The 144,179-nt window shown below is 42.0% G+C and overlaps 3 protein-coding genes across 3 annotated transcripts; 2 read left to right on the forward strand and 1 right to left on the reverse strand.

Annotated features, from left to right (window-relative positions):
* Positions 1-47,851: 47,851 nt before the first annotated feature.
* tfap2e (transcription factor AP-2 epsilon) lies at positions 47,852-72,314 on the forward strand (the record flags this gene model as incomplete). The annotated part of the gene is made up of 7 exons (XM_079258944.1): positions 47,852-47,878; positions 48,891-49,319; positions 50,176-50,230; positions 62,093-62,324; positions 65,969-66,087; positions 71,815-71,953; positions 72,053-72,314. The coding sequence occupies 7 exons, from the start codon at positions 47,852-47,854 to the stop codon at positions 72,312-72,314; spliced, it is 1,263 nt and encodes a 420-aa protein (XP_079115070.1).
* Positions 72,315-75,975: 3,661 nt separating this feature from the next.
* On the reverse strand, positions 75,976-101,012 carry psmb2 (proteasome 20S subunit beta 2). The gene is made up of 6 exons (XM_079258366.1): positions 100,819-101,012; positions 99,497-99,619; positions 99,343-99,413; positions 77,497-77,659; positions 77,372-77,421; positions 75,976-76,160 (listed from the first exon to the last, which is right to left on the reverse strand). Exons 1-6 carry the CDS (start codon positions 100,907-100,909, stop codon positions 76,059-76,061), a joined length of 600 nt encoding a protein of 199 aa, XP_079114492.1. The 5' UTR covers positions 100,910-101,012; the 3' UTR covers positions 75,976-76,058.
* Positions 101,013-101,095: 83 nt separating this feature from the next.
* Positions 101,096-101,959, forward strand: cdca5 (cell division cycle associated 5; the record flags this gene model as incomplete). The annotated part of the gene is made up of 1 exon (XM_079259205.1): positions 101,096-101,959. The coding sequence occupies exon 1, from the start codon at positions 101,168-101,170 to the stop codon at positions 101,957-101,959; it is 792 nt and encodes a 263-aa protein (XP_079115331.1). The 5' UTR covers positions 101,096-101,167.
* Between the last annotated feature and the right edge of the window lie 42,220 nt (positions 101,960-144,179).

The following is a 144,179-nucleotide window of genomic DNA, read 5'->3' on the forward strand; positions in this document are numbered from 1 at the left end:
CCTGCTGTAAACATGTTTATTTCTGCTGAAAACAGTTATATCTGCTGTAAACATCTTTATTCCTGCTGTAAACATGTTTATTTCTGCTGAAAACAGTTATATCTGCTGTAAACATGTTTATTCCTGCTGTAAACATGTTTATTTCTGCTGTAAACATTTAATTCCTGCTGTAAACATGTTTATTTCAGCTATAAACATGTTTATTTCTACTGTAAACATGTTTATTTCTGCTGAAAACAGTTATATCTGCTGTAAACATGTTTATTCCTGCTGTAAACATGTTTATTTCTGCTGTAAACATTTCATTCCTGCTGTAAACATGTTTATTCCTGCTGTAAACATGTTTATTTCTGCTGTAAACATTTCATTCCTGCTGTAAACATGTTTTTTCCTGCTGTAAACATGTTTAATTCTGCTGTAAACATGTTCTTTTGTGCTGTTAACATGTTTATTCCTGCTGTAAACATGTTTATTTCAGCTATAAACATGTTTATTTCTGCTGAAAACATAGTTATATCTGCTGTAAACATGTTGATTCCTGCTGTAAACATGTGTATTTCTGCTGTAAACATGTTTATTCCTGCTGTAAACATGTTTTTTTGTGCTGTAAACATGTTTATTCTTGCTGTAAACATGTTTATTCCTGCTGTAAACATGTTTATTTCTGCTGAAAACAGTTATATCTGCTGTAAACATGTTTATTCCTGCTGTAAACATGTTTATTTCTGCTGTAAACATTTCATTCCTGCTGTAAACATGTTTATTCCTGCTGTAAACATGTTTATTTCTGCTGTAAACATTTCATTCCTGCTGTAAACATGTTTATTCCTGCTGTAAACATGTTTATTTCTGCTGAAAACAGTTATATCTGCTGTAAACATGTTTATTTCAGCTATAAACATGTTTATTTCTGCTGAAAACATAGTTATATCTGCTGTAAACATGTTTATTCCTGCTGTAAACATGTTTATTCCTGCTGTAAACATGTTTTTTGTGCTGTAAACATGTTTATTCCTGCTGTAAACATGTTTATGTCTGCTGAAAACAGTTATATCTGCTGTAAACATGTTTATTCCTGCTGTAAACATGTTTATTTCTGCTGAAAAAAGTTATATCTGCTGTAAACATGTTTATTTCTGCTGAAAACAGTTATATCTGCTGTAAACATGTTTATTCCTGCTGTAAACATGTTTATTTCTGCTGTAAACATTTTATTCCTGCTGTAAACATGTTTAATTCTGCTGTAAACATGTTTATTTCGGCTGTAAACAGGTTTATTCCTGCGGTAAACATAGTTATATCTGCTTTAAACATGTTTATTCCTGCTGTAAACATGATTATTCCTGCTGTAAACAGGTTGATTTTTGCGGTAAACATATTTATTTCTCCTGTAAACATAGTAATATCTGCTGTAAACATGTTTATTCCTGCTGTAAACATGTTTATTTCTGCTGTAAACATGTTTATTTCTGCTGTAAACATGTTTTTTCCTGCAATAAACCTGTTTATTTCTGCGGTAAACAGGTTTATTTCCGCTGTAAACATGTTTATTTCTGCTGTAAACATGTTTATTTTAGCTGTGAACATGTTTATTTTTGCTGTAAACATGTTTATTCCTGCTGTAAACATGTTTATTCCTGCTGTAAGCATAGTTATATCTGCTGTAAACATGTTTATTCTTGCTGTAAATTTGTTTATTTCTGTTGTAAACATAGTTATATCTGCTGTAAACATGTTTATTCGTGCTGTAAACATGTTTATTCCTGCTGTAAACAGGTTTATTTGTGCTGTAAACATGTTTATTTCTGCTGTAAACATGTTTATTTTAGCCCTAAACATGTCTATTCATGCTGTAAACATAGTTATATCTGCTGTGAACATGTTTATTCCTGCTGTAAACATGTTTATTTCCGCTGTAAACAGGTTTATTCCTGATGTAAACATGTTTATTCCAGCTGTAAAAATCTTTATTCCTGTTGTAAACAGGTTTATTTCAGCTATAAACATGTTTATTTCTACTGTAAACATGTTTATTTCTGCTGTAAACATGTTTATATCGGCTGAAAACATAGTTATATCTGCTGTAAGCATGTTTATTCCTGCTGTAAACATGTTTATTTCTGCTGTAAACATGTTTATTGCTGTTGTAAACATGTTTATTCTGCTGTAAACATGTTCTTTTGTGCTGTAAACATGTTTATTCCTGCTGTAAACATGTTTATTCCTGCTGTAAACATGTTTATTCCTGCTGTAAACATGTTTTTTCCTGCAATAAACCTCTTTATTTCTGCGGTAAACAGGTTTATTTCCGCTGTAAACATGTTTATTTCTGCTGTAAACATGTTTATTTCTGCTGTAAACATTATTTTCCTGCAATAAACCTGTTTATTTCTGCGGTAAACAGGTTTATTTCCGCTGTAAACATGTTTATTTCTGCTGTAAACATGTTTATTTCCGCTGTAAACATGTTTATTCATGCTGTAAACATGTTTATTCCTGCAGTAAACCTGTTTATTTCTGCTGTAAACATGTTTATTGCTGTTGTAAACATGTTTATTCTGCTGTAAACATGTTCTTTTGTGCTGTAAACATGTTTATTCCTGCTGTAAACATGTTTATTCCTGCTGTAAACATAGTTATATCTGCTGTAAACATGTTTATTCCTGCTGGAAATATGTTTATTTCTGCTGTAAACATGTTTATTCCTGCTGTAAATTTGTTTATTTCTGTTGTAAACATAGTTATATCTGCTGTAAACATGTTTATTCGTGCTGTAAACATGTTTATTCCTGCTGTAAACATGTTTATTTGTGCTGTAAACATGTTTATTCCTGCTGTAAACATGTTTATTTCTGCTGAAAACAGTTATATCTGCTGTGAACATGTTTTTTCCTGCTGTAAACATGTTTATTTCTGCTGAAAACATGTTTATTTCTGCTGAAAACAGTTATATCTGCTGTAAACATGTTTTTTCCTGCTGTAAACATGTTTATTTCTGCTGTAAACATTTTATTCCTGCTGTAAACATGTTTAATTCTGCTGTAAACATGTTTATTTCTGCTGTAAACAGGTTTATTCCTGCGGTAAACATAGTTATATCTGCTTTAAACATGTTTATTCCTGCTGTAAACATGATTATTCCTGCTGTAAACAGGTTGATTTTTGCGGTAAACATATTTATTTCTCCTGTAAACATAGTAATATCTTCTGTAAACATATTTATTCCTGCTGAAAATAGGTTTATTTCTGCAGAAAACATGTTTTTTCATGCTGTAAACATAGTTATATCTGCTGTAAACATGTTTATTCCTGCAATAAACATGTTTATTTCTGCTGTAAACATGTTTATTCCTGCTGTAAACATGTTTATTCCTGCTGTAAACATGTTTATTTCTGCTGTAAACATGTTTATTTCTGCTGTAAACATGTTTTTTCCTGCAATAAACCTGTTTATTTCTGCGGTAAACATGTTTATTTCCGCTGTAAACATGTTTATTTCTGCTGTAAACATGTTTATTTTTGCAGTAAACATGTTTATTTCTGCTGTAAACATGTTTATTTCCGCTGTAAACATGTTTATTCATGCTGTAAACATGTTTATTCCTGCAGTAAACCTGTTTATTTCTGCTGTAAACATAGTTATATCTGCTGTAAACATGTTTATTTTAGCTGTGAACATGTTTATTTTTGCTGTAAACATGTTTATTCCTGCTGTAAATGTGTTTAATTCTGCTGTAAACATGTTCTTTTGTGTTGTAAACATGTTTATTCCTGCTGTAAACATGTTTAATTCTGCTGTAAACATGTTCTTTTGTGCTGTTAACATGTTTATTGCTGCTGTAAACATGTTTATTCCTGCTGTAAACATGTTTATTTCTGCTGTAAACATGTTTATTTCTGCTGTAAACATAGTTATATCTGCTGTAAACATGTTTATTCCTGCTGTAAATATGTTTATTTCTCCTGTAAACATGTTTATTCTTGCTGTAAATTTGTTTATTTCTGCTGAAAACAGTTATATCTGCTGTAAACATCTTTATTCCTGCTGTAAACATGTTTATTTCTGCTGAAAACAGTTATATCTGCTGTAAACATGTTTATTCCTGCTGTAAACATGTTTATTTCTGCTGTAAACATTTAATTCCTGCTGTAAACATGTTTATTTCAGCTATAAACATGTTTATTTCTACTGTAAACATGTTTATTTCTGCTGAAAACAGTTATATCTGCTGTAAACATGTTTATTCCTGCTGTAAACATGTTTATTTCTGCTGTAAACATTTCATTCCTGCTGTAAACATGTTTATTCCTGCTGTAAACATGTTTATTTCTGCTGTAAACATTTCATTCCTGCTGTAAACATGTTTTTTCCTGCTGTAAACATGTTTAATTCTGCTGTAAACATGTTCTTTTGTGCTGTTAACATGTTTATTCCTGCTGTAAACATGTTTATTTCAGCTATAAACATGTTTATTTCTGCTGAAAACATAGTTATATCTGCTGTAAACATGTTGATTCCTGCTGTAAACATGTGTATTTCTGCTGTAAACATGTTTATTCCTGCTGTAAACATGTTTTTTTGTGCTGTAAACATGTTTATTCTTGCTGTAAACATGTTCATTCCTGCTGTAAACATGTTTATTTCTGCTGAAAACAGTTATATCTGCTGTAAACATGTTTATTCCTGCTGTAAACATGTTTATTTCTGCTGTAAACATTTCATTCCTGCTGTAAACATGTTTATTCCTGCTGTAAACATGTTTATTTCTGCTGTAAACATTTCATTCCTGCTGTAAACATGTTTATTCCTGCTGTAAACATGTTTATTTCTGCTGAAAACAGTTATATCTGCTGTAAACATGTTTATTTCAGCTATAAACATGTTTATTTCTGCTGAAAACATAGTTATATCTGCTGTAAACATGTTTATTCCTGCTGTAAACATGTTTATTCCTGCTGTAAACATGTTTTTTGTGCTGTAAACATGTTTATTCCTGCTGTAAACATGTTTATGTCTGCTGAAAACAGTTATATCTGCTGTAAACATGTTTATTCCTGCTGTAAACATGTTTATTTCTGCTGAAAAAAGTTATATCTGCTGTAAACATGTTTATTTCTGCTGAAAACAGTTATATCTGCTGTAAACATGTTTATTCCTGCTGTAAACATGTTTATTTCTGCTGTAAACATTTTATTCCTGCTGTAAACATGTTTAATTCTGCTGTAAACATGTTTATTTCGGCTGTAAACAGGTTTATTCCTGCGGTAAACATAGTTATATCTGCTTTAAACATGTTTATTCCTGCTGTAAACATGATTATTCCTGCTGTAAACAGGTTGATTTTTGCGGTAAACATATTTATTTCTCCTGTAAACATAGTAATATCTGCTGTAAACATGTTTATTCCTGCTGTAAACATGTTTATTTCTGCTGTAAACATGTTTATTTCTGCTGTAAACATGTTTTTTCCTGCAATAAACCTGTTTATTTCTGCGGTAAACAGGTTTATTTCCGCTGTAAACATGTTTATTTCTGCTGTAAACATGTTTATTTTAGCTGTGAACATGTTTATTTTTGCTGTAAACATGTTTATTCCTGCTGTAAACATGTTTATTCCTGCTGTAAGCATAGTTATATCTGCTGTAAACATGTTTATTCTTGCTGTAAATTTGTTTATTTCTGTTGTAAACATAGTTATATCTGCTGTAAACATGTTTATTCGTGCTGTAAACATGTTTATTCCTGCTGTAAACAGGTTTATTTGTGCTGTAAACATGTTTATTTCTGCTGTAAACATGTTTATTTTAGCCCTAAACATGTCTATTCATGCTGTAAACATAGTTATATCTGCTGTGAACATGTTTATTCCTGCTGTAAACATGTTTATTTCCGCTGTAAACAGGTTTATTCCTGATGTAAACATGTTTATTCCAGCTGTAAAAATCTTTATTCCTGTTGTAAACAGGTTTATTTCAGCTATAAACATGTTTATTTCTACTGTAAACATGTTTATTTCTGCTGTAAACATGTTTATATCGGCTGAAAACATAGTTATATCTGCTGTAAGCATGTTTATTCCTGCTGTAAACATGTTTATTTCTGCTGTAAACATGTTTATTGCTGTTGTAAACATGTTTATTCTGCTGTAAACATGTTCTTTTGTGCTGTAAACATGTTTATTCCTGCTGTAAACATGTTTATTCCTGCTGTAAACATGTTTATTCCTGCTGTAAACATGTTTTTTCCTGCAATAAACCTCTTTATTTCTGCGGTAAACAGGTTTATTTCCGCTGTAAACATGTTTATTTCTGCTGTAAACATGTTTATTTCTGCTGTAAACATTATTTTCCTGCAATAAACCTGTTTATTTCTGCGGTAAACAGGTTTATTTCCGCTGTAAACATGTTTATTTCTGCTGTAAACATGTTTATTTCCGCTGTAAACATGTTTATTCATGCTGTAAACATGTTTATTCCTGCAGTAAACCTGTTTATTTCTGCTGTAAACATGTTTATTGCTGTTGTAAACATGTTTATTCTGCTGTAAACATGTTCTTTTGTGCTGTAAACATGTTTATTCCTGCTGTAAACATGTTTATTCCTGCTGTAAACATAGTTATATCTGCTGTAAACATGTTTATTCCTGCTGGAAATATGTTTATTTCTGCTGTAAACATGTTTATTCCTGCTGTAAATTTGTTTATTTCTGTTGTAAACATAGTTATATCTGCTGTAAACATGTTTATTCGTGCTGTAAACATGTTTATTCCTGCTGTAAACATGTTTATTTGTGCTGTAAACATGTTTATTCCTGCTGTAAACATGTTTATTTCTGCTGAAAACAGTTATATCTGCTGTGAACATGTTTTTTCCTGCTGTAAACATGTTTATTTCTGCTGAAAACATGTTTATTTCTGCTGAAAACAGTTATATCTGCTGTAAACATGTTTATTTCTGCTGAAAACAGTTATATCTGCTGTGAACATGTTTTTTCCTGCTGTAAACATGTTTATTTCTGCTGAAAACATGTTTATTTCTGCTGAAAACAGTTATATCTGCTGTAAACATGTTTATTCCTGCTGTAAACATGTTTATTTCTGCTGTAAACATTTTATTCCTGCTGTAAACATGTTTAATTCTGCTGTAAACATGTTTATTTCTGCTGTAAACAGGTTTATTCCTGCGGTAAACATAGTTATATCTGCTTTAAACATGTTTATTCCTGCTGTAAACATGATTATTCCTGCTGTAAACAGGTTGATTTTTGCGGTAAACATATTTATTTCTCCTGTAAACATAGTAATATCTTCTGTAAACATATTTATTCCTGCTGAAAATAGGTTTATTTCTGCAGAAAACATGTTTTTTCATGCTGTAAACATAGTTATATCTGCTGTAAACATGTTTATTCCTGCAATAAACATGTTTATTTCTGCTGTAAACATGTTTATTCCTGCTGTAAACATGTTTATTCCTGCTGTAAACATGTTTATTTCTGCTGTAAACATGTTTATTTCTGCTGTAAACATGTTTTTTCCTGCAATAAACCTGTTTATTTCTGCGGTAAACATGTTTATTTCCGCTGTAAACATGTTTATTTCTGCTGTAAACATGTTTATTTTTGCAGTAAACATGTTTATTTCTGCTGTAAACATGTTTATTTCCGCTGTAAACATGTTTATTCATGCTGTAAACATGTTTATTCCTGCAGTAAACCTGTTTATTTCTGCTGTAAACATAGTTATATCTGCTGTAAACATGTTTATTTTAGCTGTGAACATGTTTATTTTTGCTGTAAACATGTTTATTCCTGCTGTAAATGTGTTTAATTCTGCTGTAAACATGTTCTTTTGTGTTGTAAACATGTTTATTCCTGCTGTAAACATGTTTAATTCTGCTGTAAACATGTTCTTTTGTGCTGTTAACATGTTTATTGCTGCTGTAAACATGTTTATTCCTGCTGTAAACATGTTTATTTCTGCTGTAAACATGTTTATTTCTGCTGTAAACATAGTTATATCTGCTGTAAACATGTTTATTCCTGCTGTAAATATGTTTATTTCTCCTGTAAACATGTTTATTCTTGCTGTAAATTTGTTTATTTCTGTTGTAAACATAGTTATATCTGCTGTAAACATGTTTATTCCTGCTGTAAACATGTTTATTCCTGCTGTAAACAGGTTTATTTCAGCTATAAACATGTTTATTTCTACTGTAAACATGTTTATTTCTGCTGTAAACATGTTTATATTGGCTGAAAACATAGTTATATCTGCTGTAAGCATGTTTATTCCTGCTGTAAACATGTTTTTTTGTGCTGTAAACATGTTTATTCCTGCTGTAAACATGTTTATTTCTGCTGAAAACAGTTATATCTGCTGTAAACATCTTTATTCCTGCTGTAAACATGTTTATTTCTGCTGAAAACAGTTATATCTGCTGTAAACATGTTTATTCCTGCTGTAAACATGTTTATTTCTGCTGTAAACATTTAATTCCTGCTGTAAACATGTTTATTTCAGCTATAAACATGTTTATTTCTACTGTAAACATGTTTATTTCTGCTGAAAACAGTTATATCTGCTGTAAACATGTTTATTCCTGCTGTAAACATGTTTATTTCTGCTGTAAACATTTCATTCCTGCTGTAAACATGTTTATTCCTGCTGTAAACATGTTTATTTCTGCTGTAAACATTTCATTCCTGCTGTAAACATGTTTTTTCCTGCTGTAAACATGTTTAATTCTGCTGTAAACATGTTCTTTTGTGCTGTTAACATGTTTATTCCTGCTGTAAACATGTTTATTTCAGCTATAAACATGTTTATTTCTGCTGAAAACATAGTTATATCTGCTGTAAACATGTTGATTCCTGCTGTAAACATGTGTATTTCTGCTGTAAACATGTTTATTCCTGCTGTAAACATGTTTTTTTGTGCTGTAAACATGTTTATTCTTGCTGTAAACATGTTTATTCCTGCTGTAAACATGTTTATTTCTGCTGAAAACAGTTATATCTGCTGTAAACATGTTTATTCCTGCTGTAAACATGTTTATTTCTGCTGTAAACATTTCATTCCTGCTGTAAACATGTTTATTCCTGCTGTAAACATGTTTATTTCTGCTGTAAACATTTCATTCCTGCTGTAAACATGTTTATTCCTGCTGTAAACATGTTTATTTCTGCTGAAAACAGTTATATCTGCTGTAAACATGTTTATTTCAGCTATAAACATGTTTATTTCTGCTGAAAACATAGTTATATCTGCTGTAAACATGTTTATTCCTGCTGTAAACATGTTTATTCCTGCTGTAAACATGTTTTTTTGTGCTGTAAACATGTTTATTCCTGCTGTAAACATGTTTATGTCTGCTGAAAACAGTTATATCTGCTGTAAACATGTTTATTCCTGCTGTAAACATGTTTATTTCTGCTGAAAAAAGTTATATCTGCTGTAAACATGTTTATTTCTGCTGAAAACAGTTATATCTGCTGTAAACATGTTTATTCCTGCTGTAAACATGTTTATTTCTGCTGTAAACATTTTATTCCTGCTGTAAACATGTTTAATTCTGCTGTAAACATGTTTATTTCGGCTGTAAACAGGTTTATTCCTGCGGTAAACATAGTTATATCTGCTTTAAACATGTTTATTCCTGCTGTAAACATGATTATTCCTGCTGTAAACAGGTTGATTTTTGCGGTAAACATATTTATTTCTCCTGTAAACATAGTAATATCTGCTGTAAACATGTTTATTCCTGCTGTAAACATGTTTATTTCTGCTGTAAACATGTTTATTTCTGCTGTAAACATGTTTTTTCCTGCAATAAACCTGTTTATTTCTGCGGTAAACAGGTTTATTTCCGCTGTAAACATGTTTATTTCTGCTGTAAACATGTTTATTTTAGCTGTGAACATGTTTATTTTTGCTGTAAACATGTTTATTCCTGCTGTAAACATGTTTATTCCTGCTGTAAGCATAGTTATATCTGCTGTAAACATGTTTATTCTTGCTGTAAATTTGTTTATTTCTGTTGTAAACATAGTTATATCTGCTGTAAACATGTTTATTCGTGCTGTAAACATGTTTATTCCTGCTGTAAACAGGTTTATTTGTGCTGTAAACATGTTTATTTCTGCTGTAAACATGTTTATTTTAGCCCTAAACATGTCTATTCATGCTGTAAACATAGTTATATCTGCTGTGAACATGTTTATTCCTGCTGTAAACATGTTTATTTCCGCTGTAAACAGGTTTATTCCTGATGTAAACATGTTTATTCCAGCTGTAAAAATCTTTATTCCTGTTGTAAACAGGTTTATTTCAGCTATAAACATGTTTATTTCTACTGTAAACATGTTTATTTCTGCTGTAAACATGTTTATATCGGCTGAAAACATAGTTATATCTGCTGTAAGCATGTTTATTCCTGCTGTAAACATGTTTATTTCTGCTGTAAACATGTTTATTGCTGTTGTAAACATGTTTATTCTGCTGTAAACATGTTCTTTTGTGCTGTAAACATGTTTATTCCTGCTGTAAACATGTTTATTCCTGCTGTAAACATGTTTATTCCTGCTGTAAACATGTTTTTTCCTGCAATAAACCTCTTTATTTCTGCGGTAAACAGGTTTATTTCCGCTGTAAACATGTTTATTTCTGCTGTAAACATGTTTATTTCTGCTGTAAACATTATTTTCCTGCAATAAACCTGTTTATTTCTGCGGTAAACAGGTTTATTTCCGCTGTAAACATGTTTATTTCTGCTGTAAACATGTTTATTTCCGCTGTAAACATGTTTATTCATGCTGTAAACATGTTTATTCCTGCAGTAAACCTGTTTATTTCTGCTGTAAACATGTTTATTGCTGTTGTAAACATGTTTATTCTGCTGTAAACATGTTCTTTTGTGCTGTAAACATGTTTATTCCTGCTGTAAACATGTTTATTCCTGCTGTAAACATAGTTATATCTGCTGTAAACATGTTTATTCCTGCTGGAAATATGTTTATTTCTGCTGTAAACATGTTTATTCCTGCTGTAAATTTGTTTATTTCTGTTGTAAACATAGTTATATCTGCTGTAAACATGTTTATTCGTGCTGTAAACATGTTTATTCCTGCTGTAAACATGTTTATTTGTGCTGTAAACATGTTTATTCCTGCTGTAAACATGTTTATTTCTGCTGAAAACAGTTATATCTGCTGTGAACATGTTTTTTCCTGCTGTAAACATGTTTATTTCTGCTGAAAACATGTTTATTTCTGCTGAAAACAGTTATATCTGCTGTAAACATGTTTATTCCTGCTGTAAACATGTTTATTTCTGCTGTAAACATTTTATTCCTGCTGTAAACATGTTTAATTCTGCTGTAAACATGTTTATTTCTGCTGTAAACAGGTTTATTCCTGCGGTAAACATAGTTATATCTGCTTTAAACATGTTTATTCCTGCTGTAAACATGATTATTCCTGCTGTAAACAGGTTGATTTTTGCGGTAAACATATTTATTTCTCCTGTAAACATAGTAATATCTTCTGTAAACATATTTATTCCTGCTGAAAATAGGTTTATTTCTGCAGAAAACATGTTTTTTCATGCTGTAAACATAGTTATATCTGCTGTAAACATGTTTATTCCTGCAATAAACATGTTTATTTCTGCTGTAAACATGTTTATTCCTGCTGTAAACATGTTTATTCCTGCTGTAAACATGTTTATTTCTGCTGTAAACATGTTTATTTCTGCTGTAAACATGTTTTTTCCTGCAATAAACCTGTTTATTTCTGCGGTAAACATGTTTATTTCCGCTGTAAACATGTTTATTTCTGCTGTAAACATGTTTATTTTTGCAGTAAACATGTTTATTTCTGCTGTAAACATGTTTATTTCCGCTGTAAACATGTTTATTCATGCTGTAAACATGTTTATTCCTGCAGTAAACCTGTTTATTTCTGCTGTAAACATAGTTATATCTGCTGTAAACATGTTTATTTTAGCTGTGAACATGTTTATTTTTGCTGTAAACATGTTTATTCCTGCTGTAAATGTGTTTACTTCTGCTGTAAACATGTTCTTTTGTGTTGTAAACATGTTTATTCCTGCTGTAAACATGTTTAATTCTGCTGTAAACATGTTCTTTTGTGCTGTTAACATGTTTATTGCTGCTGTAAACATGTTTATTCCTGCTGTAAACATGTTTATTTCTGCTGTAAACATGTTTATTCCTACTGTAAAAGTGTTTAATTCTGCTGTAAACATGTTCTTTTGTGCTCTAAACATGTTTATTCCTGCTGTAAACATGTTTAATTCTGCTGTAAACATGTTCTTTTGTGCTGTTAACATGTTTATTCCTGCTGTAAACAGGTTTATTCCTTCTGTAAACATGTTTATTTCTGCTGTTAACTTGTTCATTTCTGCTGTAAACATGTTTATTCCTGCAGTAAACATGTTTATTACTTCTGAAAACATGTTTATTTCTGCTGTAAACATGTTTATTTATGCTGCAAACATGTTTATTCCTACTGTAAACAGGTTTATTTCTGCTGTAAACATGTTTATGTTTGCTGTAAACAGGTTTACTTCTGCTGTAAACATAGTTATATCTGCTGTAAACATGTTTATTCCTGCTGTAAACAGTTATATCTGCTGTAAACATGTTTATTCTTGCTGTAAACATGTTTATTCCTTCTGTAAACAGGTTTATTTCTGCTGTAAACATGTTTATTTATGCTGTAAACATGTTTATTTTAGCTGTAAACATGTCTATTCATGCTGTAAACATAGTTATATCTGCTGTGAACATGTTTATTCCTGCTGTAAACATGTTTATTTCCGCTGTAAACGGGTTTATTCCTGATGTAAACATGTTTATTCCTGCTGTAAAAACTTTATTCCTGTTGTAAACAGGTTTATTTAAGCTATAAACATGTTTATTTCTACTGTAAACATGTTTATTTCTGCTGTAAACATGTTTATATCGGCTGAAAACATAGTTATATCTGCTGTAAGCATGTTTATTCCTGCTGTAAAAATCTTTATTCCTGTTGTAAACAGGTTTATTTCAGCTATAAACATGTTTATTTCTACTGTAAACATGTTTATTTCTGCTGTAAACATTTTTATATCGGCTGAAAACATAGTTATATCTGCTGTAAGCATGTTTATTCCTGCTGTAAACGTGTTTATTTCTGCTGTAAACATGTTTATTGCTGTTGTAAACATGTTTATTCTGCTGTAAACATGTTCTTTTGTGCTGTAAACATGTTTATTCCTGCTGTAAACATGTTTATTCCTGCTGTAAACATGTTAATTCCTGCTGTAAACATTTTTTTCCTGCAATAAACCTGTTTATTTTTGCGGTATACAGGTTTATTTCCGCTGTAAACATGTTTATTTCTGCTGTAAACATGTTTATTTTTGCAGTAAACATGTTTATTTCTGCTGTAAACATGTTTATTTCCGCTGTAAACATTTTTATTCATGCTGTAAACATGTTTATTCCTGCAGTAAACCTGTTTATTTCTGCTGTAAACATAGTTATATCTGCTGTAAACATGTTTATTTTAGCTGTGAACATGTTTATTTTTGCTGTAAACATGTTTATTCCTGCTGTAAATGTGTTTAATTCTGCTGTAAACATGTTCTTTTGTGTTGTAAACATGTTTATTCCTGCTGTAAACATGTTTAATTCTGCTGTAAACATGTTCTTTTGTGCTGTTAACATGTTTATTCCTGCTGTAAACATGTTTATTCCTGCTGTAAACATGTTTATTTCTGCTGTAAACATGTTTATTCCTACTGTAAAAGTGTTTAATTCTGCTGTAAACATGTTCTTTTGTGCTGTTAACATGTTTATTCCTGCTGTAAACAGGTTTATTCCTTCTGTAAACAGGTTTATTTCTGCTGTTAACTTGTTCATTTCTGCTGTAAACATGTTTATTCCTGCAGTAAACCTGTTTATTCCTTCTGAAAACATGTTTATTTCTGCTGTAAACATGTTTATTTATGCTGCAAACATGTTTATTCCTACTGTAAACAGGTTTATTTCTGCTGTAAACATGTTTATGTTTGCTGTAAACAGGTTTATTTCTGCTGTAAACATAGTTATATCTGCTGTAAACATGTTTATTCCTGTTGTAAACATGTTTATTCCTGCTGTAAACAGTTATATCTGCTGTAAACATGTTTATTCTTGCTGTAAACATGTTTATTCCTTCTGTAAACAGGTTTATTTGTGCTGTAAACATGTTTATGCTGTAAACATGTTTATTTTAGCTGTAAACATGTCTATTCATGCTGTAAACATAGTTATATCTGCTGTGAACATGTTTATTCCTGCTGTAAACATGTTTATTTCCGCTGTAAACGGGTTTATTCCTGATGTAAACATGTTTATTCCTGCTGTAAAAACTTTATTCCTGTTGTAAACAGGTTTATTTCAGCTATAAACATGTTTATTTCTACTGTAAACATGTTTATTTCTGCTGTAAACATGTTTATATCGGCTGAAAACATAGTTATATCTGCTGTAAGCATGTTTATTCCTGCTGTAAAAATCTTTATTCCTGTTGTAAACAGGTTTATTTCAGCTATAAACATGTTTATTTCTACTGTAAACATGTTTATTTCTGCGGTAAACATTTTTATATCGGCTGAAAACATAGTTATATCTGCTGTAAGCATGTTTATTCCTGCTGTAAACGTGTTTATTTCTGCTGTAAACATGTTTATTGCTGTTGTAAACATGTTCATTCTGCTGTAAACATGTTCTTTTGTGCTGTAAACATGTTTATTCCTGCTGTAAACATGTTTATTCCTGCTGTAAACATGTTCATTCCTGCTGTAAACATTTTTTCCTGCAATAAACCTGTTTATTTCTGCGGTAAACAGGTTTATTTCCGCTGTAAACATGTTTATTTCTGCTGTAAACATGTTTATTTTTGCAGTAAACATGTTTATTTCTGCTGTAAACATGTTTATTTCCGCTGTAAACATTTTTATTCATGCTGTAAACATGTTTATTCCTGCAGTAAACCTGTTTATTTCTGCTGTAAACATGTTTATTGCTGTTGTAAACATGTTTATTCTGCTGTAAACATGTTCTTTTGTGCTGTAAACATGTTTATTTCTGCTGTAAACATGTTTATTTCTGCTGTAAACATAGTTATATCTGCTGTAAACATGTTTATTCCTGCTGTAAATATGTTTATTTCTCCTGTAAACATGTTTATTCTTGCTGTAAATTTGTTTATTTCTGTTGTAAACATAGTTATATCTGCTGTAAACATGTTTATTCCTGCTGTAAACATGTTTATTCCTGCTGTAAACAGGTTTATTTCAGCTATAAACATGTTTATTTCTACTGTAAACATGTTTATTTCTGCTGTAAACATGTTTATATTGGCTGAAAACATAGTTATATCTGCTGTAAGCATGTTTATTCCTGCTGTAAACATGTTTTTTTGTGCTGTAAACATGTTTATTCCTGCTGTAAACATGTTTATTTCTGCTGAAAACAGTTATATCTGCTGTAAACATCTTTATTCCTGCTGTAAACATGTTTATTTCTGCTGAAAACAGTTATATCTGCTGTAAACATGTTTATTCCTGCTGTAAACATGTTTATTTCTGCTGTAAACATTTAATTCCTGCTGTAAACATGTTTATTTCAGCTATAAACATGTTTATTTCTACTGTAAACATGTTTATTTCTGCTGAAAACAGTTATATCTGCTGTAAACATGTTTATTCCTGCTGTAAACATGTTTATTTCTGCTGTAAACATTTCATTCCTGCTGTAAACATGTTTATTCCTGCTGTAAACATGTTTATTTCTGCTGTAAACATTTCATTCCTGCTGTAAACATGTTTTTTCCTGCTGTAAACATGTTTAATTCTGCTGTAAACATGTTCTTTTGTGCTGTTAACATGTTTATTCCTGCTGTAAACATGTTTATTTCAGCTATAAACATGTTTATTTCTGCTGAAAACATAGTTATATCTGCTGTAAACATGTTGATTCCTGCTGTAAACATGTGTATTTCTGCTGTAAACATGTTTATTCCTGCTGTAAACATGTTTTTTTGTGCTGTAAACATGTTTATTCTTGCTGTAAACATGTTTATTCCTGCTGTAAACATGTTTATTTCTGCTGAAAACAGTTATATCTGCTGTAAACATGTTTATTCCTGCTGTAAACATGTTTATTTCTGCTGTAAACATTTCATTCCTGCTGTAAACATGTTTATTCCTGCTGTAAACATGTTTATTTCTGCTGTAAACATTTCATTCCTGCTGTAAACATGTTTATTCCTGCTGTAAACATGTTTATTTCTGCTGAAAACAGTTATATCTGCTGTAAACATGTTTATTTCAGCTATAAACATGTTTATTTCTGCTGAAAACATAGTTATATCTGCTGTAAACATGTTTATTCCTGCTGTAAACATGTTTATTCCTGCTGTAAACATGTTTTTTTGTGCTGTAAACATGTTTATTCCTGCTGTAAACATGTTTATGTCTGCTGAAAACAGTTATATCTGCTGTAAACATGTTTATTCCTGCTGTAAACATGTTTATTTCTGCTGAAAAAAGTTATATCTGCTGTAAACATGTTTATTTCTGCTGAAAACAGTTATATCTGCTGTAAACATGTTTATTCCTGCTGTAAACATGTTTATTTCTGCTGTAAACATTTTATTCCTGCTGTAAACATGTTTAATTCTGCTGTAAACATGTTTATTTCGGCTGTAAACAGGTTTATTCCTGCGGTAAACATAGTTATATCTGCTTTAAACATGTTTATTCCTGCTGTAAACATGATTATTCCTGCTGTAAACAGGTTGATTTTTGCGGTAAACATATTTATTTCTCCTGTAAACATAGTAATATCTGCTGTAAACATGTTTATTCCTGCTGTAAACATGTTTATTTCTGCTGTAAACATGTTTATTTCTGCTGTAAACATGTTTTTTCCTGCAATAAACCTGTTTATTTCTGCGGTAAACAGGTTTATTTCCGCTGTAAACATGTTTATTTCTGCTGTAAACATGTTTATTTTTGCAGAAAACATGTTTATTTCTGCTGTAAACATGTTTATTTCCGCTGTAAATATGTTTATTCCTGCAGTAAACCTGTTTATTTCTGCTGTAAACATAGTTATATCTGCTGTAAACATGTTTATTCCTGCTGTAAACATGTTTATTTCTGCTGAAAACATAGTTATATCTGCTGTAAACATGTTTATTCCTGCTGTAAACATGTTTATTTCTGCTGTAAACATGTTCTTTTGTGTTGTAAACATGTTTATTCCTGCTGTAAACATGTTTAATTCTGCTGTAAACATGTTCTTTTGTGCTGTTAACATGTTTATTCCTGCTGTAAACATGTTTATTCCTGCTGTTAACATGTTTATTCCTGCTGTAAACATGTTTATTTCTGCTGTAAACATGTTTATTCCTACTGTAAAAGTGTTTAATTCTGCTGTAAACATGTTCTTTTGTGCTCTAAACATGTTTATTCCTGCTGTAAACATGTTTAATTCTGCTATAAACATGTTCTTTTGTGCTATTAACATGTTTATTTCCACTGTAAACAGGTTTATTCCTTGTGTAAACAGGTTTATTTCTGCTGTAAACATTTAATTCCTGCTGTAAACATGTTTATTTCAGCTATAAACATGTTTATTTCTAGTGTAAACATGTTTATTTCTGCTGAAAACAGTTATATCTGCTGTAAACATGTTTATTCCTGCTGTAAACATGTTTATTTCTGCTGTAAACATTTCATTCCTGCTGTAAACATGTTTATTCCTGCTGTAAACATGTTTATTTCTGCTGTAAACCTTTCATTCCTGCTGTAAACATGTTTATTCCTGCTGTAAACATGTTTATTCCTGCTGTAAACATGTTTATTTCTGCTGTAAACATTTCATTCCTGCTGTAAACATGTTTATTCCTGCTGTAAACATGTTTATTTCTGCTGTAAACATGTTCATTCCTGCTGTAAACATGTTTATTCCTGCTGTAAACATGTTTATTTCTGCTGTAAACATTTCATTCCTGCTGTAAACATGTTTATTCCTGCTGTAAACATGTTTATTTCTGCTGTAAACATTTCATTCCTGCTGTAAACATGTTTATTCCTGCTGTAAACATGTTTATTTCTGCTGTAAACATTTCATTCCTGCTGTAAACATGTTTATTCCTGCTGTAAACATGTTTATTTCTGCTGAAAACAGTTATATCTGCTGTAAACATGTTTATTTCAGCTATAAACATGTTTATTTCTGCTGAAAACATAGTTATATCTGCTGTAAACATGTTTATTCCTGCTGTAAACATGTTTATTCCTGCTGTAAACATGTTTATTTCTGCTGTAAACATTTCATTCCTGCTGTAAACATGTTTATTCCTGCTGTAAACATGTTTATTTCTGCTGAAAACAGTTATATCTGCTGTAAACATGTTTATTTGTGCTGTAAACATGTTTATTCCTGCTGTAAACATGTTTATTTCTGCTGAAAACAGTTATATCTGCTGTAAACATGTTTATTCCTGCTGTAAACATGTGTATTTCTGCTGTAAACATGTTTATTCCTGCTGTAAACATGTTTTTTTGTGCTGTAAACATGTTTATTCCTGCTGTAAACATGTTTATTTCTGCTGAAAACAGTTATATCTGCTGTAAACATGTTTATTCCTGCTGTAAACATGTTTATTTCTGCTGAAAAAAGTTATATCTGCTGTAAACATGTTTATTTCTGCTGAAAACAGTTATATCTGCTGTAAACATGTTTATTCCTGCTGTAAACATGTTTATTTCTGCTGTAAACATTTTATTCCTGCTGTAAACATGTTTAATTCTGCTGTAAACATGTTTATTTCTGCTGTAAACAGGTTTATTCCTGCGGTAAACATAGTTATATCTGCTTTAAACATGTTTATTCCTGCTGTAAACATGATTATTCCTGCTGTAAACAGGTTGATTTTTGCGGTAAACATATTTATTTCTCCTGTAAACATAGTAATATCTGCTGTAAACATGTTTATTCCTGCTGTAAACATGTTTATTTCTGCTGTAAACATGTTTATTTCTGCTGTAAACATGTTTTTTCCTGCAATAAACCTGTTTATTTCTGCGGTAAACAGGTTTATTTCCGCTGTAAACATGTTTATTCCTGCAGTAAACCTGTTTATTTCTGCTGTAAACATAGTTATATCTGCTGTAAACATGTTTATTCCTGCTGTAAACATGTTTATTTCTGCTGAAAACATAGTTATATCTGCTGTAAACATGTTTATTCCTGCTGTAAACATGTTTATTTCTGCTGTAAACATGTTCTTTTGTGTTGTAAACATGTTTATTCCTGCTGTAAACATGTTTAATTCTGCTGTAAACATGTTCTTTTGTGCTGTTAACATGTTTATTCCTGCTGTAAACATGTTTATTCCTGCTGTTAACATGTTTATTCCTGCTGTAAACATGTTTATTTCTGCTGTAAACATGTTTATTCCTACTGTAAAAGTGTTTAATTCTGCTGTAAACATGTTCTTTTATGCTCTAAACATGTTTATTCCTGCTGTAAACATGTTTAATTCTGCTATAAACATGTTCTTTTGTGCTATTAACATGTTTATTTCCACTGTAAACAGGTTTATTCCTTGTGTAAACAGGTTTATTTCTGCTGTAAACATTTAATTCCTGCTGTAAACATGTTTATTTCAGCTATAAACATGTTTATTTCTACTGTAAACATGTTTATTTCTGCTGAAAACAGTTATATCTGCTGTAAACATGTTTATTCCTGCTGTAAACATGTTTATTTCTGCTGTAAACATGTTCATTCCTGCTGTAAACATGTTTATTCCTGCTGTAAACATGTTTATTTCTGCTGTAAACATTTCATTCCTGCTGTAAACATGTTTATTCCTGCTGTAAACATGTTTATTCCTGCTGTAAACATGTTTATTTCTGCTGTAAACATTTCATTCCTGCTGTAAACATGTTTATTCCTGCTGTAAACATGTTTATTTCTGCTGTAAACATTTCATTCCTGCTGTAAACATGTTTATTCCTGCTGTAAACATGTTTATTTCTGCTGAAAACAGTTATATCTGCTGTAAACATGTTTATTTCAGCTATAAACATGTTTATTTCTGCTGAAAACATAGTTATATCTGCTGTAAACATGTTTATTCCTGCTGTAAACATGTTTATTCCTGCTGTAAACATGTTTATTTCTGCTGTAAACATTTCATTCCTGCTGTAAACATGTTTATTCCTGCTGTAAACATGTTTATTTCTGCTGAAAACAGTTATATCTGCTGTAAACATGTTTATTTGTGCTGTAAACATGTTTATTCCTGCTGTAAACATGTTTATTTCTGCTGAAAACAGTTATATCTGCTGTAAACATGTTTATTCCTGCTGTAAACATGTGTATTTCTGCTGTAAACATGTTTATTCCTGCTGTAAACATGTTTTTTTGTGCTGTAAACATGTTTATTCCTGCTGTAAACATGTTTATTTCTGCTGAAAACAGTTATATCTGCTGTAAACATGTTTATTCCTGCTGTAAACATGTTTATTTCTGCTGAAAAAAGTTATATCTGCTGTAAACATGTTTATTTCTGCTGAAAACAGTTATATCTGCTGTAAACATGTTTATTCCTGCTGTAAACATGTTTATTTCTGCTGTAAACATTTTATTCCTGCTGTAAACATGTTTATTTCTGCTGTAAACAGGTTTATTCCTGCGGTAAACATAGTTATATCTGCTTTAAACATGTTTATTCCTGCTGTAAACATGATTATTCCGGCTGTAAACAGGTTGATTTTTGCGGTAAACATATTTATTTCTCCTGTAAACATAGTAATATCTGCTGTAAACATGTTTATTCCTGCTGTAAACATGTTTATTTCTGCTGTAAACATGTTTATTTCTGCTGTAAACATGTTTTTTCCTGCAATAAACCTGTTTATTTCTGCGGTAAACAGGTTTATTTCCGCTGTAAACATGTTTATTTCTGCTGTAAACATGTTTATTTTTGCAGAAAACAGTTATATCTGCTGTAAACATGTTTATTTCAGCTATAAACATGTTTATTTCTGCTGAAAACATAGTTATATCTGCTGTAAACATGTTTATTCCTGCTGTAAACATGTTTATTCCTGCTGTAAACATGTTTATTTCTGCTGTAAACATTTCATTCCTGCTGTAAACATGTTTATTCCTGCTGTAAACATGTTTATTTCTGCTGAAAACAGTTATATCTGCTGTAAACATGTTTATTTGTGCTGTAAACATGTTTATTCCTGCTGTAAACATGTTTATTTCTGCTGAAAACAGTTATATCTGCTGTAAACATGTTTATTCCTGCTGTAAACATGTGTATTTCTGCTGTAAACATGTTTATTCCTGCTGTAAACATGTTTTTTTGTGCTGTAAACATGTTTATTCCTGCTGTAAACATGTTTATTTCTGCTGAAAACAGTTATATCTGCTGTAAACATGTTTATTCCTGCTGTAAACATGTTTATTTCTGCTGAAAAAAGTTATATCTGCTGTAAACATGTTTATTTCTGCTGAAAACAGTTATATCTGCTGTAAACATGTTTATTCCTGCTGTAAACATGTTTATTTCTGCTGTAAACATTTTATTCCTGCTGTAAACATGTTTATTTCTGCTGTAAACAGGTTTATTCCTGCGGTAAACATAGTTATATCTGCTTTAAACATGTTTATTCCTGCTGTAAACATGATTATTCCTGCTGTAAACAGGTTGATTTTTGCGGTAAACATATTTATTTCTCCTGTAAACATAGTAATATCTGCTGTAAACATGTTTATTCCTGCTGTAAACATGTTTATTTCTGCTGTAAACATGTTTATTTCTGCTGTAAACATGTTTTTTCCTGCAATAAACCTGTTTATTTCTGCGGTAAACAGGTTTATTTCCGCTGTAAACATGTTTATTTCTGCTGTAAACATGTTTATTTTTGCAGAAAACATGTTTATTTCTGCTGTAAACATGTTTATTTCCGCTGTAAACATGTTTATTGATGCTGTAAACATGTTTATTCCTGCAGTAAACCTGTTTATTTCTGCTGTAAACATAGTTATATCTGCTGTAAACATGTTTATTCCTGCTGTAAACATGTTTATTTCTGCTGAAAACATAGTTATATCTGCTGTAAACATGTTTATTCCTGCTGTAAACATGTTTATTTCTGCTGTAAACATGTTCTTTTGTGTTGTAAACATGTTTATTCCTGCTGTAAACATGTTTAATTCTGCTGTAAACATGTTCTTTTGTGCTGTTAACATGTTTATTCCTGCTGTAAACATGTTTATTCCTGCTGTTAACATGTTTATTCCTGCTGTAAACATGTTTATTTCTGCTGTAAACATGTTTATTCCTACTGTAAAAGTGTTTAATTCTGCTGTAAACATGTTCTTTTGTGCTCTAAACATGTTTATTCCTGCTGTAAACATGTTTAATTCTGCTGTAAACATGTTCTTTTGTGCTATTAACATGTTTATTTCCACTGTAAACAGGTTTATTCCTTGTGTAAACAGGTTTATTTCTGCTGTAAACATTTAATTCCTGCTGTAAACATGTTTATTTCAGCTATAAACATGTTTATTTCTACTGTAAACATGTTTATTTCTGCTGAAAACAGTTATATCTGCTGTAAACATGTTTATTCCTGCTGTAAACATGTTTATTTCTGCTGTAAACATTTCATTCCTGCTGTAAACATGTTTATTCCTGCTGTAAACATGTTTATTTCTGTTGTAAACATTTCATTCCTGCTGTAAACATGTTTATTCCTGCTGTAAACATGTTTATTTCTGCTGAAAACAGTTATATCTGCTGTTAACATGTTTATTTCAGCTATAGACATGTTTATTTCTGCTGAAAACATAGTTATATCTGCTGTAAACATGTTGATTCCTGCTGTAAACATGTGTATTTCTGCTGTAAACATGTTTATTCCTGCTGTAAACATGTTTTTTTGTGCTGTAAACATGTTTATTCCTGCTGTAAACATGTTTATTCCTGCTGTAAACATGTTTATTTCTGCTGAAAACAGTTATATCTGCTGTAAACATGTTTATTCCTGCTGTAAACATGTTTATTTCTGCTGTAAACATTTCATTCCTGCTGTAAACATGTTTATTCCTGCTGTAAACATGTTTATTTCTGCTGTAAACATTTCATTCCTGCTGTAAACATGTTTATTCCTGCTGTAAACATGTTTATTTCTGCTGAAAACAGTTATATCTGCTGTAAACATGTTTATTTCAGCTATAAACATGTTTATTTCTGCTGAAAACATAGTTATATCTGCTGTAAACATGTTTATTCCTGCTGTAAACATGTTTATTCCTGCTGTAAACATGTTTATTTCTGCTGTAAACATTTCATTCCTGCTGTAAACATGTTTATTCCTGCTGTAAACATGTTTATTTCTGCTGAAAACAGTTATATCTGCTGTAAACATGTTTATTTGTGCTGTAAACATGTTTATTCCTGCTGTAAACATGTTTATTTCTGCTGAAAACAGTTATATCTGCTGTAAACATGTTTATTCCTGTTGTAAACATGTGTATTTCTGCTGTAAACATGTTTATTCCTGCTGTAAACATGTTTTTTTGTGCTGTAAACATGTTTATTCCTGCTGTAAACATGTTTATTTCTGCTGAAAACAGTTATATCTGCTGTAAACATGTTTATTCCTGCTGTAAACATGTTTATTTCTGCTGAAAACAGTTATATCTGCTGTAAACATGTTTATTCCTGCTGTAAACATGTTTATTTCTGCTGTAAACATTTTATTCCTGCTGTAAACATGTTTAATTCTGCTGTAAACATGTTTATTTCTGCTGTAAACAGGTTTATTCCTGCGGTAAACATAGTTATATCTGCTTTAAACATGTTTATTCCTGCTGTAAACATGATTATTCCTGCTGTAAACAGGTTGATTTTTGTGGTAAACATATTTATTTCTCCTGTAAACATAGTAATATCTGCTGTAAACATGTTTATTCCTGCTGTAAACATGTTTATTTCTGCTGTAAACATGTTTATTTCTGCTGTAAACATGTTTTTTCCTGCAATAAACCTGTTTATTTCTGCGGTAAACAGGTTTATTTCCGCTGTAAACATGTTTATTTCTGCTGAAAACAGTTATATCTGCTGTAAACATGTTTATTCCTGCTGTAAACATGTTTATTTCTGCTGAAAAAAGTTATATCTGCTGTAAACATGTTTATTTCTGCTGAAAACAGTTATATCTGCTGTAAACATGTTTATTCCTGCTGTAAACATGTTTATTTCTGCTGTAAACATTTTATTCCTGCTGTAAACATGTTTAATTCTGCTGTAAACATGTTTATTTCTGCTGTAAACAGGTTTATTCCTGCGGTAAACATAGTTATATCTGCTTTAAACATGTTTATTCCTGCTGTAAACATGATTATTCCTGCTGTAAACAGGTTGATTTTTGCGGTAAACATATTTATTTCTCCTGTAAACATAGTAATATCTGCTGTAAACATGTTTATTCCTGCTGTAAACATGTTTATTTCTGCTGTAAACATGTTTATTTCTGCTGTAAACATGTTTTTTCCTGCAATAAACCTGTTTATTTCTGCGGTAAACAGGTTTATTTCCGCTGTAAACATGTTTATTTCTGCTGTAAACATGTTTATTTTTGCAGAAAACATGTTTATTTCTGCTGTAAACATGTTTATTTCCGCTGTAAACATGTTTATTGATTCTGTAAACATGTTTATTCCTGCAGTAAACCTGTTTATTTCTGCTGTAAACATAGTTATATCTGCTGTAAACATGTTTATTCCTGCTGTAAACATGTTTATTTCTGCTGAAAACATAGTTATATCTGCTGTAAACATGTTTATTCCTGCTGTAAACATGTTTATTTCTGCTGTAAACATGTTCTTTTGTGTTGTAAACATGTTTATTCCTGCTGTAAACATGTTTAATTCTGCTGTAAACATGTTCTTTTGTGCTGTTAACATGTTTATTCCTGCTGTAAACATGTTTATTCCTGCTGTTAACATGTTTATTCCTGCTGTAAACATGTTTATTTCTGCTGTAAACATGTTTATTCCTACTGTAAAAGTGTTTAATTCTGCTGTAAACATGTTCTTTTGTGCTCTAAACATGTTTATTCCTGCTGTAAACATGTTTAATTCTGCTGTAAACATGTTCTTTTGTGCTATTAACATGTTTATTTCCACTGTAAACAGGTTTATTCCTTGTGTAAACAGGTTTATTTCTGCTGTAAACATTTAATTCCTGCTGTAAACATGTTTATTTCAGCTATAAACATGTTTATTTCTACTGTAAACATGTTTATTTCTGCTGAAAACAGTTATATCTGCTGTAAACATGTTTATTCCTGCTGTAAACATGTTTATTTCTGCTGTAAACATTTCATTCCTGCTGCAAACATGTTTATTCCTGCTGTAAACATGTTTATTTCTGCTGTAAACATTTCATTCCTGCTGTAAACATGTTTATTCCTGCTGTAAACATGTTTATTTCTGCTGAAAACAGTTATATCTGCTGTAAACATGTTTATTTCAGCTATAAACATGTTTATTTCTGCTGAAAACATAGTTATATCTGCTGTAAACATGTTGATTCCTGCTGTAAACATGTGTATTTCTGCTGTAAACATGTTTATTCCTGCTGTAAACATGTTTTTTTGTGCTGTAAACATGTTTATTCCTGCTGTAAACATGTTTATTCCTGCTGTAAACATGTTTATTTCTGCTGAAAACAGTTACATCTGCTGTAAACATGTTTATTCCTGCTGTAAACATGTTTATTTCTGCTGTAAACATTTCATTCCTGCTGTAAACATGTTTATTCCTGCTGTAAACATGTTTATTTCTGCTGTAAACATTTCATTCCTGATGTAAACATGTTTATTCCTGCTGTAAACATGTTTATTTCTGCTGAAAACAGTTATATCTGCTGTAAACATGTTTATTTCAGCTATAAACATGTTTATTTCTGCTGAAAACATAGTTATATCTGCTGTAAACATGTTTATTCCTGCTGTAAACATGTTTATTCCTGCTGTAAACATGTTTATTTCTGCTGTAAACATTTCATTCCTGCTGTAAACATGTTTATTCCTGCTGTAAACATGTTTATTTCTGCTGAAAACAGTTATATCTGCTGTAAACATGTTTATTTGTGCTGTAAACATGTTTATTCCTGCTGTAAACATGTTTATTTCTGCTGAAAACAGTTATATCTGCTGTAAACATGTTTATTCCTGTTGTAAACATGTGTATTTCTGCTGTAAACATGTTTATTCCTGCTGTAAACATGTTTTTTTGTGCTGTAAACATGTTTATTCCTGCTGTAAACATGTTTATTTCTGCTGAAAACAGTTATATCTGCTGTAAACATGTTTATTCCTGCTGTAAACATGTTTATTTCTGCTGAAAAAAGTTATATCTGCTGTAAACATGTTTATTCCTGCTGTAAACATGTTTATTTCTGCTGTAAACATTTTATTCCTGCTGTAAACATGTTTAATTCTGCTGTAAACATGTTTATTTCTGCTTTAAACAGGTTTATTCCTGCGGTAAACATGTTTATTCCTGCTGTAAACATGTTTATTCCTGCTGTAAACATGTTTATTCTTGCTGTAAACATGTTTATTCCTTCTGTAAAAAGGTTTATTTCTGCTGTAAACATGTTTATTTTTGCATTAATCATGTTTATTTCTGCTGTAAACATAGTTATATCTGCTGTAAACATGTTTATTCCTGCTGTAAAAACGTTTATTTCTGCTGTAGACATGTTTATTCCTGTTATAAACATGTTTATTCCTGCTGTAAACATGTTTATTTCTGCTGTAAACATGTTTATTTCAGCTGTAAACGTGTTTATTTCTGCTGTAAACATGTTTATTTCTGCTGTAAACATAGTTATATCTGCATTAAACACGTTTATTCCTACTGTGAACATGTTTATTTCTGATTTAAACATGTTTATTTCTGCTGTAAACATGTTTATTCCTGCTGTAACATATTTATTTCTGCTGTAAACATAGTTATATCTGCTGTAAACATGTTTATTCCTGCTGTAAAAACGTTTATTTCTTCTTTAGACATATTTATTCCTGTTCTAAACATGTTTATTCCTGTTGTAAACATGTTTACTCCTGCTGTAAACATGTTTATTTCTGATTCAAACATATTTATTTCAGCTGTAAACATGTTTATTTCAGCTGTAAACATGTTTATTTCTGCTGTAAACATGTTTATTCCTCCTGTAAACATAGTTATATTTGCTGCAAACATGTTTATTACTGCTGCAACAAATCTATTTCTGCTGTAAACATAGTTATATCTGCTGTAAACATGTTTATTCCTGCTGTAAACACGTTTATTTCTGCTGTAAACATGTTTATTCCTGTTGTATACATGTTTATTCCTGCTGTAAACATGTTTATTTCTTCTGTAAACAGGTTTATTTCTGCTGTAAACATGTTTATTCCTGCTGTAAACATGTTTATTCCTGCTGTAAACATGTTTATTCTTGCTGTAAACATGTTTATTCCTTCTGTAAAAAGGTTTATTTCTGCTGTAAACATGTTTATTTTTGCATTAATCATGTTTATTTCTGCTGTAAACATAGTTATATCTGCTGTAAAAATGTTTATTCCTGCTGTAAAAACGTTTATTTCTGCTGTAGACATGTTTATTCCTGTTATAAACATGTTTATTCCTGCTGTAAACATGTTTATTCTTGCTGTAAACATGTTTATTCCTTCTGTAAAAAGGTTTATTTCTGCTGTAAACATGTTTATTTTTGCATTAATCATGTTTATTTCTGCTGTAAACATAGTTATATCTGCTGTAAACATGTTTATTCCTGCTGTAAAAACGTTTATTTCTGCTGTAGACATGTTTATTCCTGTTATAAACATGTTTATTCCTGTTGTAAACATGTTTACTCCTGCTGTAAACATGTTTATTTCTGATTTAAACATGTTTATTTCTGCTGTAAACAGGTTTATTTCTGCTGTAAACATGTTTATTTCTGCTGTAAACATAGTTATATCTGCATTAAACACGTTTATTCCTACTGTGAACATGTTTATGTCTGCTGTAAACACCTTTTTTCCTGCTGTAAACATATTTATTTCAGCTGTAAACATGTTTATTTCAGCTGTAAACATGTTTATTTCTGCTGTAAACATGTTTATTCCTCCTGTAAACATAGTTATATTTGCTGTAAACATGTTTATTACTGCTGCAACAAATTTATTTCTGCTGTAAACATAGTTATATCTGCTGTAAACATGTTTATTCCTCCTGTGAACACGTTTATTTCTGCTGTAAACATGTTTATTCCTGTTGTATACATGTTTATTCCTGCTGTAAACATGTTTATTCCTTCTGTAAACAGGTTTTTTTCTGCTGTAAACATGTTTATTTTTGCATTAATCATGTTTATTTCTGCTGTAAACATAGTCATATCTGCTGTAAACATGTTTATTCCTGCTGTAAACATGTTTACTCCTGCTGTAAACATGTTTATTTCTGCTATAAACATGTTTATTCCTGCTGTAAACATGTTTATTCCTTCTGTAACATATTTATATCTGCTGTAAACATAGTTATATCTGCATTAAACATGTTTATTCTTGCTGGAAAAACGTTCATTTCTGCTGTAAACACCTTTATTCCTGCTGTAAACATATTTATTGCTGCTGTAAACATGTTTATTTCAGCTGTAAACATGTTTATTTCTGCTGTAAACATGTTTATTTCTGCTGTAAACATAGTTATATCTGCATTAAACACATTTATTCCTGCTGTGACCATGTTTATTCCTGCCGTAAACACGTTTATTTCTGCTGTAAACATGTTTATTTTTGCATTAATCATGTTTATTTCTGCTGTAAACATAGTCATATCTGCTGTAAACATGTTTATTCCTGCTGTAAACATGTTTATTCCTTCTGTAACATTTATTTCTGCTGTAAACAGTTATATCTGCTGTAAACATGTTTATTCCTGCTGTAAAAACGTTTATTTCTGCTTTAAACATGTTTACTCCTGCTGTAAACATGTTTATTTCTGCAATAAACATGTTTATTTCTGCTGTAAACATGTTTATTCCTTCTGTAAACATGTTTATTTCTGCTGTAAACATGTTTATTTTTGCATTAATCATGTTTATTTCTGCTGTAAACATAGTCATATCTGCTGTAAACATGTTTATTCCTTCTGTAACATATTTATGTCTGCTGTAAACACCTTTTTTCCTGCTGTAAACATATTTATTTCAGCTGTAAACATGTTTATTTCAGCTGTAAACATGTTTATTTCTGCTGTAAACATGTTTATTCCTCCTGTAAACATAGTTATATTTGCTGTAAACATGTTTATTACTGCTGCAACAAATTTATTTCTGCTGTAAACATAGTTATATCTGCTGTAAACCTGTTTATTCCTCCTGTGAACACGTTTATTTCTGCTGTAAACATGTTTATTCCTGTTGTATACATGTTTATTCCTGCTGTAAACATGTTTATTCCTTCTGTAAACAGGTTTTTTTCTGCTGTAAACATGTTTATTTTTGCATTAATCATGTTTATTTCTGCTGTAAACATAGTCATATCTGCTGTAAACATGTTTATTCCTGCTGTAAACATGTTTACTCCTGCTGTAAACATGTTTATTTCTGCTATAAACATGTTTATTCCTGCTGTAAACATGTTTATTCCTTCTGTAACATATTTATATCTGCTGTAAACATAGTTATATCTGCATTAAACATGTTTATTCTTGCTGGAAAAACGTTCATTTCTGCTGTAAACACCTTTATTCCTGCTGTAAACATATTTATTGCTGCTGTAAACATGTTTATTTCAGCTGTAAACATGTTTATTTCTGCTGTAAACATGTTTATTTCTGCTGTAAACATAGTTATATCTGCATTAAACACATTTATTCCTGCTGTGACCATGTTTATTCCTGCCGTAAACACGTTTATTTCTGCTGTAAACATGTTTATTTTTGCATTAATCATGTTTATTTCTGCTGTAAACATAGTCATATCTGCTGTAAACATGTTTATTCCTGCTGTAAACATGTTTATTCCTTCTGTAACATTTATTTCTGCTGTAAACAGTTATATCTGCTGTAAACATGTTTATTCCTGCTGTAAAAACGTTTATTTCTGCTTTAAACATGTTTACTCCTGCTGTAAACATGTTTATTTCTGCAATAAACATGTTTATTTCTGCTGTAAACAGGTGTATTTCTGCTGTAAACATGTTTATTCCTTCTGTAAACATGTTTATTTCTGCTGTAAACATGTTTATTTTTGAATTAATCATGTTTATTTCTGCTGTAAACATAGTCATATCTGCTGTAAACATGTTTATTCCTTCTGTAACATATTTATGTCTGCTGTAAACATAGTTATATCTGCTGTAAACATGTTTATTCCTGCTGTAAAAACGTTTATTTCTGCTGTAAACATGTTTATTCCTGTTGTAAACATGTTTATTCCTGTTGTAAACATGTTTACTCCTGCTGTAAACATGTTTATTTCTGCTATAAACATGTTTATTCCTGCTGTAAACATGTTTATTCCTTCTGTAACATATTTATATCTGCTGTAAACATAGTTATATCTGCATTAAACATGTTTATTCTTGCTGGAAAAACGTTCATTTCTGCTGTAAACACCTTTATTCCTGCTGTAAACATATTTATTGCTGCTGTAAACATGTTTATTTCAGCTGTAAACATGTTTATTTCTGCTGTAAACATGTTTATTTCTGCTGTAAACATAGTTATATCTGCATTAAACACATTTATTCCTGCTGTGACCATGTTTATTCCTGCCGTAAACACGTTTATTTCTGCTGTAAACATGTTTATTCGTGTTGTATACATGTTTATTTCTGCTGTAAACATGTTTATTTCTTCTGTAAACAGGTTTATTTCTGCTGTAAACATGTTTATTTTTGCATTAATCATGTTTATTTCTGCTGTAAACATAGTCATATCTGCTGTAAACATGTTTATTTCTGCAATAAACATGTTTATTTCTGCTGTAAACAGGTGTATTTCTGCTGTAAACATGTTTATTTCTGCTGTAAACATGTTTATTTCTGCTGTAAACATAGTTATAACTGCATTAAACACGTTTATTCCTACTATGAACATGTTTATTTCTGCTGTAAACATGTTTATTTTTGCATTAATCATGTTTATTTCTGCTGTAAACATAGTTATATCTGCTGTAAACATGTTTATTCCTGCTGTAAAAACGTTTATTTCTGCTGTAGACATGTTTATTCCTGTTATAAACATGTTTATTCCTGCTGTAAACATGTTTATTTCTGCTGTAAACATGTTTATTTCAGCTGTAAACATGTTTATTTCAGCTGTAAACATAGTTATATTTGCTGTAAACATGTTTATTACTGCTGCAACAAATTTATTTCTGCTGTAAACATAGTTATATCTGCATTAAACACATTTATTCCTGCTGTGACCATGTTTATTCCTGCCGTAAACACGTTTATTTCTGCTGTAAACATGTTTATTTTTGCATTAATCATGTTTATTTCTGCTGTAAACATAGTCATATCTGCTGTAAACATGTTTATTTTTGCATTAATCATGTTTATTTCTGCTGTAAACATAGTCATATCTGCTGTAAACATGTTTATTCCTGCTGTAAACATGTTTATTCCTTCTGTAACATTTATTTCTGCTGTAAACAGTTATATCTGCTGTAAACATGTTTATTCCTGCTGTAAAAACGTTTATTTCTGCTTTAAACATGTTTACTCCTGCTGTAAACATGTTTATTTCTGCAATAAACATGTTTATTTCTGCTGTAAACAGGTGTATTTCTGCTGTAAACATGTTTATTCCTTCTGTAAACATGTTTATTTCTGCTGTAAACATGTTTATTTTTGCATTAATCATGTTTATTTCTGCTGTAAACATAGTCATATCTGCTGTAAACATGTTTATTCCTGCTGTAAAAACGTTTATTTCTGCTGTAAACATGTTTATTCCTGTTGTAAACATGTTTATTCCTGTTGTAAACATGTTTACTCCTGCTGTAAACATGTTTATTTCTGCTATAAACATGTTTATTCCTGCTGTAAACATGTTTATTTCTGCTGTAAACATAGTTATATCTGCATTAAACACGTTTATTCCTACTGTGAACATGTTTATTTCTGATTTAAACATGTTTATTTCTGCTGTAAACATGTTTATTCCTGCTGTAACATATTTATTTCTGCTGTAAACATAGTTATATCTGCTGTAAACATGTTTATTCCTGCTGTAAACATGTTTATTCCTGCTGTAAACATGTTTATTCTTGCTGTAAACATGTGTATTCCTTCTGTAAAAAGGTTTATTTCTGCTGTAAACATGTTTATTCCTGCTGTAACATGTTTATTTCTGCTGTAAACATGTTTATTCCTCCTGTAAACATAGTTATATTTGCTGCAAACATGTTTATTACTGCTGCAACAAATTTATTTCTGCTGTAAACAGTTATATCTGCTGTAAACATGTTTATTCCTGCTGTAAACACGTTTATTTCTGCTGTAAACATGTTTATTCCTGTTGTACACATGTTTATTCCTGCTGTAAACATGTTTATTTCTTCTGTAAACAGGTTTATTTCTGCTGTAAACATGTTTATTTTTGCATTAATCATGTTTATTTCTGCTGTAAACATAGTTATATCTGCTGTAAACATGTTTATTCCTGCTGTAAAAACGTTTATTTCTGCTGTAGACATGTTTATTCCTGTTATAAACATGTTTATTCCTGTTGTAAACATGTTTACTCCTGCTGTAAACATGTTTATTTCTGATTTAAACATGTTTATTTCTGCTGTAAACAGGTTTATTTCTGCTGTAAACATGTTTATTTCTGCTGTAAACATAGTTATATCTGCATTAAACACGTTTATTCCTACTGTGAACATGTTTATGTCTGCTGTAAACACCTTTTTTCCTGCTGTAAACATATTTATTTCAGCTGTAAACATGTTTATTTCAGCTGTAAACATGTTTATTTCTGCTGTAAACATGTTTATTCCTCCTGTAAACATAGTTATATTTGCTGTAAACATGTTTATTACTGCTGCAACAAATTTATTTCTGCTGTAAACATAGTTATATCTGCTGTAAACATGTTTATTCCTCCTGTGAACACATTTATTTCTGCTGTAAACATGTTTATTCCTGTTGTATGCATGTTTATTCCTGCTGTAAACATGTTTATTCCTTCTGTAAACAGGTTTATTTCTGCTGTAAACATGTTTATTTTTGCATTAATCATGTTTATTTCTGCTGTAAACATAGTCATATCTGCTGTAAACATGTTTATTCCTGCTGTAAACATGTTTACTCCTGCTGTAAACATGTTTATTTCTGCTATAAACATGTTTATTCCTGCTGTAAACATGTTTATTCCTTCTGTAACATATTTATATCTGCTGTAAACATAGTTATATCTGCATTAAACATGTTTATTCTTGCTGGAAAAACGTTCATTTCTGCTGTAAACACCTTTATTCCTGCTGTAAACATATTTATTGCTGCTGTAAACATGTTTATTTCAGCTGTAAACATGTTTATTTCTGCTGTAAACATGTTTATTTCTGCTGTAAACATAGTTATATCTGCATTAAACACATTTATTCCTGCTGTGACCATGTTTATTCCTGCCGTAAACACGTTTATTTCTGCTGTAAACATGTTTATTTTTGCATTAATCATGTTTATTTCTGCTGTAAACATAGTCATATCTGCTGTAAACATGTTTATTCCTGCTGTAAACATGTTTATTCCTTCTGTAACATTTATTTCTGCTGTAAACAGTTATATCTGCTGTAAACATGTTTATTCCTGCTGTAAAAACGTTTATTTCTGCTTTAAACATGTTTACTCCTGCTGTAAACATGTTTATTTCTGCAATAAACATGTTTATTTCTGCTGTAAACAGGTGTATTTCTGCTGTAAACATGTTTATTCCTTCTGTAAACATGTTTATTTCTGCTGTAAACATGATTATTTTTGCATTAATCATGTTTATTTCTGCTGTAAACATAGTCATATCTGCTGTAAACATGTTTATTCCTTCTGTAACATATTTATGTCTGCTGTAAACATAGTTATATCTGCTGTAAACATGTTTATTCCTGCTGTAAAAACGTTTATTTCTGCTGTAAACATGTTTATTCCTGTTGTAAACATGTTTATTCCTGTTGTAAACATGTTTACTCCTGCTGTAAACATGTTTATTTCTGCTATAAACATGTTTATTCCTGCTGTAAACATGTTTATTCCTTCTGTAACATATTTATATCTGCTGTAAACATAGTTATATCTGCATTAAACATGTTTATTCTTGCTGGAAAAACGTTCATTTCTGCTGTAAACAACTTTATTCCTGCTGTAAACATGTTTATTCCTTCTGTAACATATTTATATCTGCTGTAAACATAGTTATATCTGCATTAAACATGTTTATTCTTGCTGGAAAAGCGTTCATTTCTGCTGTAAACACCTTTATTCCTGCTGTAAACATATTTATTGCTGCTGTAAACATGTTTATTTCAGCTGTAAACATGTTTATTTCTGCCGTAAACATGTTTATTTCTGCTGTAAACATAGTTATATCTGCATTAAACACATTTATTCCTGCTGTGACCATGTTTATTCCTGCTGTAAACACGTTTATTTCTGCTGTAAACATGTTTATTCCTGTTGTATACATGTTTATTTCTGCTGTAAACATGTTTATTTCTTCCTTAAACAGGTTTATTTCTGCTGTAAACATGTTTATTTTTGCATTAATCATGTTTATTTCTGCTGTAAACATAGTTATATCTGCTGTAAACATGTTTATTCCTGCTGTAAACACGTTTATTTCTGCTGTAAACATGTTTATTCCTGTTGTATACATGTTTATTTCTGCTGTAAACATGTTTATTTCTTCTGTAAACAGTTTTATTTCTGCTGTAAACATGTTTATTCCTGCTGTAAACATGTTTATTCTTGCTGTAAACATGTTTATTCCTTCTGTAAACAGGTTTATTTCTGCTGTAAACATGTTTATTTTTGCATTTATCATGTTTATTTCTGCTGTAAACATAGTCATATCTGCTGTAAACATGTTTATTCCTTCTGTAAACAGGTTTATTTCTGCTGTAAACATGTTTATTTCAGCTGTAAACATAGTTATATTTGCTGTAAACATGTTTATTACTGCTGCAACAAATTTATTTCTGCTGAAAACATGTTTATTTCTGCTGTAAACAGGTTTATTTCTGCTGTAAACATGTTTATTCCTGCTGTAAACATGTTTATTCTTGCTGTAAACATGTTTATTCCTTCTGTAAACAGGTTTATTTCTGCTGTAAACATGTTTATTTTTGCATTAATCATGTTTATTTCTGCTGTAAACATAGTCATATCTGCTGTAAACATGTTTATTCCTGCTGTAAACATGTTTATTCCTTCTGTAACATATTTATATTTGCTATAAACATAGTTATATCTGCATTAAACATGTTTATTCTTGCTGGAAAAACGTTCATTTCTGCTGTAAACAACTTTATTCCTGCTGTAAACATGTTTATTCCTTCTGTAACATATTTATAGCTGCTGTAAACATAGTTATATCTGCATTAAACATGTTTATTCTTGCTGGAAAAACGTTCATTTCTGCTGTAAACACCGTTATTCCTGCTGTAAACATATTTATTGCTGCTGTAAACATGTTTATTTCAGCTGTAAACATGTTTATTTCTGCCGTAAACATGTTTATTTCTGCTGTAAACATAGTTATATCTGCATTAAACACATTTATTCCTGCTGTGACCATGTTTATTCCTGCTGTAAACACGTTTATTTCTGCTGTAAACATGTTTATTCCTGTTGTATACATGTTTATTTCTGCTGTAAACATGTTTATTTCTTCCTTAAACAGGTTTATTTCTGCTGTAAACATGTTTATTTTTGCATTAATCATGTTTATTTCTGCTGTAAACATAGTTATATCTGCTGTAAACATGTTTATTCCTGCTGTAAACACGTTTATTTCTGCTGTAAACATGTTTATTCCTGTTGTATACATGTTTATTCCTGCTGTAAACATGTTTATTTCTTCTGTAAACAGTTTTATTTCTGCTGTAAACATGTTTATTCCTTCTGTAAACATGTTTATTCTTGCTGTAAACATGTTTATTCCTTCTGTAAACAGGTTTATTTCTGCTGTAAACATGTTTATTTTTGCATTTATCATGTTTATTTCTGCTGTAAACATAGTCATATCTGCTGTAAACATGTTTATTCCTTCTGTAAACAGGTTTATTTCTGCTGTAAACATGTTTATTTCAGCTGTAAACATAGTTATATTTGCTGTAAACATGTTTATTACTGCTGCAACAAATTTATTTCTGCTGAAAACATGTTTATTTCTGCTGTAAACAGGTTTATTTCTGCTGTAAACATGTTTATTCCTGCTGTAAACATGTTTATTCTTGCTGTAAACATGTTTATTCCTTCTGTAAACAGGTTTATTTCTGCTGTAAACATGTTTATTTTTGCATTAATCATGTTTATTTCTGCTGTAAACATAGTCATATCTGCTGTAAACATGTTTATTCCTGCTGTAAACATGTTTATTCCTTCTGTAACATATTTATATTTGCTATAAACATAGTTATATCTGCATTAAACATGTTTATTCTTGCTGGAAAAACGTTCATTTCTGCTGTAAACATGTTTATTCCTTCTGTAAACAGGTTTATTTCTGCTGTAAACATGTTTATTTTTGCATTAATCATGTTTATTTCTGCTGTAAACATAGTCATATCTGCTGTAAACATGTTTATTCCTGCTGTAAACATGTTTATTCCTTCTGTAACATATTTATATCTGCTGTAAACATAGTTATATCTGCATTAAACATGTTTATTCTTGCTGGAAAAACGTTCATTTCTGCTGTAAACAACTTTATTCCTGCTGTAAACATGTTTATTCCTTCTGTAACATATTTATATCTGCTGTAAACATAGTTATATCTGCATTAAACATGTTTATTCTTGCTGGAAAAACGTTCATTTCTGCTGTAAACACCTTTATTCCTGCTGTAAACATATTTATTGCTGCTGTAAACATGTTTATTTCAGCTGTAAACATGTTTATTTCTGCCGTAAACATGTTTATTTTTGCTGTAAACATAGTTATATCTGCATTAAACACATTTATTCCTGCTGTGACCATGTTTATTCCTGCTGTAAACACGTTTATTTCTGCTGTAAACATGTTTATTCCTGTTGTATACATGTTTATTTCTGCTGTAAACATGTTTATTTCTTCCTTAAACAGGTTTATTTCTGCTGTAAACATGTTTATTTTTGCATTAATCATGTTTATTTCTGCTGTAAACATAGTTATATCTGCTGTAAACATGTTTATTCCTGCTGTAAACACGTTTATTTCTGCTGTAAACATGTTTATTCCTGTTGTATACATGTTTATTCCTGCTGTAAACATGTTTATTTCTTCTGTAAACAGTTTTATTTCTGCTGTAAACATGTTTATTCCTGCTGTAAACATGTTTATTCTTGCTGTAAACATGTTTATTCCTTCTGTAAACAGGTTTATTTCTGCTGTAAACATGTTTATTTTTGCATTTATCATGTTTATTTCTGCTGTAAACATAGTCATATCTGCTGTAAACATGTTTATTCCTTCTGTAAACAGGTTTATTTCTGCTGTAAACATGTTTATTTCAGCTGTAAACATAGTTATATTTGCTGTAAACATGTTTATTACTGCTGCAACAAATTTATTTCTGCTGAAAACATGTTTATTTCTGCTGTAAACAGGTTTATTTCTGCTGTAAACATGTTTATTCCTGCTGGAAACATGTTTATTCTTGCTGTAAACATGTTTATTCCTTCTGTAAACAGGTTTATTTCTGCTGTAAACATGTTTATTTTTGCATTAATCATGTTTATTTCTGCTGTAAACATAGTCATATCTGCTGTAAACATGTTTATTCCTGCTGTAAACATGTTTATTCCTTCTGTAACATATTTATATTTGCTATAAACATAGTTATATCTGCATTAAACATGTTTATTCTTGCTGGAAAAACGTTCATTTCTGCTTTAAACATGTTTATTCCTGTTGTAAACATGTTTATTCCTGTTGTAAACATGTTTATTCCTTCTGTAACATATTTATTTCTGCTGTAAACATAGTTATGTCTGCTGTAAACATGTTTATTCCTGCTGTAAAAACGTTTATTTCAGCTTTAAACATGTTTACTCCTGCTGTAAACATGTTTATTTCTGCAATAAACATGTTTATTTCTGCTGTAAACAGGTGTATTTCTGCTGTAAACATGTTTATTCCTTCTGTAACATATTTATTTCTGCTGTAAACATAGTTATATCTGCTGTAAACATGTTTATTCCTGCTGTAAAAACGTTTATTTCAGCTTTAAACATGTTTACTCCTGCTGTAAACAGGTGTATTTCTGCTGTAAACATGTTTATTCCTTCTGTAAACATGTTTATTTCTGCTGTAAACATGTTTATTTTTGCAGTAATCATGTTTCATTCTGCTGTAAACATAGTCATATCTGCTGTAAACATGGTTATTCCTTCTGTAACATATTTATGTCTGCTGTAAACATAGTTATATCTGCTGTAAACATGTTTATTCCTGCTGTAAAAACGTTTATTTCTGCTGTAAACATGTTTATTTCTGCTGTAAACATAGTTATAACTGCATTAAACACGTTTATTCCTACTATGAACATGTTTATTTCTGCTGTAAACACCTTTATTCCTGCTGTAAACATGTTTATTTCTGCTGTAAACACGTTTATTTCTGCTGTAAACATGTTTATTCCTGTTGTATACATGTTTATTCCTGCTGTAAACATGTTTATTTCTTCTGTAAACAGTTTTATTTCTGCTGTAAACATGTTTATTCCTGCTGTAAACATGTTTATTCTTGCTGTAAACATGTTTATTCCTTCTGTAAACAGGTTTATTTCTGCTGTAAACATGTTTATTTTTGCATTTATCATGTTTATTTCTGCTGTAAACATAGTCATATCTGCTGTAAACATGTTTATTCCTTCTGTAAACAGGTTTATTTCTGCTGTAAACATGTTTATTTCAGCTGTAAACATAGTTATATTTGCTGTAAACATGTTTATTACTGCTGCAACAAATTTATTTCTGCTGAAAACATGTTTATTTCTGCTGTAAACAGGTTTATTTCTGCTGCAAACATGTTTATTCCTGCTGTAAACATGTTTATTCTTGCTGTAAACATGTTTATTCCTTCTGTAAACAGGTTTATTTCTGCTGTAAACATGTTTATTTTTGCATTAATCATGTTTATTTCTGCTGTAAACATAGTCATATCTGCTGTAAACATGTTTATTCCTGCTGTAAACATGTTTATTCCTTCTGTAACATATTTATATTTGCTATAAACATAGTTATATCTGCATTAAACATGTTTATTCTTGCTGGAAAAACGTTCATTTCTGCTGTAAACAACTTTATTCCTGCTGTAAACATGTTTATTCCTTCTGTAACATATTTATATCTGCTGTAAACATAGTTATATCTGCATTAAACATGTTTATTCTTGCTGGAAAAACGTTCATTTCTGCTGTAAACACCTTTATTCCTGCTGTAAACATATTTATTGCTGCTGTAAACATGTTTATTTCAGCTGTAAACATGTTTATTTCTGCCGTAAACATGTTTATTTCTGCTGTAAACATAGTTATATCTGCATTAAACACATTTATTCCTGCTGTGACCATGTTTATTCCTGCTGTAAACACGTTTATTTCTGCTGTAAACATGTTTATTCCTGTTGTATACATGTTTATTTCTGCTGTAAACATGTTTATTTCTTCCTTAAACAGGTTTATTTCTGCTGTAAACATGTTTATTTTTGCATTAATCATGTTTATTTCTGCTGTAAACATAGTTATATCTGCTGTAAACATGTTTATTCCTGCTGTAAACACGTTTATTTCTGCTGTAAACATGTTTATTCCTGTTGTATACATGTTTATTCCTGCTGTAAACATGTTTATTTCTTCTGTAAACAGTTTTATTTCTGCTGTAAACATGTTTATTCCTTCTGTAAACATGTTTATTCTTGCTGTAAACATGTTTATTCCTTCTGTAAACAGGTTTATTTCTGCTGTAAACATGTTTATTTTTGCATTTATCATGTTTATTTCTGCTGTAAACATAGTCATATCTGCTGTAAACATGTTTATTCCTTCTGTAAACAGGTTTATTTCTGCTGTAAACATGTTTATTTCAGCTGTAAACATAGTTATATTTGCTGTAAACATGTTTATTACTGCTGCAACAAATTTATTTCTGCTGAAAACATGTTTATTTCTGCTGTAAACAGGTTTATTTCTGCTGTAAACATGTTTATTCCTGCTGTAAACATGTTTATTCTTGCTGTAAACATGTTTATTCCTTCTGTAAACAGGTTTATTTCTGCTGTAAACATGTTTATTTTTGCATTAATCATGTTTATTTCAGCTGTAAACATAGTCATATCTGCTGTAAACATGTTTATTCCTGCTGTAAACATGTTTATTCCTTCTGTAACATATTTATATTTGCTATAAACATAGTTATATCTGCATTAAACATGTTTATTCTTGCTGGAAAAACGTTCATTTCTGCTGTAAACATGTTTATTCCTTCTGTAAACAGGTTTATTTCTGCTGTAAACATGTTTATTTTTGCATTAATCATGTTTATTTCTGCTGTAAACATAGTCATATCTGCTGTAAACATGTTTATTCCTGCTGTAAACATGTTTATTCCTTCTGTAACATATTTATATCTGCTGTAAACATAGTTATATCTGCATTAAACATGTTTATTCTTGCTGGAAAAACGTTCATTTCTGCTGTAAACAACTTTATTCCTGCTGTAAACATGTTTATTCCTTCTGTAACATATTTATATCTGCTGTAAACATAGTTATATCTGCATTAAACATGTTTATTCTTGCTGGAAAAACGTTCATTTCTGCTGTAAACACCTTTATTCCTGCTGTAAACATATTTATTGCTGCTGTAAACATGTTTATTTCAGCTGTAAACATGTTTATTTCTGCCGTAAACATGTTTATTTTTGCTGTAAACATAGTTATATCTGCATTAAACACATTTATTCCTGCTGTGACCATGTTTATTCCTGCTGTAAACACGTTTATTTCTGCTGTAAACATGTTTATTCCTGTTGTATACATGTTTATTTCTGCTGTAAACATGTTTATTTCTTCCTTAAACAGGTTTATTTCTGCTGTAAACATGTTTATTTTTGCATTAATCATGTTTATTTCTGCTGTAAACATAGTTATATCTGCTGTAAACAGGTTTATTTCTGCTGTAAACATGTTTATTCCTTCTGTAACATATTTATTTCTGCTGTAAACATAGTTATGTCTGCTGTAAACATGTTTATTCCTGCTGTAAAAACGTTTATTTCAGCTTTAAACATGTTTACTCCTGCTGTAAACATGTTTATTTCTGCAATAAACATGTTTATTTCTGCTGTAAACAGGTGTATTTCTGCTGTAAACATGTTTATTCCTTCTGTAACATATTTATTTCTGCTGTAAACATAGTTATATCTGCTGTAAACATGTTTATTCCTGCTGTAAAAACGTTTATTTCAGCTTTAAACATGTTTACTCCTGCTGTAAACAGGTGTATTTCTGCTGTAAACATGTTTATTCCTTCTGTAAACATGTTTATTTCTGCTGTAAACATGTTTATTTTTGCAGTAATCATGTTTCATTCTGCTGTAAACATAGTCATATCTGCTGTAAACATGGTTATTCCTTCTGTAACATATTTATGTCTGCTGTAAACATAGTTATATCTGCTGTAAACATGTTTATTCCTGCTGTAAAAACGTTTATTTCTGCTGTAAACATGTTTATTTCTGCTGTAAACATAGTTATAACTGCATTAAACACGTTTATTCCTACTATGAACATGTTTATTTCTGCTGTAAACATCTTTATTCCTGCTGTAAACATGTTTATTTCTGCTGTAAACATCTTTATTTCAGCTGTAAACGTGTTTATTTCTGCTGTAAACATGTTTATTCCTGCTGTAACATATTTATTTCTGCTGTAAACATAGTTATATCTGCTGTAAACATGTTTATTCCTGCTGTAAAAAAGTTTATTTCTGCTTTAGACATGTTTATTCCTGTTGTAAACATGTTTATTCCTGTTGTAAACATGTTTACTCCTGCTGTAAACATGTTTATTTCTGATTTAAACATATTTATTTCAGCTGTAAACATGTTTATTTCAGCTGTAAACATGTTTATTTCTGCTGTAAACATGGTTATTCCTCCTGTAAACATAGTTATATTTCCTGCAAACATGTTTATTACTGCTGCAACAAATTTATTTCTGCTGTAAACATAGTTATATCTGCTGTAAACATTTTTATTCCTGCTGTAAACACGTTTATTTCTGCTGTAAACATGTTTATTCCTGCTGTAAACATGTTTATTCTTGCTGTAAACATGTTTATTTCTGATTTAAACATATTTATTTCAGCTGTAAACATGTTTATTTCAGCTGTAAACTTGTTTATTTCTGCTGTAAACATGTTTATTCCTCCTGTAAACATAGTTATATTCCTGCTGTAAACATGTTTATTACTGCTGCAACAAATTTATTTCTGCTGTTAACATAGTTATATCTGCTGTAAACATGTTTATTCCTGCTGTAAACACGTTTATTTCTGCTGTAAACATGTTTATTCCTGCTGTAAACACGTTTATTTCTGCTGTAAACATGTTTATTCCTGCTGTAAACATGTTTATTCCTGCTGTAAACATGTTTATTCTTGCTGTAAACATGTTTATTCCTTCTGTAAAAAGTTTTATTTCTGCTGTAAACATGTTTATTTTTGCATTAATCATGTTTATTTCTGCTGTAAACATAGTCATATCTGCTGTAAACATGTTTATTCCTTCTGTAACATATTTATGTCTGCTGTAAACATAGTTATATCTGCTGTAAACATGTTTATTCCCGCTGTAAAAACGTTTATTTCTGCTGTAAACATGTTTATTTCAGCTATAAACATAGTTATAACTGCATTAAACACGTTTATTCCTACTACGAACATGTTTATTTCTGCTGTAAACACCTTTATTCCTGCTGTAAACATGTTTATTTCTGCTGTAAACATGTTTATTTCAGCTGTAAACGTGTTTATTTCTGCTGTAAACGTGTTTATTTCTGCTGTAAACATCGTTATATCAGCATTAAACACATTTATTCCTGCTGTGACCATGTTTATTCCTCCTGTAAACATAGTTATATCTGCTGTAAACATGTTTATTCCTGCTGTAAACACGTTTATTTCTGCTGTAAACATGTTTATTCCTTCTGTAAACAGGTTTATTTCTGCTGTAAACATGTTTATTTCAGCTGTAAACATGTTTATTTCTGCTGTAAACATGTTTATTCCTCCTGTAAACATAGTTATATTTGCTGTAAACATGTTTATTACTGCTGCAACAAATTTATTTCTGCTGTAAACATAGTTATATCTGCTGTAAACAGGTGTATTTCTGCTGTAAACATGTTTATTCCTTCTGTAAACATGTTTATTTCTGCTGTAAACATATTTATTTTTGCAGTAATCATGTTTATTTCTGCTGTAAACAGTCATATCTGCTGTAAACATGTTTATTCCTGCTGTAAACATGTTTATTCCTTCTGTAACATATTTATGTCTGCTGTAAACATAGTTATATCTGCTGTAAACATGTTTATTCCTGTTGTATACATGTTTATTTCTGCTTTAAACATGTTTATTTCTGCTGTAAACGGGTTTATTTCTGCTGTAAACATGTTTATTTCTGCTGTAAACATGTTTATTTCTGCTGTAAACAGGTTTATTTCGGCTGTAAACATGTTTATTCCTGCTGTAAACATGTTTATTTCTTCTGTAAACATGTTTATTTCTGCTGTAAACATGTTTATTTCTGCTGTAAACATGTTTAATCATGCTTTACACATGTTTATTCCTGCTGTAAACATGTTTATTCCTGCTGTAAACATGTTTATTTCTGCTGTAAACATGTTTATTCCTACTGTAAACATGTTTATTCCTGCTGTAAACATGTTTATTTCTGCTGTAAACATGTTTATTCCTACTGTAAACATGTTTATATCTGCTGTAAACACGTTTATTCCTGCTGTAAACATGTTTATTTCTTCTGTAAACAGGTTTATTTCTGTTGTAAACATGTTTATTCCTGCTGTAAACATGTTTATTCCTGCTGTAAACATGTTTATTCCTGCTGTAAACATGTTTATTCTTTTTGTATACATGTTTATTCCTGTTGTAAACATGTTCACTCCTGCTGTAAACATGTTTATTTCTGCTTTAAACATGTTTATTCCTGCTGTAAACACGTTTATTTCTGCTGTAAACATTTTTATTCCTTCTGTAAACAGGTTTATTTCTGCTGTAAACATGTTTATTTCAGCTGTAAACGTGTTTATTTCTGCTGTAAACATGTTTATTTCTGCTGTAAACATAGTTATATCTGCTGTGACCATGTTTATTCCTCCTGTAAACATAGTTATATCTGCTGTAAACATTTTCAATCCCGCTGCAACATGTTTATTTCTGCTGTAAACAGGTTTATTTCTGCTGTAAACATGTTTATTTCTGATGTAAACATAGTTATATCTGCATTAAACACATTTATTCCTACTGTGAACATGTTTATGTCTGCTGTAAACACCTTTATTCCTGCTGTAAACATATTTATTTCTGCTGTAAACTTGTTTATTCCTGCTGTAAACATAGTTATATCTGCTGTAAACATGTTTATTCCTGCTGTAAACACGTTTATTTCTGCTGTAAACATGTTTATTCCTTCTGTAAACAGGTTTGTTTCTGCTGTAAACATGTTTATTCCTGCAGTAAACATGTTTATTCCTGCTGTAAACATGTTTATTTCTGCTATAAACATGTTTATTCCTACTGTAAACATGTTTATATCTGCTGTAAACACGTTTATTCCTGCTGTAAACATGTTTATTTCTTCTGTAAACAGGTTTATTTCTGTTGTAAACATGTTCATTCCTGCTGTAAACATGTTTATGCCTGCTGTAAACATGTTTATTTCTGCTATAAACATGTTTATTTCTGCTGTAAACATGTTTATTTCTGTTGTAAACATAGTTATTCCTGCTGTAAACATGTATATTCCTGTTGTAACTGCTGTAAAGATGTTTATTCCGGTTGTAAACATGTTTATTCCTGCTGCAACATGTTTATTTCCGCTGTAAACATAGTTATATCTGCTTTCAACATGTTTATTCCTGCAATAAACCTGTTTATTTCTGCTGTAAACATGTTTATTTCTGCTATAAACATGTTTATTTCTGCTGTAAACATGTTTATTTCTGTTGTAAACATAGTTATTCCTGCTGTAAACATGTATATTCCTGTTGTAACTGCTGTAAAGATGTTTATTCCTGTTGTAAACATGTTTATTCCTGCTGCAACATGTTTATTTCTGCTGTAAACATAGTTATATCTGCTGTAAACATGTTTATTCCTGCTGTAAACATGTTTATTTCTGCTGTAAACACCTTTATTCCTCCTGTAAACATATTTATTCCTGCTGTAAACATGTTTATTCCTGTTGTAAACAGGTTAATTTCTGCTATAAACATGTTTATTTCTGCTGTAAACATGTTTATTTCTGCTGTAAACATAGTTATATCTGCATTAACCACGTTTATTCCTGCTGTGACCATGTTCATTCCTCCTGTAAATATAGTTATATCTGCTGTAAACATGTTTATTCCTGCTGCAACATGTTTATTTATTTCTGCTGTAAAAATAGTTATTTCTGCTGTAAACATGTTTTTTCCTGTTGTAAACACGTTTATTTCTGCTGTAAACATGTTTATTCCTGCGGTAAACATGTTTATTCCTTTAGTAAACCTGTGCATTTCAGCTGTAAACATGTTTATTTCTGCTGTAAACATGTTTATTTCTGCTGTAAACATAGTTATATCTGCATTAAACACGTTTATTCCTGCTGTGAGCATGTTTATTCGTCCTGTAAACATAGTTATATCTGCTGTAAACATGTTTATTCCTGTTGTAAACATGTTTATTCCTGCTGCAACATGTTTATTTCTGCTGTAAATATAGTTATATCTGCTGTAAACATGTTTATTCTTGCTGTATATTTGTTTATTTCTGTTGTAAACATAGTTATATCTGCTGTAAACATGTTTATTTATGCTGTAAACATGTTTATTCCTGCTGTAAACAGGTTTATTCCTTCTGTAAACATGTTTTTTTCTGCTGGAAACACGTTTATTCCTGCTGTAAACATGTTTATTTCTTCTGTAAACAGGTTTATTTCGGCTGTAAACATGTTTATTCCTGCTGTAAACATGTTTATTCCTGCTTTAAACAGGTTTATTCTTGCTGTACACATGTTTATTCCTTCTGTAAACAGGTTTATTTCTGCTGTAAACATGTTTATTTCTGCTGTAAACATGTTTAATCATGCTGTAAACATGTTTATTCCTGCTTTAAACATGTTTATTCCTGCAATAAACCTGTTTATTCCTTCTGTAAACAGGTTTATTTCTGCTGTAAACATGTTTATTTCTGCTGAAAACATGTTTATTCCTGCTGTAAACAGGTTAATTTCTGCTGTAAACATGTTTATTTCTGCTGTAAACATGGGTATTCCTGCTGTAAACATGTTTATTCCTGCTTTAAACAGGTTTATTTCTGCTGTAAACATGTTTACTTCTGTTGTAAACATGTTTTTCCTTCTGTAAACAGGTTGATTTCTGCTGTAAATATGTTTATTTCTGCTTTAAATATGTTTATTCCTGCTGTAGACATGTTTATTCCTGCTGTGAACATGTTTATTCCTGCTGTAAACATGTTTATTCCAGTTGTAAACATGTTTTTTTCTGCTGTAAACATGTTTATTCCTGCAGTAAACCTGTTTATTTAAACTTTAAACTTGTTTATTCCTGCTGTAAACATGTTCATTTCTGCTGTAAACATGTTCATTCCTGCTGTAAACGTGTTTATTTTTTCTGTAAACATGTTCATTTCTGCTGTGAAGTTGGTCTTTTTATAATGGGAGTCTATGTGGATTTGCTCTGGTAGCCTCTAGCGGATGAAGGGAGAACTGCAGGTTTAGGCACTTTTGAATCGGCTTCACTTCTTACCGCCAGGTTGTCGCTTCGTTAAACTTTTACTCTTCCAGACTTTTTCTTTTTTCTTTCATCATTTCCAACATTTAAAATGTGCGCGTGGAAACCGCGCTTGGAGCGCGAGCTCGAGCCTGAAACCTGCAGCTGTGTGTTGAGAGGAAAATGTTCGGCTGCTCAGCTCATGTCCCTTTAAGAGAAGTGGATCCAGCGACCCCTCCCTCGCGCAGCAGGGTGCGCGCACATCCTATAAGTAGTGCGTTCATGGAGCAGCTGCAGGAGTCCGCGTGTGTTGTGTGCGCGTGAGTGTGTCCGCTGTTGACTGTGCGTAAAAAGCCTGTCAGACAGAAGCGGCTTGATGTGATGGAGCGCTGAGGAGCCGCAACACACCTGGACACACCTGTGCGCCACCGGAACCTTCACGTGCCGTTCACTCCACGTGGGCTGTCCAGAAGGTCCAGATGTTGATCCACACCTACTCAGCCATGGTAAGTCAGCACAGCTCGCTCCTGGGTTTTTGTGGAATCATCAGGAAAAAATCAGCTGCGAAAGTATTTCAAACCAGAAACACTGGGCGCGCGCTCACTTTGTTTATTATTATTATTATTATTATTATTATTAATAATAATAATAATAATAATAATAAATATGATTATTATTAATAATAAAAATAATAATAATAATAATAATAATAATGATAATAATAATATTATAATAATGATTAATAATTAATAATTTTATAACTACTATTATTACTGTTGTTATTTTCTAATTGTGCTTTTAGTCAGTAAAATAGTTTAAACCGTTTTATTATTGCGCGCGTGCACATGCGGCTCCACTGTGCGCCTTGCCGTGCCATGCCGGGTCTGTTCGGGGCCATAACGGAGCTGATGAATCCCTGCCGCCGCGGTGAGTTTTTCAGCTATGGATGAAAAACTTTGCTGGAACAGGAGATAGGTTCGGCCTGGCGCGGCTCGGCCTGGCGCGGTTCGGCCTGGCGCGGCTCGGCCTGGCGCTGTGACCGACTTTAGCGGCCTTGTTTGGCTCTAATGGACGCTGTTCCGGCAGAAACCATCGATCCGCGTGACCCAGCTTCAGCAGAAATCCATCAGGAAACGTGTCCGCGGCGCGCGGACTTCCACGGAGAAGTCGCAACCTTTTTACTTTGTGAGGTCAGATTGTGTTTGTTGACACAGACCCCCCCTCCTCCCTCCCGGAGCGACGTGTTGCTGTGTGTTACCTGTCTTCTGCGACCCTCCGTGGCCGTGACCTTTCTGACGCTGCAGCGGTGCCGCAGGCGGCGGCTGCCAGCGCGCATCACTTCCGCCGCTGCTGAGTTCCTCCTCACACTTTGACTCACATTCATTCTGTTTTTTTGTTTTCATTTTTTTATTTTGTTTTATTCTGTAATTTTCTCTTCTTGTGGACTTTGGGATCAATTGGGATCTTGTGGACTCTAATGAGCTCCTCCAGTTTCTCAACCTGTCTGGTTTCGTGCAGGAGCGCGCGGACGGACTGAGCGGCTCCTCTCCGGGGGGGCGCCTCTCCTCCCTCAACCAGGCCGCCTACTCCTCGGCTCCCCCGCTCTGCCACACTCCGGCCTCCGACTTCCAGCCCCCCTACTTCCCTCCGCCCTACCCGCAGTCCTCCCTGCCGTACTCCCAGAGCCAGGACTCGGCCTACTCCCACCTGTCGGACCCCTACCCCTCCATCAACTCCATCCACCAGCAGGCCGCATGGCACTCGCAGCGGTCGCGCTCCGAGGAGGGGCCCCTGCTGTCCCAGTCTCACCGGGCGCTGAGCCTGGATCCCCGGCGGGAGTACCCGGCCGTGCCCCGGCTCCTGCACGGTCTGGGGGAGGCGGCCGCGGCTCTGGGGGACGGGCCTCTTGGGATTCACCTGGGACATCACGGCCTCGAGGATCTTCAGGTGAATAAATTTTCCTCCAACATCTTTTATTTGTTCTTGTCAGAAGGTTTTATTTGTAAAGATTGTTTTGTGTTTTTATTGATGACATGATCAGATGGAGGCAGAAAGGCCTCGAGGCGGTTTCTCTTCTTCATGTCTGCAAACAACGAAGATCATCAGTTATTTTATTCCATTTTAATTCATTTATTTGTTTGTCATTTTTTTTATTTTGAGTTTTTCAAAACGCGTCTGAATTATTGATTTATTGGAACAAACCAGAGAAAATGGCGCGTTTTTGTTTGTTTACAACTTTTATTCATTCAGATGTTTTCCAACATTTTAAATTTAAAAAGTGTTTTATTTATATTTTATTTCGCAGTTTTTTTTGTTTGTTTGTTTTTTTTTTTTACATTTCTTCTGGAAAAAACCGCAGGAGCGGAACCATGTGCGCCGCACGCGCAGAATCCCGCAGCTTTGCGCGGCTTGTTGTGCGGCAGCTGCAGCCGCTGATTGTTGTTGCACCGAGACTAATCAATGCGCGCGGTCATCAGTGGCAAAGGAGCGCGTGCGCGGGTGTGTGTGTGGTAAGAAGCGCGCACCGCCTTGTGGTCAGTGCGTGATGAAGTCGCGCGCGTGTCACTCAGTTTCATCCATAAAAATACGCAGAAAATGTTTGAAATTCTTTAAGTTGTTAAAAAATTTCAGCTTAAAGATGAAAAGATTTTATTGATCCGGTCACGTGATCGTTTCTGTTTTTATCAGCTTGTTTAAGGAAAAAAATGTTCTGCGTTCACGCGCTGCTGCATGGAGCCTCCATTTTGTTCTGGCCTGCATGTGCGCGCGCGTGCGTGAATTAATGACAGTGTGTCTGTTGCAGGGAATGGAGGAAGGATCAGCCCTGGGCATCCTGGACCACTCTGTCATTAAAAAAGGTAAGAGGTGTGCGTGCGCGCGCGCGTGGGAGAGGAAAAAAAGGCCGTGTGTGTGTGTGTGTGTGTGTAGTTTTATAATTGTGGTTTATATGCTGAAGGGGTTTTGGGTCTCTCTCTCTCTCTCACACACACACACACACACACACAATAAATAATTCCGTTTTCTGCGTGAGCCAGTCCGCCGCGCGCACCAGCCGGAGGCAGACGGTCTTAATGAACTGTTCATGGTCACATGAGCGCGCTCGGCAGAAGTGGGGGGGGGTCAACATCACAATGAAATGAGAGTTCTGAACTGGTGGAGGAGCCGTTGGACCAGCAGCTGCAGGATCCAGAGTCTCATGAAGAGTTGAATAAAACTAAACTTCTTTCTTTTCATTTCATTTCATCCATCGAAAGGCCCGGCTTTCATCCATCATCTGAACCGCTCAGTCTGATGAAGGGTGGTGGGAAGCTGGAGCCTGTCCCAGGTGTCTCTGGGTGAAAGGCGGGGTACACCCTGGACATCTCGCCAGTCCATCGCAGGGACACACAGAGACACACAACCAGTCAGTCCTAGGGGCAGAGTAACCAGTTAACCTAACATCAGGTCTTTGGACGGTGGGAAGAAGCCGGAGAACCTGGAGGGAACCCAGCATACACGGGGAGAACATGCAAACTCCACACAGAAAGGCCGCTGACCAAACCCCGCCCCAGCTGAGGATTGAACCAGGCCACAGTACTAACCACTGTGCCACCGTGCACAGTTAATTTAATTTAATTCAATTCAATTTGTTATGAAAAATCCTTCACAAGGTTCTTGTGTCCACAGTTCCTCTCAGATCATTCCCAACATTTACTGGAGTTAAAGAAAAAAATCTGCGGAGTTGTTTTAATGTGAAATTGTGAACAGAAACACTGACAAACAGGAGAAAACACAAAACCTTCTGGATCGATTAAATCAAATTAAATTAAATTAAATTAAGGGCTGCACGGTGGCACAGTGGTTAGTACTGTGGCCTGGTTCGATCCTCAGCTGGGGCGGGGTTTGGTCAGCGGCCTTTCTGTGTGGAGTTTGCATGTTCTCCCCGTGTATGCTGGGTTCCCTCCAGGTTCTCCGGCTTCTTCCCACCGTCCAAAGACCTGATGTTAGGTTAACTGGTTACTCTGCCCCTAGGACTGACTGGTTGTGTGTCTCTGTGTGTCCCTGCAATGGACTGGCGAGATGTCCAGGGTGTACCCCGCCTTTCACCCAGACACCTGGGACAGGCTCCAGCTTCCCCGCAACCCTAAATTGGATTAAGCGGTTAGGAAAATGAATGATTAAATTATTTAATTTCTAAATGTAATTTAATTAGTAAAGTTTTTATCTTATTTAATATTTTGAATTAAATGTGATTTTTTATCATTGTTTTCCAGGATCTCCTGGTTTGGGAGTTCTGGACACATCAGTGGAGGAGAATTTAAGCAGAAGTTGCATGGCACGGTGGCGTAGCGGTCAGCACTGCAGCCTTACAGCATTAAAGTTGCTGTTTGAGCCTCGGTTGGAGGGGAGGATTGAACGGTGGCTTTTCTGTGTGGAATTTGCATGTTCTGCCGTGTATGTGTGGATTTTCTCTCCATCCAATCTAATGCTGGGTTAACTGGAATGTTTTCACTCAGCGTGTCCAGATGAACATGGCGGGGAAGTTGTCAGATTTCCCCTCAGCTTGTCTGGCGGGAAGAGGAGGAGTTTCAGTCCTTGTTACCTTTGATCAGAATGACTGGATTAACCCTTTAACAGGGTTTCAGATCAGTTCAGGGAATTAATCTGGTTAAATAGTGACTGAAACAGTCAGCATCTAAGCAGGATGATGCTTAATATGTTTTTTTTTTTGTTCAAAGTCTTTTTATTGAAAAAAAAAATATTGTTAGACATATTGTTGAAAATACAATAGTCTTTTTTTTTTTTTTTTTTTTAAATTTATTTATTTATTTATTTATTTATTTTTATAAACTCCCCAAAACAAACCCTCCCACCCTGTTGCACCATTAAAAAAAACAAAACAAAAAAAACCAAAAACAGAAACAATAATAATTTAAAACATAAATTACTCTTGTGAGATAAGTGACGGATCTACCTTCTTAATCTGATCCAAAATAGGTTGCCAGATATTGAAGAACTTATTAACGCAGCCTCTTAGAGAGTGCCTTATTTTCTCTAGTGTTAAATGACGAAAAAGGTCCATAAACCATAATTTGAAAGATGGAGGGTGCTTTTCCTTCCACTTAAGCAGTACAAGCCTGCGAGCAATAAGTGTGGGAAAAGCAATTGCTATTTTATGTTTTTGGCTGCTGATAATGCGTGGTGAAATACCAAATATTGCAGTTTTGGCCTCAGCTACGATATTAATCCCAAATGCATCCAATAGAAATTTGAAAATGGATTGCCAAAATTGTGGCAGCTTTGAACAGGACCAAAACATATGAGATAATGTTGCAAGTTCGGTTCCACAACGATCACAGTTAGGATCCAAATCTGGTTTAAATTTTGCCAGTTTCACTTTACACCAGTGCAATCTATGAACAATTTTAAATTGGATTACCCTGTGTCTTAAACAAATTGAGGATAAGTAAATATTATTTATAACAGTTTTCCAAACGTCTTCAGAGATTACGATTTCAAGTTCCTCCTCCCATTTTCGCCTAACACGATCCAGTGGTTCCAAGTTATAAGAATTAATTGCCGAATAAATTTTACCAATCAGTCCCTTGGAGCGAGCATTCAGATCCAAAACTGTTTCCAGGAGTGAGTCAGGCGGTCGTGAGGGGAAGTAACTGAATGAAGTAGACACAAAACTGCGAAGCTGAAGATATCTGAAGAAATGACAATCATGTATTTGGAAAGCTGTTTTCACTTGTTGAAACGATGCAAACAGTCCTTTGACAAACATGTCTTTCAAAGTCCTCAAGCCATGTGTGGCCCAGATAGTAAAGGAGTCATCAATAGTGGAAGGCACAAACATATGGTTTCGTGCAATAGGAGCATAAACTGACATATTATTTAAACTGAAGCTCCGTCTGAATTGTGCCCAAATCTTAAATGAATGTTTAACAACAACGCTTGTGGAAAAATTACATAAGGGCTGAGGCAGAGGTAATCCTGAGCACAGCAAAGAGTGTAAAGAAGTAGATCTGCATGACATATTCTCAAGTATCAACCATGTAGAGCCACCATTATTTGAAGTCAAAGACCAATACAACATTGCACGGGTATTCGATGCCCAATAGTAATATTGAAAATTGGGAAGTGAGAATCCTCCATTTTCTCTGTGTCGTTGTAAGATATTTTTGGAAATGTGTGCACTTTTTCCATTCCATATAAATGATGATACCAACTTATCTATGAGTGAGAAAAAAGATTTTGTTAAGAATATGGGCACTGATTGAAATAGATATAAAAATTTGGGTAAAATATTCATTTTAATAATATTTATTCTTCCCCCTAATGACAACGGTATAGTATTCCAGCGTTCAAGGTCCTGTTTTACTGAATCTAGTAGTGGAATAAAATTTGTTTTGTACATCTGTTTGTATGTTTTCGTAATCCAAACTCCAAGATACTTAAATTTATTTCCACTTAATTTAAATGGGAGTGAACTTAGCATACTTTGTTGAACTGCACAATTTATGGACATAAGCTCACTTTTCTGCATATTAACCTTATAGCCTGATATTTTTCCAAAACTATCCAAAAGATCAAGGAGTCTTGGCAGGCTTTGAAGTGGCTCAGACACATATAATAGTGTGTCGTCCGCATAAAGGGAGACTTTATGTTCAAAATCACCTCTTTGTACACCCTTGATAGAAGCATCATTGCGTACAGCTGCTGCAAGTGGTTCAATTACCAGGGAGAATAATAAAGGGGATAGGGGACATCCTTGCCGGGTTCCACGTTCTAGAGTAAAAAAGTTAGAGCGATTGTTATTTGTACGGACAGCAGCCACAGGGGAGGAATATAAAGTACGGATCCAAGATATAAACTTCACACCAAAGCCAAATTTTTTAAGGGTATAAAAAAGGTAATCCCACTCCACCCGATCAAATGCCTTTTCTGCATCTAAAGAAAGAACCACTTCTGGTGTATCGGGTGGAGTGGGATAATGAAGAATGTTCAAAAGCCGGCGAATGTTAAAAAATGAATATCGATTCTTAATAAACCCCGTTTGATCATCAGTCACAACAGTAGGTACAACAACTTCTAAACGACGTGCTAATATTTTTGCAAAGATTTTACTATCAACATTTAACAATGAAATAGGCCGATATGAACTACATTCTAATTTACTTTTGCCATTTTTATAAATGAAAGATATGACAGCCTGTCTCATAGTTTCTGGAAATGTGCCAGCATCCGAAGACTCTTCATATACAGAAAGCAAAATAGAGGACAATTCCTTTGTGAAGGTTTTAAAAAACTCACTTGGGAATCCATCTGGCCCTGGAGCTTTTCCACGTTGCATAGAAGCAATAGCATTTGTTAATTCTTCTTTGGAGAAGGGCCTCTCCAAGTCTTGGGCAGATTGATCGCTTATAGTGGGAAGACCAAATTTACTAAAAAATGAACTAAACAACGATTCATTTCTTTTGGACTCAGAAGTATATAAATGTGAGTAATATTCACCAAAACGTTGATTGATTTCTAAAGGATCTGTTAATTTTACCCCATGCTTATTATTAATTGCAAGAATAGTTTGGTCAACCTGTTGCTGTCGCAACTGATGAGCCAAGATTTTCCCAATTTTTTCACCATGTTCATACATTTTATGTCTAGTTTTATTTAGAAGATTTTCCGTTTGTTTTGTAGTAATCAAATCAAATTCAGTCTGAAGAGCTATGCGTTGTTTGAACAGCTCAGGAGAAGAAGAATGGGTCAGGGCTTCATCAAGTCGTAAAATATCATCTTCAATCCTTCTGACCCGCTCTTCTTTAGCTTTTTTTACTTTAGCGCTATAAGATATAATTTGGCCTCTGAGATAAGCTTTTAGTGATTCCCAAATCAGACCAAAGGATATTCCTGGAGTTTTATTACGTATCAAGTATTCATTTATTTCTTTTGAAATAAATTTGACAAACTCATCATCAGAAAGCAAAAGTGTATTAAACCTCCAAGGTCTATATCTGCTGCCTGAAATTGGCATGTTTAGAGTCATCAACAACGGTGCATGATCTGAGATCACTATTGCCTGATAATCGCACTTATTAACTAGTGAGAGCAAATTATTGTCAAGAAAAAAGTAATCTATTCTAGAGAATGTCTTATGAACTGGCGAGTAAAAAGAGTAACTTCTACGACCAGGATTTCGAAATCTCCAGACATCAGTCATTCCATTCGCTTTAAGAAGCTGGTTAACCACTTGTGATGATCGAGTTGGATGCATGCTTTTAGGTGAACTACGGTCCAGTGAACATGATAGTACACAATTAATGTCACCTCCCAAAATGAGATGATGTGTATCTAAATTTGGTATTTGAGAAAAGAGTCCAGTAAAAAATGCGCTGTCATCCCAATTAGGAGCATATATATTTGCAAGGACAACAGGAGTGTTATTTAGTCTTCCCACTACAATTACATACCGCCCATTTAAGTCTGCTTCAACTTTTGACATAATGAACGGAACTGTTTTTTTAATTAAAATAGCTGTACCTCTAGATTTGGAATGAAAATTTGAATGAAAGAACTGTCCCACCCATCCGCCTCTAAGTTTAGAATGATCAAAGGTAATAAGATGGGTTTCCTTGAGAAAGGCAATGTCTGCATTCAGCTGATTCAGATGAGAAAGCACTTTTCTACGTTTTACCAGGCTATTAAGAGACTTAACATTCCAGCATACAAAATTCAGCTGGCATATATTGGCTGGAGATGTCAGCAATGGATTAACCATGAGTTTTGAGATGTATAAGTTTTGACAAGATTATATTCAGTTGAATCAGAACATACCTTAGGAAATCCCATCACTACTAAAAATACACAAAATAATTGCAATATAAATGGTGCAACAAGTACCCACCCCAAATTGTCACCAACAAGAACATGGTGACAGAGCAACCCTTTACAACAAAATCCACACATTGCGTGCTTATCAGAACTCTAGCTTTCCAAGTAGGTCCGCATAAAACTAAAGTAACAATGAAAATAATAAAGTCTTTTGTTTTACCAAAGTATAAATGAAGAATATATGTTTTAGGCGTTCAAAAATCAAATAATAATAGGAATACCACGGATATAATGGCAAATAGAAAAGAGGCAGAAAGAAAGAAAACAGTGCCCCAGCAACGCAGACATAGAAAATTTAAGGAATATAATTCTATAAAGACACAATCAATATAAAGAGTCCGAAATAATATTAAAATCAAAATGGGGCAACTTTACCAGTCATTATAGTCTCTTTCTTTTCACATATTTTCCTCCACGTACATCTTGGCTTTCGCTGGATCTTCGAAAAACTTTTCCGTGCCGTTATGTGTGATCCGTAGCCGGGCAGGGTGGAGGAGCCCGTAGCGTATCCCTTCTCGTCCGCGGGGAAGCTTTTTAACATCATTAAAGGCCAATCTGGCACAGGCCACACTTGGTGGGTAATCAGGAAAGATAAAGATGGTTGAGCCGTTGTAACTGAGTGGACCAGCTTCTCGTGCACGGCGAAGAAGGTCGACACAATCTTGGTAATAGTGAAGTTTTGCTATGATAGCTCTTGGTTTGCCGTCTGCTCTTCTCCCCTGTAAAGTGCGATGAGACCTGTCAATCACCACGTCCTTATCCATTTTCAAGGCATCTCTTAGTAGTCTGGACACTGAGGCAGGTGCGGACGAGGATGCTTCAGGGACATTCACAATGCGAATGTTAGACCTCCGCATACGCCCCTCCATGTCTACACATTTCTCCTGCAGCGTTTCCACAGTTTTCTCCAGTTTGCAAACCTTAGTTTGTAAAGTCGTGATGTCGTCCGAGCAGCCAGAGAGCCCCCGCTCTATATCTGAAATAGTTGTCTTGACAGTGTCCAAATCCGACCGGAGGGCTACCGTGTTGTTAGCAATTTCCTCCTTGACTGAGCGGAGCTCTGCCTTGACACCCTCGATCTCACTCATAAGCACTTTTGTCACTTCCCTCTGGAAAAGTTCAGTCATTTCAGTTTTAATGGATGACAACAGTTCCACTTTCAAATCCGCCAGGTTGGTTTGTTCACTTTGCTCGGACAACATGCTAGCCGTATCGCTTGGTTCTTCTGACCCAGACGGTGTGCTAGCATTAGCTGCATTGCTAGCCGTGTCAGGGTTCGTCTCTCTTGATGAGGCCTTGCCTATGTATTTGTACTTGCGCAGGTTAGTCGCCATTTTCCGAAGAGAAAGCCGTCCCATATGATGCAATGGTGTCTTAGATAAGTCCGTAGTGTTTCACTCTTAATGAAAACGCCAAATAAAAAGACCTAAATTCAATTTATGCGGAGCTCATCGAACACACACCCTACTCCATTGCTTGCTCGCTAGCGCCCCCATGCTTAATATGTTTGATGGAAACATCATCAGCTTCTCTGAAAGAAACTTTGTGAGAATCTGAAACACCTGGACACGATGAAAAAAACAACCATATTGGCATAAAACTGGTGGTCTCTTCTACAGAACAGCACCACCAAGTGGTTGAGGGAGTAACTGCAACTAAACTTAAAATGACAAATGGAGAGGATGGCTTGAGGAGAAGATGGCTTGAGGAGAGGATGGCTTGAGGAGAGGATGGCTTGAGGAGAAGATGGCTTGAGGAGAGGATGGCTTGAGGAGAGGATGGCTTGAGGAGAGGATGGCTTGAGGAGAGGATGGCTTGAGGAGAAGATGGCTTGAGGAGAGGATGGCTTGAGGAGAGGATGGCTTGAGGAGAAGATGGCTTGAGGAGAAGATGGCTTGAGGAGAAGATGGCTTGAGGAGAAGATGGCTTGAGGAGAGGATGGCTTGAGGAGAAGATGGCTTGAGGAGAGGATGGCTTGAGGAGAAGATGGCTTGAGGAGAAGATGGCTTGAGGAGAGGATGACTTGAGGAGAGGATGACTTGAGGAGAAGATGACTTGAGGAGAGGATGGCTTGAGGAGAAGATGGCTTGAGGAGAGGATGGCTTGAGGAGAAGATGGCTTGAGGAGAAGATGGCTTGAGGAGAAGATGGCTTGAGGAGAGGATGGCTTGAGGAGAGGATGGCTTGAGGAGAAGATGGCTTGAGGAGAAGATGGCTTGAGGAGAAGATGGCTTGAGGAGAGGATGACTTGAGGAGAAGATGGCTTGAGGAGAGGATGGCTTGAGGAGAAGATGGCTTGAGGAGAGGATGGCTTGAGGAGAAGATGGCTTGAGGAGAGGATGGCTTGAGGAGAAGATGGCTTGAGGAGAAGATGGCTTGAGGAGAGGATGGCTTGAGGAGAGGATGGCTTGAGGAGAAGATGGCTTGAGGAGAAGATGGCTTGAGGAGAGGATGACTTGAGGAGAGGATGGCTTGAGGAGAAGATGGCTTGAGGAGAAGATGGCTTGAGGAGAAGATGGCTTGAGGAGAGGATGGCTTGAGGAGAGGATGGCTTGAGGAGAGGATGGCTTGAGGAGAGGATGACTTGAGGAGAAGATGGCTTGAGGAGAAGATGGCTTGAGGAGAGGATGGCTTGAGGAGAGGATGGCTTGAGGAGAAGATGGCTTGAGGAGAGGATGGCTTGAGGAGAGGATGGCTTGAGGAGAGGATGGCTTGAGGAGAGGATGGCTTGAGGAGAAGATGGCTTGAGGAGAGGATGGCTTGAGGAGAAGATGGCTTGAGGAGAAGATGGCTTGAGGAGAAGATGGCTTGAGGAGAAGATGGCTTGAGGAGAGGATGGCTTGAGGAGAGGATGGCTTGAGGAGAAGATGGCTTGAGGAGAGGATGACTTGAGGAGAGGATGGCTTGAGGAGAAGATGGCTTGAGGAGAAGATGGCTTGAGGAGAAGATGGCTTGAGGAGAAGATGGCTTGAGGAGAAGATGGCTTGAGGAGAGGATGGCTTGAGGAGAAGATGGCTTGAGGAGAGGATGGCTTGAGGAGAGGATGGCTTGAGGAGAGGATGGCTTGAGGAGAGGATGACTTGAGGAGAAGATGGCTTGAGGAGAAGATGGCTTGAGGAGAGGATGGCTTGAGGAGAAGATGGCTTGAGGAGAAGATGGCTTGAGGAGAAGATGGCTTGAGGAGAGGATGGCTTGAGGAGAAGATGGCTTGAGGAGAGGATGGCTTGAGGAGAGGATGGCTTGAGGAGAAGATGGCTTGAGGAGAGGATGGCTTGAGGAGAGGATGGCTTGAGGAGAGGATGGCTTGAGGAGAGGATGGCTTGAGGAGAAGATGGCTTGAGGAGAAGATGGCTTGAGGAGAAGATGGCTTGAGGAGAGGATGGCTTGAGGAGAAGATGGCTTGAGGAGAAGATGGCTTGAGGAGAGGATGGCTTGAGGAGAAGATGGCTTGAGGAGAGGATGGCTTGAGGAGAAGATGGCTTGAGGAGAGGATGGCTTGAGGAGAAGATGGCTTGAGGAGAGGATGGCTTGAGGAGAGGATGGCTTGAGGAGAAGATGGCTTGAGGAGAAGATGGCTTGAGGAGAAGATGGCTTGAGGAGAAGATGGCTTGAGGAGAGGATGGCTTGAGGAGAAGATGGCTTGAGGAGAAGATGGCTTGAGGAGAAGATGGCTTGAGGAGAGGATGGCTTGAGGAGAGGATGGCTTGAGGAGAAGATGGCTTGAGGAGAGGATGGCTTGAGGAGAAGATGGCTTGAGGAGAGGATGGCTTGAGGAGAGGATGGCTTGAGGAGAAGATGGCTTGAGGAGAGGATGGCTTGAGGAGAGGATGACTTGAGGAGAAGATGGCTTGAGGAGAAGATGGCTTGAGGAGAAGATGGCTTGAGGAGAGGATGGCTTGAGGAGAAGATGGCTTGAGGAGAGGATGGCTTGAGGAGAAGATGGCTTGAGGAGAAGATGGCTTGAGGAGAAGATGGCTTGAGGAGAGGATGGCTTGAGGAGAAGATGGCTTGAGGAGAGGATGACTTGAGGAGAGGATGGCTTGAGGAGAGGATGGCTTGAGGAGAAGATGGCTTGAGGAGAAGATGGCTTGAGGAGAAGATGGCTTGAGGAGAAGATGGCTTGAGGAGAAGATGGCTTGAGGAGAGGATGACTTGAGGAGAGGATGACTTGAGGAGAGGATGGCTTGAGGAGAAGATGGCTTGAGGAGAAGATGGCTTGAGGAGAAGATGGCTTGAGGAGAAGATGGCTTGAGGAGAGGATGGCTTGAGGAGAGGATGGCTTGAGGAGAGGATGGCTTGAGGAGAAGATGGCTTGAGGAGAGGATGGCTTGAGGAGAGGATGGCTTGAGGAGAAGATGGCTTGAGGAGAAGATGGCTTGAGGAGAGGATGACTTGAGGAGAGGATGACTTGAGGAGAAGATGGCTTGAGGAGAGGATGGCTTGAGGAGAGGATGGCTTGAGGAGAGGATGGCTTGAGGAGAAGATGGCTTGAGGAGAGGATGGCTTGAGGAGAGGATGGCTTGAGGAGAGGATGGCTTGAGGAGAAGATGGCTTGAGGAGAAGATGGCTTGAGGAGAGGATGACTTGAGGAGAGGATGGCTTGAGGAGAAGATGGCTTGAGGAGAAGATGGCTTGAGGAGAGGATGGCTTGAGGAGAGGATGGCTTGAGGAGAAGATGGCTTGAGGAGAGGATGGCTTGAGGAGAGGATGGCTTGAGGAGAAGATGGCTTTTGATGTAGCAGCTGAAACTCAGTCACGTGTTTGGTCCCCTTCTGGCCGATTAACTGTTTGTAATCCACATCAACAACTGACATCTGGACCACTTCTGGCCCACAGGACACTCACCGATGCCGGAACTGAGCAGCAAGTGCCAGAAGTGGCCGGGATTTGGCCCAAACATGGCTGCTAACTGGGAGGTTCAGGAAGAGGAAACAATCTGTAAAGCGGGGAGTTTAACTCCATCATGATTGCTTGTGGAGCTCCTAAGGGGTGGACAGCTTTGGTCCTCCAGAGCCGCAGTCCTGCAGAAGTTAGGACTTTCCCTGCTGCAACACACCTGACTCCAATCAATCGCTAATTAAGTCTGATGCGAGTCAGATGTGTTGCAGCAGGGAAACTCTGAGGGGGGTTAGGAAAGTCAAACAAATGAATAAATCAGGTGACTTTGAAATGATGCAAAATGGTTGGACAGAAAAAATACCTTGAAATATAAAAACTCAAAGATTATCTTATTTAGGAACATAGATCAATAAATATTTGGAATTTATAGAAAGAATTAATTAAAATAAGTTTCTGGGGCGATAATAGATTATTGAATAAGATGGAAATTAAATATTAAAGATATACATGAAAAAATTGTGGACCACAGTTCACTCGATATATATATATTATATTTATGACCCTATACTACCAGTCAAAAGTTTGGACACGCTTTCCCATTGGTTTTAATGGGAAAAATATGAGGAAGAGAAGCTTTCATCACTGTTATCATGACATATAAATAGACATCATCCATGCGTTCACCGACCACCAGTCCTGCTGGAGCTTGTGCCGCTTCCAGAACAACAGTCTGCTGAAGCTTTTACTGTTTTCTGAGCAACATTTAGAAGAAGTTGAGTGCAAATGGATGTGTTGAAGGTGAGAAACGGAGCTATTTGAGAATGTGCAGTTAGGATGAAACCACCTGCAGACAGAAAAACACACCAGAATTAGAGCTGTCGACTCGAGGGACAACATTACGCTGCATAGATTACTGACAATGGTGGCGGCGTCACACCATCACAGATCTGTGTCTTCTTCTTCCTGTTTCTCCTCAACTTTTCTTCATCAGATCCATCTGTTCTTCCTCAGTTCCCATCCCATCCAAGCTGAACGGCTCGTCCCTGTCGGCCCTGTCCATCGGGAAGGAGGGTCTGGGAATGGGGGCTGTGTCCAACCCGGCCGAGGTGTTCTGTTCAGTACCAGGCCGCCTGTCGCTGCTCAGCTCCAACTCCAAGTACAAGGTTACAGTGGGGGAGGTGCAGCGACGCCTCTCCCCACCTGAGTGCCTCAACGCTTCTCTGCTGGGTGGAGTCCTGCGCAGGTGAGGGCACCTGAGCTGTAGGCTTCATTTTAAAATCCCAGATGCATATTTCCAGTTATTTTGACTCATCAAGCATGATTGTAATATAAACTGCTCAAAAAACTAAAGGGAACACCTGAACAACACGATGTAACTCCAAGTCAACCAGACTTCTGTGAAATGGAACCGTCCACTTAGGAAGCAACACTGACTGACAATCAGTTCCACCTGCTTTGTGTAAATGGAACAGACAACAGGTGGAAATTATAGGCAACTGGCAAAACACACCCAATAAAGGAGTGGTTCTGCAGGTGGAGACCACAGACCACTTCTCAGTTCCGATGCTTTCTGGCTGATGTTTTGGTCTGAATGCTGGCGGTGCTTTCACTCTAGTGGTAGCATGAGACGGAGTCTACAACCCACACAAGTGGCTCAGGTAGTGCAGCTCATCCAGGATGGCACATCAATGCCAGCTGTGGCAAGAAGGTTTGCTGTGTCTGTCAGCGTCGTGTCCAGAGCATGGAGGCGCTACCAGGAGACAGGCCAGTACATCAGGAGACGTGGAGGAGGCCGTGGGAGGACAACAACCCAGCAGCAGGACCGCTACCTCCTTCTTTGTGCAAGGAGGAACAGGAGGAGCACTGCCAGAGCCCTGCAGAATGAGCTCCAGCAGGACACAAATGTGCTTGTGTCTGCTCCAACAGTCAGAAACAGACTCCATGAGGGTGGCATGAGGGCCCGACGTCCACAGGTGGGGGTTGTGCTTCCAGCCCAACACCGTGCAGGACGTTTGGCGTTTGCCAGAGAACACCAAGATTGGTAAATTCTCCACTGGCGCCCTGAGCTCTTCACAGATGGAAGCAGGTTCACACTGAGCACATGTGCCAGACGTGACCGAGTCTGGAGACGCCGTGGAGAACGTTCTGCTGCCTGCAACATCCTCCAGCAGGACCGGTTTGGCAGTGGGTCAGTAATGGTGTGGGGGGGCATGTCTATGGAGGGCCGCACAGCCCTCCATGTGCTCGCCAGAGGTAGCCTGACTGCCATTAGGTACCGAGATGAGATCCTCAGACCCCTTGTGGGACCATATGCTGGTGCGGTTGGCCCTGGGTTCCTCCTAATGCAAGACAATGCTAGACCTCATGTGGCTGGAGTGTGTCAGCAGTTCCTGCAACACCAAGGCATTGATGTTATGGACCGGCCCGCCCGTTCCCCAGACCTGGATCCAGCTGAGCACATCTGGGACATCATGTCTGTCTCCATCCACCAACGCCAAGTTGCACCACAGACTGTCCAGGAGTTGGCGGATGCTTTAGTCCAGGTCTGGGAGGAGATCCCTCAGGAGAACATCCGCCGCCTCATCAGGAGCATGCCCAGGTGTTGTAGGGAGGTCATACAGGCACGCGGAGGCCACACACACTACTGAGCCTCATTCTGACTTGTTTAAAGGACATTACATCAAAGTTGGATCAGCCTGTAGTGTGTTTTTCCACTTTCATTTGGAGTAGAACTCCAAATCCAGACCTCCATTGATAATTTTTGTGCGATTTAGTTGTCAGCAGATTCAACTATGGAAAGAACAAAGTATTTAATAAAAATATTTCATTCATTCAGATCTACAATGCGTTACTTTAGTGTTCCCTTAATTTTTTTGAGCAGTGTATTTACAACCATCAGCGAATGGATTTAAACACCTCTGGTTACTAAAGCAAGATGAATAAATAGATATAAATGAAAACATTTCTGAAAAAGTTTCTTTGAATAATTAAAAAACATCAGGAGATGGATGGCAGATACATTACAACAAGAATATGACCGCTTGCCGAATGGTTTGTTGTGGCAAAACCACAACTTCTACTAATTTTTCACATTCGTTATGTCGTTTTCTGCCCTGTGTGGTTTCATCAGGATAATTTAACTTGGTTTCTGGTGAAATACAATTTAAATTTTGTACAATATTTATTTCATTAAAGAGCGCAGTGTGGCAGCACAACATAAATACTACAGAAGTTATGCAGCAGAATATAGATACTACAGTTGCAATGCTGCAGAATATAGATTACACAATACACAGCAGAATATAGATCCTACAGTCGCTACATAATAGAATATAGATAATACAGTCACTATGCAGCACAATATAAATACTACAGTTGCTACATAGCAGAATATAGATGCTAGAGTCTCTACACAGTAGAATAAACATGGTATTTAGTTTCTACATAGCACAATATAAATGCTAAAAAGAGAAACCTGACGTCCTACTGACCTTTTAGTACAGAATGACTGATTTTTACTTTAACCACCTTTATAAATTCTGAATGTTCCCACAGTTAATAGTTCAGTCTGTTCCTTTGTCCAGAATAATTTGTGCTTCATATTGAGGAGGTGTTTCAAATACGATAGTTTAAATTTAACCGTTTTAATGGATCAGAGCATGCAGAAAATATGCATGTCTCAGTTTCAGTGTGATCTCTGTTTTTACTGCAGCAATTTTCAGTTTATTCAACAGAAGAACTTAAACTAAAAAACCCTCAAGAAAAGGCTGCGTTTTGCTTTGATCCAAAAAGCTGTACATCACATGCCTCTGCTCTGCTCACATACTCCTCAGATAAACACGGGGACATTTTCTTCAATGAAAAGTCTCACAATGAGATCTTTTTAATTTAAGAGTATGGCCTGAGCCGAGGAACCAAACTGGGTCATGAGACAGAATCACAAGCGAAGCGATGTGGTTTAGTGAAGTACAGCCTCAGGACATGAGATGAAGTTTGCGACTCCAGTTTCAGGCTGAAACCCTTAAAGAGGACATAATTAAAAGATGTGACGGGTGGTAAAAAGTCAGCAGCTCCCTCGGTGATAACGCACATTTTCTGCCTTTTTTCCAGAGGTATTCCAACTCTCCCACTGCTCTGTACACGTTTACTGATAAAATGAAATGAAATGGATTATATGACAATTAAACCAACTGGCTGGTTTGAAGATTAAGGTTTTAAATATTAAATATTTGCTCACTCTAATAATGTAATGTGATGTTACAGAAAATTTTAACATATGGATGAATTAATATAGAAATGGTTCAGTTGTGAAAAAGGCATCTGAATTACAACAAAGACTGTTTTAAACATTTGTTTTTCTTTACTTGTTTGTATTTATCCTTCTTTATTTGTTATTAAATGATCATGTTTTTTACTTGATTTTATTTTAGTACTTTTCTTCTATTTTTTTAATTTCTTTTTGACAGTTTAGTTTGTATTTATGCAATTGTGAAAAAAATTCAGGGCTCTTTTCTAGTATGTGAAATGGTGGAGATGGTATGTCTGCTAATAAGCCACTTGAGCGGACGTGAAAGAGCTATACAGAAGAAAAAATAATAAATACATATAGCTTTTAGTTATGAATTCAGAAAATCTGTAATTTTATAGAATCTATTTTTTATGAATATTTTATATAAGTGATAAAATTAATTAAAACATAAAAAATGTAAAACAATATTTTAATAAAGAAAACATGTTTAGAGAGGAAGGATGAGGAGGAAGGAAAACACTGGACAGTGTGTGTGCTGACGGGGAACATAGGGACGTTTCAGCTGATTCACACAGAAACACGCAGAAAGACCAGCGCACACGCCTGAATGTGCCGTGTGTCTCCGTGTCCTCCCTCAGGGCCAAGTCCAAGAATGGTGGCCGCTGTCTGAGAGAGCGTCTGGAGAAGATTGGCCTGAACCTGCCCGCTGGGCGACGCAAGGCCGCCAACGTCACTCTGCTGACATCTCTGGTGGAGGGTAGGCGTGCACACACACACACACACACACACACACACACACACACACACACACACACACACTCATGCTGCAACTTGCACTCTCTCTGACAAATGTCCTCGCATGAGCGCATATGAATAAACAGTGAAGGCAAGAATGGATGAGTGCACACACACACACACACACACACACACACATGCATTGTGTGGCAACAGAAGCTACAGCCAATAAGAAAAGACTTTAACAAAACCTGCAGCGTTCTGTTGTTTCAGACTGGGTTTAGGTAAACTGGGACATGTGGATAAACTGGGACATGTAGGTAAACTGGGACATGTAGGTAAACTGGGACATGTAGGTAAACTGGGACATGGTAAACAGAAACATGCAAATTAACTGGGACATGGTAAACTGGGACATGTAGGTAAACTGGGACATGTAGGTAAACTGGGACATGTAGGTAAACTGGGACATGTAGGTAAACAGAAACATGCAAATTAACTGGGACATGGTAAACTGGGACATGTGGATAAACTGGGACATGTAGGTAAACTGGGACATGTGGATAAACTGGGACATGTAGGTAAACTGGGACATGTAGGTAAACTGGGACATGTAGGTAAACTGGGACATGGTAAACAGAAACATGCAAATTAACTGGGACATGGTAAACTGGGACATGTAGGTAAACTGGGACATGTAGGTAAACTGGGACATGTAGGTAAACTGGGACATGTAGGTAAACAGAAACATGCAAATTAACTGGGACATGGTAAACTGGGACATGTAGGTAAACTGGGACATGTAGGTAAACTGGGACATGGTAAACAGAAACATGCAAATTAACTGGGACATGGTAAACTGGGACATGTGGTAAACTGGGACATGTAGGTAAACTGGGACATGTAGGTAAACTGGGACATGGTAAACAGAAACATGCAAATTAACTGGGACATGGTAAACTGGGACATGTGGTAAACTGGGACATGTAGGTAAACTGGGACATGTAGGTAAACTGGGACATGGTAAACAGAAACATGCAAATTAACTGGGACATGTGGTAAACTGGGACATGTAGGTAAACTGGGACATGTAGGTAAACTGGGACATGGTAAACAGAAACATGCAAATTAACTGGGACATGGTAAACAGAAACATGCAAATTAACTGGGACATGGTAAACTGGGACATGTGGTAAACTGGGACATGTAAGCAAATTGGAAATTTGTAAACTGGGAAATGTGATGAAATGGGACATGATAAACTTACATGTATGTAAACTGGAACATGTGGTAAATTAATACATGTAGATTAACTGGGATATGTGGTAAACTGGGACACGTTGTTAAACTGGGACATATGTTAGACTGGACCATGTAGGTAAACTGGGACATGGTAAACTGGGAAATGTAGGTAAAATTGGACATGTGGTAATCTGTGAGTTGTAGGTAAACTAGGACATGGGAAACTGGGAGATGTTGTAGATAAACTGAAACATGGTAAACTGTGACATGTAGGCAAACTGGGACATGTAAGCAAATTGGAACTTTGTAAACTGGGAAATGCGATGAAATGGGACATGTGGTAATCTGTGAGTTGTAGGTAATCTAGGACATGGGAAACTGGGACATGTAGCCAAACTTGGACATGTAGGTAAACTGGGACATGTGGTAAACTGGTTCATGTAAGGAACTGGAACATTGTAAACTGGGACATGTAGATTCAATTCAATTCAATTCAATTCAATTCAACTTTATTTATATAGCGTCAAATCACGGCAATGCCATCTCAAGACGCTTTACAGACAGAGGGGAAAACATAATGAAGGTCAATTCATAACAGCCTATATAAGGAAACCAACAGAATGAGTTGAGTCCAACTCAATCTCCCATCCTGAGCAAGCACACTGGCGACAGTGGGAAGGAAAAAACTCCCTTTTAACAGGAAGGAAACCTCCGGCAGAACCCGGCTCAGGACAGGCAGCCATCTGCCTCTGCTGTGTGGGGGGAAGAGGACAGAAAGACAACAGACAACAGGAACTGCTACTCCCGGCCAGGGAGACCTGCTGAGACAGGAGACATACATGTTAATGATGCAACACTGTTATGGGGGGGTAAAAGAAAGAGATAAAGAGAAAAAGAAAGAAGCTCAGTGTATCAGGAAATGTCCCTCAGCAGTCTAAACCTACAGCAGCATAACTAAGGGATGCTAACCATCCCTAGCTATAGGACTTATCAAAAAGATAAGTCTTCAGCCTCGTCTTAAAGGTGGGGAGGGTGTCTGCTTCCCTAACACTAACTGGGAGCTTATTCCATAAGAGAGGGGCCTGATAACCAAAGGCTCTGCCTCCTGCTCGGCTCTTTGAGACTCTAGGAACCACAAGTAAGCCTGCAGTCTGCGAACGAAGTACTCTGCTTGGTATATAAGGAACAATGAGGTCTTTGATATATAGTGGTGCCTGGTTGTGGAGGGCTTTATATGTAAGGAGAAGGATTTTAAATTCTATTCTAGATTCAACAGGCAGCCAATGAAGAGAGGCTAAAACTGGAGAAATATGATCTCTCATGCTGGTTCTGGTCAGGACTCTGGCTGCAGAATTCTGGATCAGCTGAAGGCTTTTCAGGGCATATTTAGGACAGCCCAGTAATAGAGAGTTACAGTAATCTAGTCTCGAAGTAACAAAAGCGTGAACCAGTTTTTCTGCATCACTCTGAGACAGAATGTCCCTAATTTTGGCTTTATTACGTAAATGAAAGAAGGCTGTTTTAGTAACCTGCTTAATATGTGGGCCAAAGGACAGGTCAGGGTCAAATATTACTCCAAGGTTTCTCACTGTAGCACTGGAAGCTAAAGTAATGCCATCCAGGTTAATTACAAAACCGGAAAATTTAGCTCTGAGTTTTTCAGATCCAACGAGAATTACTTCAGTCTTATCTGAGTTTAAGAGGAGAAAATTTCTAGACATCCAAGTCTTTATGTCTATGAGACAATTTTGTAGCCTATTGGGCTGATTTGTTTCATCTGGTTTAAAGGATAAGTATATCTGAGTATCATCTGCATAACAATGAAAGTTTATTCCATGCTGTCTAATAATTTTGCCTAAAGGGAGCATATATAGTGTGAAGAGTATTGGTCCAAGTACAGAACCTTGAGGAACTCCATGACTTACTGTAGTTTGGGAGGAGGACTTGTCATTTACATGAACAAACTGAAGTCTATCAGATAAATATGATTTAAACCAGCTTAACGCTGTACCTGTAATTCCAACCACCTGTTCTAGTCTTTGTAACAGAATGTTATGATCGACTGTATCAAATGCAGCACTAAGATCAAGCAAGATAAGTACGGACACAAGTCCTTTGTCTGAGGCCATAAGAAGGTCATTAGTAACTTTCACCAATGCCGTCTCAGTGCTATGATGAGCTCTAAATCCTGACTGAAACTCCTCGCATAAATTATTTCTGCTCAGGTGGGCATGTAGCTGAGCTGAAACTATTTTCTCCAGAATTTTGGACATAAAAGGGAGGTTAGATATAGGTCTATAATTTGCTATCACCTCTGGATCCAGAGATTGCTTTTTAAGTAAAGGCTTGATTACAGCAGTTTTAAATGACTGTGGTACATATCCTGTCACTAAAGACATATTGATAAGATTTAGTAGTGATGTATTAATTAAAGGGAAAATGTCCTTAAAGAGGCTCGTTGGGAGAGGGTCTAAGATACAGGTGGATGGTTTAGATGAAGCTATTATTTTAGTTAATTCAGAGGGTTGGACAGGACAGAAACTATTTAGACACAAGTCAGATCCTGGTTCTAAGGATGCTTCGGAGACCACAACAGGCTCAACATTATAGGTAGAAGGAAGAATATTGTGAATTTGATCTCTAATAGTATCAATTTTATTCCTGAAAAAATACATGAAATCATCCCAGCTAAGTGAGAAAGGAATACATGGCTCCACAGCGCTCCGGCTCCTAGTAAGCCTGGCTACAGTGCTGAAAAGAAACCGAGGGATGTTTTTGTTTTCCTCTATCAATGATGAATAATAAGCTGTTCTTGCCGTACGTAAGGCTTTTTTGTATACAATTAAACTTTCTTTCCAGGTTAAGCGAGACTCCTCTAGTCCTGATGAACGCCATCTGTTTTCCAAACGCCTTGACGCCTGTTTTAGAGCTCGAAGCTGGGAATTAAACCAGGGAGCCTTCATAATCTTACCTAATTTCTTCTTCTTTAGGGGAGCAACATTATCCAAGGTTGTACGCATTGAAGCTGTTATAGTATCAGCATGTTGATCAATCTGAGCAGGAGTAAGGCTTAAAGGGGGACTCTCAGTCATGCTAACACATGGTAGAGGTGAAAAAATTGATTCAATTGATTGTTTAAATTTTGTAATATTATTGTCTGATAAACATCTACTATAGTAGAATTTATTTTTGGTCAGTGAGTAATCAAATAAAGTGAATTCAAAGGTTAATAAGAAGTGATCGGACAAGACAGGGTTTGGAGGAAAAACTTTGAGCTTATCAGTCTCAATACCAGATGTTAGAACCAGATCAAGAGTATGACCATGAGAGTGAGTGGCTCCATTGACATTTTGTGAAAACCCAATTGAGTTTAGAATAGAGCTAAAGGAAATGTTTAAACTATCATTTTCATGGTCAACATGAATATTAAAATCACCTAGTACAATGACCTTATCAGTAGTCAGCACTAACTCAGACAAGAGATCAGAGAATTCGGTCAGAAACTCGGAGTAAGGTCCAGGTGAGCAATACACTAATGCTAAAAGGAGCGGTTTCTCTCAATTCCATTTTGGATGAGATAAATTTAATGTCAGGAATTCCAAGGATTTATAGTTAGTTTTGTGCTTAGGATTAATTAAAAATTCTGACTTAAAGATAGCTGCAACACCTCCTCCTCTGCCTGTAGTTCTAGGAATGTGAAAGTTTAAATAGTTAGCTGGCGTAGCTTCATTAATACTAACATCATCCTCTTGCTGTAACCAGGTTTCCGTAAGACAGAATAAATCAATGTGGTGATCACCTATCAAGTCATTGACTAATAAAGACTTATTTGGGAGGGATCTGATATTCAGTAGGCCACACTTTATTGTCTTATTTTCAGATTTTATTAGATCTATTGTTTTTATTTTTATGAGGTTTTCACGATTAACCCCAGAAGTGTTTTTGTGTTGTTTAATTCTTACTGCTGGGAAGTTGTATAAGGTCGGAATGGGGTTTTGGGTGGGCGGCGGCAGGTGGGAAGCTGCAGAAAAGTGTGTAGGACTACAATTCTGCCTCCTGGTCCCAACCCTGAGTTGTCAATTTAGCTGACTAATAAAAGAGTCCACATTGCTAGATAAGAGAGCGGCTCCATCCAACGTGGGATGGATGCCATCTCTCCTAATAAGACCAGGCTTTCCCCAAGAAGCGCTCCAATTATCTATAAAACCCAGATTAACTGGGACATGCCATCAAATTGGAATGTGGTAAACTGGGACATGGTTATGCTGGGACATCTGTTAGACTGGACCATGTAGTTAAACTGGAACATGGTGAACTGTGACATGTAGGTAAACTGAGACATGTAAAATTGTGGATATACTAGGATGTGTGTAAATGAGATATGTGGGTAAGCTTGTATTTGTATGAGTTAACTTAAGCTGCTGGGTTTCATTGCTTTAGATGGTGTCCAGACGTGCTGAAGTTTATACAGAAACTTGCTGAAGTCTTGGTGTTCTCCGTCCTGCAGGTGAGGCTGTCCACCTGGCGCGGGATTTTGGTTACGTTTGTGAGACAGAGTTCCCGTCCAGAGCCACAGCGGAGTACCTGTGCAGACAGAGCGATCCGGACCAGCTGCCGACACGACGCAGCATGCTTCTGGCCACCAAGTTAGTCACAGCTGGACTTCATGCTGCAGCCATGAAAACTTTTTACTCAGCTGTTGCACCTCTGGGATCAGACTAACACGTGTCCTCTCCACCTCTCAGGGAAATCTGTAAGGAGTTTGTGGACCTGCTGTCCCAGGACCGATCCCCGCTGGGAGGCAGCCGACCCACCCCTTGCCTTGAGCCTGGTGTCCAGGGAAGCCTCACCCACTTTAGCCTGCTCACGCACGGCTTTGGCGGCCCTGCCATCTGCGCAGCGCTCTCCGCCTTCCAGAGCTACCTGATGGAGGCCATTAAAATGCTGGAAAAAGGCGAGGGAGGAGGGAAGGGCCACCACGACAAGGAGATGAAGCACCGCAAGTAGAGCTGGACAGAGGCAGAGAAAAGACTGGCCCACGATGTTCTGGGTCTTCAGCTCTGCCCTCAGGACCAAAAGTGAGACCTTACCTCCCAGAAACTCCTGAGGCTCCTCCCAGAAAAGGGGCGGGTTTATAATATCTCATGGACCTCTCTTCTCCTCTCTGTCAGACGTGTCTTCTCTTCAGCACCAGCCTCTGATTTACTCCGTTTTTATTTACTCTGCCGCCTTCCGTGTGTTAGCACATCACACGTGCACAGGACTCACCTGGAAGCATCAGAAGCCATATCTGACACCTGCGGCATGTCCTCTGGCGTCCTGTGCAGCAGGTGTTCTTGGGAAACGGGTGTCAGCAGGGAGAGGAGGCATGAGGCAGCTACAGAACATTTCTCTTCTTTTTTAAAGTCAGAAAATAATTAATCATTTTGTACTTTGTGTCGGTTTATTATTAATGTTATTACTGTTGTTACTATTGTATTGCAACATAAATGTAATATATTATTAAAGAATTAAGATCTGATTTCTGATATGTCAGCCAGCACAAAAACGTGATCCACACGCCAAGCACATACGAATCACATGGTCTACACGGGTTCTCCGTGTGAAGCCCACATGACACCGCTGCAGGTAAAACAGCCGACTGGATCTGCTCCACATGCTGCCGCACTGGGAATTTTATCATGAAAGGATTAATGATCGGTTTCCTTCCATGGACTTGTACTGTCCAGAATTTTCCTGATGGTCCGTTTCCTGCTTCAGCACCGGAATCTGGTTAAAGAATCAACAAGAGTCGACACGCTGCAGAAACATTTGATCTGGATCAGAAGCGTTGGAGCAGGAAACATCTAAAACCAGCAGATCTGTGATCTATGAGGATCAGTCCCAGACCTCTACTGTAGACCAACGGGAAGGCCAGACGTCCGGTCCGGTTCCTGCCGGAAGGCCAGACGTCCGGTCCGGTTCCTGCCGGAAGGACAGATGACCGGTCCGGTCCGGTTCCTGCCGGAAGGCCAGACGTCCGGTCCAGTCCGGTTCCTGCCGGAAGGCCAGACGTCCGGTCCGGTTCCTGCCGGAAGGCCAGACGTCCAGTCCGGTCCGGTTCCTGCCGGAAGGACAGACGTCCAGTCCGGTCCGGTTCCTGCCGGAAGGACAGACGTCCAGTCCGGTCCGGTTCCTGCCGGAAGGACAGACGTCCAGTCCGGTCCGGTTCCTGCCGGAAGGACAGACGTCCAGTCCGGTCCGGTTCCTGCCGGAAGGACAGACGTCCGGTCCGGTCCGGTTCCTGCCGGAAGGACAGACGTCCAGTCCGGTCCGGTTCCTGCCGGAAGGACAGATGACCGGTCCGGTCCGGTTCCTGCCGGAAGGACAGACGTCCGGTCCGGTCCGGTTCCTGCCGGAAGGACAGATGACCGGTCCGGTCCGGTTCCTGCCGGAAGGCCAGACGTCCGGTCCGGTCCGGTTCCTGCCGGAAGGACAGACGTCCGGTCCGGTCCGGTTCCTGCCGGAAGGCCAGACGTCCGGTCCGGTCCGGTTCCTGCCGGAAGGCCAGACGTCCGGTCCGGTCCGGTTCCTGCCGGAAGGACAGACGTCCGGTCCGGTCCGGTTCCTGCCGGAAGGACAGATGACCGGTCCGGTCCGGTTCCTGCCGGAAGGCCAGACGTCCGGTCCGGTCCGGTTCCTGCCGGAAGGCCAGACGTCCGGTCCGGTTCCTGCCGGAAGGCCAGACGTCCGGTCCGGTTCCTGCCGGAAGGACAGACGACCGGTCCGGTCCGGTTCCTGCCGGAAGGCCAGATGTCCGGTCCGGTCCGGTTCCTGCCGGAAGGCCAGACGTCCGGTCCGGTTCCTGCCGGAAGGCCAGACGACCGGTCCGGTCCGGTTCCTGCCGGAAGGCCAGACGTCCGGTCCGGTCCGGTTCCTGCCGGAAGGCCAGACGTCCGGTCCGGTTCCTGCCGGAAGGCCAGACGTCCGGTCCGGTCCGGTTCCTGCCGGAAGGCCAGACGTCCGGTCCGGTCCGGTTCCTGCCGGAAGGCCAGACGTCCGGTCCGGTCCGGTTCCTGCCGGAAGGCCAGACGTCCGGTCCGGTCCGGTTCCTGCCGGAAGGCCAGACGTCCGGTCCGGTCCGGTTCCTGCCGGAAGGCCAGACGTCCGGTCCGGTCCGGTTCCTGCCGGAAGGCCAGACGTCCGGTCCGGTCCGGTTCCTGCCGGAAGGACAGACGACCGGTCCGGTCCGGTTCCTGCCGGAAGGCCAGACGTCCGGTCCGGTCCGGTTCCTGCCGGAAGGCCAGACGTCCGGTCCGGTTCCTGCCGGAAGGCCAGACGTCCGGTCCGGTTCCTGCCGGAAGGACAGACGTCCGGTCCGGTTCCTGCCGGAAGGACAGACGACCGGTCCGGTCCGGTTCCTGCCGGAAGGCCAGACGTCCGGTCCGGTCCGGTTCCTGCCGGAAGGCCAGACGTCCGGTCCGGTCCGGTTCCTGCCGGAAGGCCAGACGTCCGGTCCGGTTCCTGCCGGAAGGCCAGACGTCCGGTCCGGTCCGGTTCCTGCCGGAAGGCCAGACGTCCGGTCCGGTTCCTGCCGGAAGGCCAGACGTCCGGTCCGGTCCGGTTCCTGCCGGAAGGCCAGACGTCCGGTCCGGTTCCTGCCGGAAGGCCAGACGTCCGGTCCGGTCCGGTTCCTGCCGGAAGGCCAGACGTCCGGTCCGGTCCGGTTCCTGCCGGAAGGCCAGACGTCCGGTCCGGTCCGGTTCCTGCCGGAAGGCCAGACGTCCGGTCCGGTTCCTGCCGGAAGGCCAGACGTCCGGTCCGGTCCGGTTCCTGCCGGAAGGCCAGACGTCCGGTCCGGTTCCTGCCGGAAGGCCAGACGTCCGGTCCGGTTCCTGCCGGAAGGCCAGACGTCCGGTCCGGTTCCTGCCGGAAGGCCAGACGTCCGGTCCGGTTCCTGCCGGAAGGCCAGACGTCCGGTCCGGTTCCTGCCGGAAGGCCAGACGTCCGGTCCGGTCCGGTTCCTGCCGGAAGGCCAGACGTCCGGTCCGGTCCGGTTCCTGCCGGAAGGCCAGACGTCCGGTCCGGTTCCTGCCGGAAGGCCAGACGTCCGGTCCGGTCCGGTTCCTGCCGGAAGGCCAGACGTCCGGTCCGGTCCGGTTCCTGCCGGAAGGCCAGACGTCCGGTCCGGTCCGGTTCCTGCCGGAAGGCCAGACGTCCGGTCCGGTCCGGTTCCTGCCGGAAGGCCAGACGTCCAGTCCGGTCCGGTTCCTGCCGGAAGGCCAGACGTCCAGTCCGGTCCGGTTCCTGCCGGAAGGACAGACGTCCAGTCCGGTTCCTGCCGGAAGGACAGACGACCGGTCCGGTCCGGTTCCTGCCGGAAGGCCAGACGTCCGGTCCAGACACCTGTTCCTCATCGTGGCAGATGTCCCTGCTGAGTGAAATCTTTTCAACCCAAGATGTCCATCTGAACATCTGGAAACTTCCTCCTGAAATCTTAAAAAATTGGATAAAAACCAGGAAAACCACCACGTCTTCTTTCTTTCCACCACATGGACGGGGGAAACCGTCGCCATGGTCTCACAGGGACGACATGTTCGAACACGCTGAACCTTACCCAGAAGCCCTCTCACCGAGTACAGAAGCAGGGCGAGGAGGAAGAAAACACGGAGAGGAAGAGGAGCTGGTTTCATTCAGTTTTATTGGAACAAAGGGGAGGAAGGTCATCGGTACAAAAACAGGACAAGATGGAGGTCAATGGTCAGACAGCAGTCATTTGGTACCCAGGGTCATTTTCTCCATGTCGTGGATCCCCTCCTTGTCAATCAAACGCACATTAAAGGAGGGGAGGTTGAGGATGAAGCGTTTGTTCAGCTGCAGGAAGAATTGGAAGACAGAAATGATCAGAATGATTAATATGAAAAGGAACTTCCTGCAGGACGCTCGTGGCGCCACCGGACCACAGAAACATCCAGTAACCAAACTGAATGAATTTAGCAGGAAAAGTCAGTAAATCCTGGTCTCTGGTTTCCACATCTGACCTCACCCTCATCTGGCAGCTGGGAGGAGCTTGACAGGATCAGATGTTAAACCGTGTCTCTTAGCAGGAACTGCGGAAATGCAGCTCCTGGACTGCGAATAGTGCAGCGACGGACAAACTCTGTTAAAGTTCTGGTGTAAAAGCTGCAAACAAGTTGAAATCAGCAGCGCAACATGCAGACAACGCCATTGATCCCGCCCATCCGGATCCCATCCATACCGACCTGCCCATCCGGATCTGACCATGATAGGTCAGGTTTACCTTCATGACAACTGTGGGGGAAGGAATTTTTTTCTAACTCGCCCGTTTAAAAGTACTTTAATCTCAAAGTTCAGCATATTTAGGGGCGTGTCCTTTTGATTGACAGGTACCCGATCTCCCGCTTCAAGTCAGAAGAACGTAGAACAACCGCGGTTTTTAGCCGGTTAACAACGTGACTTAGCTTTAGCCCGCTTACCTCTGTTAGCTGGTTAGCTCCTGTTAGCTCCAGGTTAGCTCGGTTAGCTCTTAGCTACAGAAAGCTCGGAGTTCACATGATGTCAATCATCCACCATGACGCTCACAGCCCCCCTCTCAGCTCCGCCTCTTTGCCCATATTTGTATTTTCTGGGTGAGACGACACGCATGCCACTGCCAAGATGGTGATGGTAGGAACCGCCCACCGAGCTTCAATTCAGCTCTTCAGAAACCTACGGGTGGCGTCACGGAGGCTCCGCCCATCTTTTATATACAGTCTATGATTCTGATCAATATGGACCCGCCCCCTGGGTGTCTAAGCCCATCTGAAAGTGTGTTTCAGTCCCTGTAAATGGTCCGTATGTGGAAGGAAAATGCCGTGTGGGATGAGCAGCTGAGCTGTCTGTGACCACGTTACATACGATGGAGCTCCTCCGTTTACTGTCAGAAAAAAGAACTAATCCAGCAAACCCTGATTTACTGACTCTACCTTCCTGCTGGCAGAACGTCTCCGACGTCATACGGAGACAACCTCCTTCCAGACTGACGGAAAATGATCAGCTGATGACTGAGATGGAGAGAATCTCACCTCCTCGATGCATTTCTTCAGCAGGTCCACGGCGTCCTCTCTGCTCAGATCTGCAGCACAAACATGAGAAGATGTTCCGTATCAGCCTGCAGAGTCGAGGTTGACAGAAAACCCCCGGCACTGACCTGGTCTGTAGTATCTGTCCAGGATGGACAGCGTGAGGAAGGCGCCGTAACCGTGGGCGGCGAACGGCGCCTTGGCCAGGGAGGACAGGTAGTCCATATAGTAGAGGCCTGGACCGTCTGTGTCGTCGTATCCCGCCAGCAGCAGGTTGACGTGGTACGGAGTCTGAGGACAGAAGGAGACCAGCATCAGTTCTGCACATCTACCGTCTACAGGACGTCCATCTGAAAAAACGCCAAGAGACGGCGGCGGTTTACCAGGCTGAACGCCGGAAACGGCTTTTGATTGGCTGGAAATCTCCAGCCTGACCAGTTAAACCATCAGACACACACACACGACTAATTATCGACTAGTTTGCAGATTTCAGATGGAAAGCGACACGCTGACGGGGGGGTGAGGGAAGGTGGGAGGGTGTCAGAGGACGGAGCAGGTGTAGGTGACGGTGGGGGGGTCAGGGTGTCACCGGCAGCGCGACATCTGCTGGGAGTCAGCAGTTGCCGCCTCCTCCTCCTCCTCCTCCTCCTCCTCCTCCTCCTCCTCCTCCTCCTCCTCCTCGCCGCCTGGAGAAATGCCAAGGCTCATTAAAACTTATGTAGTTCTTCCTCCTCTTCCTCAGCTCCTGTTCAGGGAATTTAAACATTTCTGGGTTTCAGAACAACTTCAACTCTGAGGCTCCGTTTTCCATAACTGCGAGGAGGAAATTGTCGCCCAGCGTGCACGTCGCCCAGCGTGCACGTCGCCCTGCTCCTTGCTGGGAGGAGTGTTAGTTTGCCGCCAGGATGAGGAAGATGGCGGCGCTCCCTGTGGAGACGCTCCGCTCTGGGTGTGTGTTTGTCAGAGCGGCAGTCTGATGCTGACATGATGGGTGTGTGTGTCGCAACTCCTCTGTGAGCATGCAAACCCCCCGTGCCCCCCCCCCCCCGACAGCTGTCTCGCTGGTTACACTAACAATAAAACACACTTGGCATGAAAATAACCCGAGCCGCCTCAGAGGGAACCAGCACCTTGTTAACCTGCCAGCTGCACTCACACCCACATTCACACACAAACAACACACATCTTACCCCCCCAACCTCCCACAGAGAGTCCTGCTCACAACCAGACGAGGAGAAACAAAAGCCTCACCTGTACCGCGATGACACCTCATCACAATCACACAAACCTGCTGATGACGATGTGTTAGCGCCGCTAGCTTAGCATAACCTCTGATCATTAACCCAGAGACCTTCATCAGATCTCACTGAGGTCTTCCTCCTCCACCAGGACCAGCAGGGTGTAACTGGGATGGTCATGTGACCCTCCAGCTGGTCTACGGAGGTTTTCCAGCATTTCTTTACAATCCAGACACAACATGTAGTGTTTATTCAGAGACTCTAGATGGTAAATCCACCATTATTTCTCACATCTTCATCACCATCACTACCATGTTGCTAAGAGACCTCTATTTTCACCTGGACATGATGATGAAGACACTTCCTGTCAGACTTTCCACCAATCAGAGAGCTTCAACTGACAGTAACGTCCAATCAGGAGCAGCCAAAGATCAACAAGTGATGAGAAAAGCAGGAAAATAATGATCCTCTATGGCTGGAATAAAGCCAAGAAGACGTTTGGGATGCAGCTGAGGTGGAGGTGCTGCAGTGAGGATAGCAGGTAGATAGTAGCAGGGAGACGTGTGGAAACAGTGTGTGTGTGTGTGTGTGTGTGTGTGTGTGTGTGTGTGTGTGTGTGTTTCAGACATGAGAGAATGATGTGCAGATCAGAAAAGGCTTGGTCACTGCTGATCTATGTGTGTTATTTCTACAGCAACTCCTGGTTGCTCTTTATGCTGCTTTATCTGTTCATTCGTTCATTTTACATCATTTTAGCCTCAGAATCTGACAGCTGAGGCTGAAACGTCACGTCTGCACGCTGACTGGGACCAGAAGGATTCAGATTCTACAGGATGGTCCAGATTTAAAAACCAGTTTGAGCAAAGCTGAACGAGGGTTTTGGGTTTTCAGTGTTTAGAGGAAGAAAGGTGTTTGCCGACGACCTTCAGCGGTCCATGTGGGGAAATGATGAGAAGCGATCAGCCTGACTGGCTGTGAAGGTTCCTCTGGGCTTCATTCACAGGAACCTTCACAGCGACGCTCACCTGAGATCAGACCAGGTGTTTTCATTTCTACTGTTTTCTCTTCCTGATGACTCCGTCTGTCTCTGTCATCTCCTGAGCTCTTCATCTGATCTTCACTCACATCACCACCATCATCATCATCACCATCACCACCATCATCATCATCACCATCACCACCATCATCATCATCACCATCACCACCATCATCACCATCACCACCATCATCATCATCACCATCACCACCATCATCATCATCACCATCACCACCATCATCATCATCACCATCACCACCATCATCATCATCATCATCACCACCATCATCATCATCACCATCACCACCATCATCACCATCACCACCATCATCATCATCACCATCACCACCATCATCATCATCACCATCACCACCCCCATCATCATCATCACCACCATCATCATCATCATCATCACCACCCCCATCATCACCATCACCACCATCATCATCACCACCATCATCATCATCACCATCACCACCATCATCATCATCATCACCACCCCCATCATCACCATCACCACCATCATCATCATCATCATCATCATCATCATCATCACCACCCCCATCATCACCATCACCACCATCATCATCACCACCCCCATCATCACCATCACCATCATCACCATCATCACCATCACTACCATCATCATCATCATCATCACCACCCCCATCATCACCATCACCATCATCACCATCATCACCATCACTACCATCATCATCATCATCATCACCACCCCCATCATCACCATCACCATCATCACCATCATCACCATCACTACCATCATCATCATCATCATCACCACCCCCATCATCACCATCACCACCATCATCATCATCACCATCATCACCACCATCATCATCATCACCATCATCATCACCATCACCACCATCATCTTCATCATCACCACCATCATCACCATCATCATCACCATCATCACCATCACCATCATCATCACCATCATCACCATCACCATCATCATCACCATCATCACCATCATCATCATCATCATCATCACCACCATCATCATCATCATCACATCACCACCATCACCATCATCATCACCACCATCATCACCATCATCATCATCACCACCACCATCATCACCACCATCATCATCATCATCATCACCATCATCATCATCACCATCACCATCATCATCACCACCACCATCATCACCATCATCATCATCACCATCATCATCACCATCATCATCATCACCATCATCATCATCACCACCATCACCACCATCATCATCATCATCACCATCATCATCATCACCACCATCATCATCATCATCACCATCACCACCATCATCATCATCATCATCTTCACCACCATCACCACCATCATCATCATCACCACCACCCCCATCATCATCATCAGAAGCGTGTGATGGAGCAGGAAGAGCAGCAGGTGACACCTTGCTCTGGTTATTTTCTGTGTAAACACCGAAGGACCCCCCTGTTTCTCATCAGGACAGTTCGTTTCCACCAGTAGCAGAAACCCTCCTCCTCTGCAACCTCCCAGGCCGTGTTCTTCCTCCTCAACCTGCTGCATGAATTGTTTATCAGTGCAGGAGCCGAGGAGCCGCCAGCAACACGGCGCCACTAAGGATTAGTTCCTACATCAGGAAATACGTCCCGACTGCCGTCAGGCTGCAGGTCTGCGGCTGCAGCAGCTGTTTCAGCCTCCATCTTCCCTCCATCTCTGCAGCAGCCCCCCACCCCCCGCCACTCAGCCAGAGGACCGCCAGGGTTCCTCAGCTCTGGACCTCTGCACATGGCACATGGCTCACACTTGTATGTAGAACAACACACCGCTGAGTCAGCCAGCAGCCGGGGGGGGGTTCAGGAGACGAGGAGGACCTTGTGGGGCCGCGTCTAGGCCGCACCTGGGCCGCATCTAGACCGCACCTGGGCCGCGTCTAGACCGCACCTGGGCCGCGTCTAGACCGCACCTGGGCCGCGTCTAGACCGCACCTGGGCCGCGTCTAGGCCGCATCTAGACCGCACCTGGGCCGCGTCTAGACCGCACCTGGGCCGCGTCTAGACCGCACCTGGGCCGCGTCTAGACCGCACCTGGGCCGCGTCTAGGCCGCATCTAGACCGCACCTGGGCCGCGTCTAGGCCGCACCTGGGCCGCGTCTAGACCGCACCTGGGCCGCGTCTAGGCCGCGTCTGGACCGCGTCTAGGCCGCGTCTGGACCGCACCTGGGCCGCGTCTGGACCGCACCTGGGCCGCACCTGGGCAGCATCTAGACCGCACCTGGGCCGCGTCTAGACCGCACCTGGGCCGCGTCTAGACCGCACCTGGGCCGCGTCTAGACCGCACCTGGGCCGCATCTAGACCGCACCTGGGCCGCATCTAGACCGCACCTGGGCCGCATCTAGACCGCACCTGGGCCGCATCTAGACCGCACCTGGGCCAGACCTGAGCCGCATCTAGACCGCACCTGGGCCAGACCTGGGCCGCATCTAGACCGCACCTGGGCCGCATCTAGACCGCACCTGGGCCGCATCTAGACCGCACCTGGGCCGCATCTAGACCGCACCTGGGCCGTATCTAGACCGCACCTGGGCCGCATCCAGACCGCACCTGGGCCGCATCCAGACCGCACCTGGGCCGCATCCAGACCGCACCTGGGCCAGACCTGAGCCGCATCTAGACCGCACCTGGGCCGCATCTAGACCGCACCTGGGCCGCATCTAGACCGCACCTGGGCCGCATCTAGACCGCACCTGGGCCGTATCTAGACCGCACCTGGGCCGTATCTAGACCGCACCTGGGCCGTATCTAGACCGCACCTGGGCCGCATCCAGACCGCACCTGGGCCGCATCCAGACCGCACCTGGGCCAGACCTGAGCCGCATCTAGACCGCACCTGGGCCGCATCTAGACCGCACCTGGGCCGTATCTAGACCGCACCTGGGCCGTATCTAGACCGCACCTGGGCCGCATCCAGACCGCACCTGGGCCAGACCTGAGCCGCATCTAGACCGCACCTGGGCCAGACCTGAGCCGCATCCAAACCGCACCTGGGCCGCATCTAGACCGTACCTGGGCCAGCTTGTGGATCAGCTTGGTTGGTTCCAGAGGGACCAGTTCCAGGATGCAGAGTGAACAAACCTCCATGTTCAGATGTCCAGTCTGCATCCAGACCAGTTCCACCTACACCAGTAGCAGCTGGGACCATAAAACAGACTGGTGGAAACAATTCTTGTTTTACACACGAGATTTTTATCACTTCTAATATGAATGTCGACACGGACCTGCTAGTTGCCATGGAGTTGCACCCGCCAGTGAAACCAGGAAGAATTCAGGTAAATAAACCAGTAAGTAACAGCGAGTGTAACCCAGCATTGCCACTGGTTCAGCTGGACCCAGTGTGTTCTGAGAGGAAGGGTTTTTAAGACACACCGCCTGCGAATGTCCTTGCAGTCTGGAGGAGGAGAACGTAGCTGCAGGACGGCGTGGGAAGCTGGACGCTCCGTGCAGTTTGAGGAGCGCCGCACGGCGAGCTGCCTTCATCCCCGCCAGGAAGAACTGTGCAGCTCACAGACGAGCACGAACAACATCCTCGACTCCTACACACACTCCGACAGCGCTGTGTTGTTGACGGGTTCCCCCGAGACCAGCCCCCCCCCTCAATGTGTCCCACATTCCCTCTCCTGCCACACTAATTGTTTTTTATAATTATTTTCACCCACTGCTGTTGTGACAGGCGGTGGCTCTTAGCGCCGCACACACCAGCCGTGCACACACACAAGCGCCACAAACAAGCTCACAACAGGAAGGAGTTTTAAAGGAGTTGCCGTTCCCGCCACACGTCCCCCGCGCTCCCGCCACAGGAGGAAAAAACCTCAGCGCGGGCAGAAAGCAGGACGAAGGTCTCCACGTCAACATGCTGCTGGGAAGGCTTGTCAACATTGCAGTTACGTCTGCACGCCTGGCAGTTGCCAAGGAGACGATATAAATTACGTTGGCGCCTAAAGAGACGGAACCGCCGGCAGAGTTGTACAGAGCCGCGGAGTCTGACCACAAGCTGCAGAACTTTCCATCCTCCTGGTCAGTGAACGTTGTAATGGAACAAGAAGATCATTCATGCGTTATGCTGGCGCGTTATGATGGCGCTCTACGCTGACGCGTTATGATGGCGCTCGACGCTGACGCGTTATGATGGCGCTCTACGCTGACGCGTTATGATGGCGCTCGACGCTGACGCGTTATGCTGGCGCGTTATGCTGACGCGTTATGCTGGCGCGTTATGATGGCGCGTTATGATGGCGCTCGACGCTGACGCGTTATGCTGACGCGTTATGCTGACGCGTTATGATGGCGCGTTATGATGGCGCTCTACGCTGACGCGTTATGCTGACGCGTTATGCTGACGCGATATGCTGACGCGTTATGATGGCGCTCGACGCTGACGCGTTATGATGGCGCTCGACGCTGACGCGTTATGATGGCGCTCGACGCTGACGCGTTATGCTGACGCGTTATGCTGACGCGTTATGCTGGCGCGTTATGATGGTGCTCTACGCTGACGCGTTATGATGGCGCGTTATGCTGGCGCGTTATGCTGGTGCTCTACGCTGACGTGTTATGATGGCGCGTTATGATGGCGCTCTACGCTGGCGCGTTATGATGGTGCTCTACGCTGACGCGTTATGATGGCGCGTTATGATGGCGCTCTACGCTGGCGCGTTATGATGGTGCTCTACGCTGACGTGTTATGATGGCGCGTTATGATGGCGCTCTACGCTGGCGCGTTATGATGGCGCGTTATGATGGTGCTCTACGCTGACGCGTTATGATGGTGCTCTACGCTGACGCGTTATGATGGCGCGTTATGATGGTGCTCTACGCTGACGTGTTATGATGGCGCGTTATGATGGCGCTCTACGCTGGCGCGTTATGATGGCGCGTTATGATGGTGCTCTACGCTGACGTGTTATGATGGCGCGTTATGATGGCGCTCTACGCTGACGCGTTATGATGGTGCTCTACGCTGGCGCGTTATGATGGCGCGTTATGATGGTGCTCTACGCTGACGTGTTATGATGGCGCGTTATGATGGCGCTCTACGCTGGCGCGTTATGATGGCGCGTTATGATGGTGCTCTACGCTGACGTGTTATGATGGCGCGTTATGATGGCGCTCTACGCTGACGCGTTATGATGGTGCTCTACGCTGACGCGTTATGATGGCGCGTTATGATGGTGCTCTACGCTGACGTGTTATGATGGCGCGTTATGATGGCGCTCTACGCTGGCGCGTTATGATGGCGCGTTATGATGGTGCTCTACGCTGACGCGTTATGATGGTGCTCTACGCTGACGCGTTATGCTGGCGCGTTATGCTGGCGCGTTATGATGGTGCTCTACGCTGACGCGTTATGATGGTGCTCTACGCTGACGCGTTATGCTGGCGCTCGACGCTGACGCATTATGATGGTGCTCTACGCTGACGCGTTATGCTGGCGCGTTATGATGGTGCTCTACGCTGACGCGTTATGATGGTGCTCTACGCTGACGCGTTATGATGGCGCTCGACGCTGATGCGTTATGCTGGCGCGTTATGATGGTGCTCGACGCTGACGCGTTATGCTGACGCGTTATGATGGTGCTCGACGCTGATGCGTTATGCTGGCGCGTTATGCTGGCGCGTTATGATGGCGCTCGACGCTGACGCGTTATGATGGCGCTCGACGCTGACGCGTTATGATGGCGCTCGACGCTGACGCGTTATGATGGCGCTCGACGCTGACGCGTTATGATGGCGCTCGACGCTGACGCGTTATGCTGGCGCGTTATGATGGTGCTCTACGCTGACGCGTTATGATGGCGCTCTACGCTGACGCGTTATGATGGCGCTCGACGCTGACGCGTTATGCTGACGCGTTATGCTGGCGCGTTATGATGGTGCTCTACGCTGACGCGTTATGATGGCGCTCGACGCTGACGCGTTATGATGGCGCTCGACGCTGACGCGTTATGATGGCGCTCGACGCTGACGCGTTATGCTGACGCGTTATGATGGCGCTCGACGCTGACGCGTTATGCTGACGCGTTATGCTGACGCGTTATGATGGCGCTCGACGCTGACGCGTTATGATGGCGCTCGACGCTGACGCGTTATGATGGCGCTCGACGCTGACGCGTTATGCTGACGCGTTATGCTGACGCGTTATGCTGGCGCGTTATGATGGTGCTCTACGCTGACGCGTTATGATGGTGCTCTACGCTGACGCGTTATGATGGCGCGTTATGCTGGCGCGTTATGATGGCGCGTTATGATGGCGCGTTATGATGGTGCTCTACGCTGACGCGTTATGCTGGCGCGTTATGATGGCGCGTTATGATGGTGCTCTACGCTGACGCGTTATGCTGGCGCGTTATGATGGTGCTCTACGCTGACGTGTTATGATGGCGCGTTATGATGGCGCTCTACGCTGGCGCGTTATGATGGTGCTCTACGCTGACGCGTTATGCTGGCGCGTTATGCTGGCGCGTTATGATGGTGCTCTACGCTGGCGCGTTATGCTGGCGCGTTATGATGGTGCTCTACGCTGGCGCGTTATGCTGGCGCTCTACGCTGATGCGTTATGCTGGCGCGTTATGATGGTGCTCTACGCTGACGCGTTATGATGGCGCTCTACGCTGACGCGTTATGATGGCGCTCGACGCTGACGCGTTATGCTGGCGCTCTACGCTGATGCGTTATGCTGGCGCGTTATGATGGTGCTCTACGCTGATGCGTTATGATGGCGCGTTATGATGGCGCTCTACGCTGATGCGTTATGATGGCGCTCGACGCTGACGCGTTATGATGGCGCTCGACGCTGACGCGTTATGATGGCCCTCGACGCTGACGCGTTATGATGGCGCTCGACGCTGACGCGTTATGCTGACGCGTTATGCTGACGCGTTATGATGGCGCTCTACGCTGACGCGTTATGATGGCGCTCTACGCTGACGCGTTATGATGGTGCTCTACGCTGACGCGTTATGATGGCGCTCTACGCTGGCGCGTTATGATGGCGCTCTACGCTGGCGCGTTATGCTGACGCGTTATGCTGACGCGTTATGCTGGTGCTCTACGCTGACGCGTTATGCTGGCGCGTTATGATGGCGCTCTACGCTGGCGCGTTATGATGGCGCTCTACGCTGGCGCGTTATGATGGCGCTCGACGCTGACGCGTTATGATGGCGCTCGACGCTGGCGCGTTATGATGGCGCTCTACGCTGGCGCGTTATGATGGCGCGTTATGATGGCGCTCTACGCTGACGCGTTATGATGGCGCTCTACGCTGGCGCGTTATGCTGGCGCTCTATGCTGACGCGTTATGCTGACGCGTTATGATGGCGCTCTACGCTGGCGCGTTATGATGGCGCTCTACGCTGGCGCGTTATGATGGCGCTCGACGCTGGCGCGTTATGATGGCGCTCGACGCTGACGCGTTATGATGGCGCTCGACGCTGACGCGTTATGATGGCGCTCGACGCTGACGCGTTATGATGGCGCTCGACGCTGACGCGTTACGCTGGCGCGTTATGCTGGCGCGTTATGATGGCGCTCTACGCTGACGCGTTATGCTGGCGCGTTATGATGGCGCTCTACGCTGACGCGTTATGATGGCGCTCGACGCTGACGCGTTATGCTGGCGCGTTATGATGGCGCTCTACACTGACGCGTTATGCTGGCGCGTTATGATGGCGCTCTACGCTGACGCGTTATGCTGGCGCGTTATGATGGCGCTCTACGCTGACGCGTTATGCTGACGCGTTATGATGGCGCTCTACGCTGACGCGTTATGCTGACGCGATATGCTGGCGCGTTATGCTGACGCGTTATGATGGTGCTCGACGCTGACGCGTTATGATGGTGCTCGACGCTGACGCGTTATGCTGACGCGTTATGCTGACGCGTTATGATGGTGCTCGACGCTGACGCTTTATGATGGCGCTCGACGCTGACGCGTTATGATGGCGCTCGACGCTGGCGCGTTATGCTGACGCGTTATGATGGTGCTCTACGCTGACGCGTTATGCTGACGCGTTATGCTGACGCGTTATGATGGCGCTCGACGCTGACGCGTTATGATGGCGCTCGACGCTGACGCGTTATGCTGGCGCGTTATGATGGTGCTCGACGCTGACGCGTTATGCTGGCGCGTTATGATGGCGCTCGACGCTGACGCGTTATGATGGTGCTCGACGCTGACGCGTTATGATGGTGCTCGACGCTGACGCGTTATGCTGGTGCTCTACGCTGACGCGTTATGATGGCGCTCGACGCTGACGCATTATGATGGCGCTCGACGCTGACGCGTTATGCTGGCGCGTAATGCTGGCACGTTATGATGGTGCTCGACGCTGACGCGTTATGCTGGCGCGTTATGATGGCGCTCGACGCTGACGCATTATGATGGCGCTCGACGCTGACGCGTTATGCTGGCGCGTTATGATGGTGCTCGACGCTGACGCGTTATGCTGGCGCGTTATGATGGCGCTCGACGCTGACGCATTATGATGGCGCTCGACGCTGATGTGTTATGCTGGCGCGTTATGCTGGCGCGTTATGATGGTGCTCGACGCTGACGCGTTATGATGGCGCTCGACGCTGACGCGTTATGATGGCGCTCGACGCTGACGCGTTATGCTGGCGCGTTATGCTGGCGCGTTATGATGGCGCTCGACGCTGACGCGTTATGATGGCGCTCGACGCTGACGCGTTATGATGGCGCTCTACGCTGACGCGTTATGATGGCGCTCGACGCTGACGCGTTATGCTGGCGCGTTATGCTGACGCGTTATGCTGACGCGTTATGATGGCGCGTTATGATGGCGCTCGACGCTGACGCGTTATGCTGACGCGTTATGCTGACGCGTTATGATGGCGCGTTATGATGGCGCTCTACGCTGACGCGTTATGCTGACGCGTTATGCTGACGCGTTATGCTGACGCGATATGCTGACGCGTTATGCTGACGCGTTATGATGGCGCTCTACGCTGACGCGTTATGCTGGCGCGTTATGATGGCGCTCTACACTGACGCGTTATGCTGGCGCGTTATGCTGACGCGTTATGATGGCGCTCTACGCTGACGCGTTATGCTGACGCGATATGCTGGCGCGTTATGCTGACGCGTTATGATGGTGCTCGACGCTGACGCGTTATGATGGTGCTCGACGCTGACGCGTTATGCTGACGCGTTATGCTGACGCGTTATGATGGTGCTCGACGCTGACGCGTTATGATGGCGCTCGACGCTGGCGCGTTATGCTGACGCGTTATGATGGTGCTCTACGCTGACGCGTTATGCTGACGCGTTATGATGGCGCTCGACGCTGGCGCGTTATGCTGACGCGTTATGATGGTGCTCTACGCTGACGCGTTATGCTGACGCGTTATGCTGACGCGTTATGCTGACGCGTTATGATGGCGCTCGACGCTGACGCGTTATGATGGCGCTCGACGCTGACGCGTTATGCTGGCGCGTTATGATGGTGCTCGACGCTGACGCGTTATGCTGGCGCGTTATGCTGGCGCGTTATGATGGTGCTCGACGCTGACGCGTTATGCTGGTGCTCTACGCTGACGCGTTATGATGGTGCTCGACGCTGACGCGTTATGCTGGTGCTCTACGCTGACGCGTTATGATGGCGCTCGACGCTGACGCATTATGATGGCGCTCGACGCTGACGCGTTATGCTGGCGCGTAATGCTGGCACGTTATGATGGTGCTCGACGCTGACGCGTTATGCTGGCGCGTTATGATGGCGCTCGACGCTGACGCATTATGATGGCGCTCGACGCTGACGCGTTATGCTGGCGCGTTATGATGGTGCTCGACGCTGACGCGTTATGCTGGCGCGTTATGATGGCGCTCGACGCTGACGCATTATGATGGCGCTCGACGCTGATGTGTTATGCTGGCGCGTTATGCTGGCGCGTTATGATGGTGCTCGACGCTGACGCGTTATGATGGCGCTCGACGCTGACGCGTTATGATGGCGCTCGACGCTGACGCGTTATGCTGGCGCGTTATGATGGCGCTCGACGCTGACGCGTTATGCTGGCGCGTTATGATGGCGCTCGACGCTGACGCGTTATGATGGCGCTCGACGCTGACGCGTTATGATGGCGCTCGATGCTGACGCGTTATGATGGCGCTCGACGCTGACGCGTTATGCTGGCGCGTTATGATGGTGCTCTACGCTGACGCGTTATGATGGCGCTCTACGCTGACGCGTTATGATGGCGCTCGACGCTGACGCGTTATGATGGCGCTCGACGCTGACGCGTTATGCTGACGCGTTATGATGGCGCTCGACGCTGACGCGTTATGCTGACGCGTTATGATGGCGCTCGACGCTGACGCGTTATGATGGCGCTCGACGCTGACGTGTTATGATGGCGCGTTATGATGGTGCTCTACGCTGACGCGTTATGATGGTGCTCTACGCTGACGCGTTATGATGGCGCTCGACGCTGACGCGTTATGCTGGCGCGTTATGATGGTGCTCTACGCTGACGCGTTATGATGGTGCTCTACGCTGACGCGTTATGCTGGCGCGTTATGATGGCGCGTTATGATGGCGCGTTATGATGGCGCGTTATGATGGCGCTCTACGCTGACGCGTTATGCTGGCGCCTTATGATGACGTGTTATGATGGCGCGTTATGATGGCGCTCTACGCTGACGCGTTATGCTGGCGCCTTATGATGGCGCGTTATGATGGCGCTCTACGCTGACGTGTTATGATGGCGCGTTATGATGGCGCTCTACGCTGACGCGTTATGCTGGCGCGTTATGATGGCGCGTTATGATGGCGCTCTACGCTGACGCGTTATGCTGGCGCGTTATGATGGCGCGTTATGATGGCGCTCTACGCTGACGTGTTATGATGGCGCGTTATGATGGCGCTCTACGCTGACGTGTTATGATGGCGCGTTATGATGGCGCGTTATGCTGGCGCGTTATGATGGCGCGTTATGATGGCGCTCTACGCTGACGTGTTATGATGGCGCGTTATGATGGCGCTCTACGCTGACGCGTTATGCTGGCGCGTTATGATGGCGCGTTATGATGGTGCTCTACGCTGACGCGTTATGCTGGCGCGTTATGCTGGCGCGTTATGCTGGTGCTCTACGCTGGCGCGTTATGATGGTGCTCTACGCTGGCGCGTTATGATGGCGCTCTACGCTGGCGCGTTATGATGGTGCTCTACGCTGACGCGTTACGCTGGCGCGTTATGCTGGCGCGTTACGCTGACGTGTTATGATGGCGCGTTATGATGGCGCTCTACGCTGGCGCGTTATGATGGTGCTCTACGCTGACGCGTTATGATGGCGCGTTATGCTGGCGCGTTATGCTGGTGCTCTACGCTGACGTGTTATGATGGCGCGTTATGATGGCGCTCTACGCTGGCGCGTTATGATGGTGCTCTACGCTGACGCGTTATGATGGCGCGTTATGATGGCGCTCTACGCTGGCGCGTTATGATGGTGCTCTACGCTGACGTGTTATGATGGCGCGTTATGATGGCGCTCTACGCTGGCGCGTTATGATGGCGCGTTATGATGGTGCTCTACGCTGACGCGTTATGATGGTGCTCTACGCTGACGCGTTATGATGGCGCGTTATGATGGTGCTCTACGCTGACGTGTTATGATGGCGCTCTACGCTGGCGCGTTATGATGGCGCGTTATGATGGTGCTCTACGCTGACGCGTTATGATGGTGCTCTACGCTGACGCGTTATGATGGCGCGTTATGATGGTGCTCTACGCTGACGTGTTATGATGGCGCGTTATGATGGCGCTCTACGCTGGCGCGTTATGATGGCGCGTTATGATGGTGCTCTACGCTGACGCGTTATGATGGTGCTCTACGCTGACGCGTTATGCTGGCGCGTTATGCTGGCGCGTTATGATGGTGCTCTACGCTGACGCGTTATGATGGTGCTCTACGCTGACGCGTTATGCTGGCGCTCGACGCTGACGCATTATGATGGTGCTCTACGCTGACGCGTTATGCTGGCGCGTTATGATGGTGCTCTACGCTGACGCGTTATGATGGTGCTCTACGCTGACGCGTTATGATGGCGCTCGACGCTGATGCGTTATGCTGGCGCGTTATGATGGTGCTCGACGCTGACGCGTTATGCTGACGCGTTATGATGGCGCTCGACGCTGACGCGTTATGATGGCGCTCGACGCTGATGCGTTATGCTGGCGCGTTATGCTGGCGCGTTATGATGGCGCTCGACGCTGACGCGTTATGATGGCGCTCGACGCTGACGCGTTATGATGGCGCTCGACGCTGACGCGTTATGATGGCGCTCGACGCTGACGCGTTATGATGGCGCTCGACGCTGACGCGTTATGCTGGCGCGTTATGATGGTGCTCTACGCTGACGCGTTATGATGGCGCTCTACGCTGACGCGTTATGATGGCGCTCGACGCTGACGCGTTATGCTGACGCGTTATGCTGGCGCGTTATGATGGTGCTCTACGCTGACGCGTTATGATGGCGCTCGACGCTGACGCGTTATGATGGCGCTCGACGCTGACGCGTTATGATGGCGCTCGACGCTGACGCGTTATGCTGACGCGTTATGATGGCGCTCGACGCTGACGCGTTATGCTGACGCGTTATGCTGACGCGTTATGATGGCGCTCGACGCTGACGCGTTATGATGGCGCTCGACGCTGACGCGTTATGATGGCGCTCGACGCTGACGCGTTATGCTGACGCGTTATGCTGACGCGTTATGCTGGCGCGTTATGATGGTGCTCTACGCTGACGCGTTATGATGGTGCTCTACGCTGACGCGTTATGATGGCGCGTTATGCTGGCGCGTTATGATGGCGCGTTATGATGGCGCGTTATGATGGTGCTCTACGCTGACGCGTTATGCTGGCGCGTTATGATGGCGCGTTATGATGGTGCTCTACGCTGACGCGTTATGCTGGCGCGTTATGATGGTGCTCTACGCTGACGTGTTATGATGGCGCGTTATGATGGCGCTCTACGCTGGCGCGTTATGATGGTGCTCTACGCTGACGCGTTATGCTGGCGCGTTATGCTGGCGCGTTATGATGGTGCTCTACGCTGGCGCGTTATGCTGGCGCGTTATGATGGTGCTCTACGCTGGCGCGTTATGCTGGCGCTCTACGCTGATGCGTTATGCTGGCGCGTTATGATGGTGCTCTACGCTGACGCGTTATGATGGCGCTCTACGCTGACGCGTTATGATGGCGCTCGACGCTGACGCGTTATGCTGGCGCTCTACGCTGATGCGTTATGCTGGCGCGTTATGATGGTGCTCTACGCTGATGCGTTATGATGGCGCGTTATGATGGCGCTCTACGCTGATGCGTTATGATGGCGCTCGACGCTGACGCGTTATGATGGCGCTCGACGCTGACGCGTTATGATGGCCCTCGACGCTGACGCGTTATGATGGCGCTCGACGCTGACGCGTTATGCTGACGCGTTATGCTGACGCTCTACGCTGACGCGTTATGATGGCGCTCTACGCTGACGCGTTATGATGGTGCTCTACGCTGACGCGTTATGATGGCGCTCTACGCTGGCGCGTTATGATGGCGCTCTACGCTGGCGCGTTATGCTGACGCGTTATGCTGACGCGTTATGCTGGTGCTCTACGCTGACGCGTTATGCTGGCGCGTTATGATGGCGCTCTACGCTGGCGCGTTATGATGGCGCTCTACGCTGGCGCGTTATGATGGCGCTCGACGCTGACGCGTTATGATGGCGCTCGACGCTGGCGCGTTATGATGGCGCTCTACGCTGGCGCGTTATGATGGCGCGTTATGATGGCGCTCTACGCTGACGCGTTATGATGGCGCTCTACGCTGGCGCGTTATGCTGGCGCTCTATGCTGACGCGTTATGCTGACGCGTTATGATGGCGCTCTACGCTGGCGCGTTATGATGGCGCTCTACGCTGGCGCGTTATGATGGCGCTCGACGCTGGCGCGTTATGATGGCGCTCGACGCTGACGCGTTATGATGGCGCTCGACGCTGACGCGTTATGCTGGTGCTCTACGCTGGCGCGTTATGATGGCGCTCTACGCTGGCGCGTTATGATGGTGCTCTACGCTGACGCGTTACGCTGGCGCGTTATGCTGGCGCGTTACGCTGACGTGTTATGATGGCGCGTTATGATGGCGCTCTACGCTGGCGCGTTATGATGGTGCTCTACGCTGACGCGTTATGATGGCGCGTTATGCTGGCGCGTTATGCTGGTGCTCTACGCTGACGTGTTATGATGGCGCGTTATGATGGCGCTCTACGCTGGCGCGTTATGATGGTGCTCTACGCTGACGCGTTATGATGGCGCGTTATGATGGCGCTCTACGCTGGCGCGTTATGATGGTGCTCTACGCTGACGTGTTATGATGGCGCGTTATGATGGCGCTCTACGCTGGCGCGTTATGATGGCGCGTTATGATGGTGCTCTACGCTGACGCGTTATGATGGTGCTCTACGCTGACGCGTTATGATGGCGCGTTATGATGGTGCTCTACGCTGACGTGTTATGATGGCGCGTTATGATGGCGCTCTACGCTGGCGCGTTATGATGGCGCGTTATGATGGTGCTCTACGCTGACGCGTTATGATGGTGCTCTACGCTGACGCGTTATGATGGCGCGTTATGATGGTGCTCTACGCTGACGTGTTATGATGGCGCGTTATGATGGCGCTCTACGCTGGCGCGTTATGATGGCGCGTTATGATGGTGCTCTACGCTGACGCGTTATGATGGTGCTCTACGCTGACGCGTTATGCTGGCGCGTTATGCTGGCGCGTTATGATGGTGCTCTACGCTGACGCGTTATGATGGTGCTCTACGCTGACGCGTTATGCTGGCGCTCGACGCTGACGCATTATGATGGTGCTCTACGCTGACGCGTTATGCTGGCGCGTTATGATGGTGCTCTACGCTGACGCGTTATGATGGTGCTCTACGCTGACGCGTTATGATGGCGCTCGACGCTGATGCGTTATGCTGGCGCGTTATGATGGTGCTCGACGCTGACGCGTTATGCTGACGCGTTATGATGGCGCTCGACGCTGACGCGTTATGATGGTGCTCGACGCTGATGCGTTATGCTGGCGCGTTATGCTGGCGCGTTATGATGGCGCTCGACGCTGACGCGTTATGATGGCGCTCGACGCTGACGCGTTATGATGGCGCTCGACGCTGACGCGTTATGATGGCGCTCGACGCTGACGCGTTATGATGGCGCTCGACGCTGACGCGTTATGATGGCGCTCGACGCTGACGCGTTATGCTGGCGCGTTATGATGGTGCTCTACGCTGACGCGTTATGATGGCGCTCTACGCTGACGCGTTATGATGGCGCTCGACGCTGACGCGTTATGCTGACGCGTTATGCTGGCGCGTTATGATGGTGCTCTACGCTGACGCGTTATGATGGCGCTCGACGCTGACGCGTTATGATGGCGCTCGACGCTGACGCGTTATGATGGCGCTCGACGCTGACGCGTTATGCTGACGCGTTATGATGGCGCTCGACGCTGACGCGTTATGCTGACGCGTTATGCTGACGCGTTATGATGGCGCTCGACGCTGACGCGTTATGATGGCGCTCGACGCTGACGCGTTATGATGGCGCTCGACGCTGACGCGTTATGCTGACGCGTTATGCTGACGCGTTATGCTGGCGCGTTATGATGGTGCTCTACGCTGACGCGTTATGATGGTGCTCTACGCTGACGCGTTATGATGGCGCGTTATGCTGGCGCGTTATGATGGCGCGTTATGATGGCGCGTTATGATGGTGCTCTACGCTGACGCGTTATGCTGGCGCGTTATGATGGCGCGTTATGATGGTGCTCTACGCTGACGCGTTATGCTGGCGCGTTATGATGGTGCTCTACGCTGACGTGTTATGATGGCGCGTTATGATGGCGCTCTACGCTGGCGCGTTATGATGGTGCTCTACGCTGACGCGTTATGCTGGCGCGTTATGCTGGTGCTCTACGCTGGCGCGTTATGCTGGCGCGTTATGATGGTGCTCTACGCTGGCGCGTTATGCTGGCGCTCTACGCTGATGCGTTATGCTGGCGCGTTATGATGGTGCTCTACGCTGACGCGTTATGATGGCGCTCTACGCTGACGCGTTATGATGGCGCTCGACGCTGACGCGTTATGCTGGCGCTCTACGCTGATGCGTTATGCTGGCGCGTTATGATGGTGCTCTACGCTGATGCGTTATGATGGCGCGTTATGATGGCGCTCTACGCTGATGCGTTATGATGGCGCTCGACGCTGACGCGTTATGATGGCGCTCGACGCTGACGCGTTATGATGGCCCTCGACGCTGACGCGTTATGATGGCGCTCGACGCTGACGCGTTATGATGGCGCTCTACGCTGACGCGTTATGATGGCGCTCTACGCTGACGCGTTATGATGGCGCTCTACGCTGACGCGTTATGATGGTGCTCTACGCTGACGCGTTATGATGGCGCTCTACGCTGGCGCGTTATGATGGCGCTCTACGCTGGCGCGTTATGCTGACGCGTTATGCTGACGCGTTATGCTGGTGCTCTACGCTGACGCGTTATGCTGGCGCGTTATGATGGCGCTCTACGCTGGCGCGTTATGATGGCGCTCTACGCTGGCGCGTTATGATGGCGCTCGACGCTGGCGCGTTATGATGGCGCTCGACGCTGGCGCGTTATGATGGCGCTCTACGCTGGCGCGTTATGATGGCGCGTTATGATGGCGCTCTACGCTGACGCGTTATGATGGCGCTCTACGCTGGCGCGTTATGCTGGCGCTCTATGCTGACGCGTTATGCTGACGCGTTATGATGGCGCTCTACGCTGGCGCGTTATGATGGCGCTCGACGCTGGCGCGTTATGATGGCGCTCGACGCTGGCGCGTTATGATGGCGCTCGACGCTGACGCGTTATGATGGCGCTCGACGCTGACGCGTTATGATGGCGCTCGACGCTGACGCGTTATGATGGCGCTCGACGCTGACGCGTTACGCTGGCGCGTTATGCTGGCGCGTTATGATGGCGCTCTACGCTGACGCGTTATGCTGGCGCGTTATGATGGCGCTCTACGCTGACGCGTTATGATGGCGCTCGACGCTGACGCGTTATGCTGGCGCGTTATGATGGCGCTCTACGGTGACGCGTTATGCTGGCGCGTTATGATGGCGCTCTACGCTGACGCGTTATTCTGGCGCGTTATGATGGCGCTCTACGCTGACGCGTTATGCTGGCGCGTTATGATGGCGCTCTACGCTGACGCGTTATGCTGGCGCGTTATGATGGCGCTCTACGCTGACGCGTTATGCTGGCGCATTATGATGGCGCTCTACGCTGACGCGTTATTCTGGCGCGTTTATGGCGCTCTACGCTGACGCGTTATGCTGACGCGTTATGCTGGCGCGTTATGCTGACGCGTTATGATGGCGCTCTACGCTGACGCGTTATGCTGGCGCTCGACGCTGACGCGTTATGCTGGCGCTCGACGCTGACGCGTTATGCTGGCGCGTTATGCTGGCGCTCTACGCTGGCGCGTTATGATGGCGCTCTACGCTGGCGCGTTATGATGGCGCTCTACGCTGGCGCTCTACGCTGGCGCGTTATGATGGCGCTCTACGCTGGCGCGTTATGCTGGCGCTCTATGCTGGCGCTCTACGCTGGCGCTCTACGCTGGCGCTCTACGCTGGCGCTCTACGCTGGCGCTCTACGCTGGCGCTCTACGCTGGCGCTCTACGCTGGCGCTCTACGCTGGCGCGTTATGCTGGCGCGTTATGATGGCGCTCTACGCTGGCGCGTTATGATGGCGCTCTACGCTGGCGCGTTATGATGGCGCTCTACGCTGGCGCTCTACGCTGGCGCTCTACGCTGGCGCTCTACGCTGGCGCGTTATGCTGGCGCGTTATGCTGGCGCTCTATGCTGGCGCGCTACGCTAAGTGCCTAAGTGCTCTTCTTAGATTTCAATAAATAAAGGTCTAAATAAACGCAACTTATTATCCGGTGTGACGGTTCCTCTGCTTTTTGTGATTTACATAAAGATGCGAAATTCTTCTCCTCATCGCAATGACAAACAGCACTAGTCCGTCCCCTTAAAGTGTCTGGGTGCAACAAGACTTTTAGCTTCCTGCCTCAAGAGTTGGTAAATGTGTCTTGGGAGAGGGAAGTCTGGGCTTTCCTGCTTAGGCTGCTGCCCCCGCGACCCGACCCCGGATAAGCGGGCGGGCGGAAATCCTGATGTTTAATTAGTATTTGAAATGTACAATGACCAGAAGGTCGGTGGTTTAAATCCCACTTTCCAGCCGTCCGTCGCCGTGTCTTTGGGAAGACATCTCTACACACTACGTGCCTGTAGCGGCGGCATCGTACAATGGTCAGTTGGCACACGTAGATTATGGTGACCGAGCGTGAGGGTGGAGGACTGATGGAAAGGTTGGCGCTCCGAGTGGCGTCTGAAATAAAGCGCAACATGAATCTAGTACCGTATTTTCACGACCATAAGGCGCACCGTACTAAAAGGCGCAGTCTCAGTTATGTGTGCCCTTTCTGTATTTAACACATACATAAGGAGCACCTGACCATAGGACGCGGGTTTTATATACCGGTACAATCCACGCCCACACTTCCCCCTTTAACATTCTCAATGCAAACAAGCATACAAGTGTGCCTTTTTAAAAATAGACCGGGACCAAAACTGAGTTTGGTACTCACATTTTTTTTTTACCGGTAATCGTCATCAGTCAAACCCATCAAAGTCCTCATCCTCTGTTTCTGAATTGAACAGCTGCGCTAAATCTCCAGCAAACATGCGAGCTTCACTTTCTTCACTGTAAGAGTCATTTTCCGTGCCGTGCGGCTCCTCGGAAATGATGCCGGCTTTTGCGAAATTGCAGAAAAGCAGTGCCAGCAGACACGTTAGCCCAAGCGTCTGTCCTCCAACTCGGGCCAGCTCGCCTTATGTCCACGGAAACTCAGCTGCGTCTTCTTTACCTGTCGGAGCTCGTTTTCCATCTTCCTCCACTTGCGAACCATCGATTCATTCATCTTAAATTCTCCCTCGGCTGCTCGATTTCCACGTTGCTTGGCGTAGTTGATGGCCTTCAGTTTAAACTGTGCTTCATAAGTGTGTCTTTTTGCCATTTTCAGAGTTGTTAGAAAAAGGTGTTCTGCATAACGCACATACCTGTTCTTTTATATGCGATCAACGCCCTCGCTTCACCCTTTAACGTTCTCATGGTGTTCTCTACTACATCCGATTACAACAACAACAACACGCACAAAAAGGGCGCACTGCACTATAGGGCGCGCCGCACATTTTGAAGAAAATCTAAGACTTTTATGTGCGCCTTATGGTCGTGAAAATACGGTAGTTATTCTAACATCTCTTCTGTGAAACGAGGGAAAAGTGTTGTTTTATTTTAAATGAACTTCTAAGACATGAGTTTGTGTTTGCAGCCGTGTGTGGGGAAAAAGACGAGAAAATCCACATCATGAAGGCTTAAACTGCGGAAAGACGCCTATATCTTTTAACTGGAGCTGGAAAATAAGGAGTGGTTTTATTCATGGGAGAGTTATGTTTGGTAGAAACATGTCTGGCTGAAAGCAAACTGTTCTAAATGTGAAAAGGAGCAGTGATAGTTACCCTGCTCCTCAGGTAATCTGCCAGGTTCTTCCGTGTGAAGTTTGCTGCTGCGGCTGGACTCAGCTCATAACCTGCAGACCAGGAGGGAAGATGAGGTTAATCTACTGGATGTGCTGCTTCACTGGCAGAGAGTGTCCGGAACGCTTCGTTGTACCGTTCCTCATCTTGTAGAGCTGAACGTTCTTCTGGATGTACTCTGCAAACTGCACCGTGTCTCCAGACTCGCCGACGCACAGCAGCAAGATCTTCTCACTCAGCTTGAACATCTTGTCATAGTCTGCAGAGAAAGCAGCGCGGCAGTGAAAACAGGACCGCCGCGTGACAAAGCAGAGGAACTGGGAAAGAAACACGCTTTTACAAAACTAACTTTATTATTCATTTTAATTGATCCCAATGCAACTGATCCGATATCGACCCACAAACCCGTCTGCTGCTGTGTCGCAGGACAAGCACATTGTGGGGAAGTGGATAAGGATTCGTTTTACCTGACGTCACCTGATCCGAGCAGCATCCGCTCGTCTCACCGCCGTGTGACTGAACCAAATAAATCTGTTTTATATACATATTGTTGAAGAGCATTTGGTTCGGTATTATTCATTATAATCTAATGAACATGTTATTTCTGTACACTAACATTTTCCACTAGTTGTCAGGCCAACCCCACCATGTCAAATGCTACATCATGTCTGGACGTTTCTCCAGTGATATCAGGCAGATGGAGCAGAATATCAGGCAGATGGAGCAGAAACCATCATAAGGAGAGGAAACAAGCATAGTTCACCAGTCATGACTTTCCCCGGCAGTGCTAACCCTGTAATATGTGGGGGGGACTGATATAAACTAAGAAGCGAAAGTATTGTAGAAAAATGTGTGTTCTCCACGTTTCATCATTCTTTACTTTTTAAAAATGATTATTCTACCATACTTTCGCTTCTAAGTTTACACCAACCCCCCCCCCCCCCCCCCCCCCCCGCCCATACTGCAGGGTTAGCACGGCCGGGGAAAGTGAAAGTCATGAATGGTGAAACGCTGCTAGCCGCTATTAGCATTGCTAGCTCCTGCTACGTTGCGGCTTTACGGACAAAGCAGAGAAATAATGTAATGATCAGTGTTTTATGGATAATAAACACTTAGAGTAACATTTAACAGTCCCAGACTATTTTATTTTATAAATTAACTGTGAAGACAGCAGTTCGAACCGGCTAGGTGGCTAACACACAGCTAGGGGACTACCGGCTAGGTAGCTAACACACAGCTAGATGGCTAACAGCTGGGTGGCTAACACACAGCTAGGTGGCTAACGGCTAAATGGCTAACACACAGCTAGGTGGCTAACGGCTAGATGGCTAACACACAGCTAGGTGGCTAACACACAGCTAGGTGGCTAACACACAGCTAGGTGGCTAACACACAGCTAGGTGACTAACACACAGCTAGGTGGCTAACGGCTAGGTGGCTAACACCAGGCTCACGCACCGTGCTTCATCTGGATGATGCTGCTAGCAGCAACGTTATCTGCGGCGACGAGCACGAAGTCGGGCCCCTGTATGCCGATCAGATATTCCATGGTGGTCAGCGGGTCCGGGAGGTTTGTGGTAACCGGTGGAAAAGCAGCAGACTGCCTGTTAGCTTCACCTGTCCAAGTTACACAGCAGAAGTTTCAGCCAACTGGCAGCGCAGGGCTTTGACGTCACCGGAAGACGCCGTTTCGTCTCCTCCGCGCGACTCTGGCGGGACATTTTGAAGGCTGTTGTTGTTGTTTCTGCGTGGAGTCTCTGGATCACCTGGGAGGTAAATCCGTCGCTTTTCCCGGACACGGTGCAGGATGACAGAAGGCGCAGCGCACAGGCTGGCGGCGGAGTTAAACCCGCTCCGCATCCCGCAGCGGAGGCGCTCTCCGCGGCTCAGCTCTCCGCTGAAAGGGGTCAAAATGGCGCAAACGTCCGCGGTGAAACGCTCCATCACTGTGCGGAAAATAGTCCCCAGAAAAACCGCTGTCCCGTCGGAACACAACAAGGAGAATACGCCGAGAAGACCCGGAGACGCCGAGCAGCAGAAAGTCTCCACGCCGGATCCCCTGCCGGACCGCAGGGCCTCCTCCAGGAGGAAGGCCGCCATGCCGTCCCCGATCCTGCCCTCCACCCCGCCGGCCTCCTCCCGGCCCTCCGGGCCCCAGCAGCCGGCCTCCTCCCGGCCCTCCGGGCCCCAGCAGCCGGCAGCAGGTGCAGAGGAGGCGGCGTGGCAGCAGAAAGTCCGCCGGTCCTACAGCAGGCTCAGCGACCGGCCCCCCGGCAGCCCCGACCCCCGAGACACCTTGTTCGGGTTTGAGAAGCTGCTGACCCCCGAGGTGGTCCGGAGAGTCAAGCAGCCCAGGACGGCCTTGGAACTGTCCGGGTCTGGTCTCAACTCGTTCACGACTCTTCTCGAGGCTGAGGACTGTGGGTCAGGCCTCCCCGAACCGGACCCGAACATCCCCGGGGTGGCGGTGGCGAAGGAGAGAAGGAGGAGGAAGAGGAGGAAGGTGCAGCAGATCGACACCTCGGAGCTGGACGTCCTCGCGGCGAAGATGAACGCGGAGTTTGAGGAGGCGGAGGAGTTTGAGCTGGTGGTGGAGTAAAACCTGGATCCTACCGGGTCCTGGTGGTCTGAGACCGGACTGGGATCCTGATCTGTGATGATGAAGATAATGCAGAGAAACTTCATCATTAAATAAAGGCGTGATGTGGTGAATCCTGCAGATCCTGCATGATGATGACAGCATGGGGGGGTTCATTTATCTGCTTTTATTGGTTTTCATTCATGTGATGTTTTCGGGGCTTTTTGTGCAGAATTTTGTTTCTTTATAAATAAAGTTCACAGAGAAAGTCTAAATTCATGTCGGGTTCACTGCTGAATGTTCCTCATTTCTCTACAAAGTGTAATAATCCCATTGATCAATGTATAAATACAGGTTATCACACAACTACATGAATAAATTTATGTTTTCATTTCAGTTTAAAACCAAAAACAAATTTATCCATCAGCAACCGAAAACGGAACAGGCTCAAGGCTTTGTTTAGCTGACATGCAGTCAGGGAAATAATTTACAATAACTAGTTTTCTTGAAAACTAACAAAGAATTACACATCTGGATGTTACTGCGTCGCCAGTTTCATAAATTTGCACCCAAAACAGACACCATTTCTGACATGACATCATTTCTGGCTTTATAAATGTAAAAACATAGTAATCCTCCTAAGTTGTAATTCTCCTTTTCTTTTAATGAATAGAAACTGGAATTATCTTATTAACTCCTTCAAACATAATTTCTGTTTTTCAGTTTACAAAATGCAGGAATTTAATGTTTGAGATTTTATAAAAACAGACTTTTAGCTTCATTGATGCAGTTTAATTATTAGATCTAAGCTTATTATCATTCTATTCTAGTATGGAATACTAGAATACAAACTTCTCACATAGATATTACCTCAAATTAGGTCTTTTTTTTCCTGAGGATTTTATGCCGGTTCGGAGGGTGATCATAACAAGGAAGATTTTTCTGCATATTTTTTTGGCTCTTTCAAGACTTGTTATGTCTCCATGGCAACGAAAGACTTGTTTACAATCAGGATCAACTGATTAACCTCTCCCAAATCAGGATTATCAGCGAAACAACACATCAAATCCCGATGAGGTTGAAAAGAAAGAGAAGAGGATGCAGAGCGGGAGTGAGACAGAGGAAAAAGTGATGGAGATTTAAACCATTTCTACCAACCGTCGTCATGGGTAATGTGAGATCACTAGCTAACAAAACGGACGAGCTCGAGATGCTAACAAGGTCTCAGAAAGAATACAGAGAGTGCAGTATTATGTGCTTCACCGAGACATGGCTGCATGAACACATCCCTGACTGTAATGTGTCTGTACCGGGCTTTAAAACGGTCCGTGCAGACCGCAGTAGACAACACAGCGGAAAGCTAAAGGGTGGTGGAATTGCAGTGGTGGTTAACCAGCGTTGGTGTCATCCTGGACATGTTACTGCCAAGGAGAAGATATGCACAAGGGACATGGAACTGTTAGCTAGTAGCTGATAGTTTAAACATTTCCTTTAGCTCTATTCTAAACTCAATTGGGTTTTCACTAAATGTCAATGGAGCCACTCACTCTCATGGTCATACTCTTGATCTGGTTCTAACATCTGGTATTGAGACTGATAAGCTCAAAGTATTTCCTCAAAACCCTGTCTTGTCCGATCACTTCTTATTAACCTTTGAATTCACTTTATTTGATTACTCACTGACCAAAAATAAATTCTACTATAGTAGATGTTTATCAGACAATAATATTACAAAATTTAAACAATCAATTGAATCAATTTTTTCACCTCTACCATGTGTTAGCATGACTGAGAGTCCCCCTTTAAGCTTTACTCCTGCTCAGATTGATCAACATGCTGATACTATAACAGCTTCAATGCGTACAACCTTGGATAATGTTGCTCCCCTAAAGAAGAAGAAATTAGGTAAGATTATGAAGGCTCCCTGGTTTAATTCCCAGCTTCGAGCTCTAAAACAGGCATCAAGGCGTTTGGAAAACAGATGGCGTTCATCAGGACTAGAGGAGTCTCGCTTAACCTGGAAAGAAAGTTTAATTGTATACAAAAAAGCCTTATGTACGGCAAGAACAGCTTATTATTCATCATTGATAGAGGAAAACAAGAACAATCTTCGGTTTCTTTTCAGCACTGTAGCCAGGCTTACTAGGAGCCGGAGTGCTGTGGAGCCATGTATTCCTTTCTCACTTAGCTGTGATGATTTCATGTATTTTTTCAGGAATAAAATTGATACTATTAGAGATCAAATTCACAATACTCTTCCTTCTACCTATAATGTTGAGCCTGTTGTGGTCTCCGAAGCATCCTTAGAACCAGGATCTGACTTGTGTCTAAATAGTTTCTGTCCTGTCCAACCCTCTGAATTAACTAAAATAATAGCTTCATCTAAACCATCCACCTGTATCTTAGACCCTCTCCCAACGAGCCTCTTTAAGGACATTTTCCCTTTAATTAATACATCACTACTTAATCTTATCAATATGTCTTTAGTGACAGGATATGTACCACAATCATTTAAAACTGCTGTAATCAAGCCTTTACTTAAAAAGCAATGTCTGGATCCAGAGGTGATAGCAAATTATAGACCTATATCTAACCTCCCGTTTATGTCCAAAATTCTGGAGAAAATAGTTTCCGCTCAGCTACATGCCCACCTGAGCAGAAATAATTTATGCAAGGAGTTTCAGTCAGGATTTAGAGCTCATCATAGCACTGAGACGGCATTGGTGAAAGTTACTAATGACCTTCTTATGGCCTCAGACAAAGGACTTGTGTCCGTACTTATCTTGCTTGATCTTAGTGCTGCATTTGATACAGTCGATCATAACATTCTGTTACAGAGACTAGAACAGGTGGTTGGAATTACAGGTACAGCGTTAAGATGGTTTAAATCAGATTTATCTGATAGACTTCAGTTCGTTCATGTAAATGACAAGTCCTCCTCCCAAACTACAGTAAGTCATGGAGTTCCTCAAGGTTCTGTACTTGGACCAATACTCTTCACGCTATATATGCTCCCTTTAGGCAAAATTATTAGACAGCATGGAATAAACTTTCATTGTTATGCAGATGATACTCAAATATACTTATCCTTTAAACCAGATGAAACAAATCAGCCCAATAGGCTACAAAATTGTCTCATAGACATAAAGACTTGGATGTCTAGAAATTTTCTCCTCTTAAACTCAGATAAGACTGAAGTAATTCTCGTTGGATCTGAAAAACTCAGAGCTAAATTTTCCGGTTTTGTAATGAACCTGGATGGCATTACTTTAGCTTCCAGTGCTACAGTGAGAAACCTTGGAGTAATATTTGACCCTGACCTGTCCTTTGGTCCACATATTAAGCAGGTTACTAAAACAGCCTTCTTTCATTTACGTAATATAGCCAAAATTAGGGACATTCTGTCTCAGAGTGATGCAGAAAAACTGGTTCACGCTTTTGTTACTTCGAGACTAGATTACTGTAACTCTCTATTACTGGGCTGTCCTAAATATGCCCTGAAAAGCCTTCAGCTGATCCAGAATTCTGCAGCCAGAGTCCTGACCAGAACCAGCAGGAGAGATCATATTTCTCCAGTTTTAGCCTCTCTTCATTGGCTGCCTGTTGAATCTAGAATAGAATTTAAAATCCTTCTCCTTACATATAAAGCCCTCCGCAACCAGGCACCACTATATATCAAAGACCTCATTGTTCCTTATATACCAAGTAGAGTACTTCGTTCGCAGACTGCAGGCTTACTTGTGGTTCCTAGAGTCTCAAAGAGCTGAGCAGGAGGCAGAGCCTTTGGTTATCAGGCCCCTCTCTTATGGAATAAGCTCCCAGTTAGTGTTAGGGAAGCAGACACCCTCCCCACCTTTAAGACTAGGCTGAAGACTTATCTTTTTGATAAGTCCTATAGCTAGGGATGGTTAGCATCCCTTAGTTATGCTGCTATAGGTTTAGACTGCTGAGGGACATTTCCTGATACACTGAGCTTCTTTCTTTTTCTCTTTATCTCTTTCTTTTACCCCCCCTCCATAACAGTGTTGCATCATTAACATGTATGTCTCCTGTCTCAGCAGGTCTCCCTGGCCGGGAGTAGCAGTTCCTGTTGTCTGTTGTCTTTCTGTCCTCTTCCCCCCACACAGCAGAGGCAGATGGCTGCCTGTCCTGAGCCGGGTTCTGCCGGAGGTTTCCTTCCTGTTAAAAGGGAGTTTTTTCCTTCCCACTGTCGCCAGTGTGCTTGCTCAGGATGGGAGATTGAGTTGGACTCAACTCAATCTGTTGGTTTCCTTATATAGGCTGTTATGAATTGGCCTCCATTATGTTTTCTTCTCTGTCTGTAAAGCGTCTTGAGATGGCATTGCCGTGATTTGACGCTATATAAATAAAGTTGAATTGAATTGAATTGAATTGACTTGGTGGAGGAATACAAGTATCTTGGAGTTCAGCTGGACAACAAACTGGACTGGAAATGCAACACTGACTACATCTACAAGAAAGGTCAGAGCAGACTGTACTTCTTAAGGAAGCTGAGATGGTTTAACGTCTGCACCAAGATGTTGCATATCTTCTAGAAGTCTGTTGTGGAGAGTGCAGTCAGCTTTGCAGCATCTGCTGGGGTAGTAGCATCAGAACCAGAGACTTGAAGAGAATCAACAAACTGATCCAGAAAGCTGCTTCTGTGCTTGGAGTAACTCTGGAGCCGCTGGAGCTGATTGTCCAAAGAAGAATGCTGCACAAGCTGATGAAGATGATGGAGGATTCTTCACACCCTCTCCACAACACAGTGATGAAACAACAAAGTGTGTTCAGTGAGAGGCTTCTTCAGGTCCGATGTAAGACTGAAAGATACAGAAGATCATTCCTGCCAGCAGCCATCAGCCTCCGGAACAAGACGTCCTCTAGTTATTATTATTATATACTGCAATATTTCCCTTTGGGGATTAATAAAGTTTTTTTTTTTAAAATTTCATTTCATTTTCATTTAATTCATTATTTTGTGTACATTTCCCTAAATTTCAGCACAATATGTCATTATAGGCATCACAAGTGAAAAATACAACAAATGAGGTCAACAGACCCCCCCGCCCCCTCCTCCAGCCTCATAAACAATAAACGTAATAAAATCAAGTAGAGAATGGTTCCATTTTAATCAGTGAGTCAGAACCGAGGTGGCTGCAGGGGCGCTCACTGAACCCCCCCCCCCCCACCCCCACCCCACACACACCACCACCCCCCCCCCCCCCCCCCCCCCCCCCGCACCCCCATACTGCTAAAGCAAAAAAGCAAACCAGAACTAATTTTAATCTAACGCCATTTCTGCAGGTTTCTGCTCATGTTTATTTCTCTGCAGACTAATGTCTCTGCTGACGTGAAGACGAAGCTTCGGCATCATCATCATCACCGTGCTGCAGAGGTTCGTTTGGTGGTAAATAAACCCTGCAGGAAGTGATGTGTGCCAGGTGGATCTGCACCTGTTTGAAAAGCTGTTTACCTCCTCGTGCAACACGCTGGCTGGTGCGTATATGAGGAAGAGGAGGGTGGCAGAAATAATGAGTGTGTTGCAGTAAATCCACAATTTGTTCATGTATTTCAGGGTTGGCACAGTCAGCTCTGTTTGCCTCCTCAGGTGCCGTTTCATCTGCGTTCCTGCTTTCTGCTCAGACGCTTTATTTTCAGACGCAGATGTATATTTTTAACAAGAGCACAGAAAGTCAGAAACGGTGTGTGTGAGCTGTCAGCGGCTGTTACTGCTGCAGCATTCATGCTGATTTTATTCTGTTTTTCCCCCAAGTCTCTTCCTCTGCTCCTCTTCTTCACCCCCTTCCTGCGTTTCCTTACGGCAGTCGCGGCTGGTTCAGCTTCGTTAGGGCTCATCATTTGCATTCAGATTAATTATCTAATTACTGACAAATGTCCAGCGGCCACCCCGACTGCAGCTCGTCAGCTCTCAGCCTCTAATTATTTTAATCATTTACTTTCATCTGCAGCGTTGCTGCCACTCTCCTGTGTTTAGAGGCCATTCTTAATTACCCTGCCAAGATCATGGGGGGGGGGTTCCAGAGAGGAAGCTCCTCTCCTCTCTGTTTCTACACATCCACCCCCATCACCCTCCCACCTTCCTCACCCCCTCTCGCCTCCACACACCCCCTCCCTTCCCCGTTATACTTCCTCCCTTTTCCCCTTTATCACAGGAACACACAGGAATCACCCGAAGGGCCTCACTGACACACACACACACACACACACACACACACACACACACACACACACACACACACACACACACACACACACATACTGGTTTCCGTGGGGCATGGGGACCAACTTTTTAAGCATCACTTGTGGGGACCACCCTTTCTGGTGGATCTACAGACTAATAAAAAATCAGGGATAACATTTGAAGCTGTATTGTCCTATACACGGCTTCAAATAACTGAATTTCAAAAGTAAGTTCATCAACCTGTCTGGACAATGCTTTATGAGGACTCATTAACTTTCTAAAAAACATGACAGATGGGGACCAGATTTACATATTATTTGCATAATTTACACAAAATAACTTACCAAGTGGGGACCATACCTCTGTTTGAGATATTTACTCAGTCATATTTGATTTAAACCAAACCATCAATAACAACTGTTGCTAACATAAATTTAAAAAAATTCTAGGAAAAACAAACATTGCAGAACAACTTTTATTGACTTCCTGATCATCATCTGATGAAGATGAGGGTAATATTTTAGGTTTCCTGGACGGTGGTGATGCCATCTTGTTCCCACTTTCAGGAAGGATTTGCACTGCCGATGGTTCTATGAAAATTAAAGCAACATGTTTTTAATGGTAAAATTAAAAGTTAATGTAACAATTCAGACATTGTTTTGAAATTAAGGAAAAAGTCAAATTAAAGATTTTTTAAAGGATAATTCAATTTCAAAAATATATTTCAATTCTCAGCATTGCCACATTCTGTTAGTCTTTCTCTTTCCAAAAGGTACATTTAGTTACAATGGCAAAAAGTTAATATAAGGCAACTTCTGTACTGGTAGCATATTAACTTTTTAACACTCTTACCAATAGCGGAGGAATTTTCCTCGACAGCATTGTTGTCGTCATCTTCACTGCCACTATCCTTTTCATGCAGGTTGAGAATATTTTCTGTTTAGGTAACAAAAACAGTTCAAATAAATGCTAGACTCAATTACCATGTTTGTGGAGGATGAGGCATGTGATGCAACTGACTGTAGTTGATGTTGATAATGTTTAAGGACAATAAATTTGGGTTAACAAATTGCTTCTTTCAAGTCTAATATTTGAAAGAATACAATAAAAACATGAAGTCAAATAATGATGCTGAAGTCCTAATGTACATTAAAATACACATCACAGAAATAATCAAAAGCATCCACATTGTTCAGGTATTACAACTGGTTTTGGTGTTTAACACCCCTCAGACATGAGTCATGGGGACCCAACACACACCCTCAGTTACATGTCCTTCTGGGGACTGACTTTGCTCCAGCTCTGAACACACTAGTTTACACTTGTTAATCTCATAGTCAAGGACATCTTAGCCTTAATAATACATTTGCTTCTATTACTATCTGTATCCAAGTTTTCAAATCCTACTGCAGTGTTACTTAACCTATGACCTGGGCCCCACTGCCCTGCACGTGTTGTAGGTAACCCTACTTTAAACACACCTGACTCAGATCAATGGCGCATTATCTAAATTTAATAGAACTTGGCAAGCAGTGAAGTTCATCTGCATCATGTGCAGTGGAGTTGGTAGGAATCAAAACATACAGGGCAGTGGGCCCCGAGGACCAGAATTATGGGACACTGTCCTACTCAACAGCATCTAAAACATGCCACTTAGCTGTCCAAAATGCAGACTCATTTGCTAAATCTGTCTCTAAGAACCAGGATGTATAAGAAAGCTTTGAATAGATAAATGTATATGTAAAAAACAAAAACTAGGTAGGTGTGGGACTATGTATTGTATGCAATTACCTGTTCAGATGGGCTGTCATCCTCAGGGCCATCGTTGGTCTGCTGGGAGCCTGAACGAGGCCATGGAAGACTGGAATTCAGTTCTGTTGGTTCCATGTTTGCACTGGTCGATGGCTGGAACATTTGAGAAAGGGTTGTTGGTACACATGACCAGTTCTTTGCTTGTCACTGAAAAGTCTACATGAACCGCAAATTTTAAGGAAGCTCCTTTGTCTCCTGTCTTACATGACCGGATGGACTTATTAATCCAGGTCTGCTTGACCTCAGTAACCACGACGGCAATGATCAGACACACCTGGATTAATCAGGTCTAATATTACAATGTTAGTTGTAAAATTGAGGCTCTGTGATATGCCAAGACAGTAGACTAGTGCTGAACAAAAGTAAAAAAAAGAAAAACAAAAGAAAAAAAAACGTCAACAACAGTGTGAACATATATAACTAAATACCCAACATGCTTTGAAGATTTGGCAACTGAGGCAATGAGATTCTGGCTTCTTAGGCTAAAGTGCAGCGTGAAAGCCTCCAATAATCACACAGCCTACAGACTCGTCTGTTTGTCAAGAAACGCAGGGGGGGCGGGCTGCTATAATTGCACAAGTGAAGGACCTCTACTTTCTCCTTAACGAGATGTCACATATTATTATTAATAATAATAATAATAATAATAATAATAATAATAATAATAATAATAATAATAATAATACTAATATGGGACATTAATATGGGATATTATTATTATTATTAATATTATTATTATTAATAATAATAATAATAATAATAATAATAATAATAATAATAATAATAATACTTCAGGAACAGTATGTTGGAGTGGTTTTGAAACTATGACTTTTTCATACTGTGGTATACTTTGAAGCCATTTTGGAAAAAGGTCACTGATGGGGACATCGTCATACCAGTAATCCATGCCTGCTGCTACATACCTGTATTGGCTAAAAATGCCCATACAGGTTAAAAATTGCAGTACTCTTCAGTAACACAACTCGTATGTTAGGCAAAAGAACATTCCAAGATAATGGCTTGCAGCAGACTCCCTGCTGACAGACTAGATAATAGCTGTTTAAATCACTTTTCAGTCACAGAGAATGAAGAAATAAGATGGAAGTGTTGGGCACCAGTGACCCATATAGAGAACATAGATACCACCATGAACCTGCCAAACCTGCATTCAGTGATATTCACATCCATTGGTTAAGAACCTGTCATCATACATTGCTACAAGAATGAAGATGCTACAGTTCTTATTTAAACTGCTATTCAAAAAGAATTCCAGAAATAGAATAATTTCTTCTCGTTTAATTTATTACAACCTGCTTGGAAACTGGAGAAGCAGCGACGGACGAAGAGTGACCCCCTTGGGGACAGGAGCCAGAGGCGGATGAGGAGCGTTCCTTTTGGGACCCCCTGGGGACCAGGAGGTAGAGACAGGCGGTGTGAACCAGGGCTGGGACACAGGTGGCATGGAAATTATGTGTGTGTGTACATATATATATATATATATATATATATATATATATATATATATATATATGTATATATATATATATGTATATACGTATATATATATATATATATATATATATATATATATATATATATATATATATATATATAAATAACCCCATTGCTTCATCCATCTTTGCAGCTGTTTCCATCACCTCTGCGGCTGGTTCCTTCACCTCTGTGGTTCTCACATAATAATTACTATAGGAGCCAAATATGTATAATGAAATGAATGAATTTATTGGGTTTCATGCACTGTGTGGCGCTGTCACCAAATCTATATTGGTAAGTGCCAATGAGGTGTCCGGCAGGTGTTGAACCGGAAGGGCGCACAGGTTTTTGGATGCTTCGGCGGAATTTGTTACACATATGCTCTCCTGATTTATGGATTTAACTTTGGATTATGGAATAAAGATTGCACTGTTTTTTGATACCTTTCTAAATGGCCTCTGGATTTCCTTTTTGATGGACACGGAGAAGCAACAGGTAAACATAGCCGCCTGGCGCGTCAGACCTAGCATTACCGGCAACACTTCATTAGCCCAGCACTAGGCTGGCTATTATACTGTCAAAAACCTTCCCAATTGGACTAAGTTTGGAACCCCAAAAGGCCTATCTTTTGGAGACGGTGTGGGACGAGCCGTGTGTGAGCCGCGGTGTAGAGACGCTGCCTACTATCACAGACTGTACAGCAGCCAGCCGTGGTGGTTGCTAATGTGGCTAATCTGAGGAGCGCTGGCGGAGCAAGGCTCTTGACATTATGGAGTCTACTGGATATAGAGCTGGATTTAATGATTTGGTGGAATTCATAGAGCGTCATGTGAGGATCCTTTCAGATCCCTTTTTTGGAGATCTGCAAGACAACAGCTCCAACACAACATCATTAAGCCGGCCCAAGAACACTCTTTGGAAAAATGCAAGCAGCTCAAGAAAAAGAGACACATGGATGAAGTGTTCCTTTTGAAAAGAAAGGGAGTGTGTTTTGATTGCCTTCATCAAGGCCATATCAGCCATGACTGTGGAGCAAGATTGAAGTGTGATATCTGTAATCAAAGCCATCCTACAGTGTTACACATAAATCGACAGACATCTGCTCCAGAACGTGGATTGGAATCACCAGAACCCAATTCCATCTCTCACACAACTTGCGGGCATACAAGGGCTGGCAAAGGCCGCACGATGCTGTCAGTGCTTTCTATTAAAGTCAAGGCTGCCAAGGGCAACAGTGTGATCCAAACATATGCATTCTTGGATCCAGGCAGCACAGGAACATTTTGCTTTGAACAGCTGATGAATCGCCTGAACCTCCCTGGTAAAAGAACTCAAGTCCTGCTGCGAACCATGGGTCAAACAAAATTGAGTCCAGCCTTTTCCTTGTTCTGTCTTGAGGTGGCTGGCTTGGAGAGCTCAGAGTTCTGTCTTCTCCCAGAAGTCTTCACACAAAAACAAATGCCAGTTTCCACAGATGATATGGTAACCTCGCAAGATCTGTTGAAGTGGCCATATCTGTCAAAGGTTCATATGCCATCCATTCACGCAAAGGTCGATCTGTTGATTGGTACCAATGCACCCAAGCTGCTGGAGCCATGGGAAGTCATCAACAGCCAAGGAAATGGCCCATATGCTGTGAGGACTGTGCTCGGCTGGGTAGTTAATGGCCCGCTGGATGGGAATGGTGAGTTTGACTCTGGAACAATATCAGTCAATCAAATTGCAGTCAGCAAGCTAAAAGAACTTCTGATGAACCAGTACAATCATGATTTCTGTGAGAAGCAAATTGACAAACAAGAAATGTCAAGGGAAGATCAAAAGTTTCTCAACATAATGGAAACATCCGTAAAATTACAGGATGGAAAGTACATTATGAATTTACCATTCAAGAAAAATGAGGTCTACTTGCCAAACAATTTTGCTGTGGCTCAACAAAGATTACAAGGTTTAAAGAAAAGGTTTAAGTTCAACCAGCAATTCCATCAGGAATATGTAAATTACATGAATAACATCATTGCTTGCAATTATGCAGAACAAGTACCCGTGGAACAAAGAGACCTGCACAGTGGAAGAGTTAGGTACATCCCCCATCATGGGGTACATCATCCGAGAACAGGAACCTTACGTGTTGTGTTCGACTGTGGTGCCACATTCAAAGGCGTTTCCCTCAACTGAATTGCTGCAAGGCCCCAATCTCACAAGCACACTGCTGGGTGTTCTCCTAAGGTTCAGACAACAGTCAATAGCCTTCATGGGAGACATTCAAGCAATGTTTCATCAGGTGCGTGTGCCAAAAGAAGATCGGGATTTCCTTCGCTTTTTGTGGTGGCCTGGTGGAGACACAACACTAGAACCAGTGCCCTACAGAATGATGGTGCGCTTATTTGGAGCGGTCTCATCACCGAGCTGTGCAGCCTATGCTTTAAGAAGAACTGCCCGAGACAACCAGTTGGAGTTTCCAACCATTGTCACAGAAACAGTCCAAAAGAAATTTTATGTTGATGATTGCCTGAAGAGCTCAGCCACAGAAATGGACGCAATCCAGTTGATACATGGTCTCATTGCTCTGTGTGGAAAGGGAGGCTTTGCTTTGGAAAAGTGGACAAGCAACAGTTGTGTTGTTCTGCAAGCTATCTCAGAAGAGCAGAGAGCCAAGGAGCTGAAGACTCTGGATCTGGATATTGATAAGCTTCCGATGGAGAAAGCGCTTGGTCTCCAGTGGTGTGTGGAAACTGATGCTTTCAATTTTAGAATGGAAATTAAACATCAGGCTCTAACCAGGCGAGGAATGCTGTCTGTCAACAGCTCTGTTAATGATCCACTGGGATTTTTGGCACCAGTGACGCTGCAAGGCAAAATGATGCAGCAGGAGCTGAGTAAAAGAGGCTGTAACTGGGATGATCCTTTGCCACAAGATATTTTAAAGCAATGGCGAAGGTGGTTGGAGGAGTTGAGCCAGCTCGCGGCATTCAGTGTGGACCGGTGTATCAAGCCAGCTGATTTTGGACCTGTGAAGCAGGCACAGTTGCACCACTTCTCAGATGCCAGCGAAGGAGACTATGGAACAGTTACATACATTCGCTTGATGAATGAAAAGGACAGAATCTACATCTCCTTTCTCCTTGGTAAAGGCAGAGTAACACCTATAAAGGCTGTGACCATTCCCCGACTCGAGTTGTCTGCAGCTGTCCTGGCTGTGAAGATTGATGCTATGATCAAGGCTGAGCTGGGAATGCAGCTCAAAGAATCGGTGTTTTGGACCGATAGCACATCCGTGTTAAAGTATGTAAATAATGAGGATCGGCGTTTTCACACATTTGTAGCAAATCGAGTTGCCACAATCAGAGATTTGTCAGAACCTGGGCAATGGAGACATGTGAGAATGAAAGAGAACCCAGCTGATCATGTGTCCAGAGGACTGAAAGTCTCAGATTTCCTGAAAACCAAAGGATGGTTGAGAGGACCAGAATATCTGTGGAAGGATGAGGAAAGGTGGCCTGACACTCTGATGGATATCACACTGGATGTGGGAGATAAAGAGGTCAGAAGGGAGGTCGCTGCTAATTCTATCAAAATGGACACTCCTGCACCTACAGACCAGCTCATCTCATTCTTCTCAGATTGGAGGAGACTCAAAAGAGCAGTGGCCTGGTACTTAAAGCTAAAGTCGTAGTTGAAAGAGAAGTGCAAAGGAGTCAGTCAGTCACTTCCTCCAGGAGAACCAGCACCACGTAAGAAAGCCACCAAACAGTCACAAAGAAGCAAAGAAAGAGTCTGTTTGTCTTTTGAGGATTTACAAAATACTGAAATTTCCATCATTCATTACTGTCAGCATCAGAAGTTCAAACAGGAGATTGACACTCTTTCAAGTAGCTCCAAAGTGAGCCGCCACAGTCCTATCTACAGTTTGGATCCTGTATTTAAGGATAGGCTGTTGAGAGTTGGAGGCAGACTTCACAAAGTGCAATGCCCAAGGAAGCAAAGCATCCAATTATTCTTCTTAACGAACAGCATATTTCCAGCCTCATCCTCAAGTATGCTCACCAAAGCCTTGGGCATGCTGGACGATCTCACACTTTGTCATCTGTGAGGAGAAAGTTTTGGATTACCAAGGGCAATTCTGCCATAAGAAAAGTCATCGGAGAATGCAGCTTTTGTAAGCGCTACAATGGCAGACCCTTACAGCAAAAGATGGCCGACTTGCCTGCTGCAAGAATTTTACCCGACCATCCCCCTTTCACCAACAATGGGATTGATTACTTTGGTCCAATCGAAGTAAAAAGAGGAAGATCTTGCTGTAGAAGATATGGTGTGATATTTACTTGCATGGCAAGTCGAGCTGTTCATCTCGAGATGGCATCTACACTGGATACTGATGCATGCATAAATGCCCTGAGACGTTTTGTAAGTCGAAGAGGACAAGTTCAACATCTGTGGTCCGACAATGGAAGAAACTTTGTGGGAACTGAGCGAGAACTTAAGAAAGCCCTTGCTAAACTGGACCAGGAAGCTATAGCAGGACACCTAGCGCAGGCAGGAGTTAATTGGACGTTTAATCCGCCTGCAAGCTCCCATTTTGGTGGTGTTTGGGAGAGGATGATCCGCTTGGTGAGAAGGGTCCTTAGCTCAGTGCTTCGCCAGCAGACCCTGGATGATGATGGGCTAACTACAGTATTGTGTGCGGTGGAAGCAATTTTAAATGACAGGCCGATCACCAAACTGTCAGATGACCCCAATGATCTGGAGCCGCTCACACCCAACCATCTGCTCCTTTTAAGAGGAAAACCCTCAATTCCGCCTGGAGTCTTCACAACACAGGACCAATATGGAAGAAGGAGGTGGAAACAGGTGCAATACCTCGCTGATTTATTCTGGAAGAGATGGGTCCGTGAATATTTGCCATTGCTCCAGCAAAGACAAAGTGGAATGAAAGGAAAAAGAACCTTGCTGTCGGAGATATTGTGGCCATTATGGATCAAGCTGCTCCACGGGGATCTTGGCTGCAGGGAAGAGTCTTGGAAGTTTATCCAGATACAAATGGTCTAGTGAGATCAGCAAAGCTGAAAACTAAATCCAATACAATTGAAAGACCAATTTCAAAAACATGTTTGGTGCATGGGGTCTAATTACTAATTTATAAAGGTCAATGCAGTATTTGTCTCCTTTTCTATGAAATTTTGAGAATTGCCATGTTTGAGTACCATGCCAATTAGGGGCCAGTGTATAGGAGGCAAATATGTATAATGAAATGAATTAATTTAATGGGTTTCATGCACTGTGTGGCGCTGTCACCAAATCTATATTGGTAAGTGCCAATGAGGTGTCCGGCAGGTGTTGACCCGGAAGGGCGCACAGGTTTTTGACCGCTTCGGCGGAGTTTGTTACACATATGCTCTCCTGATTTATGGATTTAACTTTGGATTATGGAATAAAGATTGCACTGTTTTTTGATACCTTTCTAAATGGCCTCTGGATTTCCTTTTTGATGGACACGGAGAAGCAACAGGTAAACATAGCCGCCTGGCGCGTCAGACCTAGCATTACCGGCAACACTTCATTAGCCCAGCACTAGGCTGGCTATTATAATTACCTTTAAGTGGCTCCTTGTTCGTCGCATGAGAATTCAGGTTGCTGAGGATCTCGACCCGCCCCAGTTTACCTACTAGGAACACCTAGGAGTTGGATACAGTTCCTGACATGCTTCACCGGGCATACGCCTATCTGGAAGTGTCTGGTTCTTATGTCAGGATCATGTTCTTCGACTGCTCCATCAGGCCTCCCATACGGAATGATAAAATTTTAGATATGTGGATGGTCCCCTCCTTGACATCCTAAATTATGGACAATCTAACATCACGCGCACAATATATCATGATGGGAAGAAGTGTTTCTGGAACCCTGGAGTGCAGCATCGGGACTCCACTAGGAACTGTTTTAGCTCCATTTTTGGCCACACTCTACACTTTAAACTTCAGATACAACTCAGAGTCCTGACACATACATAAGCATTCAGATGATACAGCTGTTGTGGCATGTGTGAGAGGTAGACAGTAAGGGGAGTACAGGGACCTGGTAGAAGCCTTTACAGACTGGATTAGAAAGAACTGTCTTCTCCTGAACATCTCCAAGCCAAGGAGGTTGTGGTGGATTTCAGGAGTTCTCCATCACACAGAAAGCCAGTGTGTATTGATGGAGAGAAAACAGAGAATGTGAAGACCTACAGGTACATGGGGGTGTTTCAGGACCAGAGGTTGGAATAGTTAGCCAATACAGACACAGCATGCAGGAAGGGACAGAGTCACCTTATCTTCTTCTGATGGCTCAGGTCCTCTGATGTCTGCAGTGACCTGCTGCAGATGTTCTATAACACAGTCATCAAAAGTGTGATGTTTTATGCTGGCGTCTGCTGGAGGAGCAGCATTACAAACAAGGACTGCAAAGGACTGGACAAACTGGTCAGGAAAGCTAGTTCTGTCCTTGGTAGAAGTCTGGACCAAATCAGAACTGTGGTGGAGCAACGACAGATGCTCCTCTGGAAGGACAGAGAGACTGGTCTCATTTTGGTGCAGGACTGAAAGGTTCAGGAAGTCCTGTATTCCAGCAGCCATTAGACTTTTTAATATTAATCTTTAATTTGATCTATTTATCATTTTGAACAATTTTTTGTGAAAAAGGGAACTGTTGGAACAACCTGAATCCCCAGCCCTCATCCCCTTCAAGGGAATAAATAAAGTATCTCTCTCTCTCTTTCCCCTTAATTAATTAAATCCCTAATAAATTTACACTATCAACACCAGTTTTGCCTTTTGGTAAACTTTCATGAAAGTTCAGTGAACAGACAATTATCTAAGTGAAAATTCAAATATCTAAGTTCTGAATTACAGAAGTCCATCTTTACAGATAAATGTCCACTTATAGTTTGAGTCTGAAATAGTCTTTTAATTGAAATAAATACTACCATACTACCATCCAGAACAGGAGCAACATTCTGGATACTACCATCCAGAACAGGAACAACATTCTGGATACTACCATCCAGAACAGGAACAACATTCTGGATACTACCATCAAGAACAGGAACAACATTCTGGATACTACCGTCCAGAACAGGAACAACATCCTGGATACTACCATCCACAACATAAACAACATTCTGGATACTACCATATTGAACAGGAACAATGTTCTGGATACTACCGTCCAGAAAAGGAACAACATTCTGGATACTACCATCCAAAACAGGAGCAACATTCGGGATACTACCATCCAGAACAGGAACAACATTCTGGATACTACCATTCAAAACAGGAACAACATTGGGGATACTACCATTCAGAAAAGGAACAATATTCTGGATACTGCCGTCCAGAAAAGGAACATTGTAGATACTACCATCCAGAAAAGGAACAATATTCTGGATATAACCATCCACGACAGGAACAAAATTCTGAATACTACCGTCCAGAACAAGAACAACATTCTGGATACCACCATCCAGAACATGAACAACATTCTGGATACTACCATATAGAACAGGAACAATGTTCTGGATACTACCATCCAGAAAATGAAAAATATTCTTGATATTACCATCCTGAAAAGGAACAACATTCTGGATACTACCATCCAGAACAAGAACAATATTCTGGATACTACCATCCAGAACAGGAACAACATTCTGGATACTACCATCCAAAACAGGAACAACATTCTGGATACTACCGTCCAGAACAGGAACAACATCCTGGATACTACCATCCACAACATAAACAACATTCTGGATACTACCATATTGAACAGGAACAATGTTCTGGATACTACCGTCCAGAAAAGGAACAACATTCTGGATACTACCATCCAAAACAGGAGCAACATTCTGGATACTACCATTCAAAACAGGAACAACATTGGGGATACTACCATTCAGAAAAGGAACAATATTCTGGATACTGCCGTCCAGAAAAGGAACATTGTAGATACTACCATCCAGAAAAGGAACAATATTCTGGATACTACCGTCCAGAACAAGAACAACATTCTGGATACTACCATCCTAAACAGGAGCAACATTCGGGATACTACCATATAGAACAGGAACAATGTTCTGGATACTACCATCCAGAAGAGGAACAACAATCTGGATACTACCATCCAGAAGAGGAACAATGTTCTGGACACTACCATCCAGAACATGAATAACATTCTGGATACTACCATACAGAACAGGAACAACATCCTGGATACTACCATCAAGAACATGAACAACATTCTGGATACTATCATATAGAACAGCAACAATGTTCTGGATACTACCGTCCAGAAGAGGAACACCAATCTGGATACTACCATCCAGAAAAGGAACAATATTCTTGATATTACCATCCAGAACAGGACCAACATTCTGGATAATTCCATCCAGAAAAAGAACAACATTCTGGATATAACCATCCAGTACAGGAACAAAATTCTGCATTCTACGATCCAGAACAGGAAAAAAATTCTGGATACTATCATCCAGAAGGGGAACAACATTCTGGATACTACCATATAGAACAGGAACAATGTTCTGGATACTACCATCCAGAAGAGGACCAACAATCTGGATACTACCATCCAGAAGAGGAACAATGTTCTGGACACTACCATACAGAACAGGAACAACATCCTGGATACTACCATCAAGAACATGAACAACATTCTGGATACTACCATATAGAACAGGAACAATGTTCTGGATACTACCGTCCAGAAGAGGAACACCAATCTGGATACTACCATCCAGAACAGGAACAATATTCTGGATACTTCCATCCAGAACAGGAACAACATTCGGGATACTACCATTTAGAAAAGGAACAATATTCTGGATACTGCTGTCCAGAAAAGGAACATCCTGGATACTACCACCCAGAACATGAACAACATTCTGGATACTACCATCTGGAACAGGAACAATGTTCTGGATACTACCGTCCAGAACAGGAACAACAATCTGGATACTACCATCCAGAACAGGAACAATATTCTAGATATTACCATCCAGAACAGGCACAATGTTCAGAGTGCTACCATCCAGAACAGAATAAGTATTCTGGATACTACCATCCAGAAAAGAAAACAACAATCTGGCTATTACCATCCAGAACAGGAAAAATATTCTGGATACTACCATCCAGAAGAGGAACAAAATTCTGGATACTACCATCCAGAACAGGAACAATGTTCTGGATACTACCTTCCAGAAGATGAACAACATTCTGGATACTACCATCCAGATCAAGAACAACATTGTAGATACTACCATCCAGAACAGGAACAATATTCTGGATATTACCATCAAGAACAGGCACAACATTCTGGATACTACCATCCAGAACAGGAACAGCATTCTGGATGCTACCATCCAAAACAGGAACAACATTCGGGATACTACCATTCAGAAAAGGAACAATATTCTGGATACTGCCGACCAGAAAAGCAACATTCTTGATACTACCATCCAGAAAAGGAACAACATTCTGGATATAACCATCCAGTTCAGTAACCAAATTCTGGATACTACGATCCAGAACAGGAACAACATTCGGGATACTACCATCCAGAACGGGAACAATGTTCTGGATACTACCATCCAGAACAGAAAAAACGTTCTGGATACTACCATCTAGAACAGTAACAACATTCTGGATACTACCATCCAGAAAAGAAAACAACATTATGGCTATTACTATCCAGAAAAGGAACAATATTCTGGATACTACCATCCAGAACAGGAACAATATTCAACTTTATTTATTTTCAACTTTATTTATATAGCGTCAAATCACGGCAATGCCATCTCAAGATGCTTTACAGACGGAGAGGAAAACATAATGAAAGCCAATTCATAATAGCCTATATAAGGAAACCAACAGATTGAGTTGAGTCCAACTCAATCTCCCATCCTGAGCAAGCACACTGGCAACAGTGGGAAGGAAAAAACTCCCTTTTAACAGGAAGGAAACCTCCGGCAGAACCCGGCTCAGGACAGGCAGCCATCTGCCTCTGCTGTGTGGGGGGAAGAGGACAGAAAGACAACAGACAACAGGAACTGCTACTCCCGGCCAGGGAGACCTGCTGAGACAGGAGACATACATGTTAATGATGCTACACTGTTATGGGGGGGGGGGGGGGGGGGGAATAAAAGAGAGAGAGAAAAAGAAAGAAGCTCAGTGTATCAGGAAATGTCCCTCAGCAGTCTAAACCTATAGCAGCATAACTAAGGGATGCTAACCATCCCTAGCTATAGGACTTATCAAAAAGATAAGTCTTCAGCCTAGTCTTAAAGGTGGGGAGGGTGTCTGCTTCCCTAACACTAACTGGGAGCTTATTCCATAAGAGAGGGGCCTGATAACCAAAGGCTCTGCCTCCTGCTTGGCTCTTTGAGACTCTAGGAACCACAAGTAAGCCTGCAGTCTGCGAACGAAGTACTCTACTTGGTATATAAGGAACTATGAGGTCTTTGATATATAGTGGAGCCTGGTTGTGGAGGGCTTTATATGTAAGGAGAAGGATTTTAAATTCTATTCTAGATTCAACAGGCAGCCAATGAAGAGAGGCTAAAACTGGAGAGATATGATCTCTCCTGCTGGTTCTGGTCAGGACTCTGGCTGCAGAATTCTGGATCAGCTGAAGGCTTTTCAGGGCATATTTAGGACAGCCCAGTAATAGAGAGTTACAGTAATCTAGTCTCGAAGTAACAAAAGCGTGAACCAGTTTTTCTGCATCACTCTGAGACAGAATGTCCCTAATTTTGGCTTTATTACGTAAATGAAAGAAGGCTGTTTTAGTAACCTGCTTAATATGTGGACCAAAGGACAGGTCAGGGTCAAATATTACTCCAAGGTTTCTCACTGTAGCACTGGAAGCTAAAGTAATGCCATCCAGGTTCATTACAAAACCGGAAAATTTAGCTCTGAATTTTTCAGATCCAACGAGAATTACTTCAGTCTTATCTGAGTTTAAGAGGAGAAAATTTCTAGACATCCAAGTCTTTATGTCTATGAGACAATTTTGTAGCCTATTGGGCTGATTTGTTTCATCTGGTTTAAAGGATAAGTATAGTTGAGTATCATCTGCATAACGATGAAAGTTTATTCCATGCTGTCTAATAATTTTGCCTAAAGGGAGCATATATAGCGTGAAGAGTACTGGTCCAAGTACAGAACCTTGAGGAACTCCATGACTTACTGTAGTTTGGGAGGAGGACTTGTCATTTACATGAACAAACTAAAGTCTATCAGATAAATATGATTTAAACCAGCTTAACGCTGTACCTGTAATTCCAACCACCTGTTCTAGTCTCTGTAACAGAATGTTATGATCGACTGTATCAAATGCAGCACTAAGATCAAGCAAGATAAGTACGGACACAAGTCCTTTGTCTGAGGCCATAAGAAGGTCATTAGTAACTTTCACCAATGCCGTCTCAGTGCTATGATGAGCTCTAAATCCTGACTGGAACTCCTCGCATAAATTATTTCTGCTCAGGTGGGCATGTAGCTGAGCTGAAACTATTTTCTCCAGAATTTTGGACATAAACGGGAGGTTAGATATAGGTCTATAATTTGCTATCACCTCTGGATCCAGAGATTGCTTTTTAAGTAAAGGCTTGATTACAGCAGTTTTAAATGATTGTGGTACATATCCTGTCACTAAAGACATATTGATAAGACTTAGTAGTGATGTATTAATTAAAGGGAAAATGTCCTTAAAGAGGCTCGTTGGGAGAAGGTCTAAGATACAGGTGGATGGTTTAGATGAAGCTATTATTTTAGTTAATTCAGAGGGTTGGACAGGACAGAAACTATTTAGACACAAGTCAGATCCTGGTTCTAAGGATGCTTCGGAGACCACAACAGGCTCAACATTATAGGTAGAAGGAAGAATATTGTGAATTTGATCTCTAATAGTGTCAATTTTATTCCTGAAAAAAATACATGAAATCATCACAGCTAAGTGAGAAAGGAATACATGGCTCCACAGCGCTCCGGCTCCTAGTAAGCCTAGCTACAGTGCTGAAAAGAAACCGAGGGTTGTTTTTGTTTTCCTCTATCAATGATGAATAATAAGCTGTTCTTGCCGTACGTAAGGCTTTTTTGTATACGATTAAACTTTCTTTCCAGGTTAAGTAAGACTCCTCTAGTCCTGATGAACGCCATCTGTTTTCCAAACGCCTTGACGCCTGTTTTAGAGCTCGAAGCTGGGAATTAAACCAGGGAGCCTTCATAATCTTACCTAATTTCTTCTTCTTTAGGGGAGCAACATTATCCAAGGTTGTACGCATTGAAGCTGTTATAGTATCAGCATGTTGATCAATCTGAGCAGGAGTAAAGCTTAAAGGGGGACTCTCAGTCATGCTAACACATGGTAGAGGGGAAAAAATTGATTCAATTGATTGTTTAAATTTTGTAATATTATTGTCTGATAAACATCTACTATAGTAGAATTTATTTTTGGTCAGTGAGTAATCAAATAAAGTGAATTCAAAGGTTAATAAGAAGTGATCGGACAAGACAGGGTTTTGAGGAAATACTTTGAGCTTATCAGTCTCAATACCAGATGTTAGAACCAGATCAAGAGTATGACCATGAGAGTGAGTGGCTCCATGGACATTTTGTGAAAACCCAATTGAGTTTAGAATAGAGCTAAAGGAAATGTTTAAACTATCATTTTCATGGTCAACATGAATATTAAAATCACCTAGTACAATGACCTTACCAGTAGTCAGCACTAACTCAGACAAGAGATCAGAGAATTCGGTCAGAAACTCACTAATGCTAAAAGGAGCGGTTTCTCTCAATTCCATTTTGGATGTCAGGAATTCAAAGGATTTATAGTTAGTTTTGTGCTTAGGATTAATTAAAAATTCTGACTTAAAGATAGCTGCAACACCTCCTCCTCTGCCTGTAGTTCTAGGAATGTGAAAGTTTAAATAGTTAGCTGGCGTAGCTTCATTAATACTAACATAATCCTCTTGCTGTAACCAGGTTTCCATAAGACAGAATAAATCAATGTGGTGATCACCTATCAAGTCATTGACTAATAAAGACTTATTTGGGAGGGATCTGATATTCAGTAGGCCACACTTTATTGTCTTATTTTCAGATTTTATTAGATCCATTGTTTTTATTTTTATGAGGTTTTCATGATTAACCCCAGAAGTGTTTTTGTGTTGTTTAATTCTTACTGCTGGGAAGTTGTATAAGGTCGGAATGGGGTTTTGGGTGGGCGGCGGCAGGTGGGAAGCTGCAGAAAAGTGTGTAGGACTACAATTCTGCCTCCTGGTCCCAACCCTGAGTTGTCAATTTAGCTGACTAATAGAGTCCATATTGCTAGATAAGAGAGCGGCTCCATCCAACGTGGGATGGATGCCATCTCTCCTAATAAGACCAGGCTTTCCCCAAAAAGCGCTCCAATTATCTATAAAACCCACGTTGTTATCGGGACACCACCTAGACAACCAGCGGTTGAAGGATGACATGCGGCTAAACATGTCATCGCTGATTAAATTTGGCAAGGGACCAGAGAAAACGACGGAGTCCGACATGCTCTTGGCAAAGTTACACACCGAAGCAACATTAATTTTAGTGACCTCCGATTGGCGTAACCGGGTGTCGTTACCGCCGACGTGAATTACAATCTTACGGTATTTACGTTTAGCCTTAGCCAGCAGTTTCAAATACGATTCGACGTGGCCCGCTCTGGCCCCAGGAATGCATTTGACTATGGTCCCCGGTGTCTCTAGAGCCACGTTTCTGACTATGGAACTACCTATAATCAGGGTTTCTGCCTCAGCAGGTGTGTCGCCGAGCGGGGAAAATCTGTTAGAAACGTCAACAGGTCGGTGGTGGCCAGTGGGTTTTGGTTTGGGGCTACGCTTCCGCCTGACCGTCGTCCAGCCCGCCTCGGCTCCCGGCTGCGCGGGAACTGCTGAGGGACCGCTAGGTAGGCTAGCTGCCCTGGCTGGTAGCTCCGCACTGGCTAATGGGGGCTTGCTGACTAACTGCTTCCCTAACTGAGTGCGGAGCTGGGCTTCTAACTCACAGAGCCTCGCCTCCAAAGCTGCCAAGCTGCTACACTTAATACACCTACCGTTATCACTAAAGGAGGCGGAGGAGTAGCTAAACATCAGACACACCGAGCAAGAAAAGGCAGGGGACCGGGGTGTGGGAAGAGAGCTAGCAGCCATGCTAAAACCGAGTGCTTGAGCTGTTTAAGTCAGTAAACAGAAAGCCAAAGATCCCAAAAATAAAGGCAATATATAGAACAGTGGTTTGGGAAGATATTGTGCGCTAAAGTGAGTGGTTGGTCAACAATAGATAGAAGTTAGAAAGAAGTTAAAGGAGCCAACGGCTCGTAGCAATCCGCAGTGACACACGCTAGGGAAACAGGAAATGACACAATACGTTACCGCAACGTCAGCGGTGCTCCTCTCACAAAACCCTGCTGGATACTTCCATCCAGAAGAGGAACAACATTCTGGATACTACCATCTGGAACAGGAACAATGTTCTGGATAGTACCATCCAGAACAGGCACAATGTTCACAGTGCTCCCATCCAGAACAGAAGAAATATTCTGGATACTACCATCCAGAAAAGAAAACAACATTGTGGCTATTACCATCCAGAAGAGGAACAATATTCTGGATACTACCATCCACAACATGAACAGCATTCTAGATACTACCATCTAGAACAGGAACAATGTTCTGGATATTACCATCTAGAACAGGAACAACTTTTCATCACTGTTAGAGAACAAACATGCAACAAACACCACAATGTACCCAAGACACTGTGGATTCATTATAAATGGATCTGAAATCTGATTGTGGATCCGTTTTAGAATGATGTAGGACCAGAACATTTTCTGCTTGCTGCAGGTCTGACCTCACTGGGATTTCTTGTTTACAAATTATGTAATTTCAAAGATTTTTTTTTTTTTTTTTTGCTAAACTGAAGCGTTTCCTTTTCTATGTTCAGTTTTTCATTCTATTTTCAATCTTAGTATGAAGTTAATATGTTGATTAACTTTTTGTAATTGTGTCTGCTGCTTTGAACTTATTAATAAATATTTATCCTGATTTTTTAATTCATATCTTTTTTGTTTTATCTTTTGCAGAGACGTTTTCTGTTAATTCATCGATTGAAGATTATTTCATCACATTGTTTTAAGCTTCAGATAAACTGATTTCAGTCGATGGCGTTGGAAGACTCTCAGGTTTAGTTACCAATCAGCTGCTTTGTATTCATTTTCATTATTCATAATGGTGAGGACATTAATCCCGTTTAGTTGGAAGATGGTGTGAAAGAGCTGCAGCTAAACCTCGGCCCTGTAAGCGTTGTCAGGGATTATGTGGAGGAGCCACATGTAGCCTCAGGCCACAGTTTGGAGAGGGGACACGTTGGATGCTGAGATTAGAGTCCAGGTTTTGGTACAAAGAGGCCACTTCCACACAGAGATACCGCCCATGTCGGTGAACAGGAGGGGCAACTTGTCTCTGATAAACTTTCTGGTGAGTGCATAAGGAGACAGATAATGGCGCAGCTTCCAGCGGAGGTCACGTGATGTAAGATTAGTCTGAATCTGCTTCTTTATGGCTTCCTCTTTAAAGCCAGAGAAAAATTCATGAGCTGCATTATTAAAGAGCTTCAGCCTTATTTACAGGCCACCATATGTGAAATCTGCACTTCAAAAATCCAATAACCTGTAAGAGAGCAGCAGCCTCGGGGGGCGTGGGGGGGTCAAACAGTGAGTTAACCCCACATGCAGTCAGAAAGAAGTGGGATCTGCATCATTCTTCTGCCTTATCGCTTTAATGCTTCATTTCACGGTGCTGAGGCAGAGACGTACTGAGACACTTGTCACTTCTGTGGGAAGCTTGTCACCATTTAGCCCCCTCTCTGCATGTGGGGGGCAGGAGGGGCTGCAGCTCAGTCTCTGGGTGGAGGAGAGGAAAAGAGCAAGTTGAATGAAAATGACAATGTACAGACATTCCTGCCAGCAGCTGCGCTTGTCACCCGCCCTCCCCGTGTATGGTGCATGGCCCCTGTGACACCCCCCCCCTTTGCCCGGCACACGCACCTGCCGCTTCCAGTCGGGCTTTCACCCGCAGTCGGATAATCTGTGGGCGGCACCGGGTGCAGATCCCTCAGTGTGCTCTTGAGAAAACCCCTTAAGCGTGAAAAAGCCCCCTTTTCTCCAGCTTTGTTTGCAGCGCTTTTATGGGACAACATCGGCCTTTATGAGGTTGGAGAGATTTTTCACGGGACTCTATTGAGGCCGATAATCCTTTCAGACCAGGTTTTAACCTGCTGTTTTCATATTTATTAGCTGGTTAAAGCAGTCGAGGCAGATGACGGTTCAACACACATGCTGCCAGTCTTGGAATCAGACCACTGGGATCCGGACTTCAAAAAGAACCCAGTTCAGCCTTCCACACCAGTAGCACCAGTTCAGACTGGGATCTCCTCCTGTCAACAAGTGATTTATACAGCTTCACCTGCAGACACGTAGATACACCTGCAGACACGTAGATACACCTGCGGACACGTAGATACACCTGCGGACACGTAGATACACCTGCGGACACGTAGATACACCTGCGGACACGTAGATACACCTGCGGACACGTAGATACACCTGCGGACACGTAGATACACCTGCGGACACGTAGATACACCTGCGGACACGTAGATACACCTGCGGACACGTAGATACACGTAGATACACCTGCGGACACGTAGATACACCTGCGGACACGTAGATACACCTGCGGACACGTAGATACACCTGCAGACACGTAGATACACCTGCGGACACGTAGATACACCTGCGGACACGTAGATACACCTGCGGACACGTAGATACACCTGCAGACACGTAGATACACCTGCGGACACGTAGATACACCTGCAGACACGTAGATACACCTGCGGACACGTAGATACACCTGCGGACACGTAGATACACCTGCAGACACGTAGATACACCTGCGGACACGTAGATACACCTGCGGACACGTAGATACACCTGCAGACACGTAGATACACCTGCGGACACGTAGATACACCTGCGGACACGTAGATACACCTGCGGACACGTAGATACACCTGCCGACACGTAGATACACGTAGATACACCTGCGGACACGTAGATACACCTGCGGACACGTAGATACACCTGCGGACACGTAGATACACCTGCCGACACGTAGATACACCTGCAGACACGTAGATACACCTGCGGACACGTAGATACACCTGCGGACACGTAGATACACCTGCGGACACGTAGATACACCTGCGGACACGTAGATACACCTGCAGACACGTAGATACACCTGCGGACACGTAGATACACCTGCGGACACGTAGATACACCTGCAGACACGTAGATACACCTGCGGACACGTAGATACACCTGCAGACACGTAGATACACCTGCCGACACGTAGATACACGTAGATACACCTGCGGACACGTAGATACACCTGCAGACACGTAGATACACCTGCGGACACGTAGATACACCTGCGGACACGTAGATACACCTGCGGACACGTAGATACACCTGCAGACACGTAGATACACCTGCGGACACGTAGATACACCTGCAGACACGTAGATACACCTGCCGACACGTAGATACACGTAGATACACCTGCGGACACGTAGATACACCTGCAGACACGTAGATACACCTGCGGACACGTAGATACACCTGCAGACACGTAGATACACCTGCCGACACGTAGATACACGTAGATACACCTGCGGACACGTAGATACACCTGCAGACACGTAGATACACCTGCGGACACGTAGATACACCTGCGGACACGTAGATACACCTGCAGACACGTAGATACACCTGCCGACACGTAGATACACGTAGATACACCTGCGGACACGTAGATACACCTGCAGACACGTAGATACACCTGCGGACACGTAGATACACCTGCGGACACGTAGATACACCTGCAGACACGTAGATACACCTGCAGACACGTAGATACACTTGTGTCTGTGATACAGATATATTTTAGCTTTTATTTTAAATAATTGTAATTAGCTGGGATGTTACATTTATTTATTTATTTATTTTTATATATTCACTCACTCTTTCATCTTTTATTCACGAATATAATTTTTGTTACAGTTTCATATGATCTTCGTAAAACTTTATTTTATTAAGATGTTTTGATTTATTTCTATCTATCTATCTATCATATAAAGGGTGTTTGTCTTCCATCAACAGGTCTTTCCATCCGGTTCATCATCCTCAGGCCACATTTTTCCCTCCTCTTTTGTCCATCCCTTCATCCCTCCTTCCCTCAACCTCCCCCTCCTGTCAGAGCCGATTGTTTCCACATCAGCAGAGAGCTGTGGGCAAACCCACTGTCACACTACATCAGGCAGAGGAGCAGGAGGAGGACGAAGAAAAGGAAAAAGAGGGGGAAAAGGAGGAGGACTACAATCAAGACCAGAATCAGGATCAGATCTAGGATCAGGATCAGGTTCAGGATCAGGTCCTGGACCGTCTATTCATTCATCTATGTTCTAACCTGCTCGGTCCACTTAAGAGTAGCAAAGAAGCTGCAGTCCATCCCATGATGATGATGACCTTTTAAAATAAAGACAAACAATAGAAAATAAAAACTGACTGCTGCGGTTTTTTTTATCTTCATCTTCTAAATTCATCACCTGCACATAAATATTTCTCCTTTTCTCTCATTTTATCCTCATGTCAGTTCTTTTCATCCAAATCGAAACAATTCTTTCTTCAACCTTTTCTAACAAACGTCTTGCTCCTTCTTGGCCCCCGGGGGCCCCTCTGTGTGCTCGCTGCTGCCCCCCTCTGTCAGGCTGCAGACGGTGCAGCGCCGGCTGAGTGGTGGAGGGTCGCCCCCTGGTGGAGGAGGGTGAAGCTGGTGTTGATCTTTGTGCAGATCTGTCAGTAAATGCGAGTCTAAAAACAGAACTGAATGTAAAACCTGAAGTCAGATCTTCCTCGCTTGATTTGCAGAATTTATTAGATAAAATGTTAAAAGCATCATGAACAGATGAGCTCTGCACTGAAACAACCTGGTGCAGAGGTCCAGAGTGCACTTCTTTGGACTCAGAGGCATCTGGGACCAACTGTCACAAACCGGGTCGGACCAGTCCAGACATTATTGTCTTCCGGGTCACTCAGGCTCAATTACTTCTGTCTGTGGACCAGAAGAAGGCCAGATTCAGGCAGCCTTCCGAATGGCTTGTTTATGGGTCACATGTGGTGCTGGACTGAGGTTAAACATGTAGTCAACTGGAGGCAAGACCAAGTCTGGAGCAAATCTGGACAAAGTCTGGACCAAATCTGGACCAAGTCTGGACTGAATCCAGATGAAGTTTAGACCAAATCTGAACCAAGCCTGTCTGGACAAAGTATGGAGCAAGTCTGAACAAATTCTGGACTGAATCTGGATCAAATCTGGACTAGGTGTGGACAAAGTCTGGACCAAATCTGGACCAAATTTGGAACAAATCTGGATCAAGCCTGGACCAGGTCTGGACCCAATCTGGACCAAGTCAAGACCAAATCTGTATCAATAGTGGACAAAGTCTCAACCAAGTCTGGAATAAGTCCGGAAAAGTCTGGACTGACTCTGGAATGAGTCTATAACAAATCTGGACCAGATCTGGACCAAATGTGGACCAAGTCTTAAAAAACTCTGGACCAAGTCTGGATTGAATCTGGACTAAGTGTTGACCAAGTCTGCAAAAGGGTTTGGACCAAATATAGACAAAATCTGTATCAAATCTGGACCAAGTCTGGACAAATTCTGTACTGAATCTGGATCAAATCTGGACTACATGTGGACCAAATCTAGACCCAATCCGCACCAAGCCTGGGCCAAATCTAAACCCAATCTGGACCCAATCTCCACGAAATTGGAGACTGGGTCCAGATTGATAGGCTACAAAATTGTCTCATAGACATAAAGACTTGGATGTCTAGAAATCTTCTCCTCTTAAACTCAGATAAGACTGAAGTAATTCTCGTTGGATCTGAAAAACTCAGAGCTAAATTTTCCAGTTTTGTAATGAACCTGGATGGCATTACTTTAGCTTCCAGTGCTACAGTGAGAAACCTTGGAGTAATATTTGACCCTGACCTGTCCTTTGGCCCACATATTAAGCAGGTTACTAAAACAGCCTTCTTTCATTTACGTAATATAGCCAAAATTAGGGACATTCTGTCTCAGAGTGATGCAGAAAAACTGGTTCATGCTTTTGTTACTTCGAGACTAGATTACTGTAACTCTCTATTACTGGGCTGTCCTAAATATGCCCTGAAAAGCCTTCAGCTGATCCAGAATTCTGCAGCCAGAGTCCTGACCAGAACCAGCATGAGAGATCATATTTCTCCAGTTTTAGCCTCTCTTCATTGGCTGCCTGTTGAATCTAGAATAGAATTTAAAATCCTTCTCCTTACATATAAAGCCCTCCACAACCAGGCTCCACTATATATCAAAGACCTCATAGTTCCTTATATACCAAGCAGAGTACTTCGTTCGCAGACTGCAGGCTTACTTGTGGTTCCTAGAGTCTCAAAGAGCCGAGCAGGAGGCAGAGCCTTTGGTTATCAGGCCCCTCTCTTATGGAATAAGCTCCCAGTTAGTGTTAGGGAAGCAGACACCCTCCCCACCTTTAAGACTAGGCTGAAGACTTATCTTTTTGATAAGTCCTATAGCTAGGGATGGTTAGCATCCCTTAGTTATGCTGCTATAGGTTTAGACTGCTGAGGGACATTTCCTGATACACTGAGCTTCTTTCTTTTTCTCTCTCTCTTTTATTCCCCCCCCCCCCCTTATGTCTCCTGTCTCAGCAGGTCTCCCTGGCCGGGAGTAGCAGTTCCTGTTGTCTGTTGTCTTTCTGTCCTCTTCCCCCCACACAGCAGAGGCAGATGGCTGCCTGTCCTGAGCCGGGTTCTGCCGGAGGTTTCCTTCATGTTAAAAGGGAGTTTTTTCCTTCCCACTGTCGCCAGTGTGCTTGCTCAGGATGGGAGATTGAGTTGGACTCAACTCAATCTGTTGGTTTCCTTATATAGGCTGTTATGAATTGGCCTTCATTATGTTTTCTTCTCTGTCTGTAAAGCGTCTTGAGATGGCATTGCCGTGATCTGACGCTATATAAATAAAGTTGAATTGAATTTAATTGAATTGACCAAATCTGGACCCAATCTGAACCACGTCTAGAGCAAATCTGGACCCTATCTAGACCCAGTCTTGACAAAGTCTGGACTGAATCAGGACAAAGTCTGGAGCAAATTTGAACCAAATACGGACCAAGTCTGGACCAAGTCTGTGAAAAATCTGGACCAAATCTGGATAAAGTCTGGACCGAATCTGTACCAAGCCTGGACAAAGTCTGAATCCAATCCCAAAGTCTAGAAAATGTCTGGACTGAATCTAGTGCAAATTTGGAGCAAGTGTGGACCCAATCTGGACCCAGTCTGGACCCAGTCTTGTACAAAATCCAAGTCTGTACAAAATCTGGACCAAATCTGGGCCTAGTCTAAACCAAATCTAGACCAAGTCTGGACAAAAGCCCGGGTAAAATCTGGACCAAATCTGGACAAAGTCTGGATTGAATCTGGACCAAGTCAAGACAAATTCTGTACTGAATCTGGATCAAATCTGGAATAGGTGTGGCCAAAGTCTGGACCAAATCTGTACCGAATCTGGATTAAATTTGGACCAAATCTGGACTAAACCTGGACCAAGTCTGGACAGAATCTGGACTAAGTCTAGACAAAGTCTGGACTGAATCTAGTCCAACTCTGGACTAGGTGTGGAACAAAATCTGGACCAAATCTGGACCAAATCAGAACCGATTCCGACCCAAGTCTGGATCAAATCTGGACCCAGTCAGGACCAAATCTGGACGCAGTCTGGACGAAGTCTGGACGAAGTCTAGACAAATTCTGTACTGAATCTGGATCAAATCTGGACAAGGTGTGGACAAAGTCTGGACTAATTCTGTACCAAATTTGGGCCAAATCTAGACCAAGCCTGGACCAAGTCTGGACCGAATCTTGATGAAATGTGGACCAAGTGTGGACCGAATATGGTGCAAATCTGGGCCAAACTTGGATTAGACCTGGACCAACTCTGGGTATAATCTGGACCAAGTCTGGACCAAATCTGGAAAAAAATCTGGATTACATCTGGACCAAGTCTAGACCAAACCTGTACCACATGTGGACAACGTTTGTGCAAAATCTGGACCAAGTCAGGGCCAAATCTGGACCCAATCTGGACAATGTCTGGACCAAATCTGGACCTAATCTGGACCCAGTCTGGACCAAATCTGGACCAAGTCCGGACCAAGTCTGGACCAAATCTGGACCAAGTGTGGACCGAATCTTGACCAAATCAAGAAAAAGTCTGGGCCAAATCTGTACCGAATCTGGATTAAATTTGGACCAAATCTGGACTAAACCTGGACCAAGTCTGGACAGAATCTGGACTAAGTCTAGACAAAGTCTGGACTGAATCTAGTCCAACTCTGGACTAGGTGTGGAACAAAATCTGGACCAAATCTGGACCAAATCAGAACCGATTCCGACCCAAGTCTGGATCAAATCTGGACCCAGTCAGGACCAAATCTGGACGCAGTCTGGACGAAGTCTGGACGAAGTCTAGACAAATTCTGTACTGAATCTGGATCAAATCTGGACAAGGTGTGGACAAAGTCTGGACTAATTCTGTACCAAATTTGGGCCAAATCTAGACCAAGCCTGGACCAAGTCTGGACCGAATCTTGATGAAATGTGGACCAAGTGTGGACCGAATATGGTGCAAATCTGGGCCAAACTTGGATTAGACCTGGACCAACTCTGGGTATAATCTGGACCAAGTCTGGACCAAATCTGGAAAAAATCTGGATTACATCTGGACCAAGTCTAGACCAAACCTGTACCACATGTGGACAACGTTTGTGCAAAATCTGGACCAAGTCAGGGCCAAATCTGGACCCAATCTGGACACAGTCTGGACCAAATCTGGACCAAGTCCGGACCAAGTCTGGACCAAATCTGGACCAAGTGTGGACCGAATCTTGACCAAATCTAGAAAAAGTCTGGGCCAAATCTGTAGAAAATATGGACCAAGTCTGGATCAAATTTGGACTGAATCTGGACCAAGTCTAGACAAAGTCTTGCCTGAATCTCATCCAAATCTGGTCCAGGATTGGACAACGTTTTGACCAAATCTTGACCAAATCTGGACCAAGTGAGAACTGACTCTGGACCAAGTCTGGACCAGGTCTGTGCAAAATCTGGACCAAATCAGGACCAAATTTGGACTAGGTGTGGACAAAGTCTGGACCAAATCTGGACCAAGTCATGACCAAGTTTGGACTGAATCTGGAGCAAATCGAGATCCAGTCTGGACCAAGTCTGAACGAATCTGTACTGAATCTGGGCCAAACATTGAGCTTTCTCCAAACGTTTTTTAGAGTGTTTCAGACTTTGAGGGAAAAAATTGAAACTAGAGAAACTCGACAAGATTATTCTTCTGACTTCAAGAATCAGTTTGATGTTTTCAGTCTGAAAATGTGACTTCAAAGAAACCAGGTAAAACTGTTTAGTTCAGGGTGTCCAAGTTGGTCCTGCAGATGGTCTATGATTGTCCCAGCTGAATCTTCTTATCGTCATGTCATTCAGCTCTGCAGAGGCCTGGAAACCAGACTAGTAGAGATGTAGAGATGCAAATAAACTCTGCAGGATCGTAGATCTCCAGGACCAGACCTGGACGCCCCTGGTTTAGATTTATTTCTTGCTTTTCCACCAGCAGCTACTGACATTTATCTGAATCACTTGTTCTTTAGGCAACAGCTGCCTAAAGCTTTACAGGCCGACTTTATTTCTAAAGCCCTTTATAACAGCAGCAAAAGTGATGAACATGAAATAATTAAAATATTTTTAAAAAACTAAATCAAATCAAAATCAGACAAACAGGAAGAGAAATGGGAGGAAAACAGGTAAAAGCACCTCATTTGGGTGGATTTTATAAGCAGCAAGGAGTTATTTTTCCCAACGCAGAAATAATGTGACAATATGAGCTGGAGGTCTTCATTACCTTCTAAAACACCAAAAAGTGATCAAGATATAGAAGAAAGACGCGTCTAGGATGTTATTTTAGGAGGATGAGGAGAAAAAAGTGGTTTGGATTAAAGTGCTGAGAAGGAAAAAAGATCTGATCAATAATCTTTTACATTCTGAGCTTAAATCTGCAGATCAAAACCATCAGACCATTAACAGGATCCAGAACTGAAGCCGGAACTTCAGGTGGTAAAGACTGGTCCTGGTCTGAGAGGTGGGAGGCAGGATGCAGAACCAAGATGTTTTGATTCCAACTTGACAGGAAAAACTAGGTGAGATAAACAGGGCGGACTACAAACACACAACGAAGCAGCAAATACAAACCTGCAACTGAGCGGTGTAAACACACAGAGGGAGGAACGAGGAACGGGGAATTCTACCAGAAAGTCAAAACCAGGTGAGCTGATGACCAGGAACCAAAAGGAGCTGCAACAAGGAAGCTAAACTACAAAATAAAACAGGAAAGAACAAAAGACACAAAAAATCCAATCCATGACAGAAGGAAGCAGGGTGACCTCTAAAACCTGCAGGACAGGGTCCTGAAGACCAGTTCTGGTCCTCCAGTACCCCATCCTGCAGGTTTTACATGTTCCCAGACTAAGTATACCTGGCTTAAATGAACATCATTACCAGATTTATGAGGCTGTTAATCTGGATCAGGTGTGTTGGAGGAGGAACACATCTAAAACCTGCAGGACTGCAAGCACAGGAGGACCTAGATGTGGAGACGGGGACAAAAAGGACAGGTGAGTTTCCATGCTGGGACTTGATCTACATCAGGAGTGTCCTGGCTCTTCCTTGGAGGGTCCAGTTCTGCAGGTTTTCCATTTGTCCCTGCTCCAACACACCTGGCTTACACTAAATAGATCTAATTGTAACGGCACAGGAGATGGGACCCAAAGGACACAGAAGACCTCAGGACAGTTTACAGGTTTTATTAACAATAACAGGGGACAAGGAAGCAGGAGGCTACGACAAGGACGGCTTGAAGTCCTCCTTGAGGACCCCAACTGTGTCCTTCTGGTGATGACAGGAGGGTTAGTGAAAGACGGCACACAGGGAGAATCCAACTCCAGGAAAAAATGCCCAAGAAGGCAGAAAGGGAGTTCCTCTCACCCGAGGTTATTGGGGGTTTGTCCAGAATCCAAAATCCAAGTCCAATGTCCAGTCCGAGGTCCATAGGTCCATACACCGAGTAGTAATCCGAGGGGAAGAGGCAAGGGAAAAACTCTGGGCAGGCAGGTTCTTGGGAGAAGGGGGAACAGGGCAGGAATACCGGGTAATCTTGAGTTCACAGAAGGCTGGAAGCGAACAGAGAGAATCTGACAATCTGGCAACCAACAATCCTGGGCTCGCTGCTTAAATAGAAGGAGGCCCAGGTGGTAATCATCAGCTCATCAGCACAGGAGGGTGCCTTCAGGGACGACTGGGAAAAACCATGACACTAATGAAGTTTGGCACAGGTGACGGATTCGTTTGGACTGTGTTGGAGCAGGAAAACAAGTAAAACCTGCAGGGTTGTACTGGAGGACCATATGGGACCCCTGATCTGCACCGCCCTCTAGTGGATGTTTCCATTCATGACGATGAAAAAGACTTGCAGAGCGACGTTTGACCGAGTTTTCTGACTCTAGTCCTGCTCTGAGGGATGAGTTTTACCAGGGACTCCTGGTGATATAGTATTAATGTGTCTCGGCTTCTGGGGGACGGGTTCGGGTCCCTGCTGGAGTCCAAACACACCTTGCTTTGCTTCTGCTGTGAACTTTCTGATGGAACCTGAAGACAAACAGCAGCTGAATGTGAATCATGTGATCAGATTGTTTTTATTCCAGTAGCTTCAGAATGTTTTTTTATTTAGATTTATTTTTATACAACGTGCTGCTGGAAAATCAGGGATTCAGCTTCAGTCGGGATTCTCCTGGAAGCTTCTGGATCAGGGTTCTGCTGCTCCCAGAACTGCAGAACAGCCGTGGGAGGGTTGGCCCAACGTCGCCGCGGGGCCCCCAGGGGCCGCTCCGGATGGACATTACAGCGTGTATCTCTGAACACATGCAGGGAGGTGAGATGATCTCAGAGCGCCGCCGGCTGCAGGAGCCTCGTGGAGAACAGAAACACAACAACTTTATTGAGACGACAAAGACGCGTCTGTGAGCTGAAAGGTCGCAGAGCCTGAAGCTGCAGAGCAGAAAGTACAGATCCAGAAATAAACCTGATCAGCACCTGATGAGAAGAAAACCGTCCTCTTCATCATCATCATCCTCCCTCTGCATCTGGATGGAAACAAACTCATCACTGAAGTTGTTATAAACACCATGAGAAAGAAACAAACACCAGCTGCTGATAAATCTGCTTTTACAGGCCAGAAACCACTGCCAGCTGTGACGGGTTTAACTGGCCTGACTGGAACCATTTAACCCAGTAAATCCTGTAAACCCAGATAAGTTTAACCTTGTTAAAAATGGGATTAATGAAGTGTTAGTTGAATAAGTGCAGTGAACTTCACTGCCTGGAATGGAATTAAAAAGTTAAGTTTAACGACTAACAGAGTTACAGGAACTGAAGTTACTTAACAATCATTCACCAACATGAGCTGTGGGTCGTGACCGAAAGAAGGAGATCTCGTATACAGGCGGCTGAAATGGGTTTCCTCTGCAGGGTGGCCGGGCTCTCCCTTAGAGATAGGGTGAGGAGCTCGGTCATTTGGGAGGAGATCAGAGTAGAGCCTCCGCATCGAGAGGAACCAGTTGAGGTGGCTCGGGCATCTGGTCAGGATGCCTCCTGGACCTCCCTGGTGAGGTGTTCCAGGCACGTCCCTCTGGGAGGAGACCCCGGGGAAGACCCAGGACACGCTGGAGGGATTATATCTCTCGGCTGGCCTGGGAACGCCTCGGGATCCCCCCCGCAGAGTTGGCAAATGTGGCTGGGGAGAGGGAAGTCTGGGCTTCCCTGCTTAGGCTGCTGCCCCCGCGACCCGACTCCGGATAAGCGGCAGAAGATGGATGGATGGATAGATGGATCACCAACCATTTGTTGAACTCTGCTTGTTAAGTAAGTATTACTCTATTACCAGTTGCATAAAAGTGTATATTCTAATTGACCAAACGTAACTTTTATAGCTCATAAAATAAAAAAATATATGTCAATCATTAGAGCTTCGTAAATAAAATAAACATTTATTTTTTACATATAATTTTTTGTCCAATAACAAAAGTAACAAAATTACATTCTTCAGCATTTTCAGCTGTGAACCAACATGGTGAAATACATACATAAAAAGAAGCTTGTGTGATATAACAAGTAAAAAGGAAAAAGGTGAAAAATAAAACTAGAATGCCACGTTTTGTCTCTCCTGACCCTGCTACACATTACCTTCTATTTAAGTTAACAAATACAAGTCAAAATTGTTTTCATAATGTTTCTTTAATCACTGATTAGGTGTTTTGAAATAAAATTCCAGGAGGTTACTTCCATAATTATAAAAAGATTATACACATATTTCTTGAAACTAACCCTCAATCTGTAAAAAAAACAATTAAATCACACTCCTCTCTTCTCCTTGTGCTATACTGTCAGGACATTTTACTGAACACCTGACAACTTGGGAAGAGGAGATTCTGGACCCTGCATTGCAAGATGATTTTTGAGGGTTTGAAGTTTAGGTGTTACACTCGCACTGGGCGCTACCACGGACACGCCCATGCCACAAACAAGCCCGCGCCACGGACACGCCCATGCCACAAACAAGCCCGCGCCACGGACACGCCCATGCCACAAACAAGCCCGCGCCACGGACACGCCCATGCCACAAACAAGCCCGCGCCACGGACACGCCAGTTTCCTGATTACTGATCAGGAACACCTGTTATCTATTCATCCTCCAGCTTTATAAAAGCTCTATTCACTCCTCGTCGGACCTCCTAACTGCTCGCAGCATATTTCCCTCGGGCCCCCAGTCCCTGACCCCTGATGGCATCAGGATTCCCACTGGCACGTCATTGGTATCCTGTCCAAGAGAACGCAGAAGGATCACGTCGGCATGAAAACACTACAAAGTGTTTGTACAGCAGACTCTGTTTAGTGTCCATCTGAAGCCAAGTGGGGGGAAGGAGATGGCACGTTTAGAACAGGGTCTCTAGTTCACCCTGAACATTATCTGTGTACACAATAGCAAAACTATTTATGAACTGGAACCCATGCATACCACCCCCCCACCATACAGGCAGGTATGTGTATAAGATCAGATAACAAAACGTGGTGATGTAATGGGAGGTAAGGAATTAGCATAAGAATTTAGTTTAGCCAATTCAACACAATTTCAGATGTGCTTTTCATAAAGATAGCATTTCCTTTAGCATAGATAACACTACCAGAATATTTTTACAATACATGTGAAGTTTCAAGCCAAATCAAGTATCCTTTTGATTTGTGTCAGAATTCTAGAACTAAAAATAAATGTTTGTTTGTTGCATGATGTCTGCCAGCACCTGCCCTGTTAGACCTCTCTTTGCTTTAAAGACATCCATGAGCCTGGGACTTTATAGACTCCCATCTCAGACTCTGACCAACCACACTGCAGAACTCCAGACACACCTAAAATATGCCAAAAGAAACATGTCTATGTTCAAATTATGTATTATTTATGCTCCAACACAGACTCCACTCCTTCCTTCAGAGCCTTCTGGTGAAAATAAAGAAAAAAAAAACTTCAACTTTAAACTAATCATTATCTCTGTGCAGATGTTTACATATTGCATTAGCTCACAGACAAGTTTGATTACTTTCATTTTATACCTGTACAACAAATTCAGTTCCAATTTGTTCATATTTGTGGCTAAAGCAACAATAAACAGTCACAGCACAGAAATGACAAAAATTTGTGGCCAAGCTTTTTCCAATCCGGTGTCACCAGAGGTTTTCCGTAGCATACCCCTAAAAAACAGATATATGGACTTACCTGGTTTTCAGAGAGCAGGCTGACAGATCTGGATGGTGGCAGGCTTGTCCTTCACAACTTCATTCCTTCAGAGCAAATGTCTTGACGTGTAAATATGACTATTTTAAACTTTTGAGACTTCCTAATGCTGCTCCAGGTGTCTGCTCTTTCTAACAAACTGGCCAAAACTAAAGTTACTCACCCAGTGAATATGTAAAAGTTGGCAAAGAACGTGATTGGCAAAGCTAGCTGCTAATAGCTTGATAACTTTCCAATGATCAGGCTCCTGACTTTACCAATCAGCTGTCATGCAGATAGTGTGGATTTTAACCATTTTTTCCACTGAACTCTGGTCAGTTTGGCTTCAAACGTGGGTTGTGAGGTCTTTCAACAGGAACAATATTCAATTTGTTCACCTGCTTTATGTGGTGGTGAGCACACATGGGTGTCATGTGGCTCAGGTTGGCCCCTCCCTGCTAATCAGCAGGTACCTATAAGACACCTGCTGATTTTCTTCTCTGCTGGCTGATTCTGTGTTGGTGGTGGTGACTGGCTGCCCTCTGTGCTCTTCCTCCTGGCTTGGTTTTACTCAGGGTGATCCACCTGCTGCTGTTTTTATTGGCATAATTTTATTGTAGTCTCTTTTAATGAGTTCTGTTTGTTTCTTTTGCTTTAGTTTTGTAAGTTGATTTTTCTTTTGTTTGTTTCCTTTAGGCAGCTGAGAACCATTTGGTGGATGGGCTAGGCACCCGTGGTTGGGGACCCTCACGTTTGGTTTGGTTTGTTTGATGCACTGGGCATAGGAGGGCTCCACAGTTAGTTTGCAGTGAAGTGTGATTGTATTTATAAGGTAAGAGGTGGCAACACACTGGGACACTCCTTCCCTGTAGGCTGCCCTCCACTGGTGGTCCCAGCTGGCCTGGTTGCTTTGGTTTATATAGTTATTTGCTTTTAAATAGGTCTTAACAGTGGGTTTTATACGCTGTTAATTTTAGCTTTTAAATTTTTGTATTAAATAGTTTAAACTCCCTCCCACGTCTCTTATTTCAACAGGAGCGACCCTGCATTTATTTCCTGGAGCCCTGTGCCCCAGGTGGTGTTGTCTGGCATTAGTATTAAATAAAAGTTAACTTTCTCATTTTACCTTTTGTTGTCCAGTTATATTTGTTAAGGCCTTACCACTCTACCACATTTATTTAAGCATGCCAGTGAAAGGACAATAACCAAACATGTCCTGAACGCAGTCAGGCTTTCGTGTGTGTACATGTGCCACCCTGAAAGGGGACCGGAGTGCTACATTCTCAGACGTAAACAAAGGCTGAAAAACAGTCGGATAACAACAACAAATAGCCATAACAACAAATGCACAACGAGACACAAGGATGCACTAAAACAATACACAGTGTGCCCAGAAAAACCATAGAAGGCTACCCCACAACATAGTCCTTGTGCCAGGCTGGCACACCGGCTGTCCTGGTGGACCAACATAAGCCCGTAGCAGGCAACACAGATGGCGACAAGGGAAGGGTAGATGCGGGTACCACAGGAGCCAGTGGCGGCGTGAAGGAGGTGTCTCAAGCCAGAGTTGCCGGTCTGACAGGGAAAAGCCACACATCCATCTGGGGAAGGTGCATTGGAGGCAGTGCAGGCAACAAGGTGAGCCCAGATGGTAGGGTAGTCCCGACGGCAGTGTCGGCGGAACAGGCGTCGGGTTGGTAGCAGGAGGTACTAGGTCATCGTGAATCGACCGGGGGACTGGTAGGTCATTGCGAACGGGGAGGAATTTGCGGAGAAACCACCGATTGCGATGGGAGACCCTGCCCGAGCCGTCAATCCTAACTACATACTGATCATACTGGCGCACCTCAACGATTCGGCCCGCCCTGTCCCACTTGTTGGGGTGGGGCCCCGTCTGGTTCTACAAAGTCCCCCACTCTGAGGGATGGGAGGTGCTTGGTGTGCTCCGCCCAACTGTCGGCCAGGCGGATGTGGCGCTTGCAGAGGACCTCCTCCCTCGCTGCCAGCATCTCCTGCCACGTAGCATGGGGTCTGAACTTCCCAGGGGGAATCGGGATGAAGTCCCAAATCGGTTGGCCGAAAGGCGCACATTGCTGGGGAGACATTCGTGTCAGGGTCGGGTGTGTTGCGGTAGTGCAGAATTGCCCTCTGCATGGAGTCAGTGTCCAGTTCTCTACTCGGCCCCGTGTTGTTTGTGATGAGCCGCTTCATCGTTTTGACGTCAATCTCGGCGCTGCAGTTGCTGTGGGGAAAGGCAACAGACGCAAGGCGGTGGTGAATGCCCCACCTACGCAGGAAGGATCTGGTCTCGGCGGATGTGAATTCGGGCCCCCCATCTGACGCCAGCTCCTCAGGTGTCCCGTACGTGGCAAAGGCCCAACACAGGTGGCATGTGAGGTCCGCGGCACCGCCCATCGATTTGGAGACAATCGGCCAGTTAGAGTAACGATCCACGATCACGAGGTAGTGCACGCCCCTGTGCATGAAAAAATCAGTGCACACAGCCTGGAAAGGGTAGACAGGGACAATGGGGGGAGTTGGTGGCGCCACCGGTTGAGAGGACGCCATCCGGTGACAGTCCTCGCAGTCGTTTCGAGTGGCAAGGATATCGGCCGACATGCCTGGCCAAAACACGGATGACTCCGCACGGGTCCTCATCATGTAGACGCTCTGGTGGGCGGCATGCAGGGCGCTCAGGACCTAGCAGCGGAGTGAGGGGGGTATCACCACCCTGTCTCAATAAAGGACCACCCCATCAACCGACGTGATGTCCTCGCAGTACTGGAAGAAGCCGCGGATCCCTGCAGGCATCTGTGCCCTGGACTCAGGGAAGCCGTCCGCTGCCATCTCCACCAGGGCGTGTATGTCATCGTCGTTGCTAGTGGCCTCCCTGATGCAGTCCCACGTCACGGACCGCAGTGACTCGAGCCCCGCAGCGCACCAGGTGACGTCACCGTCCTCGTCATCATCCACAGTCCCTGTCCTGGCGGCAGGTGAGTCACCACGGCAGCGTTATCATCAGGGAGGTCCATGGGCGATGGGCACGAAGAGCCGACCCGTCTGCGTGACATGGCATCGGCAGCTCTGTTCTTCATGCCTGGGACGTTTATGATGCGGAATCGGTAACGCAGGGTCTTTTCTTTGAGGTTCCCAAGGCGGGGATTGGGTATGTTGTCAAGTGTCGCCGAGGAGTCTAAGCAGTGGCTTGTGGTCGACGGCCACGATGAGGTCCTCACAGCCCAACACGAAGTAACGCGCCTTGTCCAAGACATCGGCAACTGCAAGTGCCTCGCCTTCTATAGGCACATATCTGGACTCAGCCGTGTGAGTGAACCTGCTGCCGACCAGGGTCACCTTCCAGCCATTGGTGCAGCAGAAGGGATTGACCGGCACGCACCGACAATGTTTCTGGAACAACCAGAAGCCGACTCTGTCTCTAAACCAGTCTGTGGCGAGACATGTGGGCTTGGATTTGTCAAAGATGCGGGCGCCATGCTCGATCTCCCGGACGATTGTCTCTTTGGACTCACGGAAGATATCCTCTAATTCCGGAGTCTGAACATGTGTCACCCTGAAAGGGGACC

Source organism: Telmatherina bonti, assembly GCF_933228915.1.
Source record: "Telmatherina bonti genome assembly, chromosome: 19".
Taxonomy (NCBI): domain Eukaryota; kingdom Metazoa; phylum Chordata; class Actinopteri; order Atheriniformes; family Telmatherinidae; genus Telmatherina; species Telmatherina bonti.

What these genes read in the sequence shown, in the direction of transcription:
- psmb2 (XM_079258366.1), bottom strand. Translation starts at nt 100,909, where the DNA reads ATGGAATATCTGATCGGCATACAGGGGCCCGACTTCGTGCTCGTCGCC. An exon ending in GCTCTACAAGATGAGGAACG is followed by an intron (nt 99,414 to 99,496) that starts GTACAACGAAGC and finishes CCTGGTCTGCAG; the next exon opens with GTTATGAGCTGAGTCCAGCC. An exon ending in TGAAGAAATGCATCGAGGAG is followed by an intron (nt 76,161 to 77,371) that starts GTGAGATTCTCT and finishes TTCTTCCTGCAG; the next exon opens with CTGAACAAACGCTTCATCCT.